The 137,551-nt window shown below is 49.2% G+C and overlaps 9 protein-coding genes across 20 annotated transcripts; 4 read left to right on the forward strand and 5 right to left on the reverse strand.

Moving 5' to 3' along the window:
* Nucleotides 1-16,025: 16,025 nt before the first annotated feature.
* Sdhaf1 (succinate dehydrogenase complex assembly factor 1) lies at nt 16,026-17,038 on the forward strand. The gene has a single exon (XM_021166671.3). The coding sequence runs from the start codon at nt 16,109-16,111 to the stop codon at nt 16,463-16,465; it is 357 nt and encodes a 118-aa protein (XP_021022330.1). The 5' UTR covers nt 16,026-16,108; the 3' UTR covers nt 16,466-17,038.
* Nucleotides 17,039-19,390: 2,352 nt separating this feature from the next.
* On the reverse strand, nt 19,391-23,644 carry Syne4 (spectrin repeat containing nuclear envelope family member 4). The gene is made up of 8 exons (XM_021166622.2): nt 23,386-23,644; nt 23,071-23,209; nt 22,088-22,231; nt 21,693-21,887; nt 21,369-21,617; nt 20,388-20,462; nt 19,703-19,761; nt 19,391-19,613 (listed from the first exon to the last, which is right to left on the reverse strand). Exons 1-8 carry the CDS (start codon nt 23,511-23,513, stop codon nt 19,436-19,438), a joined length of 1,167 nt encoding a protein of 388 aa, XP_021022281.1. The 5' UTR covers nt 23,514-23,644; the 3' UTR covers nt 19,391-19,435.
* Nucleotides 23,645-24,153: 509 nt separating this feature from the next.
* Nucleotides 24,154-29,903, reverse strand: Alkbh6 (alkB homolog 6, nucleotide demethylase). 7 transcript variants are annotated; one of them, XR_015047985.1, is made up of 8 exons: nt 29,814-29,903; nt 29,074-29,152; nt 28,577-28,645; nt 26,723-26,783; nt 26,234-26,385; nt 25,925-26,041; nt 24,846-24,967; nt 24,265-24,529 (listed from the first exon to the last, which is right to left on the reverse strand). XR_015047985.1 is itself a non-coding variant. In XM_021166652.3 (7 exons), the coding sequence occupies exons 1-7, from the start codon at nt 29,891-29,893 to the stop codon at nt 24,266-24,268; spliced, it is 822 nt and encodes a 273-aa protein (XP_021022311.2). In that variant the 5' UTR covers nt 29,894-29,903; the 3' UTR covers nt 24,154-24,265. The 7 variants fall into 7 exon arrangements, 5 of the variants coding, with proteins under 5 accessions (XP_021022311.2, XP_085698069.1, XP_085698070.1 ...); XR_015047984.1 differs by having other exon boundaries at nt 24,846-24,971; XM_021166652.3 differs by lacking the exon at nt 24,846-24,967 and having other exon boundaries at nt 24,154-24,529.
* Nucleotides 29,904-31,506: 1,603 nt separating this feature from the next.
* On the reverse strand, nt 31,507-45,922 carry Clip3 (CAP-Gly domain containing linker protein 3). Of its 3 annotated transcripts, none has more exons than XM_085841915.1 (14): nt 45,789-45,922; nt 45,266-45,453; nt 40,762-40,901; nt 40,583-40,676; nt 40,233-40,394; nt 39,709-39,827; nt 38,711-38,947; nt 35,786-35,921; nt 35,505-35,633; nt 34,251-34,394; nt 34,033-34,156; nt 33,786-33,850; nt 32,778-32,850; nt 31,507-31,851 (listed from the first exon to the last, which is right to left on the reverse strand). In XM_085841915.1, the coding sequence occupies exons 2-14, from the start codon at nt 45,429-45,431 to the stop codon at nt 31,797-31,799; spliced, it is 1,644 nt and encodes a 547-aa protein (XP_085698041.1). In that variant the 5' UTR covers nt 45,432-45,453; nt 45,789-45,922; the 3' UTR covers nt 31,507-31,796. The 3 variants fall into 3 exon arrangements, with proteins under 3 accessions (XP_085698041.1, XP_029335580.1, XP_021022265.1); XM_029479720.2 differs by having other exon boundaries at nt 45,266-45,476; XM_021166606.3 differs by having other exon boundaries at nt 45,266-45,489.
* A 2,065-nt stretch (nt 45,923-47,987) lies between these two features.
* Nucleotides 47,988-48,491, reverse strand: Thap8 (THAP domain containing 8). Its single transcript, XM_085842466.1, is given in 5 exon segments — nt 47,988-48,058; nt 48,158-48,161; nt 48,291-48,395; nt 48,397-48,461; nt 48,464-48,491. Coding segments are annotated over 5 exon segments (273 nt in total).
* Nucleotides 48,492-57,214: 8,723 nt separating this feature from the next.
* Wdr62 (WD repeat domain 62) lies at nt 57,215-97,655 on the forward strand. Of its 3 annotated transcripts, none has more exons than XM_021166569.3 (33): nt 57,215-57,491; nt 62,188-62,279; nt 63,522-63,584; nt 65,131-65,188; nt 65,731-65,901; nt 66,685-66,822; nt 67,150-67,332; nt 69,513-69,673; nt 72,023-72,212; nt 74,559-74,696; nt 76,087-76,265; nt 79,683-79,774; nt 81,866-81,991; nt 83,526-83,593; nt 83,675-83,796; nt 85,383-85,458; nt 86,105-86,216; nt 86,294-86,357; nt 86,942-87,064; nt 87,756-87,889; nt 89,929-89,981; nt 92,292-92,510; nt 93,272-93,337; nt 93,852-93,979; nt 94,280-94,383; nt 94,674-94,772; nt 94,960-95,091; nt 95,292-95,406; nt 95,530-95,662; nt 95,742-95,793; nt 95,937-96,575; nt 97,075-97,211; nt 97,304-97,655. In XM_021166569.3, exons 1-33 carry the CDS (start codon nt 57,312-57,314, stop codon nt 97,565-97,567), a joined length of 4,611 nt encoding a protein of 1,536 aa, XP_021022228.1. In that variant the 5' UTR covers nt 57,215-57,311; the 3' UTR covers nt 97,568-97,655. The 3 variants fall into 3 exon arrangements, with proteins under 3 accessions (XP_021022228.1, XP_021022227.1, XP_021022229.1); XM_021166568.3 differs by having other exon boundaries at nt 57,216-57,491; nt 95,922-96,575; XM_021166570.3 differs by having other exon boundaries at nt 57,216-57,491; nt 93,906-93,979; nt 95,922-96,575.
* A 3,760-nt stretch (nt 97,656-101,415) lies between these two features.
* Nucleotides 101,416-103,653, forward strand: Ovol3 (ovo like zinc finger 3). Its single transcript, XM_021166666.3, has 4 exons — nt 101,416-101,551; nt 101,626-101,690; nt 102,382-102,583; nt 103,366-103,653. The coding sequence occupies exons 1-4, from the start codon at nt 101,458-101,460 to the stop codon at nt 103,572-103,574; spliced, it is 570 nt and encodes a 189-aa protein (XP_021022325.1). The 5' UTR covers nt 101,416-101,457; the 3' UTR covers nt 103,575-103,653.
* On the reverse strand, nt 103,627-104,825 carry Polr2i (RNA polymerase II subunit I). The gene is made up of 6 exons (XM_021166668.3): nt 104,634-104,825; nt 104,502-104,556; nt 104,215-104,288; nt 104,056-104,130; nt 103,905-103,956; nt 103,627-103,729 (listed from the first exon to the last, which is right to left on the reverse strand). Exons 1-6 carry the CDS (start codon nt 104,690-104,692, stop codon nt 103,667-103,669), a joined length of 378 nt encoding a protein of 125 aa, XP_021022327.1. The 5' UTR covers nt 104,693-104,825; the 3' UTR covers nt 103,627-103,666.
* Nucleotides 104,826-105,075: 250 nt separating this feature from the next.
* Tbcb (tubulin folding cofactor B) lies at nt 105,076-112,723 on the forward strand. 2 transcript variants are annotated; one of them, XM_021166650.3, is made up of 6 exons: nt 105,076-105,423; nt 105,733-105,876; nt 109,308-109,404; nt 109,969-110,160; nt 112,298-112,370; nt 112,495-112,723. In XM_021166650.3, the coding sequence occupies exons 1-6, from the start codon at nt 105,310-105,312 to the stop codon at nt 112,607-112,609; spliced, it is 735 nt and encodes a 244-aa protein (XP_021022309.1). In that variant the 5' UTR covers nt 105,076-105,309; the 3' UTR covers nt 112,610-112,723. The 2 variants fall into 2 exon arrangements, with proteins under 2 accessions (XP_021022309.1, XP_021022310.1); XM_021166651.3 differs by lacking the exon at nt 105,076-105,423 and adding an exon at nt 105,496-105,645.
* Nucleotides 112,724-137,551: the final 24,828 nt, after the last annotated feature.

A 137,551-nucleotide genomic window follows, 5' to 3' on the forward strand; every position in this document is an offset into this window, starting at 1 on the left:
TCATGCCAGGGAGGACCATCTACCACATCAGACAGAAACAACCTAAGTGAGGAAAGGATCACATGGACACAGGGTGGGAGCACCACCCATCATGACAGGGAGCACTATTCATCATGCCAGGGAGCATTGTTCTTCACACCAGACAGAAACAACCTAAGAGAGGAAAGGGTCACATGGACTCACAGGGTGGGAGCACTATCCTCCATGCCAGGAAAGGCAAGGAAGCTGGTGCACAGTGGGCTGTAGCATCGGGAGCACATGGAACAACTTATTCAAGTCTTCATGAATCAGGAAGCAGAGAATCCTGGCAGGAAGCAGAAGTGAGGATCACCTTCAAGGCCCACACCCTAGCCAGGGCTGGAGAGATGGGTCAATGGTTAAGATCACGTGCTGCTCTTGCAGAGGACCAGGGTTCAGTTCCCTGCACCCGTGTGCTGGTTTGCAACCATCTTTAACTCCATTTCCAGAAGATCTGTTCCCCCTTCTGACCTCAACAGGTACCATGCATACATGTGGCACACTTACATACATGTAGGCAAAACACATGAATCAAATAAAATGAATACATTCAATTAAAAAAAAACCTTAAAAAAAAAAGATTCGCCCACCTCCAGCTACTCACTTCTACTTGCTGGCCCTCAGTTCCAAAATAGCATTTCCAGCTGGAGACAATATGTTCAAATGCATGCGTCCACCTATGGAGACATTTCACATTCAAGTTATACAGTGATATCTATGGTCTGGATTCAGGTCTTTGGAACCATGATGGGGTGATGGTCCCCAGATCTATGGTTAAAGACATGTTGGTCTAGGACCAGGAATTCTGAGTTCTTGCTCTCAGGGAACTAGAACACTTAAGGTCTAGATTCCAGGGCATGAAGTGGTTTCTCTGCCCTGTGATAGGGACTTCCAGGGGCTGGGAATTAATACAACTCCACTAAAAAGGGATGGTTTTCTGGCTTGGTGGGAGGAGGAGGTGGTTCGAGGAGGTGGGAATTCTGGGACAAAAATTCCGAGTCCAGGAACAGTGAGATGCTTCAGAGGATAAAGGTCACTGTCACCAAATCTGATGACCTGAGTTTGATCCCTGGAAGCCAAACGGCAGAAGAAGAGAACTGGATCCTCAAAGTTGTCCTCTGACCTCCACAGGTGTGCTGTGACACATACAGCTCCCCTCCCCCATCACCACATAGGCTGATCATGGTGTCGTACAGCTTCAATCCCAGCACTCAAGAGGTAGAGGCAGGCAGAGCCCAGTAACTTTGAGGCCAGCCTGGTCTATAAAGTGAGCTCTAGGCCAGCCAGGGCTACATAGTGAGACTCCCATCTCAAAAAAAAAAATTTTTTTTTAATTAAAAAAAGAACACATGGGCTAGAGAGATGGGTCAGTGGTTAAGAGCAGTGACTGCTCTTCCAGAGGTCCTGAGTTCAATTCCCAGCAACCACATGGTGGCTCACAACCATCTGTAATGGGATCTGATGCCCACTTCTAGTGTGTCTGAATACAGCTACAGTGTAGTGTATTCATATATGTAAAATAAATAAACCTTAAAAAAAAAAAGCTGGGTGTGGTGGCGCACGCCTTTAATCCCAGCACTTGGGAGGCAGAGGCAGGCAGATTTCTGAGTTCAAGGCCAGCCTGGTCTACAAAGTGAGTTCCAGGACAGCCAGGGCTACACAGAGAAACCCTGTCTCAAAAAAACAAAAAAAGAAAGAAAGAAAGAAAGAAAGAAAGAAAGAAAGAAAGAAAGAAAGAAAGAAAGAAAGAAAGAAAGGAAAGAAGGGAGGGAGGGAGGGAGGGAGGGAGGGAGGAAGGAAGGAAGGAAGGAAGGAAGGAAGGAAGAAAGAAAGAAAGAAAGAAAGAAAGAAAGAAAGAAAGAAAGAAAGAAAGAAAGAAAGAAAGAAAGAAAGAAAGAACACACACATGAATTCTCAGTCTCACACCCAGGCTGTTGAGTGTTTTTATTCCCAGAAGAGAGCCCCGACTTCTTTTTTTAATTGACGAGTTATTACTTATAACATCTTTGCTCTTGTGCATGGCGTGTACACATGTGTGAATCCAGAAGACCCGTGTCACAGAGCACACCCAGTACATGTACTGAATGTGAGAGGACAACCTTGCCTGCCAGGTTAGCTGGCTGTGGCGTCCAAGGTCCCTCCTGTCTCTGCCTCCCATCTTGTTGTAAGAACACTGGGATCACGGGTGTGTGCTACCACACCTGGCTTCCCTGTGGCCTGGGAGTGTGAGCTCAGACCCTCACACTCCGTACAGCAAGTTCGCTACCCACCGAGCCACCTCCCAAGCCTGGAAATCCTGGAGCTCTGCGGGGCCTTCCCGAGCCGCTGAACTTAACCACCTGGGGAGCCAAGGAAATTTGGTAACACTGGTTCCCCAGAGCTCCACCCCCTTGTCCACCCTCACCCTCGTTTTCCCAACATGTGTTTGAAACTAGGAGAATGCACAAAGCTTGGGCGCTGTGGAGAGACTTCTCTCCCACACCCCTTGGAATTGAGCCACAAGGCGCTTGCTTTTCCAGCAGCACACAGACGCCACCTAGTGGGACCTTTTGCTAACTGCAATGGGTGATCCCATATATACCCAGAGGGGACACTTAGCTAAATGCGAATGCAGTGCTGGCGTTGCCTATAGCTGCCTCGTCTGTTCTCCTTCAGCAGGTACCCAGATACTGCTAGCAAGATGCTACTACAGGGAACTGGAGATTGTTCAATGGTTAAAATGTTTGCCTTACAATGTGAGGACCAGAGTTTAAATCCACTGAAAAAAGGCATGGTCATTTCAGTCCCAGAAGAGGAAGACAGGGGCTCTCCAGAAAAAGTTAGTGACACTAGCTGTAGTGACAAGCTCTGGGTTTGACTGAGAGATCCTGCTTCAATCAAGGGTATTCCCAACACCAACCTCAGGCTCCCCGCATGCACACGCACAAAGGACCACGTACACTCCCCCATACCACATGCATGAAAATGGGCAGAAGGAAGATTCCATTACTACCAGCATCCTGTACCACCCTGCCAATCACCAGCATCCCACCAGTTCTGCCAGCATCTGTGACAGCCTTCTGGTCCTCCTGAGGTCCTTGCATCAGTACCATCAGTTGTTGGCACTGAACCTCTATTTTCAAGATCTCATGACTGATACGTACACTCAACTAGACACTCAACTCCACCGTGAAACCTGCCAGCTACTGAGTGGGCAAGGCTTTCCCTGGTAGAAGCTAAGCCTGTGGCATAAGTGCCGAGGGCCTCCGTCCAACCACTTGGGTGCTCATCTGGAAAAGCTGGCTCCGAGTCTGCCTGGGCTCAGTTCACGATCCATCTTTGCGTGCCATGCACAAATTAGTCCTGAGACCTTATGCTTCCTCCTGGTGCCAACCTGACACCCACTCACTCTATTATGGCCCAGACCCTCAACATTTACCCAACCTGAAGTGTGTATTCTGAAATCCAGCTCCCAGTTCGTAACTGGCATTGGCAGTACTTGCGTAGCAAAGGCAGAAGGACTGTGAGCTCAAATCCAGCCTGGGCTGTATAGCGAGCCCCTGTTTCCAAAAAAAAAACCAAAAAACAAAAACCCAAAAGCAATAGATACAAAACAGCATCTTCCAGCTCTTACATCCCTAAACCCCAGCCTTTCCACACTTTAGGGACTCAGAGCCGACTCCTCTAGCCTCAAACTCATACTCATCCCAGAGACTTATGCATTGATGCGTGATCAACCGCTGCTCTTTTTTAAAAAATATAAAACAATCGATGTGAATGTATTTAATATACACTGCTAGGGCTCAAGCAGACTTAATTTAAAAAAAAATAAAATCACAGCTTAGTAATCAAGGAAAAGTCAGACCACCTAAGAAAAAAAGGTGACACAAGAGAGTCTAGACAGCTTGAATCGGGCTCTTGTTTGCCCAGAGCTCGGCAGCATGGTGTTGTTCAGCTATTGATACTGAGTTGTCCTAGCGGCTCTGGAGAGAAAGCAAGATAGTCCTGACACCACATAGCTGAATCCCTTATTCTTTTTTTTTTAATTTTTAATATTTTTATTACATATTTTCCTCAATTACATTTCCAATGCTATCCCAAAAGTCCCCCATAGCGCCCCCCACTTCCCTACCCACCCATTCCCATTCTTTTGGCCCTGGCATTCCCCTATATTGGGGCATATAAAGTTTGCAAGTCCAATGGGCCTCTCTTTCCAGTGATGACCGACTAGGCCATCTTTCGATACATATGCAGCTAGAGACAAGAGCTCCGGGGTTCTGGTTAGTACATCATGTTGTTCCAACAATAGGGTTGCAGATCCCTTTAGCTCCTTGGGTACTTTCTCTAGCTTCTCCATTGGGAGCCCTGTGATACATCCAATAGCTGACTGTGAACATCCACTTCTGTGTTTGCTAGGCCCCGGCATCGTCTCACAAGAGACAGCTATATCTGGGTCCTTTCAGCAAAATCTTGCTAGTGTATGCAATGGTGTCAGCGTTTAGAAGCTGATTATGGGATGGATCCCTGGATACGGCAGTCTCTAGATGGTCCATCCTTTCATCACAGCTCCAAACTTTGTCTCTGTCACTCCTTCCATGGGTGTTATTCTTGAGGATGTCCAGTCAGATGCTGCCCTGGGTGGCCACACTGGAGTGGTAGCAGGCTGTGAGGAACTCCACTGTGGGTGTGTTGGAAGGCTAGCCACTGGAGAACCCCAGGGAGAGTTTACAGCTTAGGTCTTCTTCCTATACTGTACCAGCCTGCTCCATGAAAGATCCATCAGCAGGTTGTCTGATTCGGGGAAGGCAGAAAGCCCTTTGTCACCAGATATCTTGAGGGTCATCAGCACCTGCTGTCACCTCTTCTTGCCCTCAGGACCCTGGGTGGCACCCTGCTGGGCTCCACTACCTTGTGAAAGGCCCTTCCTTTCAGACAAGGTGCTTCCTTGCCAACACTGGGTGAGGAGACGAAGGACACCTACCAGCCACCTGCTCTTTATCTGTCTGAGGCTCCTGGCTTTGGATTTGCCCAAGCTGAGCTCTGCATCCTTGCTCTACACCTCCTTGCCTTGGCTTCCCTGTTGCTCTGTATCTCCCGACATACACCTCGCTCCTCGAATCTCTCTTCTAACCCATCTCATCCTCCCGGTCCCCTTTGCAAAGGCATCAGGTACCCTTGCCCTCCGTCCTGGTTAAGGTTTCTATGGCTGCGATGGAACCAAAAAGCAAGCTGGGGAGGAAGGGGTTTATCGGGCTCACACTTCCACATGGAGTATCACTGAAGGATGTCAGGACAGGAACTCACACGGGGCAGGAATCTAGAAGCAGCTGATGCGGAGTTCATGGAGCAGTGTTGCTTATTGGCTTCCCCTCCATGGCTTACTCAGTCTCCTTACAGAACCCAGGACCATCTGCCCAAGGGTAGCCCACATACAATAGGCTAAGCTCACCTATAATAACCACTAATTAAGAAAAAGCCCCGCAGGCTTGCCTACAGCCTGATCTTACAGAGACATTTTCTCAACGGAGGTTCCTTCCTCTCTGATGACTCTAGCTTGTGTCAAGGTATCATAAAACTAGCCAGGCTACCCTCTTTCTCCCATAGCTGTGCATGACCCCTTATTCCTAGATCCCCTTACCCTTAATGCAGGCAGAGTGCCTATGAAATCACCCGCTCTTCCTGCTGACCGGAAGCAGGACATCTTTGCACATTGTCCTGAGGCCTGTGGTTGCTGTTCACTAGGGGCAGCTACTCAAGTAGGGCACTGCCTGTGACCTACTGCAACCTCCTGTGTGGCCTCTGCAGTCCCATCAGTAGCCATACAGCCAATGGCTCACAACTGCTGAGGCCTCAGTCCTGTGCTACCTGCTATCCTTGTCCAAGGTTAGACCATCCACAGCACAGGTGCAGTCACAGCATAGCATAGTGTCTCCAGACTCTTGAGAGGGCCAAGCAAGGGGTGCCAGCTGGCACCCCTCCAGATACACTCACTGCTGAAGCTGCTTCCGGAACTGCATGGGCAAAGTGGGCCTCAGTTTCTAGACCCCAAAGTGCTCTGTATCTGCCAGGAAGCACATGGCTGCCAGCCAAGCAGTCGGTGCCAGTGTAGCTCCTTGGCAGACATCCAGTTCTGCTGTGAGTCCTCCCCTCAAGGGTGTCCGGAGTCCGTGGGGCCTGAGGCAGGAGGAGACCTGGGTCCCGCGCTGAGTTATCCTAGGTCCTAAGTTAAGACAGGATAAAACAAGAAGGACTCCCATACCCAGCCTCCTGGAGAAAAAAAAAATGGATTTCATTTCTAAGCGCTTACAAAGCTCTCACTGCGCCTGAGGTGCTATTTTAAGACAGCAGTTTTCAAAATGCCCCCAGGAGCATCAGCAACACCTGGGACTTGTTTTTTAAAAGGGAGGGTGGGGGTGGGGATTCTCAAAATGCAAAGAGTCAGACGACGGATCAGTTGCAGAGTGTTGCTGGATGCACACAAAGCCGCAGGTTCTGTCTTTCCCCAGCAAACACACACACACACACACACACACCCTGTTATCTCAGCACTCAAGTAGAGGAGGGTTGTGGGTTTTGAAACCAATCTAGGCCACGTAACAAATCCAAGGTTTTGTCTCAAAACCAAACCACAAATATCGAAGTCTTTGGGCTGAGTTTGTAGCTCGCTGGTAGAGCGTGAGGCCACAGAGGGCGGTGGAAGCAGGCTGTTGCCCTGCTGGACATTTCATGTCACAGATTTTCATCAACTTCGAGTCTTTATTTCCACTTATTCCCTCCGCGTTTCCTGTGTGTTCTTGATCTCATCTTGACTTATCTTTCCTTTAAAATAGGGACAACCAGCATGGGTCGGTTCTCTCCTTCTACCACGTGTGTCCCAGGGCTCAAAAGCAGCTCGCCATGCTTGGCAGCCAGCGCCTTTGCCTGCTGAGCCATCTAGCCGTCCCCGCGACTCTATTTGGTAGTGGGGGTGGGGTGGGGGAAAGAAGCAGTATTTTCTGCTCCCTCTTCAGGACTTTTCTACGTCTAGGTTCAAATGCTTCTGTTTGAGAGCTATTGCTTCGTATGTGTAAAGTCCTGTGTTGCATCCCCAGGATCAAAAGTAACAAATCCTGACTTGCCCTTGTATACAATGACCTCCACACACACACTTTTTGCCCAACTCTGATCCTACCAGCTTTGTCAGAGGTGGATTCGTGGGGACACAATATGTCCAAGATGTTGGGAAGCCTCCAGTCCCAGCACAACCAGGACACTGGTGCGCAACTGTGCTCCTGGCGAGATACTTAACGGCAGCGACAGGGATCCCACGGAAACTAAAGAAAGGAAGCCAAATGGCTCGGGGAACAGCATAAGGGATGTATTCTTTCCTTAAAGCTCTGTAGATGTAGAATATCTACTACAGGCAAGAGAAACCCGCTTCGCTCATGTCTCAGCCCCTCTTCCTTTCTGGTTCTGCTTATTAGCTTCACTTCGTAGGAGAGTCTCCCCCTAGTGGTAGCAGCAAAGGCTCCAACAGCTTCGGAGACAGGCCCGACATCCTCTTTCCATTGGCTGTGTAATACGCTTGGTTGGCCAATTATAATGGCCCAGGAAGGAAGGTGTAATCTGATTGGCCAGCCTTGGACCCTTTGGGCATCCCTGCCTAGAACTTGATTGTCTGGAATCACTTCGATCCACAAGCTGAAAATAAGAACCCGGAGGCGTGATGGTACAAGGTCGTCCCGTCACCCCGGAAACGGAGGCAGGATGATCAGAAATTTCAGGCCAGTCTGGGCCCTATACAAGTTCTTGTTGAAAAAAGAAATTCAGAGCTATTGCTTTGTATGTGTAAAGTCCCGTGCTTAATTCCCAGGATCTGAAAATAGAATAAATGATGGGAGCGCAGGGGGGCGGGGGAGGGGGTGTCTCAGTGGTAAATCTCTCGAAGGGCTGGGCCTTGGGTTTTAGAGTATTTATCAAATAACTGGAGAACGAAAGGAGGATACGACACAGGAAAACTATTGGCTAATGGCATCAGGTTACGAAAAATTGAGTCAGGCTATACTGGACTATATAGCCCCTAGCCACAAAGGATTGCTTGACCCCATCATGACCTTCTCTCTATTTGCAGAAATAGAATGCCAGGGTATCAAAAGCAACCCACCGTGCTTCCCGTCAAACCACAAAAAAATAGCTGCAACTTCCTGGTAGCTCTGTGTGTGTGTGTGTGTGTGTGTGTGTGTGTGTGTGTGTGTGTGAGAGAGAGAGAGAGAGAGAGAGAGAGAGAGAGAGAGAGAGAGAAGAGATGTCCTCCAGCCCCTCTAAATGTTCTCAACCTTCATCCATGGAAAGGTTAGGGTCTCTCAATGTTCCAATAAAGCAGTCTCAGCCTGTTGATTGAGTCTGTCTGCTTCTCTGTCTCATTTTTCTTGCAAAAACAATGATAAAACACCTCTGTAAAATAAACAGAATCACCAACAGTTTTCCCACAGACCCCTCTTAGGTTGGCAAGGTGGAGCCTGCCTATCGATCTCAGCTCTCACAAGGCAGAGCAGGCAAACTGTCACAGCCTGGTCTATACACAGAGACCAAAAAAGCCAAGGGCAGACAAGGCAGTGTGTCTGAAATCCTGGAGTTCAAGACCAACCTCAGATACATAGCAAGTTTGAGGCTAGTCGGGGCTAGATCTGCCTAATCTTTTTAAAAGAAAAAAAATGTATAATAAAGACACAAAGACTTGCTTTTCTTTTTCTTTCTTCTTTGTGTTTTGGTTTTTTGTTTGTTTATTTGTTTGTTTGTGAGACAGGGCTTCACTGTGTAGCCCTTGGCTGTCCTGGATCTCATTTTGTAGACGTGGGTGGCCTTGAACTCAGAAATCTGTCTGCCTCTGCCTCCCAAGTGGTGTGTGCCACCACTATCCAACCAAGAAATGAATAGCTGTTAAAGGCTAGGCTCACAACCAAAAATATAAGACATGCTTTTTAATTTTCTTTCTTTGTTTTCCCTCCTCTCTTTGCCCCCCATTCTTTTTGAGTACTAGGGATGGAATCCACTGAACTGCAGCCCCAGCCCTGGAAAATCGGAGGCTTCTTCTGATAAAAAGCAGTGACTTTTTACTCGGGCCTCCCATGCCTGGAGGGTAGTTTAAAACAGAACAAAACCTTGTCATCTCTGCCTCCATTTTGTCTTTTTCTATTATTCTGTGTTCTTCTGACTTGCAGTCCTCTTAGGCTCCAGGAGAAAGAGATTGTTATCAGTTGAGATGAACACCACCACCACCACCAAGCAACAGCATCTTCTTTTTTTTTTAATTAGGTATTTTCCTCATTTACATTTCCAATGCTATCCCAAAAGTCCCCCATACCCTCTCCCCCCCACACTTCCCTACCCACCCACTCCCACTTTTTGGCCCTGGCATTCCCCTGTACTGGGGCATATAAAGTTTGCAAGTCCAATGGGCCTCTCTTTCCAGTGATGGCCGACTAGGCCATCTTTTGATACATATGCAGCTAGAGTCACGAGCTCCGGGGTACTGGTTAGTTCATATTGTTGCATCTTCTTTTTATTAGGGACAAAAATAAGACTGAGTAGTCCTGGGCTAACCATCAACCAGACCACAGGCTGACCAACAGTAATTAACTTCCCATGCTTCTCACCCATTCCCTGCTCTGTCTCTCCCCTGGTCAGTACTGCTGGCGCAGGGCCTTGGGTACTGGTCTCCTTGTCTTCTGAATATTGTTACACTGGTTAAAGTTATTTCCTGTGACTGGAGAAATGGCTCAGTGTTTATGAGCACTTAGCACCTTTCAGAGGACCAAGGCGAGTCGGTTCCCAGCACCCACATGCCAGCCTCAACCGTCTGTAATTTGACTTTTATGGGATCCAATATTCTTTTCTGGCCTCCTTGGGCACCAGACATTCAAGGCAACCCTGCTCTACATAGTAAGCTCCCGGCTAGCTCAGAGTACAGAATGAGATCCTGACTTTAAAAACAAAAATCCCTTTAAGCTTTTATCCCTTACGTTTCCCACTTGGGGTTTTTGGTATGAGTGGTTGGATCTTGTAGGGATGATCTCTGTGCACTGTGTGGAAGTATCACCTGTCAAAAAAAAGCCAACAGCCTAATAGGAAAAGGCAGAAAGTGGGAGTTCCAGGAGAGAGGCTGAAACTCTAGGAGATAGTCAAGGGTGAGATTTGTCATCCACACGCAAGGACTTTTGAAACTGAGGAAAGGTAACCAGCCATGTGGAGAACTTAGACTAGTTTAAACAGGATAGTTGAGTTATGAGCTAGCAGGAACAAGCCAAAGTTTAAATCCTAGGCATTTATTAACAAATAATAAGCCTTTGAGTTGTTATTTGGGAACTAGTTTAGATGGAAAAGCCCAAAGTTACAGGACTTAGCTTTGTTGTTGTTTTGGGGTTTGGCTCGGCCTTTATTTATAGCCTAGTATGATGGTTTGAATGAGTATGGCCCCCATAAGCCCATGTGTTTAATGCTTGGACCCAGTGGAACTATTCTGGAAGGATTAGGAGGTGTGGCCTTGTTGAAGGATCTATGTTACTGGGGGTGGACTCTGAGGTTTCAAAGACCCACACTAGACCCAGTCTCATTCTCTCTTCACCTGCAGCTTGAGAACACGTGAATCTCAGCTGCTGCTCCAGCTTTGGGCCTGCCTGCCGGCACACTCCCCATTGTAATTATCACGAAGCCCCTGAGACTGTATCAAGCCCCCAGTTACAGGCTTTCTTTTTAAGTTGCCTTGGTTGTGGTGTCTCCTCGCAGCAACAGAACAATAACTACGACAGTCACGTCACGCTGACGTGAAGTTCAGCGTAGCCCGGGCTGGCCTTAAGCTCCCATTGTGTCTGAGCCGTCATATCTGTTGTGGATTTGACTTGCTGGCTTTCCAGAATCAGGCTTAGTACTCCAGCAGCTGCAATGGCTGCTGCGCTCCTTCCTGTCAGCTCCCCCGCCGACCCTCCCCCACTGGCCCTCCCCCACCGGCCCTCTGCTCACCATTTTTTGTTTTGATTTCTCAGCCTTCTGCATCTCAAGATGGCCTTGAACTCGCTGTGCAGCTGAGGCTGACCACGCCCTCGTGATCCTCCTGCCCCGACTTTCCAAACGCAGAGATGAGAGGCAGGCACCAGGACACTCCGCTGTGAACTCCTTACTGACAGCCTTCCCTGGGTCTCCCTCTCTGACCTGTCTTCTCTGCCCACTGTGTTTCCCATATCTTCACTCACCTTCTGACCCCCATCGCCCCATGGGTACCCAAAGCCACTCACTCACCCTGATCCTCAGCAATCCTTGGGCTGGTCCACTAGTTCCTGTTGGCAAACTTCTTGGACCTCCCATTGCTTCGTCTCTGCCCCCGGCCCTGCGATCCCCGGCTGTCATTATTCCCCATTTAACTTCCACTGACCTCTCAGTAGGTCCGACCATCCAATTAGTCCACCATTGATCCCCCAACTGAATCCTTTATGACTTTCATGGTGCCTCTGGCCAGCTTCCCACTGAATCATTTTATGATTCCTAATGACTGTCCCAATTTACTAACCTCTGCTGTCTCCTACTTCTTCTTCTTCTCTCTCTCTTTCTTTTTTTTTTTTTTTAAATTAATACTGGATCTCACTGTGTTGCCCAGGCTGTTTCAAACTCCAATCTCCTACCTCAGGCTCAGGAGCAATTATGACAAGTGCCACTGCACTCCACTTTAATCCCAGCCTCTCCCTCTTCCCCTCTTCCACAGTGTTGGAGATGGAACCCAGGGCCCTGCACGTAGTTAAGCGTTCTCCTACCAAATTGTGTTATTGTTGTTTCAAGACAGGAACTCCGTGGCTGTGAACTTGACCTTGTTACATAGACCAGGCTGGTCTTCAACTAGCTGTATAATCCAGGATAGCATAGAGTTTTTGACCCTACCACCTCAGCTTTCCAAGTAGCCTCTCAATCAGACTGACACAAATCAGTGAAATTCTTTACCGATGATCACTGAAATGAAAAGTACCAGAGAACATGGCAGTGTGACTCTGATGGATTCCAGAACCTCTGGTTTTCTAATGCCTTCTTCATTTGCCTCTCTGATCCTGTCAGGTGACTTCTAATTGACATTACTGCGGTTTTTCGGGACCCTGTTTCTTGTGTTCTAGTCTCTTCTGTTACCCTGGGTTGCTCCTTCCCACAACCTCCGGCTTTCTTCCTTATCCACCCATAAGTATCCTGCCAGGGGACTCTGTTCTCTACCCCACACCGTCTGTGTCTCTACATCATCGGGGCCTGTGACACTACTGCCGCCACAGCCCACCCCAGCCTCGAGATGGTTCCTGCAGATTGTGTTCCCAGACCACTGGAGCACAAAAGCAAGAGCTACGCTGGGCGTAGCGCCAGTGACAGCTACTGCTGTGAGTGTGATCAATGTGCTGGTGACAAGGGCTCGGTGCTGAGCAGTGCCACCTGTGTTGGTGACTGCAGCTAAGCAGTGTGTGGGCGGAAACCTCATGCTGAGCGCAGTCTGGTACCCTGAACCTGGCTGCAGCCGCAGGAACTGGGGCGAGAGGTGAACAAAGCGCATGCGCAGCCCGTTCTAGTTGCTCCGTCTCAAGAGTGGCCTACAATGCTGTCTAGTTCTATGTCAACTTTTGTTTTGTTTTGTTTATTCGAGACTGTTTTTCTCTGTGCAGCCCTGGCTGCTCTGTTAGACCAGGCTGGCCTTGAACTCAGAGATCTGCCTGTTTCTACCCCATGAGTGCTGTGATTAAAGGCATGTACCACCACATTTGGCTTGGTTTTTCTTTTCCTTCCTTCCTTCCTTCCTTCCTTCCTTCCTTCCTTCCTTCCTTCCTTCCTTCCTTCCTTCCTCCCTCCCTCCCTCCCTCCCTCCCTCTCTCCCTCCCTTCCTTCCTGTCTTTCTTTTTTCATTTTGATTTTGTTTTATATCAAGTTGACCCAAGCTGGGTAAGATGGCTCTTACCCAGTCACCTGTGTTGGTGACTGAGAGGCAGGACCCTGGATTGGGAAATTTCATCCATAAGATTGGGCTGTAGCAAGATATGGTCTCACTGTGTAGCCCTGGCTGTCCTGGAACTCACTATGTAGACCAGGCTGGCCTTGAACTCAAAGAGTTCCACTTGCCTCTGCTTCTCCGGTGCTAGGATTAAAGATGTGTACCACCACCTCCAGTTTGTAAGGCATTTTCTTAATTAGTGGTTGATGGAGGAGGGCCCAGCCCATTGCAGGTGGGGCCATCTCTGGGCTGGTAGTCCTGCATGCTATAAGAAAGCAGGCTGAGCTGGGTGTGCCAACACTCCAGAGGCAGAGGCAGGCAGATTGCTGTGAGTTTGAGGCCAGCCTGGTTTACAGAGAAAGTTCCAGGACTGCCAAGGCTAAAAGGTGAAATCTTATCTTGAAGAAGAAGAAGAAGAAGAAGAAGAAGAAGAAGAAGAAGAAGAAGAAGAAGAAGAAGAAGAAGAAGAAGAAGGAGGAGGAGGAGGAGGAGGAGGAGGAGGAGGAGGAGGAGGAGGAGGAGGAGGAGGAGGAGGAGGAGGAGGAGGAGGAGGAGGAAGAGGAAGAGGAGGAGGAAGAGGAAAGAAGGGAAGGAAGGAAGGAAGGAAGGAAGGAAGGAAGGAAGCAAGCAAGCAAGCAAGCAAGCAAGCAAGCAAGCAAGCAAGCAAGCAGACTAAGCAAGCCAGAGTAAGCAGCACTTCAAAACATCTGCAGGTTTCTACCCTGCTTGAGTTTCTGCCTTGGGTTCCCTTACCCAACAATGATTCAGAATATGTAACAAAATAAACCCTTACCTCCTCAAGTTACTTCTAGTTGTGGTACTTCATCACAGCAACAGTAACCCTAACTAGGATTAGGTCACGGACAAAAGTAAAAACAGAGTAGCTGGTCTTTGTGTTGTCATCTGCCATATACTGGGTAAGAGAATCAGTCATTCAAGACCCATTCAGAGATGGGTAAGATGGCTCCAGGGGAAGAGGCAAGTATGTCACTTAGGAAGCCCCACAAACTGAGAGCAAGACTAGTTCCCCAAGGGCAGATGGAGGGGTTCCGGGTCAGAAAGTCTTAGGGACAGCAGGAACAGGGGGAACAGTATGTGTTTCAAGTTGTATGACTCTCGAGGCCACAGGAAAATAAAACAAGCCTGTCAGCCTGTTAGACGAAGTTGTCTTAGAGGTAAAGAGCCACTTGATAGGAAATGATGGAAGCTTAAAACCCAGAGGGATCCTGAGAATCAAGAGGATTCAGTAAGAGGAGCAAGCCGAAAGAAGACACATCTGCACTGGTGTGGCCATCATACAGTTGACAGCACTGACCACTTCAGAATCTTTTTGCTGTTTTTGTTTTGAGGTAGAGTATGGCTATGTATCCAGGCTGGAATAACAGGCACGGCACCACAGCTGGTTTTATCCAATGTCGGACCAAACCCAGGGTTTCATAAATGCTAAGCAAGCAGGCACTCTGGGACGGAAGATACACCTCTGGCTCTGTACAGCATAAATCATAGAAAACAAACAATTAAACATTAAAGTATGTAGAGTTGTTCCTGGCATAAAGTAAGAGTTCAGCAAACAACTTAGATGGAAAAATAATAAAACAGGGTTTGGGAGTTTGGTGGGGGGGGGTTGTTTTGTTTTGTGTTTCAAGACAGGGTTTCCCTGGCTGTCCATGAACTTATTCTGTAGACCAGGCTAGCCTTGAACTCAGAGATGTCTGCCTCTGCCTCCCAGGTGCTGGGATTAAAGGTCTGCACCACCAGGTAAAACAGATTATTATTAAGACATAGATAAGAGCCTTTAATCCCAGCACTCGGGAGGCAGAGGCAGGCGGATTTCTGAGTTCGAGGCCAGCCTGGTCTACAGAGTGAGTTCCAGGACAGCCAGAGCTATACAAAGAAACCCTGTCTCGAAAAACCAAAAAAAAAAAAAAAAAAAAAAAAAAGACATAGATAAGAAAGATGAGAATAGATAAGAAAGATGAGACAGATCCATCTAAGTTGTTTACTGAACATTGACTAAAACTCCAATTCCCTCCAGCTCACTAGCTTCCCTCCCCCAGATACTTACTCATTCCCACTATCCTGTTATTCACACTGTTCTCTCTACACTCTCTCCTTCTGTTTTCTCTGTTCACTATCTCCTGCTATTAAGTTTTAAACCTGACAATAGTTCTGCTATACTGCCTCAACCTTCATTTTGTAGCTCATGACCTTAACCTGACCTAATGTTCTTTGACTATAACATCATGTTGCTGTATGGAGCCTCGAGACCCATGGAAATTCCCTAGACTTCCTGCCTCTAGACCCAGCCAATCAGCTTAAAGGTCACACAGTGCGGCTTTGTCTAGATAGCCAAATGCACCTGTTCGTGGGTTTTCCCATATAAAAACTGGCCCTGAGAACTGGCTGGGGTGTGCATCCCTGATTAATCAGTGTTGATATGTGTGTTCAATAAACCGTCCCGATACCCTACTGACATTGGTGTCTCCCAGTGGTTTGTGTGGCTAATCCTGAACTTCAACAATATTCTCTCCTCGCTCGCAGACAGCCCTGGCTATGCAGTCTACTTCCTCTCTACTTTGGACTCTTCTAGATGCCTCTGGCTGTCCTCTCTCTCATATCTACAAACAAACAAAAAGTTTTCCCTTAGCCATACCACGGAGCGGTCATGTCGTCAGTTTATGCACTTTCCAGCCCCCAAAATAGTAAAGATCTTTTTAAAAACTGTTCGTCCCTTCCCAATATCCCTCTGTCTTCTGGTGAGACCCGGGTTCGAACCCTTCGCTCTCAATCTTCCGAGGGCTCAGAACTATCTCCTCCTACACTCTTTCCAGAGTCTAACCGCTTAGACCCTTCCCCATGCTTCAACTCAAGTTCAGAAATATCCAGGACTGTAAGGCACTCAAAAACTACTCTTTGGAGTGGCCCGGAGCACCAGAGACTCCGCCCACTTCCAGAGCCACCCACGACGTACTGCAGTACTAGCCAATCGGGTGCGGCAGCGCCGGCTAGCAGGAGGCGGGACTTCTGGCGGACGTGCCAGTTGCCCTGCCCGTTAGCTTCTCAGCACTGTGTGTCGGGGCGGTCCTTCCGGCCAGTGTGGGGACTCACGGCGACGCCGCGGTCATGAGCCGGCCCAGCCGGTTGCAGAGGCAAGTTCTGAGCCTGTACCGCGAGCTGCTGCGCGCCGGGCGCGGGACGCCGGGCGCCGAGGCCCGGGTGCGGGCCGAGTTCCGGCAGCACGCCAGCCTTCCGCGAACCGACGTGCTGCGTATCGAGTATCTGTATCGCCGGGGTCGGCGCCAGCTACAGCTGCTGCGTTCCGGCCACGCCACGGCCATGGGTACCTTCGTGCGCCCGCGGGGTCCGGCTGAAGAGCCCGGCGACGCGACAGCCCCGGGGACCAGGCTGGATGATGGTGGTGCCCCAAAGAATTCTTGTGAAGGCACAGGGGCGCGGGAGACGCGATCCGATGGACGGTGACAGACAGACCTAGAGAAAGGTTCCTTCTGACAGTTTGGGGAGGATCGGGAACTCATCTAAATGGAAGCCGAGATGTCTTGAGAGACAATCGAATTTTCCCGATGCATGGTGAGAGATCAGACACTCCCTCACCAAGGAGGTTCCGGGCATTCTGTGGCACTGGCGGACTGCATAAGACATGCTGTGATACCCCAACCCAATGTCAAAGAGAGAGCACAGGCGCACGTTCTCCACCCGTCAGGGCCGTGACACCTCTTGACAGACAGCTCTCTTGACTTCTAAGAACACACCCACCTCCCCACTCCCCGCCCCTTGCTGTTTTTAACGCGGAGAAGACAGACTTTTTGCCGCGCTCGTTTAATAGAATACCCTGATGAACCGTGAGAAACTTGGCAGTCTGACTCGTTGTGAAGAACCGGGTTCATGAGGGAGGTTACAGTAGCTCATCCCAGCTGATGAGCCTGAGACTCTTGGGGAATCCCTAGTCTCTACTCCTGTTAGTCCTCCTCAGGATTCTTGCATAAAGGGAATAAATGTGAGGTGTGCTCTCTTCCTTGTTGATTGTCTTAACAATCTTGTTGATTCTTTTATTAGGGGTCTTTGCTCTTTCTTTTGAGACAGAGTCTTGTTATATAATATAGCCTAGGCTGGTCTCAGCATTCACCTCCTTCAGGCTCAGCCTCTAAACTCTGAGATTATAGGCATGCACGGCCATGCCAAGGTTGAAGAGGCAGGTGGGAGCAAAGGGGACCCAGCTGAGGCTTGGTGTGTGACAGAAAAAGATTCTGTGACACTTTTTACATAAGACTTTGACCTCACTTGCATAACCCCATCACAGGAGGTTAGCTATCTGCTCATCTCTCAGCTTCAGTTTTATTTAGCAAGGTGATCCTGGTTGCTTTAGTTTTTGTTCTTTTTAAGACATGGACTCACTTAACCCAGGCTGGCCTCAGTCTGGTCATGTGAGGGATAATGGCCTGCAACTCCTCCCTTCTCCTCCAGATCACAGGCATGATCTACCACAACATATGTTTGTTGTTCTGTTTGTGGCCTTGTGCTTGCCAAGCAAGTGCAACAACCACAAAGATTCACCTCCAGCCCCGAGGTGACCCTGTTAATCATGGTGCCATCTCAACTCAAGAGATATGAAAGTAACTACAGAAGATCTACTGAACCTGTGCCCTTTACATATCCCAGCCTCCACCTCTTCCTGGCCCCAAGGGCCTGAGCTACATAGAGTGACCTTGTCTCAAACAAAAAAAGAAAAAAGAAAAGGAAGGAAAAGGAGCCAGAGAGATGGTTCAGTGGATAAAGGAACTTGGTGACAAGCCTGACTAGCTGAGCTCAAATCCTAGGGACCACATAGGAGAAGATGAGAACTAACAGCAATTTGTCTGATGTCCATCTACCTGTGCACACACACACACATAGATAGAAAGATAAATACATAGATAGATGTATTTAGGAAGACAGACCATAATGAGAGATTCCCTGACACACCCCTTAACTACAGGTTTTCACTAACTTACGTGGGCTCTCCTAGAAGCTACTGCCCCCCAGACCTCTTCAGTCCCCATTTTTGCATTTCCAATAGCCATTCCAGTTTACTTTGCAGACACACTCCCTCCACCATGGTTAGCCTCCATGATTCCAGCAGACCTGACTATGGCCCCTCCTGAAGGTGGAACTCATGGCCTAAGCCAGGGGAATCCTTGGGACTTAGGTCTGGAAGTTTAAAGGGAGAGCTATCTTATTGGCTGGTAAATTGAGACAACAGTCTGGTCACTAGGAAATGGACAAAGGCAAAATGGGTGGGACCAGAAATGAATACATCATTTAGGATTTAGTTGTGCCAGGAGTCCTGAATTTCCCAGTGACCACACAAACTCCATTAAGCCAGGGAGGACTTGTCCTTAGTCACTCGCTCCTGTGTGGCTTTGTCACAGGGTGTGGCTATTCAGGAGATGTACATTCTATGTGCAGCTTGGAAACAGCTCAGGAAGGAGGGGCTGTGTTCAATGAACATCGGGCTAGCACAGGGCCTTGCTCTTGTGTCTGTCCGTTCCCACCTCTTCCCTCACACCTTAGATTTGAGGAGATCAGGTTGTCAACCACCCCGGGAATTTGGACTAGAGATTTGGATCAATGGTGGACCATTTGTCTGGCATGCTCCAGGTCCTGGATTTCATTTCAAGCAACACAGAACAGAAATATTAGCTAGGCCTGATGACACACACCTGTAATCCCGGCCCTCTGGAGGTTGAAGCAGAAGGTTCAAAATTAGCAGGGACTATGTGTAAAACTACCAAGGCGGGAAAATTATTCTAGGAAGGAGGGTGACTGTCTCAGTCCTGAGCTAGTGACTGCTCAGCCTACACCCATCTGTGCAGAATACGGGAACATCTCCAGAATGGATGTGAGACAGGTGTTGGCAGCATGCCAAAAGCACCTGCCCCAGCCTGGCACCTGCTTCCTCGGCAGGTGCCGGCTCTGCTTTTCTTTCTTTCTCCCCCCATCCCCCAGAAACTGGTGTTCATGGGAAGGATAGTCAGATAGACAGGAAGTATTAGGGAGTCCACCTCCCTAGGAGACCTCACCAGCGAGGTGTGGAAGCCTGGAACCACTGTGAGTGTGCTCCACGTGGTTTCCCAGGGTCTCCAGACATTTGGCACTCTGGGTACCTACTGCAGCCACCAGCTCTTTAAGTCAGCAGTGGTGACCTCCTTCCCTTCCTGGATCATGACCTTGTTCTCCTGCCAGTCAATCAACAGCTTGAGCTACATTTAATCTTTGTGTCACAATTTGGGGACCACCTCTAAGCCTCTCTGTGTCCTGCCCTCAAGGCAAAGGAATACAGAAGAAGCTGTCAGAACACACCCAAGCTATACCTGCCTCCAAGTTCTCAAGTACTGATATTCTCAGACATCTCTTGAAAGTGACCATTTAATGCACGTGTCTGGGATGGTGGGCTCAGATTGGAGGGAGACCATTGACATAACGGAGCACCAGGTAGGGCGTCCTGGCCAGCCGGGCATGAGAACAGCAGGAGACCCCCGACAAGGGCAGCAACAGCGTGGCACCCACCAGAAGGAGGAAGAGAAGGAGAAAGAAGAGGGTCAGGGGCCGCTTGGATGCTGGAGCTGGGACCCTGAAAAGAGACACGGTATTAAAACCAAGGGTGGGCCACCACCACGGTCCCTCCCCAACCCCCCAGCCCAATCTTTTCAAGCCTCTCACCCGCGATCCACTTCCAGCATCGCATCGGGCAGACTGGGGGGTACTTGCCTCTTCCTGTCCTGAGAGTAGACAGCAGACACCACAGAAGGAATGGCACGTAAGTGAGGACATTCTCTCACTACTCCAGACCTATAGGGCTGCCCTTATTCTCCTCCTTTCCTGGTACCCCTGAACCCCGCATGAACTTATAGTATGGCGGGCATCTGTACCTGTTCTTTAGACATCCACTGCCCTTTTTCTGATAATGCTGATGTAATGATGTGTGGGTGTGTGGGTGCCTCTACATTCAGACCTTCAGGGTCACTTTAGCCTGGCTTCCGCTTTCCCCTCTTCCATGATGGGGCACGTGACGCAGACCTGGCCAATCAGAGCACTCTGACTAGTTCAGCGTGCAGCCTGTAACCCAAGCAGGGCAGGTGAAGTCAAGCCTGAGACTTTGGCTACTTCAAGTAAGTCAGGGGTCATAAGTGTAGGTTAATAAACCAGGGAAAAGGGACTCCAGCTGGGGTTGGAGAGAGACCAAAAGACAGAGATGGAACCAAGATGCATTTTAGGTCCTGAATCAGTGGCGGCGTTTAGACTTTTCAGTTACAGAATGAAGAGAATCTTCCTTCGTATGTGTGCCTGTCAGTATGTGTCGGCTCTCTTTTACTTGGATCAACATCCCCTGGTGTGCCTAGCTCACCTGAGGCTTCCGGAGCCGCCTTCGATGGTGAGCTGCTAAATGTTTCCGGTGGCCAAGCCCCAAGGAGAGCAGGTCCTGTGGGAAGAGAAGGGTTCGTGTTTCTTGGAAGACCGGCAGCATGGTTATGGAAGGGTCTGGGAGAAGGTGCCACAGAGAGGAAATTATGCCGATACACTCGGATCTCGTGGGAGAGACAGAGAGGGGCAGAGCCAAAGAAACCAAGAGGAGAGAACCTTTACTTATTCATTCAGTCAACAAATATTTAATGAGTGTCTATTACATGCCAGGCACAATTCTAGGAGGCTTGGTGAGAATGGAAATGGGCAAAAAGTCTGGTCTCTGTGGAGCTTAACATTCCACCTAGAGAGGTAGGACGTTAACAAATAAATATATCGTGTCAAGCCCCAGTAAGGAACGTCAGAAATAATGGTGCAGGATGCTAAGCTGGGTCCCAGCAGCTCTTGGAAGAGGTGATGTGCAGAGACTGGACTGAGCCGGGAGAGCTGAGCAGGTCCTGTAGCTTGGAGCTGGGAGTGAGGCTGGTGTGCTTAGAGAAGGCTCAGGGCTGTGTCCACAGCACAGGGAAGGGCAGAATGAGGGGACAGAGACAGAGGAGAGGAAGGAAGCAAACAGGGATCCACGGTGACAAGGAGATACAGAACTCGTAAGAGAATCATGGTTACAGCTAGGGTGGTCACAGGGAGGTGGGCCCACCCCAGCGGTGAAGAGAATAAGGCAGGAGGATTGTGAGTTCAAGACTAGCCTATACTGCATAGCATGAATCTGTCTTTTAAAACAAAAATAATAATAATAATAATAATAATAATAATAATAATAATAATAAAATCAAACAAGAGAGGCTTAGAGGAAGAGACAGAGCCAAGTCTTCCTTGAAAGGGAAAGGCCATACTAGAAGGGTGTAGAAAGGTACCTTGTGGGGCCCAGCCAAGTAGGGAGCCTTTGAGGCGGGGCTGATCTCACCTCAAGGCCCTGTCCACTGCTCTGGGGTCCCCTGTAGCCACACAGCTCACAAGGAGCTCCTGGTATCCGAGATATCTTTTGCCCTGAGGGCCCAAGACCCCCAACATCCCCTGCTGGGTCCCACTCCAACTCTGCAGGAGTGGGGAAGGTACTGGGTGCCCAGGGCCCCCAGACTCCACCAGCTGCTGGCCCGTCTGAGTCTCCCTCAACTTCCAAGTCCTGGTCCAGGAGGTTGGCCTTCTCAAGCACCTGGAGCAGAGGACAGATGTCATGGGAGTTGGGGAGATTAGGGTCTGGGCTGGGGACTACCAGGGCAGGTCATACCAGGCTATAGCTGATCAACTGGGCCTGCAGCTGCCAGAGCCGTTGGAAGATAGTGTCTCGGTGGGTCCCAAGGGCCCTCAGGACCTGCTCCAGGGATGCCCAGGCCCTGGGCTCACTCCTCTCTGCCAGGCCCTCACCAAATGCAAGCAATGCATCCACGCGCTCAGCGGCCCCTCGTAGCTCTGCCTGCAGGGCCTGGAACACATGGCTAGACACTCTCACATACGACAGTGATACCAGATCCCCAACCCCACCCCAGAACCTGGAGTTATTTTGTCTTTCATGTCCTGTGCAGAAGTCAGAATATTCAATAAACCCACTTTCTATTCAAGAAAGCTTACACACATACCAAGGACTCTACCCACTCCCCCATATCCTGGCCTCCCACTGCCTACCTGCAGCTGGACAATTCTGTTATGGGCCAGCGTCCAAGACCCAAGGCCTTGTTCCAGGTCCTGCAGCCGGAAGTTCAACCTCAACAGACAAAGATGTAGACTGTCCTGTTCAGCTTCTAGTACTTCCAGACCAGAGTCAGGGTGCTGGAGATTCCAGGGGACCAAAATCAGGGCCAATTGGCCAATACACTACCCCTACTCCCAAGCAGGCTGCTGCCTTGTGGGTGTTTCTCTGAAGCCATACCCGTTTGAGAACCAACATTTGGGCTGCTCCCACTTGGCAGCCCTTTACACCAACGCTGGAGACATCTAATTTAAGATTTCCAGGTTCCTGAGCCTTCTAGAAAGGTCTTTATATGGGTCTAAACTAGGAAGAATAATGGAGCAGAGTACCCCCAAAAGGAATGGGGTTATATTAATAAAATTCTCATTTCCTACTTGGTAAAACGTGGAAATATGTCCAGCTTGGAGATGATAAAACATAACTCCAGTTCTCTGAGGCAAGAGAACTGAAAGTTCAAGGGCAGCCTGAGCTACACAGTGAAAGCATATCTCAAATAAGGAGGTCGGGGGAACCGGGGAGATGGCTCAGTTGATAAAATGTTTGCTGTACAAGCAAGTACACAAAGAACCAAGCATGTGGCACCAGCTGGTCAGTGACTGGAGGCAGATCTGTGGCGCTCACTCACCAGCCACCCTAGCTAGGTTCAATGGGAGACCCTGTCACATAGTGGAAAGTGACTGAGAGACACTGGCACCAGCACGCATGATGTGGCTGTATCCCTGCTCACACTTAGGCACACAGAGTAAATACACAAAACGATTAAAAATAAGTGAAATACTGATTGGCAACCAGATGTCCTTACAATGTCCCTTCCTCCACAGATATCCAGCACCCCTCAGAATCATATCATCTGAGCAAGGGGCAGATTCAGGGGGACAGACAGGAAGTGGGACTGGAACAGAGGGTGTGCTCAGCTCACCTCACAGGGCTTGCTCCCGTCTTGATGCTCATGGGAAGAGGCCAGAGGGAGTCTTGAGGGGCTGGTGGCAGACTCAGTGCTCTTCAGTTCACCCATGCAATGCTCAGGCAGGCCCAAGGAGGCCTGGACCTGCTCTGGCCTAGAGAGGAGAAAGGTTGATGGGCCCCCTGGTGAGGCACAGTGTCTCCTTTTCCACCTCAACCACATCCCCACTTTTCTCCAGGTCCTTTAGTCACAGCCACACATGGCCCTTCCCACAGCCCCCTCCCTCCCTCCCTCCCTCCCTCGGACCCACTATCAAGCCCCAGTCCCCACCTGCTTGTCTCTTCCTCAGGTGCAGGGCAGATGGTACCTCCGACAACATCCAGCTCTCTAGGAGCTGCCAGGGGACAATTCACAGGCTCTGGCGGGAATTCACGGCCAAGAGGTGGAACCAGGGCCATGGCCGTGCACTTGGGGATAGTCAGGTGAGGATGTGCGGTAACAGCAGCCGGTTTCCTAGACAGTCCCCCATGCTTTCTCAGCAGGACTTAAAGCCTAAGTCCAGGCTACTGAGAGGCCCAGGGGCCAGCCTAGCTCCACCCCTTCCTGGAAGAACCTGGACTAGAGAAATCTGATGCCTGGCTGAGGTGCGGAGGCATTTAACTCCTTCCTCCCCAGCAGGAGAACCTAAACCTTCCAATACCACCCCCTCGCCATCGTGGGGCTTTGAGGACCTTGGATCCTGTCACCTTCAGGGACACCTGTATCTCAGGGCCCATCCCATTCATTAAAGTCTCAGGTATAAGAATACTGAAAAAAAGTCCCAGCACCTGGCAGCTAAAGCCTGTCACCTCAGGCAAGCTGATCTCAAGTTCAAGGCCAGCCTAGGCAACTTAAGGAAGCCCTATTGCAAAACTAAAAAATAATGCAATTGTTGCCTGGGTTGTAGTTTAGTGGTACAGCATTTGTGTAGCATCCAAGAAGCCCTGGGTTCTATTTCCAGTATTGAAGGGGGGGTGGGGGGGGTGGAGAGAAAGAAACTGAAGCATCTCTTCCCACCTAGTTAAAAAAAAAAAAAAATCCAAGACGAGTAGAGGTATTTTCTGTTTATTTGGAATGGTGTCTTCTCCATGGTTTCCATAGTTACTGGGGAAATAAATAACCCTGGACAGCTACCTCTGCCCTAGGGTTCCAAGGTCTTAGAGCCTGGTGGTCACTTGCTCAGCAGGAGGCTGGCGCGCAGCACGCGGGGCACACGGCGAATGGTCAGTGAGACACGGGTGCCGCGCACCAGCTGGGCTCCGGGCAGCGCTGACTTGCAAGCAGTGGCATTGGGTGGCAGCGAGGTGGCGTCCAGCTCATCCACACAGGTAGCTGAGATGCCGTGGAGCAGGCGTGTGTAAGCTGTGCCCCGGAGCACCAGCAGGCTCCGTGGTTCCACCAGCAGCGAGGTGATGGGCCGTTGAGGAGGCCTGGGCTGCGGCAATCAGTTGATAATGGTCAGTGGATATCCAGAGTTTGGGAGTGTGTGAAAAGTCAGCGGGCATCCATAGCTGGTCAGGGGACAAGGGTTAGCAGGCGCTCAGGAGTGGTAATCTATAGGTTCTGGGGACAAGACTATTGGGCTGCCGTGTGTGTGTGTGTGTGTGTGTGTGTGTGTGTGTGTGTCCAGTCCTTTGGGAGGAGACAGGGCCTATGCTGCATTTGAAGACATAAAGGGCTACTACATTGTGTGAGCTTCAGCTGCCATCTGAGGGGCTGGGACAGACATGGGCAGTCCCAGGGATACTTACGCAGAGCTAATCTGGGGGTGCACTGCTGGGGTCAGGCTCTAATACAGAGGTTAAAGGGAATGGCCTATCCCAGGACTCTGGATGTTAGGGAGGCTTTAGTCAGGAATGGTATTGCAGCAAGCCTGCCTGGGTAGAAGGGATGGAAAAGAGGGAACTTTAGGGAGTGGAGCTAAGAAACATCTGGCCAGGGTGTTCGGGGGGGGGAGGGGGGTTGGAGGAAGATTCTATGAACACTGGGGTATCAAGAATGCATGACTTAAGAGCTAGCAGTCAGAGATAAGGGTGTTGGGTGTCCCCAACAGAGCCGTGTAAGGTTAAGGAGAATCTAGGGGTGATAGAGCATATGACTAGAGTTTCAGGACGCTGGTATTAAGGTGCCCTGTACAGTCTGGGAGGACACTGGGGCACACATGAGTGAATATGCCATCTGGGAGGACACTGGGGCACACATGAGTGAATATGCCATCTGGGAGGACACTGGGGCACACATGAATGAATATGCCATCTGGGAGGACACTGGGGCACACATGAATGAATATGTCATCTGGGAGGACACTGGGGCACACATGAGTGAATGACACAGTGGGATATCTTGAGGATGTCAAGGATATGCGTTGGAGCCAGGCACGGGGGCACACGCTTATAATGCTGGCACTGGGAGGATGGGACAGAAAGATGGCAAACATGAGGCCAGCCTGGGCTACATACATCTGTTCACAAAAATAAGCAAACAGTAATTTCTAAAAAAAAAAAAAAAAAAACCTTTGTTGGAACACCATGTTGAGCTCAAGTGGCCTGAGGGAGGGTCACAGGTCATCCATATCCTTAGCCATCCAATACCATGGTGACGTAAGGATCGGGATCCATGGGTATCATGGCAGCTGGGGCACCGTACAAGCAGATTGGATGGGTATGGGCTGGCTATCTGGGAGAAAGCAGGGATACCCAACAAGGGACAGGGGAGCATGTCTGGATGTCACGAATACTCTAAACACAGGTAGGATCAGACTGTCCTGGAGCATATGGGATGTCAGACGTTAGAATGCCCCCAGATGCCCGCTCATCAGCGCAGGACCCACCTGCTCCACAGGGACATCATCGTCTGGCTGTCGAGGTTCATAGAAATCAAGGACAGTATGGGAGCCCAGGCTGATGGTGCTGACAGTTGGGTAGTACAGTGGTCCATCTTCATGAGGCTGGGGAGGAAGGGGGCACCAGGGAGCCTACGCCACTCCACTAAGTCAAAGTGGGGTTCCCAAGCTGGGACAGGGAGGAACGTGCCTAGGTGGAGTGAGGGTAGGCAAACATGATGGCTAGCCTCCTCTTAATGACTTGGAGATCTGGGGGAGGTACTTAGCATGGGAACGGGGATGAGGATGTGCGGTTACCATGATGCCCTCCCCAGGCAAATACTGGTTCACAAGGACATGGTTAGCTGGGAGACCCCCAAAAAGGCTGAGGTCAGACACTTTGTCCACGTAGCGTTGAAGCCATGGAGGGAGTCGCTCAGGGACCATCCCCCGAGGATGCGGGAGCCCACCTGCAGAGTGCAAGGGAGGTTTGAAGGGATTCAATCGGAGTCTTGGAATCTGGTACCCCCATTAAAGATATTCCAGCGGTTGGAAGCATCTCTACCCACTGAGTTTTGGAGATTGCCACTGGGTCTTTCTGGAGTTCCCTTCAAAGCACTTGGCTCTTAGAGATACTCCCAACCAACTAATAGATGCCTAAATCCCTCAAGACCATCACCAACCTCTGAATCCTCCTTGCTCTGGGACCCCTGAGACCCTGGGTGATAGCCTCGTATGTTTTGAAACCATTGAACCTGAGTTCTTCTCGTCTTTTCCCAATTATATTCTCTAGCTAGGAACACTTACCCCAGTTCTGAAGCTTCCTCCCAGACAGCTGAGTCCACTTTGGCTTTGGGGCATTGAAAACCTAGGAGGCAAGGAATGGGGTTTTCAGGACTTTCCTGCCCATGCCAACACAAGGGCATGGAGTGTGGAGTGAAAATGGGCTACCTAGAGCTTGTCTGGGGGGTTCTAGTTGGGGAGAGCAGCTATTCATATAATCTTGACCGAAAGATGGTCCTCCTCTATCCAGGCAGGTTGCTTTATCAAGAGTTTAGCTTCGAGAGGGAGACTCATGATGGTGTGGGGAAGCACGGGGACACTTGCCAAGCCAGACAGATCAGTTGATTCAACTTTGGTAATCAATGGGGTAACAGATGTTCTATCCAGACTGCACCCACAGCTGAAAATGGGAATTTACTCTTGGTGTAGTATAGGCCCAGATTTTGGGGGAGTGGGGAAAGACTATCCAAGAGTGCCCTCAAAATCTCCACATAACTGAGAATGGCTGTGGATGCCTGATTCTCCTGCATCCTCCCTCCCAGAGCTGGCACTGCAGACGTGAGCCACCACACTCAACCTGAGATGTCTCAACACAGGGAAAATGAGCTCTGATACTTTGTTCCCAAGGCTCTGGGGTTGCACTGGGGTATTCCTGTCAGGAATGTGATCTCAATAACACCCTTGTTTTAGAGGTTAGACTGGACTATCTCAGTGCAGGGAATTTGAGCTTTATAAGTGTGCCCTTAGGCTGGTGGAGGTGTGTCTTGATGGTACAGTGCGTACCTAGCTGTACGCCATAGCAGGAACACACACGCACACATATGCACATGCACCAACCCACACACACGTGTATGTACAAGCACACACACACACACACACACATTTTAGTTTTTCTAAGCCTCTAAGGGAACCTCTTTCTTGTTTATTTTGTTTGCTTTGTTTCAAACAAGACCTCACGATACAGAGCTAGAGAGTTGGCTCAGTGGTTTAAAGCACTTGCGGCTCTTGCCAAGGACCCAGGTTCACTTCCTAGCACCCACGTGGCTGCTCACGCCCATCTGTAACTCCAGTTTCAGGAAAGATGCAACACCCTCTTCTAGCCTTCTTAGACACTGGACAGAGGTAGTGCACATACATACCTGCCAACAAAACAAACACACACTCATGAAATTTAAAAAAAAAAAAAATCTAAAAAACCAAAAGGCCTCACTCAAATCGGGATCCTCCTGCCTCAGCCTCCGTAGCCGGGGTTGCAAGTGTGTGCCTCTACACTTGGCTAAGAAAGCTCTTTCAGACAGAGCTAGAAATGTCAGAAAGAGGAATGGGGAGTATGGGAGTGTGCAAAGGTATTCTCCTTGCCAGGGGTTTCCCAGTTCCAGGGTTCTCATACAGGGGCTGAGTGTTGGGAAGGAATTATGAGAAGACAAGAAAGGCAGGGGAGGGGGTCCTGTTCCAGCCCCATAGGAGAGCAGCAACCATGGCCCTGGGCCTCAACAAGGGCCGCAAGGTGACAGAATAACATAAGCAAGCCGAGGCACAGCCAGTGCCATGGACCCTCACCAAGCACACACGTGAGACATGACCCGGGAGGTGTGTAGCTCCATGTCCACTGAGCAGTGTGCCACGGGGCTGCTCAAGGTCTCCAAGGACAAGTGGGCACTCAGGTTCATCAAGAAGAGGGTGGGCACGAATATCCATGCCAAGGGGAAGCAGGAAGAGGTGAGCAACGTGCTGGCAGCCATGAGGAAAGCAGCAGCCAAGAAGGACGGATGACCCCCTCCCCCAAAAAACGTTTATGTCATGTGACCACAGAGACAAACACATACACAAACACACACGCTAAAAGAGAGAGACAGAGAGAGAGAGAGACAAAGGTACCTGTCGAAGCAAATATTCCTCTTCTTCCTTGGAGATGAAGTCAGGGACATAGTAGATTAGAGGTGGCGCCTATAAAATTAAGACTGCCGTTGGGACAGTGGTTCTCAACCTGTGGGTCGCGACCCCGTTTGCTGACCATCAGGAAGTACAGACTTTTACATTATGATTCATAAAATAGTTATGAAGTAGCAACAAAGATAATTTTATAGTGGAAGGAGGAATCACCACCACACGAGGAACTGTATTAAAGGGTCCCAGCATTAGCAAGGTTAAGAACAGCTTTGCCCAACACAGGGATCCTATCGTGACTGGGCAACCTTTCCCTTTGGAGAGAGACTTGGGATGGCCTATGAAACTGCATATTGGAAGTGGGGCAGCCGGCTAGACTCTGAGGAGAGCTGGGGCAGTCCAACCAAGAGACCCAGGAATGACTCTGTCACTCCACCCACCCTCACACCCGTCGTTCCCACATTCCTCTACACCCCAGCCTTTTCAACCTGTTCCACCCTGAAAGGTTCCAGTGCTGGGACCCTGGCGTCCTGCTCCTCCATGGATACCAACTCCTTGTGTGCCGTCCTGTGGGGAGGAGGAAGTCACTGAGCCTCCTGTCTTCAAGCTGTGACCAGCCTTCCTTCCAGCCCATCAGGGGCCAGACCCTACCTACCCTCAGACTTCCTATAAACTCCAATCTTCAACGCTGGAGTCTTCTGTTTCTCAAAGCCACCCGAAGATCACTCCCCGTCCCGCGACCCCCATTTCCCAGCCCGGATCTCAGCAGTCAGTACAATCCTCCATCGCTCTGTCCACCGTTGCCCACCAACGTATACGTGAGTCTTCCCAAGCCTCACAGAGAACGCTCTCGGAGCCCACACATGAAGCCTCTCTCGAATGCAATCGTAAGCACAGGTCCCTCCGAGCCTAAAGACCCTCCTCTCACGTCGGCTCCTTCACATCTCCTATTCTGAGCTTTCTCAGACTTATCCACTCTTATCTCCCGACTCAGAACCCTCTCTGACTTCCCTTGCCGAGTGCCCCCTTCACTTCTGCACCCTCAGACCTGAGCCAGATTCCCAAAGTTTCTTCCCCTGTAGAACCTCAGACCCCTGAGTGTCAGGATGCCACACTCTGAGCCCCCTAGAGCTCTCACCTTAGACCTCCACATTCAGTCCTTTGGACACTCACCCCTACCGCTCCCTCCGCCCCCAAGACTCCCCTCCTTCTCCAAAATAAATCTGACCGTCTACTGCGTCTTCTCCAATTTCCAGACTCAACGCGCGCATCCTCGCACGCCCCCCCCCAGCCACTTCCGCCAAGCATTACTGACGCAGGAAGGCTCAGACCACTGGGCGTACTCAGAGAACCTAAGGGCCCGCCCTCCAGCCAATCCACGCTCTCACTCAGCATCCGCCATCCTCGCTCAGGCATAGGTTGTGTCCTAAACTCAGGCGGGACTTCGCCTGGTTCCTACCAATCACTACTCCAGAACCTAACAGACCTGCATGTCCCTGTGGACTCAGTTGAGACCTACAGCGAGGGAGACTGCAGGAAAGGAGCCTGAATTCTGCAGGCCAAGTTGTAAGTCCTATGTCACTGACACAGGGACAGGACATTAAACAAACAAACAAACAAACAAACAAAACTTCCGCCATTCTTACCCAGCAAGGGCACAGGGTCAATGCAGTAACCCCCCAGTGACCTGACACAAGAAGGCCATAGAAACGTCTTTATTGAAGAGGACAGGAGTCATGCTGATTTTAGGGACATGCAGTGAAGGGGCAGTCGTGAGCTGTCCTTGGTGGTCAGGGCCCCAGGTCTGCTCTGGACCTATGGGGCCCTCAGGTTCTCCCGCAGGCTGTTGGTCTGGCCCAGGAGCTGTGAAGTCCTTTGGGGCCAATGACTTAGATTTAGTGTCTTGGACCTGTGACCGGAAGGTACATTGAAGTAGGGACTCCATGACTTGGAGTCCTGTTAGAGCCCTGGGGCCCTGCACATATTAGTAATCAGAGATTTGGGACTTGGGGGTTCCCTTGAAGCTGGGGCCCATGGAATTTGGAGGTTGAGAGATTAGATGATCCATGGACTAAGAGTATTCGAGTCCTCTATCCTTGTTCCAAAGATGGGACTTCCTGTTTGGGGTCTCCTAGTGCCTGGGAGTCAGGTTTGAGATGCCCTGAGAGCCTGGCAACAGGTTCCTTCCTCCCAGTCCTAAGGACCTTGTAGTTGGGAGTTTCCTGAGGGCTTGGGATTGGGGTCTTAAGTTTGGGATTCCCTGGGGATTTGAAGATTCTGTTACTTGGGTAGGGAAGTCCTGGGAATTAGAAATTTGGGGTCTTCTAGAGATCGTGGGGCTTGGAAGGATGGGGAATTTGGGGGATATATATAATATATATTCTCTCTGGAATTTGAACTCCCCAGAGTTCTAGAATGGGGCCTCCAAATTTGGGGATTCCCCCCAAAGGGGGGAAGTTATCACTTTAAAAAATAGAGAATTTTCTGGGAGCCTTGGCCAGCACAGGGACTGTGGGCCATGTGGGGTGGGCTTCATACAAGGCACTGGGGGTTTCTCAGGGTACAGAGGGCAGGAAGACTTGCTGTCCTGTAATTCATGCTTCCAGGACGGTTTTGGTGTTTGAAAATTGGGGTGAGTGGGCCGACTAAGTGGGTGTCTTGTTCAGGGGTGAGAACAGGGACTTAAGTGAGTGGAGGGCATCTCTGATAAGGAGAGTAGAAGATAAGGGCTTTCTGGTGACCTTGGGGTCACAACATTTTGAGGAGACTGATGTTAAATGGGGACAGTGATGTGGCTGGCTATTCTGGAAGTATGGCCTATGCTTAAGGAGAACCAGGGGGGGGGGGTCTTCATTCATGGAACTCTAATTCACTGGTAACTCAAGAACGTCCTGTTGTGGAGAGGGTCAGCATCCCTTGGGTGAAGTGGAAAATGTTTATTGGGGGGAATCTGCTCTGAGGAGTAGGGGACAGGGACTAGCCTGAAGGTGCTACTCAGGGAATCTCTTTTGGGTAACATGAGGTCTGTATTTAGGGAGTCGTCGTGGTGGGAGATCTGTTAATAATGGGGCCTCAGTAATCGAGGGCTGGCTAACGGGGTTTCTATTCTGAAGTCACTGGGAATCTCTATCTTGGGATGGCTGGGGGGGGGGCTCCTTGTGTTAGGAGATGCTAGAGGGGACTCTGTCTCTGTGTTAGGTATCCAGGGCCTCTAAGACTGCATCTCTGCCCTCAGCATCCAAGGAAACCAGCAGCAGAAGAGTAACCTAGAAGAGGAAGAACAGTCAGGTGGGACGTAGGTGTGGGCATCTGGCTCCCTCACTTCACCTCTGTGCCTGGCGTTCTTCCTCTGGCTGTGCCTGTGTACACTTGTACGGTGTGTGTGTGTGTGTGTGTGTGTGTGTGTGCGTGTGCACAGGTTGGGGGAGGGAGGTTTCTGCTTCCTCAGCTGAAGTCTCCAGAAGTCAGGCAAGCCTTGCTTTCTAAAGATGCTCCCCTCCTTTCCTCCTTCCCTCCCTCCTCCTTCGCTGTTTTTGCAGGGCAGGGTCTCGCTACATACCCCAAGCTGTTCTCAGGCTGAGGGCAATCCGCCTGCCTCAGCCTCCCTGTGCTGTATGAGCCACTGTACAAGACAAGAATGGCATACTCTGTCTGTCTGGTCTTTGGTTTGTTTTGGCTTGTTTTTTCCAGACAAGTTTTCTTTGTGTAGCTTGGGCTGTCTTAGAACTTGCTCTGTAGACTAGGCTGGCTCTGCCCCCTAGTGCTGGAACTAAAGTGTGCACCATCACTGCCTGGCTTTTTGGGTTTGGGTTTGGTTTTTTGTTCATTTTTGTTTTCTTTGACAAGCTTCTCTCTGTGTCTCTCTGTGTCTCCCTGTGTCCTGGAACTCATTCTGTAGACCAAGTTGTAAGATGTCCTTGAACCCAGAGAGAGCCACCTGCCTCTTTCCCCTTTCCTTCTTTCTCGTTTTTAAAGTGGGTTTCATGAACGAGACAGTCTCCCACCATGTAGCTCAGGAAGGCATGGAATCCTTGACCCTCCTGTCTGCGGGGCGCTGGGATTACAGACATAACCACCACATCCACTGTACTTACAACTGAACCTCCATTTCCAACCCAAGGAGGGCCTTGCACACCACAGCCAGTGGCCTTGCAGGCATCTCTAACCCTCCGCTAGAAGGCTAGCCACACACCTGGAGATAGAGTTCTCTGACGCAATGTCCTTTGGGGTCCGGACTGTCGTAAAGGTGCGTTTGGGCTGTGTCACTGGAGAAGAAGGCAAAGTCTCAAGGGAGGTGGCAGTTAAGTCACCTGTGTTATTGACAACCCCCTCACACACACACACACACACACACACACACACATACACAGTCATATCTCTCCATGTCTCCAGATCCTGACTAGACCCCTTCATCATCCTCTTATTAGTACCTGGTGACCCCACCATTAGTTATCCACACCTCTAATACTCCTCTGATGAAGCCCTCTTCCCCAGTGCCTGCTTACACCCTTGTTTTTGTTTAGTTAGGTTGGGTTTCATTTGTTTTAAATAGTCTCACTGTGTACTTGAGACGGGTCTAAAATTCGCAGTCCTTCCACTTCAACTCCAGGAATGTTGGTATTACAGATTTTTAATATTTCTTTATGTGCATTGGTGTTCTGCCTGCATGGATGTCTGTGTGAGGGTATCAGATCCCCTAAACTGGAATTACAGACAATTATGAATTGGCATGGGGGTGTTGGGAATTGAACTCTGGTCTTTTGGGAAAACAGCAGTGCCCTTAACCACTGAGCCATTTCTCCAGCCCCACGGGTGTTTTTTTTTTCCCCTCTCTTTTTTTTTTTTTCTCAGTGCTTAGGATTGAACCCAGGGCCTTAAGCTTGTTGAGTTATGTTCCACACCTAATCCCTCACTGGGGGGATTCTAGGCAGGAGCTCTACCACAGAGCCAGGACCCCAACCCCTCACTGGGGGATTCTAGGTAGGGGCTCTACAACTAAACTGTATTCTAAACCCTCATACCCTTGTTAACTTCCCCATATCTACAGGACCTATCTTTCTTGGGGGCCTGTCTCATGTTTTTCTGGCCACATGTATCAGGGTAAATGGCAGAGGTTGTCACTAATATAGAGCTGAGACCCCACAGCCCTTCTCCCATCCTGATACCCATACTCCTTCCTGCATCCCGGCCTCCAACTCACTTGTCACTTGATGCACTTTTTTGGCTCCAACACTGTCTCCAGGGGGATCAGTGGATCCACCAATCCTGGGGAGACACGCAGAAAATTCAGAACCATGAAGGGCTAGGAGCTGAATGAACCCCCAGGGGCCCAAAGGAAATAGGTACAGTACAACAACCAACTATGTCTCGCCAGTCCAAAAGGACCATCTAAGGGGAGACATGGACTCTAGGTGGCTTCCTGAGCAGAGGGGCACAGCGAGGCTCACCTCTGGATACGAGATGCTGGTGCAAAGACCCCATGCCTCGGGGCACAGGTAAAGTACCGGACGCCGAACACAGAGCCGTCATGTTTGCCTGTGGGCTGGTCCAGCTCGATGCCATACCAGTAACCTGTAATAAGGGTGTTGCCAGGAGGCCTCAACCTCAGTGCCAACCCAGGGCCTTGTGCATCTGAGTCACATCCCACCCCAGAGCCCACCCTCACCTGGAGCAAAGTCAGTCTTCCCATAGAAGCGCACAATCCCCTGCTTCTGGCCTGCCACAAGGACTTGGTCTCCAACCTCAGCTTTGGCCCCTTCACGCTGCTGCAGACTGCCCAGAGATGGGGAAGATGGGGACTTCTTCTTCCCTGGGAATGAAAGGTAAAGATATGGAACCCAAAGGAAAAATGGAGGTGGAAATCAGGAGCCCCCAAATTTCCCTTCAATAATGCAGGAAAGAAAGTTGGAGCCATGGCTCAGGAATACAGCACTTGCTTAGCATATATTTGAGTCCTGAATACAATCCCTAGTGTGACCAGACAGCAAAAGAAAAGGAACTGGAGGTAGTGAGTGATAAGGGACTATAGTCCCAGGGCTCAGGAGATATGAACTAAGGTGGGGTTTTCGCTTTTGTTTTCTGAGACAGGGTTTATGTGGCCCTACAACTCATTCGTAGACCAGGCCGTCCTTGAACCCACAGAGTTCCACCTGCCTCTGCTTCTCTAGTGCTGGGATCAAAGGAATACGCCACCATCACTCAGTAAGCCAAGGTGTTCAAGATCAGCCTATGCAACCCCGTGGGACCTCACCTAGAAAATAAATAGGGTTGAGCTCAGCTCAGCGTTGAGAACCTGAGTTTAATTCCCGGCAGTCGTGTGAAGAGGAAGGGGCAGTCTTGGGCACCAAGACACTGGACACAGGCTGGAGCCTGTGTGCTGGCCAGTCTAGCCAAATATATGATCTTATGTTCAGGGAAAGATTCTGTCTCACAAAACTTAAGCAGAAGCTGGGCAGTGGTGGCAAACTCTTCTAACCCCAGCTCTCAGGAGGCAGAGGCAGGCGGATCTCCACGTGAGCAGGCATGTATTTATGAGAGCGCCCACCAACACTTGTCCACACATGGTCACATACATCAGAGAGAGGGGGGACAGTGGTAAGATAAGGCTGAGTTTTGGTCTGAGAGTACCTCTGTTCATAAAAGGCAGAAACTTCGGGAAGAGTGAAACCCCTATAGACAGATTCTTCCCTAAAGCTGGGAGAGGTCTTGGGGCCTGAGAGTAAACTAAGTCTCAGGAGGCTGGGAACCCCAGACTAAAAGCTGGTTTGGGCCAGTGGTGGGTGAGAGGAGAAACCAAGTCACTGAAGGAGGGAGTCAGCTTATTCTCTACAGTTGGTGTTGAGGAAAGACAGAATCCTGAGCTACCCAACAGCGTTCCCAAGGCTGCCTCTTCCCACGCCTTTGACTCCACACTCCTCACCTTTGTGTTCTCTTCGGCCCTTGCCAGTTACGCGGGAGAAGTCCATGCGGGGAGTCCGGGGTGTGGAGGTAACAGATGACGGGGGTGCATCCACTGCCTTGGAGACTTTGGACACAGATGCAAAGAGACCTGAAGAGGAAGCAGACACTGGGATTAGCATTGCCCGAGCCAAGAGACCCTTAGGCTTTGCTGTGTCTCTTCCCATCCCCTTTCCCCAGACAGCAGCATCAGAATTGAGCATACCCCCATCCCACCGACCTGGGCTCCAGTCAGAGACTGACCTTGCTTGGGAGGGCAGATGAAGTACCGGACACCCCCAACGCTGCCATCGTTCTTGCCTTCTGGTTCATCTAGCTCCACGCCCACCCACTGGCCGCTGGCAAACTCAGTGGTCCCACAGAACCTCAGCGTGCCTGTCTGGCGGGGGGAACAAGGATGACATGGCTTGGGCAGGGGCCGTGGATACCATGGTGGACCACTGACAGACAGGCAGCATAGCAGAGTGGATGCAGGAACCAGGTTCAAATCTCAGCTCTGGCTCTTGTTGGCTAGGTGACTACATAGGTCTCTTTATCCCTCAGCTTCCTCATCCACCAAATGGGAACAAAGACTGCATCCTCTTAATAAAGATGTTGAGGGGATTGGGATATAGAACTCGATGGCAGAGTGCCACTATGCATAAGGCCCTGGGTTCCAGCCCCATAAGCGAAAAAGATTGTCTCAGATCAATCTTACCTACTTCAGTAATAGCCACAAGTGACATACAGCTCAAAGTTTGACACTAGCTCTGGTGACTCATGTCTACAACCCCAGCACTTCAGATGCTGAGGCAGAGAACTGCCGGAAGATCAAGGCCAACCTTGATCACACAGGTTCCAGTCTGGCCTAAGCTACAGAGTGAGCCCTGTCTCAGTTCATTTGTGCCCCCACCTCCACCTGCCTTGAGCTAGGCTTCCCCAGTGCTGGGATTTCAGGCACGTGGCTTTATGCCTGCCTTAAGAGTAGGGGAGATGACATTTTTTAAGACACATACAAATGCCAGAGACGTGGCTCAGTAGTTAAGAGCACTTGATGTTAAGATGGCAGAAGGTTGTTTCCCAGCACCCATGCCAGGAGGCTCACAACCACCTGTGACTGTAACTCCGGGAATCCAGTGCCCTCTTCTGGACTCCTGGGGTACTGCACTGCTGTGCACACATTTAAAAACACATCTATACAAAACAAAAAACAAAAACTTAGCTGCAGAGAGTTCTCAGTGACTGTGGTCACTATAATCCTGAGAGGTCTCCTGATTTTAACATACCTTGGATTCATCTTTTTTTTTCTTTTTTGGTTTTTTTTGGTTTGCTTTTGTTTTTGTTTTTTTTTTTCCCCAAGACAGCGTTTCTCTGTATAGCCCTGGCTGTCCTGGAACTCACTTGGTAGACCAGTCTGGCCTCGAACTCAGAAATCCACCTGCCTCTGCCTCCTGAGTGCTGGGATTAAAGGTGTGTGTCACCACGCCCGGCTTTTTTTCTTTTTTGAATCAGGGTTTCAAGTAGCCCAGGCTGGGCTTGGACGTCTGACTTCCCTGTTTCTGCCTCCTGAGAGCTAGGAATGTGCCACCACACACAGCCATTCTTTTTTTTTTTTTTTTCTCTCTCTGCAGTGCTCATGCATGCTGGGCAAGCATTCTACCACTGAGCTAATAGCTCTCACTCCCAGCCATGAGTCCCTTGTCTAAAGAACAGGCTAACTAAAGCTGGAGATGCAGCTCAGCGACAGAGCACTTGCCTAGTATCTAGGAAGCACTAGCGCTCTCTCTCTGGAACAACAGACAGACGGATTGACAGGGCTAGCCTGCTAACTGTTCTCTATGGGGATGGGGACGGTGCCCAGCAAACAAAGCACAGTTAGCATATACCGGGCTCTCTTCTAAAGGCCTCAGACTCCTGACACACACCTCCAACCTGCCCGTGGTGGGCACTGTCATCTCACTTTCAGGGGCAGAAGCTGACAGAGGGGCACCACTATCCCAGGACCTACTCCTGGTGTGTGACAAAGCTGAACGGAACCCGGGCAAGCTACTAAGCCTAAGCTGGTTGTTGCTTTAGCAGTGCTGGGTATCCCATGGCTAAGGACAGAAGGCGAGCCTCTTCTGGGATATCAAATGGGGAGGGTAAGCCTCAGACCCTCAAACTGTCCAGTGAGTTACAGGAGCTTTTCTGGATGTGCCACAGTGAGCTCTTTAAAAATGGTGTTTGAACTCAGGTTGCCGAACCTGTATGGCAAGCACCTTTTCCTCTGGGCCGTCTCATGGCCCTAGGAGCTTTTGGTTAGGAAACAAAACACTTGCCAAACAAACAAACAAAAATCCAAATCCCACTTCCTACAAGAGGTCTGCGGGTCTGGTGCGATCCAGCCCCTTCCGAACTCTCTAGCTCCACTCCTGTCCCAGGATCCCTCTGCTTGCGCACTGTTCCTTCCTATCGGCCGTCACTTTAGGAGCTCCTTCCTCAGCTTGAACATCACGTCCTCAGGGAAGCCTTCTCGGAACACTCCAGCTAAAACCTCTCCTGCCTCCAGCCAGGGTCTGTTTCCTAAACCCAGGCACTGAGTGTCTGTCACCGTCCCTGCTGCCACTGGGACTGAACAGAGCCACCGCAGCACTTTACTGTCTACTCCATTACCAGCAGAACTCCACGGAGCAGAGCTGGGGTTGCCATGACCCCCTGTCCTAAAGCACAAATGCGCTGGCACGAGGGGCACCAGGCAAGGGAAAGAAAGCTGAGGTGGGCAGAGGAAACACACTTTCTCTGCCTCTTCCCAGCCGCCCCCTGTTGGCTTTAACTCAAGACACTTCCTGCTTCTCTTCTCCTGGGTCACTTAGCTTCTATCCTGAGGCCCCTAACATCCCAGTGAAAGCCCTGACTTTGCACCCGAGGGTGAAGTGGGTCACAGGCCTTCCAGGAGAACCCCGGTTATGCAGAGAGCTATGCTAATCACTGTTTCAGCTGTGACTGTAACTGCAGTCAGGGGCAGGTCTGTCAGAGCTCAGCACAGGGTGTACATCGTACAAATGTAGTGTGCTGATAACTTCTAGGAGAAATGAAGTACGGTGTGACTGCCAGGGAGTCTGTCTGAAGCCCATGCACCCAGCTCTAGGGGCTGGGGGGTGGGGAATGATGTGAGACTGAGTCCTCCCCACCCCTCATCCCAGCCCTGACCTTCTGCCCATCAAGGAGCACTCTGTCTCCTAGGCGCAGGCCCAGCGCGCTGAGCATGAGATTGCCTGGGACGTTGTCATAGTTGGGTAGTGTAACTTTGGGCAGGGTGCAGGACAGTGGCACAGCCTCTTCTAGGAGTGTCCGCAGTTCCTTGGCCACCAGGGCCGCCTCTGCCTTGTCAAGGGACATGTCCATGGGGTCTGGGACCACTTCCGCTGGTACCTGTCCCTTTCGGTTCTGTGGATAAAAGAGAACACAAGAAACAAGGACTGAGTGGGACAAGCCATACCCCTTTAGAGACCACACCTCAGACCCCCAGATTGGGTAAAGCAAGAGTTATGCTAAGTTACACCCTAGGTCAATTTGGGAATAGGAGGAAATGGAGGGTAAAGATGCGGATGTGACCTGGGTGCAGCGGTGCATGTCTGCCAAGTATGGGGGGGGGGGAGTTCCAGGCCCTCCAGGGCTACATAGTGGAACCTTGGGGGGAAAAAAAGTGGTGGTACACACTTTTAGTTCCTGCACTAGGGAGGCAAAAGCAGAAGTAGGCATACCTCTGAGGGGTTGAGGCCAGCCTGGTCAACACAGAGAGTTTCAGGCCAGCCAGGGCTATAGTAAAACCCCATCTCAAAACCAAACAAAATCAGACAATAAAAAAATAGACAGAGACTCAAAGTCAACCTCCAAGACTCTAGGCCTGTTACATCACTGACCCTGGTCACCCAGGACTGAAAGAACACACTCCTCACAGCACATCCTGGGCAATTCTTTTGATCTCTTCACCTCAGACTCCCCATTGTAAAACGGGGCGTATAGTAATTAGAAGTGACCTGCTGCATAACGAACAGTATGTGAATCTCAGGTGTGGTTTCACTTGTTTGTTAAATGTGCAGAGGTGTCCTGATGTATTAGGAGAGGGCTTGATCCTCTCTTTGGAGACCTGCTGAAGGGAAGGGGAGAAGGCAGGAGGGAGGGGATAAAGGGGTGAGTGGCAGTACCCTCAGTGCTGGGTTGGCACCATGCTCCAGTAAACATTTGGCAGCGCCCAGGCACAGATTCGAGGCAGCGATGTGAAGAGCCGAGCCATGGTTGAAGTCACTGCAGGTGGAGTTCACCACTGGGAAGTGGGCAGGTGAGGGAAGGGTAAGAGTGAGTGACTGTCTGCCACATCTGCATGGAGTCTCACCCCTGCCTGCTCAGGGCTCCCAGTCTCTAAACATCTTGCCCAACCTGCCCTTCTGTCACATATATGACCCCATCACCACTTACCCCCCCACCAACACACTAGACTCCTGCCATCCCGCGTCCGTGCATGTCTATCTATCCCTTGTTTCCTGTTTGAATCCCAGCACCCTTCAACCTTAGGCCTCAGTCTTTTATCCTTTCATCTTGAGTTTTTCCCCCCTTAACCAGATGGATGGTGGCCCCCACGCTCTCAAAACCCTGGGCACCCTTCTCCCTCTAAGAAACTCCACCCCTCATCCAAGCCACACCCCGTTCCAGAGAGACTCCGCCTCCTCACCCCTGGGCCTCGCCCCCTTCAGCAGCACACGCACAAGGTCTGGCACATCAAAATAGGCGGCATAGTGAAGGGCGTTCATGTTGGTCCAGCGGCTGCGCAGGGTCACATCTGCGCCTAGCGCCAGCAGCTGCTGTGAGAGACGCACAGCGGCCGCAGGGTCTCCTGCAAAGAGCGGGTGTCAGCTGGGAAGCCATTTTCCAATACAAGTGCCCAACACGTTGGGTGGGACCCTTGTGTCTCAGTTATGCATTTTGGGGTCTTGGATAACAATCACCAGATGTGCTATTAGGGCCTGAGTCCTCAGTGGTCTTGAGGGCTGGGAGCCTAGGTTGTGGGGTCTGGGCTCTTACCGACTCCATGGGCCCCAGCTTTGCACGCATAATGGAGCAGTGTCATATCTGTGAGTCCATCACGATCATTCACGTGGCAGCCACGACGAAGAATCTGTGAGCACCAGATAACAACATGGGATTACCCAAACACGGGCAACCGGGTCTCCTCCCTCCCCAACCTCCCGAAGTGCTCCTACCTCATTGCCAATGACATCAATCTTGTGCTGGACTTGGGGGACCCACTGGCGTACAATGGCGAACAGCTCTGGGATGGTGGTCTTCGGGTCAAACAGAATTTCCTGGCACGCAGGGTCATTGGGATCGAAGAAGGTAAAAGCTGAAGAAAGAAGTACAGACTCAAGCCATCTCCCCTTTGCATCACGAGGGAAGGAGACTCTACCATGTTGCCTTTAAAGAGTCTTGAATACATGGTTTGAAACGGTGGCACACAGGCCACAGTCAACCCACAGGTGTTGTCTGGAAAACCAGCAGGTTTCAGCACAAGGAGGGCACTAAATGAAAAGCATACAGATCCCCCCAGTGTCTTAAGAAATTGGTAATTCCACCCTTTGAAAGAGAGTGGTTGCATGTTCAGCATCTTTACAGCTGCATGTTCAAGGGTCCTGCTAAGCCTCTGGGCCCCAGTTACCAGGTCAAACTCTGGGCACAGTGAGCTGGGTGTGGTAGCACACGCCTGTCATCTCAGCACGTGGAATCTGAGGCTAATATGGACTGCCTGACTACACGGAGACATCCACATCAGCTTGATCTACACAGCAAGACCCTGCCTCCACAATGTAGCTGCTGGAGACGGAGCTCGGTGGTAGAGGCTGGCTTAGCATGCATGAGGCCCTGAATTCAGTCATCAGCACCGTGTGTGTGAGTGTGTGTGTGTGTGTGTTGTGTTGTGTGTAGAACAGACACGGTCTAGTCAAATCCCAAGAGGAGGTAAGTTTTTCTTTTTAATTTTTATCCGAAAAGCCCGGTCAGACACAAAGCACATGAGAGACAGAAACAGATGGAGCTCGGTGACTTCTAAGACAGCCTGGTCTAAACAGGGAGTTCTAGGCCACCAGAGGCTATACAATGAGACCTTGTCTCAGATATGCCAGAAATCTTTTGTGTTTTTGTTATTATTGTTGTTTGTTTGCTTTTTGGTTTTTCGAGACGGTTTCTCTGTATAGTCCTAGCTGTCCTGGAACTCACTCTATAAACCAGACTGGCCTCGGACTCAGAAATCTGCCTGCCTCTGCCTCCCAAGTGCTGGGATTAAAGGCATGCGCCACCACTGCCCAGCCTTGTTTGTTTGTTTTAAAAAAAAAAAAACTCAAAGGTATCTTTACAGATTTCTGGAGACTGGGGAAATGACTTAGCGGTTCAGGTCCCATTCTGTGCTTGCTGAGGACTTAAGCTCCGCCCCCAGCACTTTGCTCACATAGCTCACACCTGGCTGTTAGTCTTGTTCTAGGGTGACACCTGACCTGATACCTCCGGACTTCTCAAGCACCTGCACTCACGTGTATGTACCCACACACAGATGCACATGAATACACATAATTAAGAACAATAACAAAATAATAAATCTTTAAAAGTTTAAGCTCTGTGTAGCATCTCTAAAACAGAGCCATGAATGGGCTCGGTCCGATTCATGGACCAGCCAGCCAGGGCAGTGCTGGAAGGCATGTCTGTTTCTTGAATGGGATGCTGGTGAGCTGGTCTGGGTGACACTCCACGGAGGCCTCAGCATGTGCTCAGTGGACGAATAAGTGAAGACTGGATCCCACACATCCAGAGGCGTGACCATGGACAGCGACCATGAACAGAGAATCAGGAGTCTGTCCCCATCCACTAACGTCACAGCCTGTCCTGGCTCAGAACATTCCTCTGGCTCCCAGCTGCCCACAGGCCTCCCCGTGGTGCACAAGGCTCTGCACAATCTGCTCCCTTTATCTTCTGCACCCTCCCTCTCCCTTAGCCCTTCAGCCAACTGACCTTCTGTCCCTCCAATGTGCCAAGCAAATCCTGGCCTCTCTGCACTGCTGTTGTTCAGTGTCCTCCTTCAGGCCTTCATAATGCTTTGCAAGCCCAAATCCACAGAGAGGCCTCCTCACACCACCCAGCCTCAACCGCTAGCCCTGGCCTCCTGTCCAAGCTGCCTGTTAACGTCTTGGCGTAGCGCAAAGCCCCCAAAAATAGTACGTATGGTCCTTCCTCTTCCCTCTTCTCTCCCTTGCCCTCTCTCTCCTTCCCTTTCTCCTCCTAGTCCTCTCCCTGCTGAGGATAGAATCCAAGGCTTTGAGCTAAGCAAGCTGAACAACACCCCAAGTTTCTCTCCTCTCTTTTCTCGCTCCCATTCTCGATTGTCACCTTCACCATAAAGACTTCATGCACACACTGTGTTTCTGTCCCGCCTTCCTTATGCCTCTATCCTCATTGGGAGGTGTGTCTACATTATGCCTACTTCACACAGCACCACCATGCAGGAGAGGTCTAGTGGATCTCTTCAGAAATAAAACATGAACGGAGCAAACAAACACCACCGGCAGCTTTCTCCCTGAATAAGCAACACTTCCAAGACCTTTGTCCTACAAGCAGGACCATTCCCGGGGCCCGGCCTAGGTTCTGTGACTTCCAGCCAGATCCTGTTCAATTTCTAAAGGTTTTCCACTTTGCTGGGGTGGATCCCAAACTCCCACATGATACTGTTGTATGTGGCTCTGTGTATACACATATGGACAGTGTGCACCATGGGAACAGAGGTTAATGTCATCGGGTGTCTCCCTCTGTTGGCCACATTAGTTTTGAGATAGGGTCAGCTCCAGGCATCCCCCGTCTCTGACTCCCCGGCACTACATTACAGATGCCAGCGGCCAGTGCCCAGTGCCTAGCCTTGTACGTGTGTACTGGGGATCTAAATATGTCTAAATGGCAAGGACTCTCTCAAATGAGCCATCTCTCCAGATAATATTCTTTTTATTTTTCTAGCTAGACTAAAATTTGTCCCTCTGATCGATCCCTTGTAGGTGACATGTCCACAGGCGATCCCTCCCGCCCCATCCCCCAACTCTCTGAACCTAGCACTAGTTTCTGAATCTCACAGCCCCTGGGCGCTGCCAGCCAACACCTTCGCTGGAGAGGTCCTCACACCTCTCCCCCACATCCAGCCAGGGCTGAGTTCCATCTCTCTCTCTAATCAGAAGCCAGAAGGAGCTTTCAAGGTTGTCAATCAAGAGCCAGTGGGATGGCTCTGCTGGTAAAGGCTTGTCACCAAGCCAGATGACCCAACTTCGATCCCGAGGACTCACGGGGTAAAAGGAGAGAAAGATCTAGAGAAATGTGTCATTTGACTGGCACACAGATGCCGTGGCATGCACGTGCAAGCACACACAAAATCAACTAAAATGTAATTAACAAGGCTGCCCTACTCTATTTTTAGATTGCACACATGCACACACTGTTCTCTCCTTTCCACGCTCAGAAAACAGGGAAAGCCCTTGGTGTGGCCTGGAAGTCCCTCCCAGACCTGTCCCCATTTCTGATTACTCCCTAAACGCAGCTTTGTGGTCTTGCAATTCCAAATGCATTTCTGCCCTCCAGGCCTCTGCACACACTCTTCTACATTTCTGCCCCCAGGCCTCTGCACACACTCTTCTTTTGCATTCCTGCCCCTGGGCCTTTGCACACACTCTTCTACATTTCTGCCCCCAGGCCTCTGCACACACTCTTCTTCTGCATTTCTGCCCCAGGCCTTTGCACACACTCTTCTACATTTCTGCCCCCGGGCCTCTGCACACACTCTTCTACATTTCTGCCCCCAGGCCTTTGCACACACTCTTCTGCATTTCTGCCCCAGGCCTTTGCACACACTCTTCTCCAACTGGAGCTATTGGTCCAAGCTGCTTACAGCTGCTTCCTCCTGGTGCTTCTGGCCTCAGTCTGCAATGCACCTAATCAGAAAGAGCCAGCAACTACCCATGTCTCCCGCTGGACGCCTCGCCTTTTGATACTTTGACAGCACACACTCCACTGTGCACAGTGAAGGTAGTGTGTCCCTTCACTTGTTGGATCTCTCTGAGAGCAAGGCTGATGCCTGAATTCTCCATCCTCCATGAATGAATAGACACTTCGTTTCCCCAGTTACTCTCAGCTCCTCCCTCACACCCTTCCACCCCAGACCCTTGACTCCTGTGTTTAATTCTCCTGCAGCCTCCTCCTCCCCCCTCATACCTGGGTTTTCCCCACATGCTACCTCTTAAGGGGAACCCTGTCTTTAAAAGCTCTTGCAGCATTCTGTGCTTGATAAAATCAATCTCATTGTCTCCTGTAATCTCATATTTAGCCTCATTTGTGGGACTGCGATTGGGGAGTTCTCTCGGCAAAGCCTTAGGAAAGTCTTGCTCTGTGCTGTAGCTCCAGTTCCTAGCATAAAGTTAGGCTCGCAGTAGCTTCCAGACAGTGTTTGTTGAACGACTAAACGACTGAATTGATATGTCATGAATGGAGAACTAGAATTTTTCCAACCCCCATTCTCTAACAGATGAGTGTAATTAACGAAGGAGAGCCGTCTAAAGGGCTCATCAACTAAGACTCCAGTGGACCACCTTCAGCATGCCCCCATCATCACCATCTATACAGCTCAGCCAAGCCACCCACCATCACCTAAAGCTCCAGACTAGATTCTAGGGTGGGGACAGTGGTTACCGTAGTCTTTGGGGAGCGGAGCAGGTGCTGAGGGGTGCACAACTGGCTTCTGCCGGCGCTCCTGGGTGGGGCTAGGGGCTTCTGGAACTGGTTCGTCTTCTTCTTCCTCCTCTTCCTCCTCCCCTCGGGGCGGAGGGGCCATTGGGGCAGGATCCGTCTTAGTCATGGTCCTCTGTAGCCCTTGGGGGCTGGTGCAAAGTTGGGGGGTGGCCTGGAGGCAAATCCTTAAGATAGAGGTCAGCTTGAGAGGACTCCCCACAGCGCGGGGGTCCAAGCCCCTTCAAGAGCCACGGGCGGCCCCCTAGTCCCCAGCTCTGGATTTGGGCAACCAAAGGGATCCCCGTTACTCGTTAGAAGGCCCAGGGATATGGGCCCCAATGCCTGCCACTTCTCTCAGGCCCAGCCTCCCATTCTTCTCTTCGGGTGCCAGGCCCCTGGGTCTCGGCCGCCCCCTCCCGGGGTTTGTTTATCTAGGGATGCAGGATGCTTCGCCCCTCCCCTTCTCCCCAGCCTCCCATCTTACCTCAGATGGCTCCGATTGGAGAGCAAGGCTGGGACTGAAGAGAGTTCAGGAGTATCAGGGTGTCAGTGTCGGGGGACGAGATGGGGGACGAGAGGGAGACAGAGAGAATGGGGACGAGACGAGGCCCAGACGCTGGCGGGGGATGGGGATGGAGAAGGAGGGGCGCTGGCGGAGCATGCGCAGTGACAAGACACGGGGGAGGAGAAGCTGGGAGACAGAGCGCTGAGGCAGACGCTGGAGGCCACGGGAAGGGGCTAGACACTCAGGATCTCCAGAGGAAGGGGAGATAGTCCCCTGGAAGGATGTGACAAGCATAGAATTGGAACAGGGTGAGGTAGACAGGAGGACTAAAAAGACATGGGTGGGAACGGGTGTTTTCCTCCACTTAGCAAACCAGGTCGTGTTTAGCAGTGGTGAGTCTGGTACAGTGTCAGCCCTTTGTAAAATCTCAGTCCTACTCCTTCTATGCTCATCCCACGTCCCACGTAAGGGGAGGGCCACATTTTTCTCTTCACTCTTACCCTCATCACCCAGGACAGAAAGGTTAGCCACCTGCTCAAGGATGGTGGTGATACTTGAACCAAGCGTCGTGGTTGCGGTAGTGTAGAGGGGTGCCCAGCGGTCTCTGGGTGCCATCTCTAAAAATATGTATCACTTCTAGCTCACACCTGCCTGGCCTTACCTGTTACACCCCAAATCACCGTGGCTTGGGCCTTCCACCTCTTCCTTCTAATGGGCAGACTGGGAATCCCCTCTTCGAGATAGTTCCAGAATTTTATCCTGCCTCTCCCTGCCTGGACCAGCCTCAGCCTCGTCTATTCTCTCTCTGTGTCCTCAGCCTGGCTGAACTGGTGCTGTAATAACAAGCTCTGCCTCTGGACCTTGCTGGACTCAGATACATTTGCTTGCCTGACACCAACCCCGGCAATAGCCAGTGTCAGTAGGTATGGTACAGGCCTACAACCCTGGCACTTAGGACGCTGAAGGCAGAGGCCTTGGATGCAGAGCCAACCTGGGCAACATAGCAAGAACCAATTACAATCGCTTCCTCCTCCACCTCCTCCTCTTCCTCTTCCTCCTCACACACACTCTCTCCAGTGTGGTCCACCATAGCCCACCATGTCCCTACATGACCTTGCCTGTCACCTCTCCATCTTCACCTTCCCTTAGGATCCACTTAGTTCACTTCACTACATCTGTACCACATCCTCACCGTCCCTTCCGCCTAGGAACTCTTCCCACAGACACCTGGATGGTTCCCTCCCTTCCTGCTTAGTATTTTACCCGTAAGTACCTTTTCAGTGACATCTTTGCTCTTTATAAAAATTGTACCCACCCCCCTAGGTGTTCTCTAGGGCAGTCCAGCCGTCCCCACTGTGATGGCCCAGATGGTAGGAGCTCTGCTGAGTTGTTCTTACCCTGGCCCAAGTGCCCTCCAGACAGGCTCCGTCTCCACCCACGTGCCACAGACACACTGCTGTCAACCACTCTCCTTCAGTCTTTATTGGTTCGGAGTGATTTGGTTTACTAGCTCACCTTCTTCTCAAGCAGACATGAACTCAAAGGTAGCCATGGTTGGAGGCTGTGTCACCCACAGCAGGTGTCAGCAGGCCTGCTCGGTTGTGACACGGTTGCAAATAGCCTAAGCTAGCCTTGAACTTGCTGTCATTCTCTTGCCCCTGCCTTCCTCTTGGTAGGATTACAGGCCTATTGTGGTTGGCGGGTGCTGGATGGAACTCGGGGAAGGGGGGTGGTTTGGCTCTTATAGGCAAGCCCTCTGCTGCAAGCCCACTCCTACACCCCCACAGATACTGAAGGCTCTTTAACACTGGACCCTGGTTTAAAGCAGAGACCCTGCAGGTGGAGCCAGTGTCCTGGTTGCCAGTCCCAGAGGTTCTCAGACAGTACAATGGACGCTTGTGTGCACAGGCCAGCAGGCTCTCCCAGTGCAGCTGCCACACCAGCTGTTCCAAAGCTCACAGCTGTGCCCGGTGCTGCTCTTGGTGTCTCTGAACCTGTGAACTTGCTGTTTCGGCACCCCAAGAGTAGCTTGGTGCTGGTCAGGGGCTCCAAGCCCTGGCACTGTGGAAGCAAGTAGGAAGGACAATGGCGGCTGCTGCCTCAGGGTCTCCCCAGAGATAGAGGTCCCAGCACCGCGAAATATACTGAGCCAGAGGCTGTGTGGCTGGGCTCCAGGGGCTAAGGGGAAACTTCCTGTCCAGGAGGAAATGGTAGTGCCTCGGGCTTCTTGGTGTTCCTGGTTCTTGGTTCTGGAAGACAGGATGGAAGGGAGGGGTTAGAACATCAGAGAAGTACTCCCAGGGGCATTCCTCTGGGTGTTAAGGACTGGGGTCAGCTTCTACAGGGACCTCCCTTAGAGGGGAAGACTGAGGGGCAGAATCGAAGAAGGGCTTGCCTTGGTGGGTGGGGGCTGGAGCCCAGATTCTATGGTTATTCCCTAGTGGAGAAGGCTGGGATCAGCCTCTGCAGGGACCTCCTTACCTTGTCAGTTGATGCCCTGGAGACGGTGGAGGATACTGCATCAGGCTGCAGGGAGTGAACTCCCCATCACCCCTGGAAGCAGGAGGGTGTGGAATGCTCACTTGCTCAAGTACTAGGGGCAGCTGGACACCCAGTGCTCACTGCCCATGTGCTGCAGACAGGCCTACAGCCTGGACCATCCTTCAGGGGAACTTGCAACATGGCGAATACGTGCTACAGTTCCCCATATGCCCTGACCTGAGGATATTCATACCCAAGGGCCCTGGGCATGGCTCCGGGTTCATGCCTCCCACCCAGGCTGGCTCTCCAATGCGCACATCCTATTTTGGGGGCTCCATTATCAATCATCTCCCCTGCTCCTCTCATCCCAACTTGATTCCTCCTTCTTCCAGCTGGGTTCTACCATGGCTGTCCACTGCCAGCCTCCAATTCTGTTCTTGTGCATGACTTTGAGGGAGAAGTTTATAAAATTTGATATATAGGATATGAGAGTCTGAAGCCAAGGAAAAACACTTCCTTCTTATCTATACAACAGGGATTCTTCCACAATATAATCTGTGTGTATATGTGCATGCACACTCACATACGCATCCAAGAAACATCCACCTACAGCTGGACATGGTGGAACACATAAGCCCAGCATTAAGGAAACTGAGTGTCTTAGTTAGGATTTTACTGCTGTATAGAGACACCATGACCAAGGCAACTCATAAACAACATTTAATAGAGGCTGGCATACAGAGTCAGAGGTTCAGTCCATTGTCATCAACACAGGAGCATGGCAGCATCCAGGCAGACATGGTGCAGGAGGAGCTGAGAGTTCTACATCTTCATCTGCAGGGCTTTATTGGAAAACTGACTTCCAGGCAGCTAGGGTGGGGGTCTTAAGCCCACGCCCACAGCAACACACACACACACACACACAAATTGAGAGAAAGGGAGACCAATATTTCTAAGAATGGTTACTGTATTGGTTTCTGTAGTGTTAGCGTGGGTTTGGTGGCGCTCCTGTGATCCCAGCATGTAGGAGGCTGAGGCAAGAGGACTATGCGCTCAGCCTCCTGCTTTCCACACGACTGAGTCCTGGCAGGTTCATCCTCCGGCAGCTGCCACAAACTCTGAGGCATTAAATGTTTATCAGTAGAAATGGAGGTAGTTTGCTACCCAGCACAAGATCATTTACACAAGCACTCATCTACAAAGATCTTCACAAGGCTTTCCACACACATTTCTTTAATGTTTTTCTTCAAATGGATCAATTTTAAGCATTAAATAATGGCAGATAGAAGAGAAATGACACTAGAAATGGAAAACTAGTAGGTGGTAGTGGTGCACACCTTTAACCTCAGCAGGCGGGAAGCAGATTTCTGTGAGTTGGCGGTCAGCTTGTTTCATATAACAAGTTTCAGATCAGACAGGGCTACATAATGAGATCCTGTCTTAAATCAAGAAACAACAATCAGAACTGTGCCTGGTGTGTGTGCATGCGTGTGTGTGTGTGTGTGTGTGTGTGTGTGTGTGTGTGTAGGGATGGTTGGAGCATTTGCTGCTCTTGCAGAGGACTGGAGTTCAGTTCCCAGCACCCACGTCAGGTGGCTCACACCTGCCTATAACTCTGGTTCCAGGGGATTCTATGTCCTCTTTTGCCCTCTGTGGGCACAAGCACACATGTGGCATATACACACTAACACATACATACATTTTAAAAAGTAATACTAAAATATCAAAGGGAAATAAGGATGTGCATTCTAGTTTGCTTATATTTACACAAAGAAATATAAGGAGGTGGGGTGTGGTGACATACGGCTGTAATTCCAGAATGCGGAAGGCAAAAGCAGGAGGATTGCAGGCTTGAAGCTAACCTGAGCTACACAGCAAGTTACAGGCCAGTATGGGTTATATAGAGTCCCTGTCTGAAAAAACTACATCAACCAACCAGAAGAACTATGGGAGGGAAATGTGAAAACCTAAAAAGACTAAAAGTGAGGAAGTCGGTGGGACAGAGAGATGACGGGACAAGACTTCCCTTACAAAAGCTGCACAGAGCAGGGACTATGGGTAAAAGGGACGAAAGGGCTGACTCAGAGACACTGTGGTACACACACAACAGAACTCCAGGCACACAGCCAGGGAGTCTGAATGTCGCAGTCCCTTCAGCCTCCATCTGGGAGCCAAATGTCCTCACTAGCCCCATGCTTCCTGGACACAGGTACGAGACCTACTGAAGCAACGCCCCTTCCCTCCCTGAACAGAGCCTGCTAGCGGACTACTCCAATAGCTACCCTTTTTTTCCTTCCTAACAGAAGTCCAATTTTGAGGTCATTAGCATCTACCCCAGGTGAGTCACACAACCATGTTCTGGCCAATGTACTCTTTCCTGTAGTGTAGGATACAGAACTGAGACAGGATACTCCAGCAGAATCAGAATGGTTCAAAGAACAAAGAAGAAAAATGATTAGCATAACAAAAACCTTTCTACAACTAGGTCTGTTTTTTTTTCTCTTGTATTCCTCTAGGTAGCAGCATTTATGATGCTGGGCCCTCCCTCCAGACACCTACATTAACTGGACAAGTGTTCACCTTTCCATCACGTATGTTAGCCTGGCTGGTCACATTGAGAGGACAGAACAGCATCCTCTAAAGGCTTTATTAACATAACTAGCCATTTCTTCTGGGTGGTTAAGTGTATAGCTAGAAGACCCCCACCCTGACCTCTTTTGCAGTTGTTGGGGACCAATAATGACAAAGCGACCAGTGAATGGGGTTCTTAGGAAGGCCTGGTAAAGAGAGCTGGCTCAGTTTAGAGTTGAGACCTTTTTTGTGTTTCCTCCCTCTCAGGAATGCCAAGGGCATGGGAGCTAGGGCACCGATAGCCATCCTGGAGCCACAGGCTAAAATTGACTGAGCAGGAGAGGACCCCTCATCGTGGATGATGCTGGAGATGCTACCCCAGTGCTGGTATGCCCACCTCTGCTCTTGCTTCATACAAGAGAAACATAAGGGTGCTGGAGACATGGTTCAACAGGCAAGAGAGCACACTGTTTCTACAGAGGAAATGAGTCCAGGTCTGGTTCCCAGTACCCCCCTCAGGAGGCTCACAGGCACCTCTAACTCCAGGACGATCGAATGTCTCCATTTCCCTAGATATCTGCCATCACATGCATATATAACACACATAAAGAATTAAAAATAAATCTTAAAGCAAAGCAAAATCCTGTGGTGAGTCGCACTGTTCAGAACCTTTGCTGCCTCGCCCTACATGAAGGGCATGCATCCCCACTCCATCGGTGAGCCACTTACTACACGTAATTGCTGTGCCTGAAGAACACGAGTTAACAGTATTATGGGCTACTCCTGCACATAACATTTCCCAGGAGCCACTCTGTAGGTGTCTTCCAAAGGCAGGCCCTTTGGCAGAGCAGACAAGGCTCTTAACTGCTAAGCCACACAGATCTACCTTTGCTCCCCTTGAAAGACCAAATGCTCCAAGTCGGGACAGCTCCTCCAAGCTGAGTCGCCAACTAAAATACTGAAGAGCTGGAATACCGAAGACCTACACAGCACATAGCATAAGCAAGGCCTATACCTGGGCTGTAGTAAGCCAGAGCTTGGGGCATTTGTGACTATGGTGTAACTTCATGTTGCTGGTTCCATGGACTTCATAACTTGCTTAAGCCACCGTGAGTTCAGGACTTTGTGCCTGTTAAGAGGATGTAACTCCTTATCAGTACACCCCTGGGACAAATCCCAAAGGGACCTAAGAAGGACTCATGAATATTCTTTTTGGCTCCCAGGCAGGCTTCCAACTTACTTCCCAGAAGCCCTTTCTCACTGTGTTTCATTTCCTGTGCTTCTTGGCACCAGGCCTGCTTTTGAACCTCTTTGGGTAGTATTTTTTCCAGTCTTTTTTGGGGTGGTGATGACAGTAGTAGTTGAGTCAGGGTCTCTCTAGGTAGCCCTGGCTGCCCTGGAACTCAGTCTGTAGATGAGGCTGGCCTTGAACCCACAGAGATCCACTTGCCCCTGCCTCCTGAGTGCTGGGATTAATTAAGGGTGTGTGCTACCACACCTGGCTCCTCTTTCCTTTTTAAAGAATTTGTTTGTTTTAGTATTATTAATGTTGGGGAAAGGAACGCAGGGGGACAGGCACATATCATACATGTGCACATGTATGAAAGTCAGAGGGCAACTTCCAGGAGACAGTTCTTTTCTTCCACTGTGGATCCAAGGACTGAACTCGGGTCTCTGGGCTCGCACTAGGCTTGTACCAGTCGTGCAAAGGACCAGAGTTCAGTTCCCAGCACTCATGTCATACACAGCTTCCGGCCACCTCCTCAAGCTCCAGGACACCCAGTGTCCTTGTCAGGCCTCTGCTAGCATCAGTACCATATGCACATCCCTGGCATGTAATCATAATTTTTTTTTTTTTGGTATTTTTCTAGTCAGGGTTTCTCTGTGTAGCCCTGGCTTTCCCAGAGCTTACTCTGTAGACCAAGCTGACCTTGACTTCAAAATCTCCCCACCTCTGCACCCCTAGTGCTGGGGTTACAGGCCAGCCAATATATACTTACTTAATTTTATTTTATGTGCATTGGTGTGAGGGTGTCAGATCCCTTTGAGCTGGAGTTACAGTTGTGAGCTGCCATGTGTGTGTCCTGGAAATTGAACACTGGTCCTTTGGAAGAGCACACAATGCCCTTAACTGCTGAGCCATGTCTCTAGCCCTTGAGTTTTTTTGTGTGTTTTTTGTTTTTGTTTTGTTTTTTTTTGTTGTTTTTTGTTTTTTGTTTTTTTTTTGAGACAGGGTTTCTCTGTGTAGCCCTGGCTGTCCTGGAACTCACTTTGTAGACCAAGCTGGCCTTGAACTCAGAAATCCGCCTGCCTCTGCCTCCCAAGTGCCACCACTACCCGGCCTTAAAGTTAATTTTAATTTCATGAGTTCAAGGTCACTCCAGGCTACATAAGACTTTATCTGAAAACATACAAGCAAGACAAAACAAAGCACCCTGAATTTTATGATGTCATCTGGCTGCTGCACGCAGCTGTTGCCATTTTCCTCACTGCTATTACGTTCCAGGCAGTACTGAAATGCTCTGCGTGTGTTACAGCTGGAAGCTAGGCACGGGCTATGCCTAGTTAGGAGGTGATGAGATTCTGGGGACGAGGAGGTGATGGGTAGTTTGCCAGGTGCTTTCCTCTGCCCTCGATTTCCTAATCATTCGGTTGAGGTTTTTCCATTTGCAATTATAACTGTACAGCCGAGGTCTTCTCGGTTTTAGCTGCGCGTGTCTCTGGCAGGGAGTGTTTTGAAGGACAAACTAAAGGATGGGTTGGTTACTGACAGGAAGGATTGCTGATGCTCCCTGTTTAGGTGTTCAGCTCTTCAGTGTTCCACTTTTCACCTGTGCAATTTTGCTTTTTGTTTGGTTTTGGTTTTGAGACAGTCTCAGGTCGTCCATACTGGTCTAGAACTTGCTACACAGCTGAGGAGGGCCTCGAGCTTCCGATCTGTCTGCAGGCGAGTAACAATATGCCTAGCCACCCGTCTAAAAGATCTGTCATAAGCTGGGTATGGTGGAACAAAACACACCTTTAATCCGAACACACTTGAGGCACAGGCAGGAAGATCTGTTTCTGTGAGTTCCAGGATAGCCAGATCTATAGTGATACCCTGTCTCAATAAAGAAAAGATTCAGCGTAGAGGAACAAGATTTGCTAGGACCTCTGTGTGCCACTATGCTACTTATTAAAGTCTTTGGTTTTTGAGACAGTCTCTCGCATAGCCCAGTCTGGCCTATAACTCTTCAACTACTTCAACTACTGATCCTCCTGCACAGGTGGAGGCCTCTGTGAACTACCACAACTAGTTTTCATTTTGGCTTGAAATAGGGAGACTTGTTGCTCAAGCTAGTCTCTAATTGACTGGTGTAACTTTAATTTTTTAAATCTTATTTTTAATGACGGTTCTTAAATGCTTTAGCCTTCCTTGTAGCCCACCACCCACCAGAGGTAGTGGGAAAGAAAGCATACAGGGGAAGTGGACCTGTTTCAAAAGGTTTTTTGGAGCAACTTCCATCTGTGTTAACTGGAAATTGGCAGTTCAGTTCACAGGTCAGCAGCAGCAGCTCAATCCACTCACAAACACTTCCTGGACATACCAGCAGTCCGGTTCGGTAGAGTCGGGTTAGCAACAGGGGTGACAGGACCTAGCAGAGACAGCCAGGCCTCAGCCTCAGCCTGAGCCAGCAGGAGGGACTGACAGGAACACCAGGTTCTTGGCTGTGCCTCTCCCAGGGAAGTGAAGATCAGAGGAAATGAGAGACCCATAAGCACTGCACAGCTAGCTGTACCAGCAAGCCAAGCTCTATCTCTGTCACTCTGTGGAGTCCTATTTATACCCTCCAAACATCACGTGTCCTCCATGCGCCTTGCCTCAGCACGTGTGTCTGTCTCGGCTGACATCACTCTGCAGTCCGAGGAAGAGGCAAGAAACTGCAGTATACCACCAGGAGTTTTTTGGTACATTTCAGTACATTTGGTATATCTGTTGGAGTTCCAGCAAATTCAGCTCAACTCTGCAACGTAAAGTGGACCAATATGTGCATTTTGTTGGCAAAGCATCCTTCATCATGTGACTTTTCACGTACTTGCTTTAGCAGAACATCCTCTCTCCTGTGTGTGCCTCAGTGAAACAGTCCTTCATGAGTCTGCCTTAGCCTTTCACACCTGTGTCCACGGTAAGGAAACGTTCCTGCAAGTGTTGGCCCCAGCAAAACACCATCCAACTGACTTTCCAAAGAACCCTTAAGTTTCCACCTCAGACTGGAGCTGAGGATGACCTTGAACTCCTGCCTTCATGTGCTCGGATTACACGTGTGATACAACAGGACAGCCAGTGTCAAAAAAAATGTATCTAAAGGAATTCACTGACTCTCTCTACCCTGCACAAGAGTCCCTCAAAGGAGAGTTGGGAGACATGGACTTGATGAAGCCTGCTAGCTTAGCTGTAACTCTTTCTTTCTTTTTATTATATCTAAGTACACTGTAGTTGTCTTCAGACACACCAGAAGAGGGCATCAGATCTCATTACAGGTAGTTGTGAGCCACCATATGGCTGCTGGGAATTGAACTCAGGACCTCTGGAAGAGCAGTCAGTGCTCTTAACCACTGAGCCATCTCTCCAGCCTCCTTAGCTGTAACTCTTGTTTCATGCATGCCAGCCATCTTGTTCATATTGCTGACATAAAAGCAATTTGACTGTAGACACAGAAAAATAGTTTGGCTCAGAGCAAGAACAAATTGACCATGTATTCTGAGGCTTCCCCTTCTTCTCTCTTTCTCCTCCTCCTTCTTAGAAATTCCCCAACTGCAGTCTTCACTCAGGACCCATCAAAATAGAGGTCAGTCTGAACTGTTATGTCTTTTTTTTTTTGTATGTGTATATATATATATATATATATATATACACACTATTACTGTCTTCAGACACACCAGAAGAGGGCATCTGATCCCATTACAGATGGTTGTGGGCCACCATGTGGTTGCTGGGAATCAAACTCAGGACCTATGGAAAAGCAGTCAGTGCTCTTAACCATTAAGCCATCTCACCAACCTTGAACTGTTATGTCTTAACTACTAAAAACTTAAGAAAAGGCCAACCACACTGCAGCTCTCCCTGCACCTACTTATCAGATCATTATGTCTTTCCCCCTATATAAACTGGCCCCGGAAATGTTCAAGGTTGGAGCTTACAGCTCCGAGTCTGGGTGATCAGTCAGTTTTTGTTGTTGTTGTTGGGTTTTGTTTTTTTTTTGGGGGGGGGTGTTCAATAAACCAGTCCTATTTAACTGAGATCGGTTTTTAAGCGGTTTGTGCAACGCTTCCCAAACCCCAGACTTCTGGGCTAAAAATCAAACCCTTCCAACAAAACATTTGATGGACAATAGTATGTGTTAGGCACTAGTCTAGCAACGTAGGAATAACAGGAAATGAGATAAAATTTGTTGGCTTCAGAGAGGGGCTGACATTCTAGTGGTGGAGACAACGTTGCATACCTCAACCTGTGATGCCCCAGAAAACCATTTAAAGAGAAAAATAAGCCAGGAGATGAACAGGGAGAATGATGTGTGTGCACATCCCTCTCACCCGTTCCGCTCCTAAGGTAGCAATGAACTATCTACAGCTTCATAGCAGTAACTCCCAAGACTCAAAGCTGGACCAACCCGGCCCCTCCCAGGGCCACGCCCCATGTTTGCGCTCACTTGTCGAATCTCCCAGGCCAATTGTCCCTGCCCAGGCGCCCCGAAGTGTTGGAGCCCTAATGTACTTATGTGTAGCTGTCCTACCCTGGCCAGTCCTGCCCAGTCAGCAATAACACTTGAGTCTGGGCCGAACCCTGTCCGGGTCCCCGTGCAATCCATCCGCCTCACGTCATCCCAGGGAAGAGCAACACTGCAACACGTGACGGGGGAAACTGAGGGCGCATGCGTACAAAAATGTTCCTCGTGCTACCGCGGCTACGCCCCAATCACGGGGACGGAGAGCAGCTGGCTACAATCTTCGCAATCCTAATCCTCACTATTTGCATAGGCAAGAGTAGGGCGGTGTTGTTCCCGACCCCAAGCCCACGGCTCTTTGGCTTCACCCTACCCCTATATCCGTGAGACTGGTACAGCTTGAATAACTTCCCGGGACTGTGGCAAAAGACAGGATGAGGTCTTAGCTCCATCAAAGTTAAAAGCTGTGTGTCTATGAATAGAGAAAGCACAGGTTAGTAGGGAAACCCGGCCAGCCTCAGTAAGCAGTGAAATAGACAGGCCGTGGCCCCACCCTCCTTTAGCCCCGCCTCTTATCTCCCATTGGTCAAATGAGCCTACCCGGAAGCTTTGTGATTGGCCAGCCGGGGTGCCGGCTGCGTCCAATGGGCGGCGGCGCCGGCTTTCCCGCGGCCATTCGCTATTCGAGTGGGTGCTGGCTACAGGCGGCTGTTAAGAAGCGTAACGGACGCTGGTCTCCGACAGCATGATGGCTGCCTTAGCGGCCGGAGGTTATACGCGGAGTGACACGATAGAAAAGCTGTCCTCTGTCATGGCGGGAGTTCCGGCGCGGAGAAACCAGTCCTCCCCGCCTCCTGCCCCACCGCTCTGCCTCCGGCGGCGGACGCGACTCGCGGCGGCTCCCGAGGACACTGTGCAGAACCGGGTGAGAGGCTGGTCGTCCTGTTTACCCAACTCCGGGCTTCTCTGCCACCTTGGTCCCGCCTCGGGGCCTCGGTCCCTCCCATCGCTTCTTTATTCGCTCCCTCAGGCGGCTTCCCTGGCCCGCCCGGTCCGGAAGCCCCGCCCCCTTGGCAGAGGCTCCCCCTGCGTTCCTGCTGGCTTCAGGGTTTCGTGCCGCCCATCTTTCTGGCTCCACTTAAGAGTTGGCACATTGCTTTATTTTAGTTCTAACTCCCGGGAAATGGTTTTGCATTTACAAATCATTTCTAGTCTCACTTTACTGTTCAGTGACCTAAGACACTTATCCATTTCATTCCAGTGTGTCATTGATTTTTATTGGAATAGGACTGGGGACCACTGCAGCCACCAGAGCGCTGTACCCGAGTCTGAGCGAGAGGCTGGCCAGTTGGCTTTTGCCACGCCTCCTCTGTAGCGCCTTGGGGTAAGGTGTGCTCTTCCAGGCCCCTGTCTGGTTAACCTTCCCCTGGATTTGTTGTTGTTGTTATATTGATATTGTTGTGGGTTTTTTGTTTTTGTTGTTTGTTTTTTCCTTTCGAGCCAGGATTTCTTTTGACTGACCTGGAATTCATTCTGTAGACCTCCAGGAGGCTGGCTTTGAGCTCTGAGATCTACCTTTCTGCCTCCGGAGTGCTTGCTTGGCTTATTTGCCTAACATTTCTTGGTCTTCCTTCCTTTTTCTGTTCCTGATTTCTTTCCTGTTCCTTCACTAGAACTGATTTTTATCTATTTACGGCTTAAAATTATGGAGAATGTGAAATTCTTAGCACTGCTGCCTGAGGAGCAGGGTGTACAAAACAGTTCCACAAAATTTGAGTCACAGAAAGAAATGACTTTAGGTAGAAGGAATGCTATTAGTAAAACTTTTTTTTTTTTTTTTTTTTTTTTTTTTTTTTGGTCAAGGTTTCTCCGTGTAGCCTTGGCTGACCTGGAAGTGGCTGTGTAGACCAGACTGGCTGAGGTCAACTTTTGAGAGTTCATTCTCCCAGTGTCAGCTTTGGCCCCAAGGGCTTTTACCTACGAGCTATTGGCTACTAGTCTAGAGGCAGTGGGACCTGGGAGAATGGAGTCATAAATGAGGCAAGCTAAAGTCTCATGTAATAGCCAACTTTAGTCTGAGCAGCAGACAGTTTGTACCCTGAGGGTTAAGAGGAGTCACAAGGACAAGTGACACACATGGCAAAAACATGTTTTTCCATGGAGACATATAAAGAAATAACAATATTTAGTGTAATGAATAATCTGAAGTAGACTCACTCCTATCTCCTACACCTGGAGGGGCACAAAAGCACAATCCAGGAACAATTCAGTTCTGTGTTTTTGAAGAAACTGAGATCATGAGATTCTTGGCTTGGTTTCTTGGAGTTTTCTTACAGGCACTCAAATCTCACAGGCGTCCATTCTTGGAGCATGTTCTGACACTGAGCTACCACGCTGGCCCCAAAGCAACAGGTTTTTGTTTTCCTGTTTGCTTTTAAGGTTTATTTATTCTTGTGTGTATGTGTTTTGCCTACGAGGGTTCCTGGTGCCCCAGGAGTCCAAAAGAGGACCTTCTTGGATCCTCTGGAAGTGGAGTTACAGATGGTTGGTTGGACAAGCAAGTGTACTTGTTAACTGCTGAGCCATCTTTCCAAACCCCACTCCCCAGCAACACTTTTAAGAGTGGTTCTCTAGTCATCGCCTGAACACACAGATCTTAGTGTAAAATAGAGATGACCACATACTGTGGAATTGAAGGGGGGGGGATTGTGACTGTGCCCTTGGCACACACAATGTCCACATAAAAGATGGATCCATGGTAGCTGCTGGTGGGCTTTTGATGCCTCAGATAATGTATTCCCTCTCCCCAGACTTCTGGGTTCTAGGCAAGCCACCCTTGCCCACCAGGTTTATTATGTAGTATTATGTAGCTCTAACTATTCTGGAACTCTTCATAGACCAGTCTGGCCTTGAACACACAAAGATTCACTTGTCTCTGTCTTTCAAGTGCTGGGATTAAAGGCCTGGGCTACCACACCCAGCCGTGGCTGACCTTTCTGGCTATACCTTCTATGTCCTCCCTCTCATTGAGTTCAGCCATGCTGGCCTGCCTTCTCTTTCCCTAAAGTTGCCTCCTGGATTTGCATCTAATGAGTCCTTTGCTTTGGTGTTTTGCTATACTCTTGTCCTCTGGCTCCTTCCCATCCCTCAAGTCTTAGCCTGAATATTGCTGTCCAGAGAGGTGTTCATGGATCCCAGCCTAGAGACACCCACTTTAACTCACTCCCAGGGCCCTTACATGCTCCTGAAAGTGCCTTGGAGTTCTTAAGCTGTATGCAGGAGATGCCAGAAGCACAAACAGAAAGAGGATGCAGTAAGGTGGTCTGAAGCATAGACTCCAGCCTCCACTGCCTGAACTTAAATATTCATTCTGCTTCTTGTAAGCGAGTTAGGAACTTCTCCCTGCCTCAGGTATCCTAGCTGTAACACAAAAATAATGATGTAGAACCCCCCACAACATACATCTTATTATAATCCAAACTGCCCTTAAACTTCGCTCCTCCTGTTTCCCAAGTGCTGGAATCACAGATGTGTGATGCCTTACCTGGTCTCCCTCTTAGGGTACCTGTGAGAGTCTGTGGTTCCCTATATCTCAAGCCTCAGAACAACACAGGGCAGGCACACTGCAGGTGCCCTTTTAGTGTCAGTCAGCACTGTTGTTACTGTGCTTTGGGTCATTGATGTTTCTCATTTGACAAGCACATCCCAGAGATCATCTGGCTTGCAAAAGCTGTCCTCTAAAAATGTCCGGTTACACTAAAGCCCGGTAAGTAACCATGAGTGCTGTTGCCCGATTGTCTGTGCCAGCCTGCTGGCTGTTGCTCTTTCTGGATGGGTAGCTGCTCTGGGGCTCTGTTTGCTCATCTGGAGGGTGACAGTGGTGACTGTATCTTAGGGCTGTCGTGAGTGTTAAGGAACCCCCTATGCCGAGGCTGAGCACAGTGTCTGATTGTGATAAGAACTTCATAACATTCCACTGTTTGCCTGTCAATTCTGAGGCCAGTGACTGGACTTGAGAAGTGTTGTGACAATTTTGGTTTCTTTAAAAACACAGAAATGGCCGGGTGTGGTGGCGCACGCCTTTAATCCCAGCACTCGGGAGTCAGAGGCAGGTGGATTTCTGAGTTTGAGGCCAGCCTGGTCTACAAAGTGAGTTCCAGGATAGCCAGGGCTATACAGAGAAACTCTGTCCTGAAAAACAAAAAAACCCACAGAAATGTTATAGGAATAGTTTTGTTTTACTCCCAGGTGTGGGATTTGGGATGCTTCGGATTGTCTGCAACAGAGGGGTGTGGTTTTGAAAGCTACAGATAGTTTCTGGGAGTGTGTGACATTCAGAATCCTGGTAACTTTTCAGAGGATATGTAAATGCTAGAGTACTGATAGAAGGGGCTGGTTGACCCGTTGTTGGTTGGATGAAGTTGGTTGCTGCTAGTTGTGGTTGGTTGCAGTTTGCCAAGCAGTTCTGTCCAAAGAGACAAAAAGAAGAAATTAGATGTCCTGACAGTGAAGATCAAACTTGCCCCAAAGGAACTTGACGCCTCTAATCAGCAGGACGTAGTTTAATAATATCTCCCTTTTCCCTCTAGCCTCTTTTTCTCTTCCACCTGGTGTTAGGGAGTTGATAGGGTGGAAAAGGGCTGGAGAAGGGTGGAAAAAAAAGGCACCCACAAAGTAGTCCAAAAGGCCAGCTACAGAGAATGGTTTTCTGTACCGTAGTTAGAAACCAGTATATTTAATATATGAAAGTATCACACTTCTGTTAGTCTGTAGTTTCTTATTTATTGTTTTAGCAACCATGATGAAGTTCTGACACATAAATTTTATTGTTAGATTAAAAAAAAATCTTTTAGCTGGGCATGGCAGTACAGACCTTTAATCTGAGCACTCAGGAGGCAGAGGCAGGTTAAGCTCTGTGAGTTCGAGGTCAGCCTGGTCTACATAGTTCCAGGACAGGCAGGACTGCACAAATAGACCTTGTCTCAAAGTAAATATTTTTTTCTTTTCTTTTTTCTGTGCTGGGACTCAAACCCAAGGCCTTATACACACTAGGCAAGCATTCTGTTATTGGGCTTTAGCTTCAACCTGTTAAAACTTTTTTTTTTTAGTGTGACTTGTTTCCCTACTCGAGACTGAATCTGATGAGAGAACACTGCTTTTGCTCAGTGTTGTGTCTGCTCTGTGTGACCTGAAGTGCTGGCCTTGGAACTTCAGTGCTTTGGTTTGCACCTCAACCGTGCTGCTCTCCTGTGGCAGGACTGATCCTCTGGCTTATCTGTAAATAAGGATGATTTAAATTTATCTGTAAATTGTGATGCTTTCTTCTCCACAGATTGTCAGGATTTAGGTCTTTCATCCACAGCATCCTTTGACCTGTAGTCAGAGGTCACCTTGTCACCAGGCGCTCTCCCTCCCCTGCAGTCCCAGCTTCTTCCTCTTGCAGCAGGCAGGGGAATGCTATCAAAGGTCAAGTGCTAGTTGCTGGTAACCAGCATAGCATGACTTCAGAAGCCCAGGGCGTGTGTGGAATGCAGCAAGAACTAAGACTCATGGCTGAGGCAGCTGTGCCATGTTGGGGGCTGCTGGAGCAAATATTTTTCTGACGGCCCTTTTCTTTGCAGGTGACACTTGAGAAGGTGCTTGGCATCACAGCCCAGAACAGCAGTGGGCTAACCTGTGACCCTGGCACAGGCCATGTGGCCTACTTAGCAGGGTAAGCACATGTGTGGGCTTCAGCGGCTGGTCACTGGTTAGGGATTTGGAGTTGAAGTCGCTGGTATATCTCTCTGGACCTGGGCTTTCCCATCTGTAGAAGGCTGCTTCCTATGAGAGCTATGGAGGGGACTCCACAGGCCCATCTGTGTCAGGAGTAGTACCCAGCAAGGCAGTGCTTCGAAAGCCTTTTAATCAAATGTCAGGTGGTGACAGTTATGGGAAACTCAAGTGGCTAAAACCCAAACTTAGGTCAAGCTCGACTGCATATACTCTTCTTAGTGCCTCTGCGTCTCCCTAGGAATATACTCCATTTGGGTAGGTGAGAGAACTCAAGGACATCCAGTTTAGCCCGGAGAGATAGCTCTGTGTGTAAAGTCCTAGCTATGCAAGCATGAGGACCTAAATCCAGTTCCCAGGGCCCACATAAATAGTTAGGCATGGCAACGTGCTTATAGTTCCCAGTGTGAGAGAGGTAGAGACGGGACTCCCTAGGGGGCTCATTGGCCAGCCAGTCTAGCCTAACTTGTCTAACCCAGCACTGCTTAGGCAGTGAAAGAGCTTCTTCCTGTCCCCCAGCAAAATGGGTCGGGTAGACTCATAGTAACATGGTATCCGTTAATGAGGCCTTGGGAAACAGGTTGAGCACAGGCCGAGCTCTTAAATCCCGCTGGCACACATTCACCTCCACTCCATTTCTGACCTATGACCTGCTGGCTGGCCTGTGCAAAGAGCTTCCCCTCTCTGGCCTTCGGCCCTCTGAGTCAGATATAAATAAATGAGATATAAAGCACCCTGGCCTCACCTGACAGCTGTGAGGCTTTAAGGCAGTTATAGCCATGAGGTCTGTAGGCCTAGGGCCTGCAGAAGAGTCCCCACAAAGGAATTGCTTGTTTTTGTTTCAAAATGTATTCATATTTACAAGTGCCCAAGCTTTCTCAGCATTAGTGTCTGGAGGAAGGGGCGAGCAGAAAGAGAATCTTCTGCCCAGGCGCAGCTTTATAAAAGCTGGAGATGCAACTCAGCCGTAGGGCGCTTGCCTAGCGTACTAGCCCGTGGGTTCCATCCTCAGTACCACATCCAAACCACGGGAGCCAGCCTAGGCTCCATGACGAGACAAAACCCAGCCACAAAACCAGGCAGCCTTACTAACACGGGGGGGTTTCTTTGGGAAGAGAGCCGTCCCTGGGCCCAGTACTTCTTCCAAGCCCCCAGTTTAGACTTGTATTCTTCTTTTCCCTAGGTGTGTGGTGGTGGTCTTGAACCCCAAGGAGAACAAGCAGCAGCATATATTTAACACTACCAGGTAGGCTGGGACTGGGCTTGGGGCAGGGTTGGGGGACCAGGGTGCTGGCCCAAATCCCCGTCCCCTCAGAGCATGGAGGTGTTCTCGGGTGGTGACTCACTCCCTGAGCCATGTTCACGGGACCTGCTTTGTGCTAAGTACTGTTCCAGGTGTTGATGACCTATCAGTGAGCAGAGACAAGGATCTGCCCTCTAGAGTTCTAGACAGCGTGAGAGACAGACCACAACCCACTAGCTGATTACTAGCTGATTATGAGAGGAAAATGCCTGAGGGGTGTTAGAAAAGAAAACAGGGAAAGCTATATCAGAAGGCCTCCCTGAGCTTGAGACTAGACGGAAGTAATGATACTCATGTATAGGAGGAACACTAGCAATGGCCGAGGTGCAGCAGAGATGGAGAGTCAAGGAACCGCAGACTTGTCATGGGCCCAAGTGCTGGGTGCAGGGGACCAGGAAAGGGGAAGGGAAGCCCCAACAGAAGCTGCACCACCCCTTGCATCTTAGGGAGGGAGCTGATGTCATAGGGACGATAAAGAGAAGTCACTACATGGCATACACAGGCCAGGGAGGATGGTGGACATCTGTGAGTTTGTCAGGCTCACATAGAAGCCAGGTGGGTGCCACACGAGCCTGTAATTCCAGCACTTAGGGTGCTGAGGCAGAAGGATTGTGAAGTAAGGCCTGAGCTATACAATGAGATCTTGTCTAAGAAAACAAAAACAAAGTGTAAAAACAGGATTGAAACGAAAGAGGAGCTAAAGCTATACAGCCTGGGCATGGGCTTGCTTCCAGAAGCCATGCCAGCTACTCAACCCACGTTCAGGCTAGTTAAGCGTATCAGAGACTGGCTGGAGATAGCTCTGTGTGTAAAGTCCTAGCTTTGCAAGCATGAGAACCTAAATCCAGTCCCCAGGACCCACATAAATAGTTAGGCATGGCGACATGCTTATAGTTCCCAGTGTGAGAAAGGTAGAGACAGGAATCCCTGGGGGGCTCATTGGCCAGCCAGTCTAGCCTAACTGGTGAGCCCTGGGTCCTAGTGAGGGACCCTGTCTCAAGAAAATCAGTCAGGTAGCTTCTGAGGAGTCACACTGAAGATTGACCTTTGACCTCCACGTGCACTCATGCATACAGAGTATTAGAAACATTTCAGTTGTGGGGGTTTCTAGAACACTCAATGAGCTATATCTGTGCCCTGTCGACCAGGGTCCACCCATGAGCATAGGCCAAGCCTGTACCGTTTCCTGCACCTGAGATTCAGGACTGTGTTACAGGTGGATAAGGTCCTGGAAAGCTCACTCCACACTGGGGAAGGAAGCAAAACCCCGATTCTGGGTCTGCAGTTTTGGGTTTGGTATTGAGGGAGGAGGAGACCTCTGCCTGAGGTCTTGTTCCACTCCCTGAGTGCCTTGCTGGGCACGCAGGCTACAGTGGCTGTGTAGGAGCTGCTGGCTCTTGTTTCCCCAGCCTTGGGGACCAGGAGTGGCTAGAATGGCAAGAGCACAGTGCTTGGTGAAACCAGTGACGACCCCTTTGCTTGTCCCCAGGAAGTCCCTGAGTGCCCTGGCCTTCTCCCCAGATGGGAAGTACATAGTGACAGGAGAGGTGAGTCTTGACTGAGCAGGTGGGAAAGGTCCAGGGGCCATTCCTTCTGCTTCCAGCAGGCTTGGCAGTCTCTGAATTGGCTCCTGATTTTAGACAATTCCTGTGGCAAATAGGGGAGGTGGCTTTGGGAACAAGTTACAGCAGTGCCAACTTCTAGCCCTGTCTATGTCTCAGTTAGGGTCTTACTGCTGTGAACAGACACCATGACCAAGGCAACTCCTGTAAGGACAACATTTCATTGGGGCTGGCTTATAGGGTTCAGTCCATTATCATCAAGGTGGAAACATGGCCGCATCCAGGCAGGCATGGTGCAGGCAGAGCAGAGAGTTGTACATCTTCATCTGAAGGCTGCTGGGAGAAGACTGACTTCCAGACAGCAAGGATGAGGGTCTTAAAGCCCACACCCACAGTGATACCCCTTCTCCCAACAAAGTCACACCTCCTAATAGTGCCACTCCCTGGGCCAAGTGTACACAAACCATCACACCCTGCCTTACATATAGTTCAGCAATAGTAATGGCCTCATCCCCTCTGCCTCCCAGAACGGACACCGGCCAGCTGTGCGCATCTGGGATGTGGAGGAGAAGACTCAAGTGGCAGAGATGCTGGGCCACAAGTATGGTGTGGCCTGTGTGGCTTTCTCACCCAATATGAAGCACATCGTGTCCATGGGCTACCAACATGACATGGTCCTCAATGTTTGGGACTGGAAGGTGAGAACCGAGTGGGCAGGCAGGGAGTCACTAGCACCCTAAACCTTGGGCATTAGGGAGCACTACCAGCCTATTGCCTGCTGTTGCACCATGCTTACAGTGAGGCTTCTGTCCCTGAGGTCACCTGGTGGCAAGGCAGAGTTTGGGTCATCATGTCTGTTGGTATAGGGAACAGATCGGGAACCGAGCAGCCACACTGCAAGGTTAGGACAGAAGTGTTATTTTTGTGTTGACTAGCTGTGGCTGTGCACAAGCGCCTTGACTATTCTTCACCTGTAGAATGGTTTTCCTAGCATCTACCCTTGGCTGTGTGAGCTCCAGCTCCCTGACGCACACTCTAAGGCTGGGCTATGGCACAGCTGTAGCAGGACTTGAAGTCCTGGTTCTGCTTCTGACCCACCATGTGACTTTGAACACAGCCTGGCAGGGTGGAGGAACACTTCCCTCATGAGCTGGCATCCACAGCTATGAGGGGCTCAGGGCAGGGCCCAGAGCAACAGCCCTTTGTGTGGTAGCCATAGATTGTGTTGTCCTTACCTCCAGCTGTTACCATTCCCAACATGTGGCTGCAGAGCTTGGCCCTTGGTGGGAGTTCTGAAACTTACTCTTCCTGGGACCTTTCTCTGTCTGCACTCTGGAGCCTAGGAATGACCAGCGTTGCACAGTTTTCCCTAGAGTTTAGACCACTGCCGCCAGGTCCAAGAACAATGGGAGAGAAAGCAGAGAGAGCCCAGTGTGGATGGGTGGGTGGTGCTGTGAACTGCTCTGTGCCTACTCTTCCAGAAAGACATTGTGGTGGCTTCCAACAAGGTGTCATGTAGAGTCATCGCTCTCTCCTTCTCTGAGGACAGCAGCTATTTTGTCACCGTTGGGAATCGGCATGTGAGGTTTTGGTTCTTAGAAGCCTCTACTGAGGCCAAGGTGAGTTTTTACACCCATATGGTCAGGTCTCAGAGGGTCACTAGCAGCATGCTCCTATGTCTACCTGAGACTTGGAGGCAGGGTCTCCCAGGTCACCCAGCTTCTTGGGTAATCCCGCTGGACTCTGCCTCTAGGCCAGAGCTCACTGATGGAGCACTGCCTCCTGGCCCCTCTGCCCCGAGTACAGGTTCTGCTTTTCTTCCTTCTCCTCCACATGGAAGACCCTCTTAAAGCCCTCCTTTTCAGCTGTGTCAGTAAAGGACCTATGATGGCCCTGCTGAGCACGAGGCAAGGACATAGACTCTAACATGTCTTGCTGTGTTCCAGGTAACCAGCACAGTGCCCCTGGTAGGGCGCTCAGGCATCCTGGGTGAGCTGCACAACAATATCTTTTGTGGCGTGGCCTGCGGCCGGGGCCGGATGGCAGGCAATACCTTCTGTGTGTCCTACTCTGGTCTCCTCTGCCAGTTCAATGAGAAGAGGGTGCTGGACAAGTGGATCAACCTGAAGGTACCCGCCTCCCTCTCTGCTGGCTGTCAGCTGGGGAACTGCTCTTCCCACCTGCTGATGATCTGGGGAGGGGTTGAGGTGTTTTCTCTGAGACAGGGTCCCCTTCATTGTGAAATTCAGTCCATCCTGAGGCTCATGATCTCTAGCCTCACCCTCCTGAGGGATTGCAAGTGTGCACCGCCATGCTTGGCTTTATGTCAGTGGCTGTCAGCACAGGTTCCATGCGTGACTCTTCCTTTCTGAGCCTTAGTTTTCTCATTTCCTCGTCTGTCAAAGTAAATACTGAGCCAGTAAGATGGCTGAGCAAGTCAGTGTGCCAGCCTCCAAGCCAGGCAGCCCAAGTTCCTCATTGGAAGGAGAGAGCTGGCTCCTACAGTGTCCTCTCACTGCACATGTGCTGACGCTGTGCCCAGAGCATCCCTTCCTCCTGCATAAATACACGAATCAGGAAAAAGGTTAAATGGTAATGCCTCCTTCCCTAAAGAAGTCACATGACATAATATGCAGGAGTCATTTTTTTCCCCGTAATTTAAGGTATCTTGAGCCTACTTTTTTTTAAAAAAAAATTTATTTTTTTTAAAAAATAAATTTTTTGTTGGTTTTGTTCTGTTTTGTTTTTCTCTTCTTTTTTCTTTCCTTTTTTAGATATTTTCTTCATTTACATTTCAAATGCTATCCCAAAAGTCCCCTATACCCTCCCCACCCCTTCCAGCCTACTATTTTTTTTTTCTGTCAAAAAAGAAAAGCCTATGCAAATATGTAGAACTTTAGACTAAAGGTCAGTGTTTTAATAAATTGCAGAGTTGCTGTTTTTTTCTCCCAGTACCTGAAAGTTGAGTCCAAGCTATGAACCTGCTCCAAGCTCAGTTTCCCATTGGCAGTGCACAGCCCATGGAAGCAATGGGCTTTTACTCATTTTCCAGGCTGGCCTCTGTCACTGCCCCCAACACTTGTCTTAAGAGCTTACAGCATATGGAAGTGTTCCACATTTTATCTGACTTCTGGGAACTTAGACATCATTTTTAGAATGATTTTATTTTTACTTGTGTATTTGTGTGTTTATGCAAATGAGTGCAGGTTCCTACAGCAGCCAGAAGAAGGTGTTCGCTCCTGGAGCTGAGGTTACAGACAGTTGTGAACTGACCACTTGGGTGCTGGGAACCAAACTCTGGTCCTGTCACCGCATAAATGCAGGCGCCCACGGAGGCCAGCAGGTGATGTAGGATGCACGGGTGCTGGAGTTCCAGGTGGTCTTGAGCTGCCTGCTGTGGGCACTGGGGACCAAGCTCCTGCCCTCTTCAGAGCCGTCAGCTCAGCACTTGTGACTGAGGAGCCGGCTCATCAGCCATAACCTCTTTTTCTGATTTTTCCTTTCATTTTTTTTCTTCTAGAACTTAAATAACTTAAAAGCTATTTTGTTTGTTTGCTTCTGTTGAGACAGGGTCTCTTTATAGCACTGACTGACTCCAAACTTGTGGTCCTTCAGTTTTTCTAGTGCTAGGATTACAGTTGGTCACCACCACTGTTGGTGTAAGAAACCCCCTTGTTAGTAAGGTGTGGTGTTGCACACCCTAATCCTAGCTCTTAGGAGTCTGCGGCAAGGGGATTGCTACTCTGTCTCAGGCTCCGTAGTGAGACCCTGTCTTAAAAAACAAACAAAGCCAAAAATAGCACAAACACACACACACTTTTACAGAGCACCAAATGATTCATAAATTCCTACAGGAAACTGGAGTTTGTGTAGAGTCTGGCACTTACAACCCTTTTGTCTGTGTGTCTGGGTCTGAACTTCAACCCAGATACTACAAGTGACCTGCCACTGTCTGCTGAAGACATACTTTTTCAGATTTCTTTCTTTTTATTTTATGTGTATGCTTGTTCTGCCTGCATGTGTGCATATGCACCACTTATGCTTTGGTGCCTGTGGAGGTCAGATGGGGGAATCAGAGCCCCTGGAACTGGAGTGACGGATGGTTGTGAGCCACCATGTGGCTGTGACTTGAACAAGTGCTCTTAGCTGCTGAGCCAGCTCTGCAGCCCCGACACATTTTTTACACACAGTTAAGTTGTTCTGTGAATAAGTGTGGCGACTCTGCCCCAAACCGTGCTTCTTCATACTGGCACATCTTCAGTGGTGACTGTTGCTGTATTTCAAAATCTTGTGAACTACCCACCCTCAGGTCTCCTTGTCTTCCTGCCTGTGTGTCAGTGACGAGTTGATCTTCTGTGGATGCACAGATGGGATAGTCCGAATCTTCCAGGCCCACAGCCTACTCTACCTCACCAACCTGCCCAAACCACACTACCTGGGAGTGGACGTGGCCCACGGACTGGACTCCAGGTACTGTCCTACACTGGGGGAAGAAGGATATGCTCAGAATCTGTTGGATAGCATCCAGCCATGCTTTCACATCCGTTCGCCTGCAAGCCCATACCCACTCTTAGCTCTGAGCATTGGTGGTGTGTGTGTGCCTAAAAGTCCTACTCCTCAGGCAAGCTTTAGGGTAAGGGGACACTGCTGCATCAGGGAAGAAATGCTCAGTGCAGGAATGGTGACAAGCAAACGTGTTCCCCTGGGCTATAACATTTATTAGGCAGCTACTTAGAGACAGCCCAAGGCTGAAAGCAGAAATCTGAGCCAGAAAAAAAATCTCTGCCAGCATCCAGTCATTGTGTTTATCATATTTAATCCCGGCACTTGGGAGGCAGAGGCAGACGGATCTGAGTTAAAGGCTAGCCTGGTCCACAGAGTGAGAGCCAGGGCAGCCAGGGCTATACAGAGAAACCCTGTCTTTAAAAAAAAAAAAAAAATCTGACAGCCAACCTCTGCTCCATGAAGCCTTAGTCCAAGGGAGGGAGCTCCATGGAAAGTCCACAAGTGAGATAGTGTCAGAGGGAAGCAGTGACTGAGAGATGTGCTAGGCAGGGCTGTGGCCACTGAGTAGCTGGAAGAAGAAACCTGTGGTGTTATTAATAGCCAGTATAAATGGTACAGCATGTTGCAGAACTAGCAAAGGGTTGGGGGACTGGGTGGCTGGAATGCTGATGGAGAAGCTGGGTGAGCCTGTCTCTCTTGTGAGGTTCATGGGGCTAGCTGTAGGAGGTTGCATAATAAGCCCTTGAATGTGGAATCATATGAATGCCTTGTCCGGGATGGAGGGGAGGGCCAAGCTACGGCCTGTTCCCTTTGTTGCAAGTCTTTTTATGGGAAGTAGCATGGGTATCTAATCATGATGGGCTGCCTCTTTGGAGATTGTTAGCTTCAAGGACAGCAACTTCTCCAAGAGAAAGCTGGAGAGAGAGTAGCTGAGTGTGGAAAGGGAAGAGAAGGAAAGCATAAGCTACAGATCCTGGCCTGTTGCAGTAGCCAGGCTGCCTAGCTCCTCCTGCTGTAGTGTGCTGTGGGGCCTCATCAGTGAGCCCCTCTGAGTTCGAGTCCTCATCTGTGAAACAACCGCTTTTCCTGGGGAGAATTGAGTGGCACGCAGCAAGTACTATATAGTCTGTGTAGGAAACCCAAGGCCTCGAGGCTGTGCCTCAGCCCTTTGCACTGCTGTTTTGGATCAGTTATTAACGAAGCCAAATAAAAGAGAAGAGGCCTGAGGTATATGTTCATTTTGGACAGAAATGGACAGGATCTTGGGTTGAATGGAATGGGAATAGAAATGATAATCAGTAATTCAGCCAGGCATTGTGGCACACACCTGCAACAGATCTTTTTGAGTTCAAGGCCATTCTTTTTGTTGTTGTTTTGTTTTTTGGTTTTTGTTTTTTCGAGACAGGGTTTCTCTGTGTATCTCTGGCTGTCCTGGAACTCACTTTGTAGACCAGGCTGGCCTCGAACTCAGAAATTCACCTGCCTCTGCCTCCCGAGTGCTGGGATTAAAGGCGTGGGCCACCATGCCAGGCACTCAAGGCCATTCTTGTTCAACTCACACCCACTTGCCATCAGAGGAAGTACCAGGCTAGCTATGTAGTGAGGTCCTATCTCAAACAAAAGGGATTGAAGAGATGGCTCAGTGATTAAGAGCACTTGCTGATCTGCCAGAGGACCTGAGTTCTGTTCCCAGCACCCACGTGAGGGCTCACAAAAGTTCCACTTCCAGAGGATTTAGCACCTTCTTATGACCTCAGTAGGTACCAAGCACACACATGATGCACTTTCTTCCTCCTCCTCTCCCTCCTCTTCTTAAAGGGTTTCTCTGTGTCCTTGAACTCACTCTATAGACAAGGTTAGCCTGAAATTCAGAGCTCTGCCTGCCTCTGCTTCCCAGTGCTAGGATTAAAGGCATTCGCTACCACGCCTGGCTTCACATTTGCTGTCAGTATCATCGTTGGTTGGTGTGTGATTGCAGATGGCAGTTGCTGTTGATCTTCTCACCATTGATGACCATCAAGGGTGTGGTCCTTGCACAACTACAGACTCCAGTGGGTGCCACCATTTCTTCATGATCTTCATGAAGCTGCATGCTTATGTAACTTCTCAGTTATACTTTCATTTTTAGTGTAGCAATAAATAATAAGTGCTATCATTTTCAGGAAAATGAATGTGCTCTCTGAGCCAGATAGGCACTTCCAGTTTGCAACTTATATTAGAAGCAAAACAGAAAAGAGAGGGCAAAGAAGTGGAATTGGATTAGGAAGATGGCTGACTGGCACTGATGGTGACTGACCCGTATGGCTTTGGTAGCTTCCTCTTCCATAGAAAAGCAGAAGCAGTCTACCCAGATACAGTGGCCCTGACCTTTGATCCCATCAACCAGTGGCTGTCCTGTGTTTACAAAGACCACAGCATCTACATCTGGGATGTCAAGGACATTGATGAAGTCAGCAAGATATGGTCAGAGCTCTTTCACAGCTCCTTTGTCTGGAATGTAGAGGTGAGACTGCTTTCCCTCTTCACTGTCCAGCTCTGTCCCCTTGGGCTCAGCTTGGGTATTCTCCATAGAGCTTAGAGAAGTCATCTAACCATTGCATTAAGAGACACAAACTGGGGGCTGGTGAGATGGCTCAGCAGGTAAGAGCACCCGACTGTTCTTCCAAAGGTCCTGAGTTCAAATCCCACAACCACATGGTGGCTCACAACCATCCATAATGAGATCTGACTCCCTCTTCTGGAGTGTCTGAAGACCGCTACAGTGTACTTACATATAATAAATACATAAATCTTTAAAAAAAAATAAGCAAAATTAAAAAAAAGAGAGAGACACAGACTGAGATAGGTTTGGTGGCACACCTGTAATCCCTAGACTTGAGATGCAGAGGCAGATGGATTGGGAACTCAAGGACATCCTTGGCTGTACAGAATACTCAAGGCCAACCTAGGATACAGGAGAACTTGTCTCAAAGAAAAGAAAAACTTGGACAGGGTTGGTGGCCCATGTATATTTTTGTAATTCAAGTATTCTGAAGGCAGAGGCTCTGCTATGGCCAGCAAGTTCCAAGGCTGTACAGAAAGCAAGAACCTGTAATAGAGAGAATAAATGAAAGGCCAAAAGCTCTGTTTAGAGACTAGGGAGAAAGCTCAGTGGTAAGAATATATGCTGCTCTTGGAAATACTGGGAATGATCGTGGCTCACGGTGGCCCTCAACCACAGTTCTAGGAGATCATCACCTTCTCCTCACATTAGTTGGCGTTACATGCACATGGTATACCTGCATGCAGGCAAACTGTCAAACATAAAATAAGGAGAAAGCTGGCCGGGCAGTGGTGGCGCACACCTTTAATCCCAGCACTTGAGAGGCAGAGGCAGGTGGATTTCTTGAGTTCAAGGCCAAACCCTGTCTGAAAAGAGAGAGAGAGCACTCTGTGTACAGCTAACTGACTGTTGTTAGCAGCAGATGTAAAGGTTCAACGCACAGATGAAGCATTTCCTAGTGGAGGGGCTCGCTGTGGGCTGTCCTCATCTGTCAGTTCTTTTGTCGGCCTGCTCACATGGATGAGGAGTTCTTCGCTGTAGCATCTGCTCACTTGGTGCAGTGATGGCCAGCTGATGCTTGGTTCTTCCCCTCTGCTTTCCTGTTTGCAGTACAGCCAACTGATGGTCTGCCTGCTGATGGTCCCTGGTTGTTTCGGTTCATAGTGTTGTATAACTTGTGTATTTTATCATGGTGGACATGCTTTTGCTGTCACCATCCATATTGTTGGAGTTCACATTCTTGTTCAATGGGAGTTTCTCTACATTGGCTTTAGTGGTTGTAAGCGACTCTAATAGTCTTTGGTAGCACTTTGTTGGTACGGTGCCAAGATGCTCTAGCATTTCCTTGTACATTTCTTGTCCCAGGCCTGGACCCAGCCTTTTTTTTTTTTTTTTTTTTTTTTGGAATAACTGGTTTTTTAGTGGGAATTGGCATGGGTGGTTTAATTTTTCTTTCATTTTTTGCTGCTGAGGTTGAACCCACAGCTTTATCCATACTATATAAGAACCCTACCACAGAACTGCATTTCCATCCTGCCACTCATTCAGGTCACTAAGGTGACTCCTAGTTGTCACAGACACAAGGAATTATAGAATAAAAATACCCTATTATTTATTTGGTTTTTTTTTTTTCATGTTAAATACCAGAATTGAAGAATGGCAATTATTCAATTCTGAAAAGGTCACTTTTTTTAAAACTTTTTTTCTATCTGGAAACACACACACAGAGACACACACTTTTAGACAGTGTCTCATTTGTAGCCCTAGCTGGCCTTGAACTTGCAGAGATGTATCTACCTCTTCCAAGTGCTGGGATTATAGGTATGCACCAGTGCTCCTGTCTTGTGTTCTTGAGACTAGGATCTTGTTATGTAGTTCTCAAAATGTTTTTTTTTTTTCTTTTTTTTGTTTGAGACAAGGATTCCTGTAGCCTAGGCTAGTTTTTTTTTTTTTTTAGATTTTATTTATTTATTATATGTAAGTACACTGTAGCTGTCTTTAGACACTCCAGAAGAGGGCGCCAGATCTCGTTGCAGATGGTTGTGAGCCACCATGTGGTTGCTGGGATTTGAACTCTGGACCTTCAGAAGAGCAGTCGGGTGCTCTTACCCACTGAGCCATCTCACCAGCCCCTTAGGCTAGTTTTGAACTCAGTGTGTAGCTAAGGCTGAAGTGAACTTCTGACTCTCCTGCATCACCTCCCAACTAGGCGTTCAGCACCATTTCAAGGTTTAGCTTGGTTTTTCACAAATGCAGCAGTCCATCATCACTGTCATTGCAGTATTACCTTGCTCTCTGGGACTGTAGGTGTACCCTGAATTTGAAGACCAGAGAGCTTGCCTGCCGTCCGGGACTTTTCTGACTTGTTCCTCAGACAATACCATCCGCTTCTGGAATTTGGATAGGGGCTCTGACACTCGATGGCAGAAGAACATCTTCAGCGATGTGAGTAGCCTCTCTGCACTCTGGTTCCCGGGAGTGTGCTGGCTTCCCGGGAGTGTGCTGGCTTCCTGGGAGTGTGCTGGCTTCCCTGTGGAACAGGGGCGTTAGGCCTCCCCAGGGGCAGAACCAGGAATAGTGCACTCTTGTCTCTCTGTGTTCCTCCATCCCCTCACCATGCTCTGTGGCGTGATGTCTCTTCTTTCTCTCCCACCTGGCTTCTGCTGTTCAAGTCTGTGTCTGCATCCTCTCCTGGCAGCGCAACTAGAGATGATCTTGCGTCCAAGTCTTGAGTAGCAACCCAAGGGGAGCACAGTGGGCAGAACCAGGCAGGGACTTACCTCATCTAAGTGGCTGTCATACTGGGAACCTCGGCTGGTGTGCCAGGTGGATCATAGGAAGAGGCTGGTGGAGAGGCTGGAGAGAAACAGTTTCCTGAAGTTTTGTTCAGTACTGCTAGGTTAGCAAGGGACCTTTTCTGGGGAGCTGAGAACTGAATCACTCATTTTATGATTTGCTAAAAGACCCACCTCCAGGTCTAGTGTGAAACAGATAGGGGTTCAATAATTTCAAGTCATATGCAAACACAACTGCAGGAGCACCATAAAGGAAAGGACAGGATGCTAAGGCACCGTCACGTCATCCCAAGAGTCCGTCCCGTCAGCAGAAAAGCTTCTCCCAGAAGAAAATGCTTTAGCCCCAGAAAAAGAACATCTTAAAACTCTTGTGAAAGTGTGGTTTTCTCAGGCATAAAAGGGCCATGTGGGGGCTGGTGAGATGGCTCGGTGGGTAAGAGCACCCGACTGCTCTTCCAAAGGTCCGGAGTTCAAATCCCAGCAACCACATGGTGGCTCACAACCATCCGTAACGAGAGATCTGACTCCCTCTTCTGGAGTGTCTGAAGACAGACAGCTACAGTGTACTTACATATAAATAAATCTTTAAAAAAAAAAAAAAAAAGGGCCGTGTGGGCTATAGAGGTGGGGCAGCAGGTAAGAACACTTGTAGAGGACCTGGGTTCAGTTCCCAGCATCCTATGGCAGCTCACAACCAGTTAACTCCAGTTGCAGAGTATGCAAAGACTGATTCTGTCCTCGACACAGCACATGCTTGGTACGCATGCAGACAGGCAGAACACTCACACATTTGTTTCAAAAGGTCTGGGGGCAGCTTATTGACTCAGGGGTCCTCCATCTCATTTTGTCATGTAAGATAGCTGTCATCCTCATGTGGCCAGATGGAAAAAGACCACCCAAGCAATCTCTTAGTGCCTAGCATCTCCTCTAACGGCAAGGAAGCTCCTCTCTTGAACTGGAAGGACTGTGCTGTGGGAGGCGCTAAGCACAGAGCCGCTGTAAGCTCCTTGCAATACTGACCATTGCCTCTCTTCCCACAGTCTCTGCTGAAGGTGGTCTATGTAGAGAATGACATCCAGCACCTGCAGGACCTGTCTCACTTCCCAGACCGGGGCAGTGAGAACGGCACTCCCATGGATATGAAAGCTGGGGTTCGAGTCATGCAGGTCAGTCCTGACGGCCAGCACTTGGCTTCAGGCGACCGCAGTGGAAATCTGAGGCAAGTGGCCCTGATAGTGTCTGGTGTTCCCCTCCTGGACCTAGCATGGGGGAGTCTCAGGGCACTGGGGAAGAGTCCTGGTCTTGGGACCATGGATATAATCCAGTTACCAGCAGCACTCAGGACTTCAACTGGAAGGGGCTTCCTGAAGGTCCGAAGTCATAGTAGCTACCAGGACCTCAGCAGCTTCGAGGACTAGCTTCCTCACTGGTCAGGGATTTATGGAACACTTTCCCAGGCACTGGGCACAGAAGCTAAAGGTCAGTGGGAGGAGCCAGCTGTAAGGGCATGGGCCCTGAGGATTCAGTGCAGTAGAGCAGGGAAGGCCCAGGTGGTCTACCCACCTCACAAAGTTCAAAGTTGTTCACTAATTTTGTTTGTTTGGTTTGGTTTTGGTTTTGGTTTTCTTTTTTTTTTTTTTTTTTTTTTCAATTTTTTGAGACAAGGTTTCTCTGTATAGCCCTGGTTGTCCTGGAACTCACTTTGTAGACCAGGCTGGCCTTGAACTCAGAAATCCGCCTGCCTCTGCCTCCCGAGTGCGGGGATCAAAGGAGTGCGCCACCACGCCCGGCTGGTTGTTTTATTTTTGTTTTGTGTGTCTCATGGGTGTGTGGGTGTGTCTACCTAGAAGATGCTAAAGGGATGCCAGATCATCTGGAGCTTAAGTTACCTGTGCTTATGAGTCACCTAACAAACTCAGGTCCTCTGGAGAGCAGCCAGTGCTCCTAACTGCTAAGTCATCTCTCCAGCCCCTGGTGTGGTTTTTTTAAAAACAGACTTATATAGCCAAGATGGCCTTGAACTCCTAATTCCCCTGTTTCTACCTCCTGAGTTCTGGGATTACAAGTGTGCACTACCGCGTCCAGATTTGTTGTCACTTATGTATGTATCCATGTGTATGTGGGTATGCATACTTGTATGTGCCTGTATGGAGGCTAGAGCGTGGTGCTCACACCTTTAATTCCAGCACTCGGGAGGCAGCGGCAGGCAGATTTCTGAGTTTGAGGCCAGCCTGGTCTACCAAGTGAGTTCCAGGACAGCCAGGGCTACACAGAGAAACCCTGTCTCGAACAAAAACCAAAAAAAAAAAAAAAAAGCCCCTGGTTGGAGGCTAGAGGTCAAGGTTGGATCTCTGCTTTTGTCGATATTACACTTATTATCTTCTGAGACAGCTGTCTCACTGATCCAAGCTCACCAGTTTGGCTAGACTGGCTGGCCAGCAAGTCCCCGGATCCCCTTTATGTCTGCTCCCAAGTGCTGGAGTTCTAGGCACATTCTGCTGTAGTTAGCTTTTTACGTGGGTGTTGGGGATCTAAACCTAGATCCTCAGACTTACACAGCAAGCACTTTACCTACTGAGCAATCTCCCCACTCTGTCTCAGGCATCGAGACTCGGTTTCATACTATGGCCTAGAACTTACCATGTAGCCTAGTTCAGTCTTCAATTTGTGTCTGCCTCAGCCTTTAGGGTGCTAGCGTTGTAGGAAAGGCATGAGCAGCCATCATGCCTAGCTGATGGGTGCTAGTGGAACATGAGCCTGTTCAAGAGAGCAGGTTTTAAGGTGGTACGTGGCCACTGTGCCAGCCTAGTCTGGAACAAGCAAGTGGGGAAGAGACTGCAAAGCATGTCCCCCCATGGAGGGGCAGCTAGCTACCATGGAGTGACTAGTGAATTGCTTCTAATTTATTTATTTACTGTACGTGCATGTGCATGTTATACTGTAAGTGTGAAAATCAGAAGACAGCCTTTAAGGGTCAACTCTTCCGAGTGTGGTTTCTGGAGATTTAAATCGTTAGTCTTGACAGCAGTCACCCTTACCCACCATCTCTTTAGCACTAGTCTGTTTTTTTGTTTTTGTTTGTTGCATTTTTCCTGTGAAGTTCTGTGATTTTTAAATATTGGCAATGTGATATCAGTCACTGCGTTGAGTGAGGTGAGTGTGTCACTAAACTCATGGTGACAGCTGCCCCTTGACTGGCAAACAGTAAAAGGTGCTAACATTGGGTGAACACTATTGCCCCCTGCCTGGTGATGGCCAAGCACTGTGATACCATTGATTTAGTCCTCTAAGCCTGCTGGGCCTAAGCCCTGGTTTACCTCTCTTTTATACAACTCACACAGCAGACGGTAGAGGAGCTGTGGTGGCAGAAATGAGCAAAGTCTGTATTTGAGAATGTTTAAGAATGAGGGATGAAGCCGGGCGTGGTGGCGCACGCCTTTAATCCCAGCACTCGGGAGGCAGAGGCAGGCGGATTTCTGAGTTCGAGGCCAGCCTGGTCTACAAAGTGAGTGCCAGGACAGCCAGGGCTATACAGAGAAACCCTGTCTCGAAAAACCAAAAAAAAAAAAAAAAAAAGAATGAGGGATGAGCCAAATGTGGTGGTGACACCTTCTATTCTGGTATCAGAGCAAGTTCCGGGACACCCAGGGCTACATAGAGAGACCCTGTCTTAAAGAGAGAGGGGGACAGAATGGAGAGTGAACAAAGCATAATGGAGAATTTCCTTAAACACTGGAGTGGATCCTCGGTTACAAGTGCTTATGGCACGCACACACACGCACACACACACACACACGAAGATGCACACACATATATTTAAAAACTAGGCACAGGACAGAGACAGGTAGACCTCTGTGAGCCTGAGGCCACCCTGGCCTACATAGCAAGTACAAGGCCAGCGAGGGCTAAATAGTGAGGACCCTCTCTCCCTCTAGAAGATTAAAGAATCTGATTTTACTTCCATGGGAGGCCTCCCCTCTTCTGAGGAGAAGGGAGGTGGGTGAGAGGGAGAGACTGAGAGAGGAGGGGAAGGGGAAGCTTGGATCAGGATAGAAAGAAGGAGCCGGGCGTGGTGGCGCACGCCTTTAATCCCAGCACTCGGGAGGCAGAGGCAGGCGGATTTCTGAGTTCGAGGCCAGCCTGGTCTACAAAGTGAGTTCCAGGACAGCCAGGGCTATACAGAAAAACCCTGTCTCGAAAAACCAAAAAAAAAAAAAAAAAAAAAAAAAAAAGGATAGAAAGAAGGAAAACGGCTGGGCCACGATACTGCACGCCTTTAATCCCTGCACTTGGGAGGCAGAGTTCCAGGACAGCCAGGGCTATACAAGAAATCCTGTCTCAAAAAAAGAAAAGAAAGGTAAATCTGTGAATATGGTCTCTGATGCTTTGCCTATGATATTTAGCTCTGCAAAGATGGCTTTGCTCCAGAGGACTGTCCACAGCCCTGTGGTTATATATTGACCTGCGAACTATAAGAGGTCTCCTTGCCTCTGCACTGTTCCCTTTACCATAGCCGTGTTCTGGATGGGAAGATGTGGTTAGGCATCTCAGACTACTTGACATGATAAGACTGCAGTACTGCCTAGAGCCAGGCCAGAGCTTGTGGGCAGGGTACAGTTGGCAGTGTGTCTTCCAGGATCCACGAGCTGCACTTCATGGATGAGCTGATTAAGGTGGAGGCCCACGATGCTGAGGTGCTGTGCCTGGAGTACTCCAAGCCTGAGACAGGTGAGCCCACAGCACGCTGAGGTCAGGCGGGCAGAGCCACAGGAAGCAGCAGCTAGTGGGAATCTTCAGTAAGAGCTCTGTTGCTAGACTCTGGACCACGTTGGCTTGGAGTCCACAAAGTAAGACAGCCAGGGCTCATGCTGGTCCCAGAACCTCATCAGGGCCCGAGGCGGCGTGTGAGTGAGGATGTGAGTAAGCTCGTTATCTGCTGGAGGGACGGACATCGTGCTCGGCATGCCTTTCAAAAGTGTTAAATTGCTACAGAAAGATTGCAAGGAGATTATAGCAAATACATACAGCCCTTTCATCTAGATCCAGGTTTTTCTTGTAAATGTAGTCTAACCCTTTGACTGTGCGTGTCTTCCTCTGCTTTTCTCTCCCGTTGGTCTGTGTGTATGCGAGTGCTACATGCAGATCAAAATAAGAGCGTTCACATTTTATTTTTTTGTGGGGTGATGTAAAAGTTCAGGCATAATGTCCCCTGCCCCTCACTCCCCTCAGAAGAAGACATCTGCATTTGTATGACTGTGCTAGCGGTGTGGCTCAGTGCTGGAACATTACCTATCATTGTAGATACCCTGGGTCTCATCTTGGTCACGTGTATTCATACATACATGCACATGTGTTTATATCTATTTATATGCACACACATATGGAACACTGTGCTACACTTATCAAATATGTGTATTCCACTTTGATACCATGACATTTATACAATGGTTCTTACTCAAATTTTGTCAGTTCCTAAGTACTGTCTCTAATAGAAGCATTGATTCTCATCTAGGTTCACATGTTGTAGCTATCTTGGCTACATTACTGTCTTTATTCTGCAGTACTTCCCAGTCTTAACTTGGTGTTTGGACTTTGGCTTTCTGCAGTGTACAGGCCAGTCATGTAGAGTTTCCCTCCGTGTGGAATTTATCTGTTTTCTTCATCTTTTGGTTCAGACACTACACTTGGAATAGCCTGCCTGTGTTGAGTGCTTTTGTGCTGCTGTAATCAAATACCATGACCAAAGATGATGGACAGAAGAGAGAATTTATTTTATCTCATGCTTCCAGAGAGAGAGAGAGAGAGCCCTATCCTTTATTTATGTCAGGGAAGGCATTTCCTGTGACAAGAACAGGACATCAGGTGATGATTTGTCTGCACACAGGAAGCAGGGAGAGCAGGAAGTAGGGTGAGGCTGCAAGTCCTACAGCTGGTCCCCAGTGACCGATACCCTTCCAGCAACAGGCGAGCTCCTGGGGGCTCCATTACCTCTCCATAAGGGAGGACCAACTGGGAACCACGTGTTCAACCACGTGACCTATGGGGCCATTTCTCATTCAGACCACCACACTGTCCAGTTTAGATGGAGTTAGATCCCGTTATGGCAAGACGATTCTCAGTACCAACCTTCATTCTTTCATCCTCCACACTCTGCCCACCAGATTCTCTTTCAGTGTCTCTTTCCTGAGCTAGCCCAGCCTCGGGCGGTGTTATAAAAACTCTACTAGGGGGTTGGTGAGGTGGCTCAGCGGGTAAGAGCACTGACAGCTCTTCCAAAGGTCCTGAGTTCAAGTCCCAGCAACCACATAGTGACTCACTACCATCCATAATGAGGTCTGACACCCTCTTTTGGTGTGTCTAAATAAATATTAAACAAAACAACTCTACTAGGTGAGCAGAGCAGGCAGAGCCTGAGAGCCAATAAAGGGAAGAAGGCCCAATGAAAGGATTGGCTGAAAGTGGTCAGCAAGGCCTGCCTGGGGTCTGGGTAGCCAAGACTCAGAGCTGGACCATGGTTTAAAGTGAGGCTAAGAGAATGCATGGCAGCCCACAGTAGGACTCACAGGAGTAGTGCTGTGGCATGCTTAGGTGCCTACTGCAGTTAAGTGTAGTGCACACACACAAGATTTGCCTTTACTGAACTGGGGGCTCTGGGAGAAGACTGTCTGGAGTCCAGGACCTGGCCTGTCTTGTTTTGGAGCAGCTTAGCTGAAGCTCTCGAGCCAAAGACCCCCTTCTCCAAGCATTGGACATCTCAGTCACCTGCTTATCTGGGAAGTAGAAACAGTGTTAACCCAGGCTTGTCCTGTCCACTTACAGGAGTGACTTTGCTGGCTTCAGCCAGTCGGGACCGACTCATCCATGTGTTAAACGTGGAGAAGAACTACAACCTGGAGCAGACCCTGGACGACCACTCCTCCTCCATCACAGCCATTAAGTTTGCTGGTAAGCTCTTCCCTCCCTCCTGCAGGCCCCCAGAAGGTGGGGCTCTTTGTTTGCAAAGAAGCACGGTCATGCCCTGTGGCCTGAGAGAAAGGAGTAGCAACCAGGGGAATCTAAAGACTGATTTATGAAAATTAATATCAATAATGCTACTTTAAAAGTGATTGGGAGGCCTCAGCAGTACTGGCTCACACCTTTAATCCCAGGACTCGAGAGGCAGAGGCAGATGGGTCTCAGAGTTTGGGGCCCACCTGGTCTACAGAGTGAGTTCTAGGACTGCTAGGGTGACACGGAAAAACCCGGTCCTGGTCTCAAAAAGAAAAAAAGGACTTGTTTTGGTTCACAGTTTAGGAGAAGATAGAGTTTTGGGTAGGAGGATATGACTGCAGAGTAGGAGACAGTATCCACAGTCAGAAACAGAGAGGTGTGTGCTGAGGCTACTCCATACAGGGCTGCCCCCATTCAGGGTGGGTCATCCGGCCTTGGTTAAACCTCTGCAGGTTTCCTCACAGACACCTGCTGTGTTACAGAGGTGGTTGACCTGGTAGTGCAGCTGTACCATCACAGAGGCAGAAGAGATGGCTCAGTGGGTAGAATCCTTTCAAGTAAGCATGGTGATTTGAGTTCCAATCCCTAGCACCCACATAAAAAGCTACCTGTAATCCCAGTGTTGAAAGTGTAGAGACACGAGGATTCTTGTGAACTCCAGCTTCAATGAAAAATGAAGACCTAGATAAAAAAAAAAAACTAAGGGGGAAGAGGCAGAAACGATGGTTCAGCTGGTAAAAGGTACTTGCTGCCAAGTCTGATGACCCTGGAACCCACATAGTGGAAGAGAGGAGCAATTCCTGCAGGTTGTCCTCTGACCTCCACATGCACACTATACACTGTGTGTACAGTAAGTTAATGTTAAGAAAAGGTTGACGGCGACAGGAAGATACCTGGTTGAGTCTTTTAACCTGTGGGAGCGTGGGCCTATAATCTCACTACTCGGAAGTGGAGATAGGTGGATCATGAGCAGCCCACGCTAGCCTCAGACTTAGTGTGGAGCTAACTAAGGATGACCTTGAGTTGATCTCACCTCTGTTTCTTAAGTGCTGGGACCACAGGCATGGGTCACACACACAGTTTTCACTTGTTGTGATTTATCTTACAGTGCTGTGGCCTTGAACGTACTAAGCAAGGGTTGTACCAGTGAGCTACATCCCTGGCCCTTAGTTGTTCTTGGTTTTTGTGACAGAATTTCCTATAGCCAAGCTGGCCTAGAATTTTGAGTTCCTCCTGCCTCGGCTGCCCAAGTGCTGGATTATAGAGTGCTGGGGTTACCAGTGTGCACCACCCCCCATGTCCTGTGTGCCCATGCTCTGCCCAGACCTGCCTCACACAGTGTCTTAGAAGGCCTCCCCACCAGTAGGAACCTTTCTGATTCTAATAGAGTTGTTCCCTTGCCCTGAAGTAGGATTTCCTAGCTTCCCATTTGCCTCCTTCCTATGTAGCATAGGGTATCCCTGCCCAGCCCCTTCTCCTCCTCTTCCAGGCACCAGAGATGTCCAGATGATCAGTTGTGGAGCTGACAAGAGCATCTACTTTCGCAGTGCCCAGCAGGTAAAGTGGGGTGGCCTCCTTGGGGACTAAGATCAGGATCTTGTCAGGGGTGCCCTCTGAAGGTCTTGCCTGCCCTGCCAGACCTCGGATGGGCTGCACTTTGTCCGTACCCACCACGTAGCAGAGAAGACCACCTTGTATGACATGGATATCGACATCACACAGAAGTATGTGGCAGTGGCCTGCCAGGACCGCAACGTAAGGTGAGGAGTTCCCTGTGCCCTTTGTTGACCTGGCCCCGGCTTGCTTCCAGCTTGGCCTAGTAAGATCTTGCTTGCTTGCTAACTGTCTTCCCCCTGAGAAGATACTGGCTGCTTTTTCTCACTGTTCATCTGTTTCTGGAGAAGCTGGTAAGGCTGATGGACCCAGCCTTTGTTTCTTAGATGTGTGCTTCAAGCAGGCGGGTATTATACCTACTGTGATAGCAGGTTCTTAAGAAGCTGGGATGAGGTCACTCGTCAGAAGAGCTTTATTAGGAGAGCCAGAGGCAGCCATGTGTGTAATATGACAGGGGTCCCAAGGCAGTGGCAGCCTTTCAGTTTCCAGAATATTAGGAGAGGCACAGCCTCATGCTAGTGTGATGAGATTCTTTTTTGTTTTGGTTTGTTTTTTTGGTTTGTTTGTTTTTTGTTTTACGAGACAGGGTTTCTCTGTATAGCCCTGGCTGTCCTGGAACTCACTCTGTAGACCAGGCTGGCCTCTAACTCAAAAATCCACCTGCCTCTGCCTCCCGAGTGCTGGGATTAAAGGCGTTTGCCACTACACCCAGCTGTGATGAGATTCTTAAAGGGAGAGAGAGCTGGAGCATTAGGAGTTAGTGCAGTCTATGGCGAGCACAAGAGAGTCAGTGGGAGACCCTTCCAGGCCCAGAGTATCAGGTCTAACAGAGGCAGCATTGAGGGGCCCCAAAAGGAGAGACGGGCCTTTCAGTTCTGTAAGACAAAGTAGATTTCTGAAGGGCTCAGGGTAGGAGGATTCATGTGCCCTAGAAGTTACAAGGCACTGATGAAAGTAGTTATAATTCAAGGTTGTCTCCCAGCTGTCTGAGAGAACTCAGCTCTGTAAGAGTTGCAAGGTCACAGCAGCTCTGCTCTGTAGCTGAGAAAGACTGCAAGAGGATAGAGCCTCTTCTCAAGGGGAGAGAGGGTCAGAGGATCCTGATCCTCATAGCAGTGTGTGCCTGAAATCCCAGCACTGGGGAAAAACTGGGGGTTCAAGGCCAGCCTTAGATACATAGCAGCAAATTGGAGGCCACCATGACCTACACAAAACTAGGTCTCAAAAGCTGGAGGAGGAGCTGCTCCAGCAGGCTTAGCCAGCAGCAGCCCTGCAGACTTGTGGCTCTCCTGGGTCTGTGCGGACAGAGAAGTCACAAACTCATAGCTTCCTTAACTGTCTCACTGGGCAGGAGAATGCTGCTGTCACAGTGGGGCCACAGTAGCCCAGCCCTCCATCATGAAGCTCAAAGTCCAGGAAAGTGCACAGTGGTCAGAGCTGATATGAAGGGAGCCTGTAGGAGGGCCAGGAGTTGTCAGGGTTAGCCTGGGGAGTGTGTTCTCTGCTTCCTTCCCGGGTCCTCTTGCCTGGGGCGAAGCCCTAAACTTGCTGTGTGAAAGGGAGTTGATGCCAAATCAACGGTGCTCCAGGACATAACCTCTCTGCTGGAGGCGGGGGCTCCCTCCCAGACGTCATGGAGACTGGAGAAGCAGAGGCTTCTAGAGCAGAGGGCAGCAGGGCCAGGAGGAAAGGAGGTGTCTTCTGCTCCAACATGGCAATCCCACTTCCCCAGGGTCTACAACACCGTGAGTGGGAAACAGAAGAAGTGCTACAAGGGTTCCCAGGGCGACGAAGGGTCCCTGCTGAAGGTGAGAATGAACCTCAAACGTACCCCACAACACAGCCCCACTCTCTGTTGTCCGAAGGTCTCTGTCCTTGGTGCTTATTAAACACTTGCACTGAACAGTGCACACTCAGACCTGGCTAGCCAAGGGTGCTTGAGTGGAGCAGAGGAAGGAGTCCTCTTGCTGAGTGCGCTGTAGTTTGGGTGACCATGGGGTGTGGCTGGAAGAAGCAGAGAGACTTTCAGTCCTTTCCTGGCTTGTAGGCACTTCTCAGAGACCCTGGCCCTAGGGAATTGCTCTTAGGTTAGGGTCCCTGAAGAGTTACCAGCTATACCTCAGGCTGACTGTGACCTTGGGCAGGTGTCAGTCCGTTTGATCGGCTGTCAAATGCAAATAAAAGCAGCTTCTATCCTAGGGTTGTTCTGCAGAGGGTTAAGTTCCCAGGCACTCAGTCCTTAGCCTGGGCCTGGCCACCACCATTTCTGCCCTGGTGGCTGCTAATTCTTCACCAGCAAAGTGAGAGCAGAAACTGCTGCCCTGAGTTGATTCCCTGTACCAAGTGTCCAAAACAAGAGAGGTGGTCACTCGGGGTGGTACTGAGATGTTTGGCTCAGGCATCCAAATTGGGATAAAGCATGCAGCTCAGGGTGACATGTGACTCTTCCCTCAGGTCCATGTGGACCCCTCAGGCACCTTCCTGGCCACAAGCTGCTCTGACAAAAGCATCTCCTTGATTGACTTTTACTCGGGCGAGTGTGTTGCCAAGATGTTTGGCCATTCGGGTAGGTGCCTGCCTGTGCCCTCTTTCCTGCGCCCACAGCCTGGCCCAGAGTAAGAATGCCCTCTCCTCTGCTTGCAGAGATTGTCACTGGCATGAAGTTCACCTATGATTGCCGTCACTTGATCACAGTATCTGGAGACAGGTAGGACAAGTGTGGAGGCTGCCCTGGTGGGCCTTACTCTAGGAGTAGGTGGGCATGCATCGTGGAGAGAGGGGCTCAGTCCTAGCATGCTGTGCTTTTAGCCCGTGTGGAGAGTGCTTCAAAACTTCTAGCTTACTCTCACTTCGGTCAGTATACACCTTGAGTCATTTCCAGCCCTAAGTTCCACCCCAGATCTGTCGTTTCCTTGTGATGTTGAGCAGGCCCTTTCCCTCTCTGAGCCTCAGTTTGCTCTGTAAGAGAGGTGGCCCCATCTGTCTGAAAGCACGATGCTGTACCCCGTCTATGGGATTGCTTGCTCCTGGGAAGGAGGGTTCTTGTTTCTCCCTTTGATTTACCAAGGTTCTGCCCAAAGCTCTTTTCCTTGAATCTTGAGGCCCCAAAACAGCCCCTAGTGAGCTGGAATGGCTGGACCTGAGCCAGGATCCAGAGCCCTTAAACTAAGCTGACAGGGCATCTGTGGAGTGGGATCTTTCTTAGGTATGGTGATGTGGGGGACTCCGGACTCAGCTGTGGCTGTGGCTCCCGAGTGGACTTCCTTCTGTTTTGTGCCCTGGTCTTTGCAGCTGTGTGTTCATCTGGCACCTGGGCCCGGAGATCACCACCTGCATGAAGCAGCACTTGCTGGAGATCAACCACCAGGAGCAGCAGCAGCAGCCCAAGGACCAGAAATGGAGTGGCCCTCCCAGGTCCTGCCAGCCCCAAGACCAGTCAAGTGGCCAAGGCCAAGAAAGCCCCGGCTAAGCCCTCTTTAGCCTTAGCCTGTTGGGAATGTTAGGCTTTGAAAACAAAGTTCCAAAAACACACTTAGGAAAGGCTTTAAAGTGCAGAGATCTCATGCTTAGAAGGCCCTCTTACCCTTCAGCACAGAGCTGGTCATTCACTTGCATGAGTTCCCTAAGCCTTTCTCAGACTGTTTTGGAGTAAACTCCCATAATGATTTTTAATACAGTCTTGTCAGCTAGCCCAGACTGTCCTTAAACTCAAGGCAGTCCTCCTGCCTCGGCCCCTAGGTATTAAGATCATAGGCATGAGCCACGATGCCTGACTCAAATAATGATTTGAGATTGAAGGTGTTGGTGAATGCTCGTTTTAGCAGGAATGTTTATAGATTTCTTTTCTGCTCTGGGTCTATTCCTGTCTGGCTCCCACCCTGAAGCTTTGCCAGGGCTCCACGTAGACTCCCAGGTGCCTGTGAGAAATGACTGGGCAAGGCACCACGGGAATGGGCCCTCGTTGGTGCTGTAGCTTTGAGCCTAATCCCCTGCCTTGTGGCTACCAGCAGTCATAGCTAAACCTTTGCACAGACACGGGTCTAGAGAAATCCCTCTCTCACACCATTTACCTACATTTCTCTCCTTTCTGTTTTCCTTCCCAAAGCCAGGAGACATACACATCCACAGCAAGTGAGATTCGTTCCCTGAGCCCTGGGGAGCAGACAGAGGATGAGATGGAGGAGGAGTGCGAGCCAGAAGAGTTGCTGAAAACACCATCCAAAGACAGCTTGGACCCAGGTTAGGGAAGGGGACCAGTAGCCTTGGGTCAAAACTGTTAGTGTAATACTGAGCTCACGACTGTGGCTGATGTAACTGAAAAAGTGAATCCTAGCCAAGGTTTGCTGGGTCCAGGTAGGCATGTGATACTAAAGGGAAGACCCTTTCCCACTGAGTGTTGTGCACCTGCCTGTTATCCCAGCATTTAGCTACATAGCAAGTTGAGGCTAGCCTGGGCGTTTAATCCCAAAAGATCCCTGAATTCAAGACCAGCCTGGACTACATAGGAAGTCTATACATAGCAAGTTCCAGGACAGCCTGTACTACATGGAGAAAACCTATCTCAAAAAGAAATTTTGCCAGGCATGGTGGCACACTGCTTTAATCCCAGCACTTGGGAGGCATAGGCTAGTTGATTTCTGAGTTTGAGGACAGCCAGGGCTATACAAAGAAACCCTGCCTCGAAAACAAACAAACAAACAAACAAACAAACAAAAACAAAAAAAAAAAAAAGAAGAGAAATTTTGCTGAGTGTGGTTGCTCACTTAGGATGGAGGGGGAGGATTGCAAGTCCCAGGCCAGCCTGAGCTACATAGTAAGACTTTATCTCAAAACCACAAAGATGAGGGAGATCTTTTTTTTCTCCATCCTCTGCCCCTGCTTTCTTCACTCTGCCTTTATGCATAGGCAGACTGTCCATTTTTGAGGGGAGAAGAGGCCTCTATCAGCTGTCGGCGTATGGAACGCTGCAGAGAAGTGGGCACCCTTCCTAATTCTCAGGCAGAGTTCTGGAGTTGTGATTTGTGCTCCGGAAGTAAACTGTGGCCCGTGACTCAGTCAGTTGCTGTGATGGGCCAGATCCTGCAGGCTAAGGCTTAAGTACCTGAGTAAGGCCAGGCAGTGGTTGAGGACCAAGCAAACTTCCCCACAGGGTTTCCCAGGGAAAGGAGGGAGCTCTTGTTCTGCCCAGGGCGAACACCAGCTCCATTTGATAAAAAGTGAGCTGTGTCCCTGCTCCCCTGCAAGATGGCTGCTCAAGGTCCAGGCATTAGTGCTGGCTGAAGAGGCAAGACAGTGTTTCCTAAGAATCGCCCTTTAAAGATGCTCCCAGCAGACCTATAATCATGAATGCTCAGGAGGTTGAGGCAGGAGAGCAGAAATCTCAAGACCTACCTGGTTTACAGAATATGAGCCTGGGAACCTGTCTTTAAGAAAGCTGAGGAAGTAGCTCGGTGGGCAAGCGTTTGCCTGGTGTGTGTGCGACCCTGGGTGCAGGAGCACACAAGGCATAAAGAGGAAGCCTTTTCTCAGAAGTCATGTCTAGGCTTTCCATTATGCCTCCAGCTGTAAGAGAGGCTGGAAACAGACAGAATGGTGGCTCTCCCAAGAGACAGAAGGACTTCGGCTTCCTAATACATAATAGCAGTGTGAGAATTTAGCTGGAAAAAGCAGCTGTGATTTTTCTTGTTATCTCCCATGCTCCCAGTCTGCTGTTCCACGCTGACCACTAGGCTGGTTTAGATTGTCGGCCTTTCCCTGAACACTAATATTCTGTGTACATTGCAACACATCCTGTTATGGATGTAAGGGAATCCCAAGAGTGCTCTAAATTCAATTGGTTGTGCTATCCAAAATGGTGTGTGAGGCTCTGCTTACTTAACCCCACACTGCGATACGGATTGAACTCAGGGCCTGCACATGCCAAAGCTAACACTCACAGCCAAGGCCCACCTGTGGCCCTGGTTTTGGTCTTTTGCAAACAGGCTGTCACTTTGTAGCCTGGGCCACCCTGGAGCTTTTGCTCCTCCTGCCTCAGCCTCCTCAATGCTGAGATTATAGGCACGTAGCAGTACACTCAGCCCCACTCCAGTTGGTGAGTCTGCTAAGTAACAGTATACCTTATTTAAATTTTCATTTCTCTGACAATTAGTGAGGTTGAACATCTTTTGACCCTCCTGTGGGTTCTTGTGCCACCCCTTTTGGAGAAAACTCAGTTGTAAGTGTGGTCCATTCATCTCTGTGGTTGCCTGACGCATCTTCGTGTATCCATGTGTCTGCAGATCCTCGATGCCTGCTGACCAATGGCAAGCTGCCACTCTGGGCAAAGCGGCTGGTGAGTGTCCTGGGAGGATGGGAGGTTTAGTGGCTGCCAAGGGAGCCCTCCCTTCCCTTCAGGAAGTCCTTTCTCCTCTCCATGTCTCCTTTCTGTGGAGAACCCATCTTCCTTTCAGCATCAGCTGAGGCAGCCCTTGCTTCAGGCAGCCATCGGCCCCACCCTTGCCACTGTTCTGCCATTGGAGGTGGCACAGGGGCAAGGGATAGGCCTGCTCTTCCAGGCCTGCTGTCCTGCGAAGGGAAGTGGGAGAGGCCATGTACCCCACCTTAAGGAAGTAAGCCACGTAGTGTGTGGGAGCGGGTATATGCAAGAGAGGAAATGACACTAGGAAGGAGAGTTAAGATTGTTCAGGATATCAGTTTAGTGCCAAGTGGAATCTGCTGAAGTTTCCAGAACTTAAGGTAGTGACAGGAAATAGGCCAAGGGACAGGCAGGTAAGAGGCCTGGAAGAGAGGCTGGGGGCTGGAACAGAAGGAAATGAGTGGACTCTAAAAGGATTTCAAAGATGGGGCCATTCAGTTGGATAGAAGGGAAAGAAATACTACAAAGATAGTGGTAGGGTGGAAGGAATGGTTGCTTGTTGCTATGGATGAGGGACAGGCTTGGAGCCCGTGAGGAGAGACTGGTAGCAGAACCCTGGCCTTTAGCCAGAGCTGTGGTACAGGCCTGTAATCCCAGGTGTTCAGGAGACTGATGCAGGAGGATCACGAGGTCAAGGCCTGTGTGCACTGAAGAATGAGGAAAAGACCACCCTGGGCAGCTTAGGAAGACCCCTAACTGGAAGTGAAGCAGTAAGGCGGGCACACACCCAGCATTTGGGAGGAAGGGGAGGAGATGTGGAGTTCTCAGGAGTTCAAGGCCAGCCTAGGGTAAAAGCGACTGTCTCTTAACAAAGTGATGGGTTGGAGGTGACAGAGATTGTTGGCATTTGTGATGCCCTCGGCTGTGGCGATGCACCTCTCAAGCCCCAGCACCAGAGGGTAAAGACAGGATTAGGTCATCCTCTGCTACATAGCAAGTTCCAGGCCCGCCAGGGGGTACATGAGGGCATGAGACCCTGTCTCAGAAACAAACAAAATAAGAAGTGGTAACAAAGCCGGGCGTGGTGGCGCATGCCTTTAATCCCAGCACTTGGGAGGCAGAGGCAGGCGGATTTCTGAGTTTGAGGCCAGCCTGGTCTACAGAGTGAGTTCCAGGACAGCCAGGGCTACACAGAGAAACCCTATCTTGAAAAATCAAAAAAAATAAAAAATAAAAAAATAAGAAGTGGTAACAAGTTAAAAGAAAGGGGGGCAGCAGGTTACAGCACAGCAAGGCTAGGCTTAACCTCAGCACTGCACACAGCAAGAAAGCTTTCTAACTTTATTCCTTTCTAACTTTATAATGGAAATCATTAGTCTGTTATGTTACTTTCCTGGAGGACAGTTGTATTTTACATTCTTAAAAGTTAGAGTATTTAAAAAAAAATTAGCTGAGCAGTGGGTGGTGCACACCTTTAATCCCAGCACTCATCAGGAGGCAGAGGCAGGCAGATCTCTGAGTTCCAGGCCAGCCTAGTGTACAGAGTGAGTTCCAGGACAGCCTGGGATACACAGAAAAATCCCGCCTTGAAAAGACAAAACAAAAAACCAAAGCAAACCCTTCAGTGGGGTTTCCTATCCCTATTTCACAGACAGGAAATTTGAAGTCCAGAGAAATTAAGTGCATATTCGGCTGTCTCACAGTTGGACATGAGAAAATGGAGGATTAACACAAATCACAAGTGTGTCCTCTCCAGCAACAGCTTTGGTAGAATAGGAACAGGGCTGTGTTTGAGTGACAGCTGACAGCGTTTGTGGATGAAATACTGGTTGGGGCTTAAGAAACTGCTAAGAATCATTGGCTCTGGTGAGGCTTTCGGGGATGAGGGACAGGTAAGGGGGAATCAGAAGTAGAGCCCCCAACATAGTACTCCGAGACACCCATGTGGAGAGTGGCAAAGCCTTGTTGGTAAGAGGGTCCGAGCTGGCCTGGTGGCTTATACCTATAGTCCCAGTTCTTGAGAGCTGGGTCAGGAGATTGGCTCTATGGGAGGTTCCAGCCACCATGGGTTACGGGGTAAGACCTTATCTGGAATAAGGAAGGAGGGAGAGAGAAGGGGCGGGGGGGGGTGTAAAATAGGTTCAGGACAGAGGCTCATCATGTCTAGAAGCTGTTTGCTTAAAGGGTGTAAGGCCAGGAGAACACATGAGATCTGTGCAGTCCTTGTTGAAAGTAGCAGACCCATGGCGATGGCTAGCTGCCTGACGATTGTCCCTGTCCCTCTAGCTAGGGGATGATGATGTGGCAGACAGCTCAGCTTTCCACAGCAAGCGCAGCTACCAGCCACATGGCCGTTGGGCAGAGCGGGCTGAGCAGGAACCCCTCAAGACCATCCTGGATGCCTGGAGCCTGGATTCCTACTTTACACCCATGAAGCCTGAAAATCTACAAGACTCTGTTCTGGACTCAGTAGAGCCACAGAACCTGGCAGGCCTGCTAAGTGAGGTACAGTGCCTCCCCCGCCCCCCAGCCCACCTGCCTCCCTGCACTGTGCTGCTCACTCGAGAGGGTGATGGGAAGGTAGGGGGCAAACAAGCAGTCTTTAGGTGTGGGTCACTCAGAGGCTTGACCAAGCTCTTTTCTTTTTTAAAGATTGGTTTATTTGCCGGGCAGTGGTTGGCACATGCCTTTAATCCCAGCACTTGAGAGGCAGAGGCAAGTGAATTTCTGAGTATGAGGCCAGCCTGGTCTACAGAGTGAGTTCCAGGACAGCCAGAGCTACACAGAGAGACCCTGTCTCAGAAAAAAAAAAAAAACTAACAATAACAACAACAAAAAGATTTACTTATTTTATGTATATGAGTACACTTGTAGCTGTCTTTAGACACACTGGAAGAGGATATCTGATCCCATTACAGATGGTTGTGAGTCACCATGTGGTTGCTGGGAATTGAACTCAAGACCTCTAGAAGAGCAGTCAGTACTTTTAACTGCTGAGCCATCTCTCCACCCCTTGACCAAGCTCTTAAAGTTGGGGCTCCAGGATAGGCTTCTCTAAATGGAGTGCTCAAGTGGGTAGAGCCCTGGATTAGCCCCTCCCTGGCTGTGACCTGAGGTAAGAGGTTTGCCTCTCTTCTCTTAGTTTCCCAAATAAGGGTTCTATTGCCTCAGAGCACTCAGAGATGCAGGGCTCAGCCCTTCCTCTCTTTTCCTAGAGGGCAATCCTTTCCTGCTCTAATGCCTACATTTCCTCTTTACTGTGACAGTGTTCACTGGGTAACGGACACACGTCTCCGGGAGAAGGCTTGGTGAGCTACCTGCTTCACCCAGAGGTACTTGCCACCTACATCACCCACAGAGCATCTTCTACCTCTTGGAAAAATCTCTTCTGACCCCGAGTCCGTACCCACCCACCCCACCTGAGGGAGCCTGTGCTCTCACCTCTCCTCATGAACTGGTTTGCCTGTTTTTGTTGTTGTGTTTTGAAATGGTCTGATCATGTAACTAGCTGTGCTAGAACTCTCTATGTAGACTAGGTTGGCTGTGAGCTCAGAGCCCATCTTCCTCTGCTGCTGGGTGCTGGGATTTAATGTGTGTGCTGCTGAGCCTGCTCAGCAGCACTTGGCTTAGGCCTCCTCTGGACTTAAGTCAGACCTACACCTTATCTGTGAAGGGTCTGCTGATGTCAGGGTGGGGGAGGAGGTCTGGCCGAGTGCTGACTTCACACTGTGTCTGATGTGTCTGGCAGTGGGATGTGGGGTCACTCCTTGTGCATAACTGCTGGCAGCATTCTTGGGCCTGGGGTGAACCTGGCTACCTCAGAATGGCTTTGCTCTTCACTCCTAGTTAGGGAGTCCCAAAGAGGACAACCGAGGCCACCCCTCCTACCTGCCTCTACAGAGGGAAGCCACGGAGACAAGAGAACTCATCCTCTGCTCCCCAGAGGCGGAAGTGGCAGTTACAGGGATGCACAGGTGAATGTCCTATGCACCACAGGGAGCCATAGTTGGAGAGAGGGAACCCTGGTGAGAGGCCCAACCTAGAAACATTCTTGTTCTCCCAGTGGCTTGTGGGAATGGACATGGGTGAGTTGAGGGACTGTCTCAGACAGCCTCAACTGCAACCTCATTTTCCTTGGTCCCGGGTTGGATGAGGGATTTTGTTTGGAGGCAGGAGAGCTGGGGTGTGCTGTGGGAGCAGGGCGTGGGCCTCAGGGTTCTGGGAAAGGGCCAGTTGTTAATTGCCAGTATCACCCCACCCTGACGGTGTTGCAGGGAGTATTATGAGGAGGAGACAGAGGCAGGACCTGAAGACCAGCAAGGTGACACCTATCTCAGGGTCTCTTCCGTCAGTTCAAAGGATCAGAGCCCCCCTGAGGGTGAGTGGGGAGCAAGCAGGCACCCTCATGCTCTGTAGTAGCCTCTTGTGGGCACTGGTAGTGGCCTTGACCTAGTTCTCCAATGTTGATAATGTCATAGAAGACAAAGGGGTTTCCCTGCCGTTTGCTGAGGATGCTGACCCACTAGCCAAGCGCCCAGCTCTGCCACTGCTTCACATGCTGGTCCATAAAGAAGTGAGGGGATGCCTGTCACCCCATTCTCCAGAGCATCTGGGCAGTGCGCCCTGCCTGACCTGGGGCAGGCTCCTGACTCCCCTCTATCCCTTCAGACTCGGGGGAGTCAGAGGCTGAACTGGAGTGCAGCTTTGCCGCCGCCCACAGCTCAGCTCCTCAAACGGACCCTGGCCCTCACCTCACCATGACAGCAGGTAAGCCAGGTAAAGGTTCCTCTCCGTCCTGAGCCTCAGTTTCCTCAGTGGAAGACTGCCATTTCTTCTCAGCCTGGTAGCAACCCGGTGTGTGGCAGGCGGGTGAGTCTGGATTTCTCCATTGTCAAGCATTGTCCGCCGTGACTCAGAGTGCTGACAAGTCCTCTCCACCCTGCCTCCCATCCAGAGCACCCAAGTACAGAAGAGCTTTCCCAGCCTGAGCTGCCAGGCTTGGGCAATGGCTCCTTACCCCAGACGCCTGAGCAGGAGAAGTTCCTCCGCCACCATTTTGAGACACTTACTGATGCCCCTACTGAAGGTAGGACCTGACCTTGCACCCTGATTTTGTGTGTGTGTGTGTGTGTTTAGTGACAGGAACAGTGTGAGTGTTCTTGGGTAGTCTTCCATGGTAAGGTGGTGAAGGATGGGTGGGTGGAAAAGCAGGCGGTTTGGCCCCTGGATTCACACCTGAGGCATCTGAGATGTTGGCAGACCTGAGGACCATGGGTATCTTCCTAGAGCTCTTTCATGGATCACTGGGAGACATAAAGATCTCAGAGACTGAGGACTATTTCTTCAATCCCCGGCTGAGTATATCCACCCAGTTCCTCTCCCGCCTCCAGAAGACCTCCAGGTAGAAGCTAGTATGCTCTGCTCCCTTCTTTCTACCCCCAGCCCCAGGTGGAAAGATACCCCTCAGTTACCCCAGGGAAGGCTATGTGAACTATATGTCTTTTCCATCTGGCTTCCTCCCCAGGTTCCCTCCCCGACTGCCCCTGCACCTTATGAAGTCTCCAGAGGCTCAGCCTATGGGCCAAGGCCAAGGCAACCAGCCCAAAGCAGGGCCCCTGAGAGCAGGTACTGGCTACATGTCCTCAGATGGGACCAACGTGAGTATTGGGATCACTCTCTCAGGACACAGGGCTGCATGCCAGGAGGCATTGTCCTTACCAAGAGTTGTGCTTGCAGGTCCTCTCTGGACAGAAGGCTGAAGAGACTCCAGAGGCCTTGTGTCTACCAGGTAAGTCTCCCTAATCCTAGAGGAACAGCCCTGGGTGTCCAGTGGAGCCATGGGAGTGTTTGTTCAGATTTGAAGCTTTTTTAGGGCAGGGCTCTGAGGCAGGGGTACAAGTGAACCGTCTTTTACAGCCCCTCCCCTCTCAGGCCTGGCATCCTGTGTCCCTCCTTCCTCGGTGCCACCCACAGACAGGAAGCCTCCAACACCCACATCTGTACTGACCACAGGCCGGGAGCAGAGTATCTCCGCCCCATCTTCGTGTTCTTACCTGGAGTCCACAACGAGCTCACATGCCAAGACGACACGTAGCATCTCTCTTGGGGACAGTGAGGGTCCTATGACAGCTGAGCTACCCCGGTCACTTCACAAGCCCTTATCCCCTGGCCAGGAACTCCAGGCCATCCCCACTACAGTGGCACTCACCTCCAGCATCAAAGACCACGAGCCTGCACCGCCTTCCTGGGGCAACCATGAGGCCCGAGCCAGCCTGAAACTGACCTTATCCAGTGTCTGTGAGCAGCTGCTCTCTCCACCTCCACGGGAGCCACCCACCACACACGTGTGGTCTCAGGAACCTGTGGATGTCCCACCTAGTATGGCAGTCACAGTAGCCAGCTTCTGTGCACCCAGCCCTGTAGACATGAGCACTCTGGGACTCCACAGTTCTATGTTTCTCCCAAAGACCTCAGCCTCTGGGCCCCTAACCCTTCCTGCCCACCTCCAACTTCTAGAGACCAGGTCTAGGATGCCTGGCAGCACTGCTGCTCTTCTGGAGCCCACCCCTGGTGAGTACTGCCCTTGGGGCGTGGCTAGAACCCTAGCCCATCCCCAGGGCTGCTTGACTCACCTCCCCAAGTGGACACAGCCTGGCCACAGGGGCTGTGCCAGGTTCACTCAGGCATCCATCCCTTTCCTCATTACATAGCCAATGAGCATATGCTGGCCTTTGTTCTAGGTCCTGCGCCTGTGCGCAGGAGACATAGTAGCAAACAAGAGAAGTTTGATTTCCTACACTAGGTGAGAAGCCCAGACAAAAATTGGAGTGTCAGACTTATCACCAGGTGATACAAGCTAGTGAGAAAAATAGAAGGGGGGTCAGAAGTGTAGCTTCAGTTTCAGGGTGGCAGCAAAAAGCTTTAGGGAAAAGAGCCCTGTGGGGAAGAAGAGCCTAGGGGCCTGAAGATCGTGGTCCAGGGCCAGCAGTCTTTAGCCCAGCTACCTGGCCTCTCTTGGGCCAACTAGAAAGACAAAGTTTCTTAGCCATTTATTCCTCTCTACCCCTAGATGCATCAGGTGTGATCGCAGACAGCCCTGGACACTGGGACACAGAAGTCCCTCCCCCAGAACTCCTAGGCAGTGTGGAATCAGTCTTGCACAGGCTGCAGACTACCTTCCAAGAAGCCCTTGACCTTTACCGCATGGTGAGCCAAAGAGCCCAGGGCAGGGGGGGACGATGGAGAGGGCTCCCTGCCACTCCCTGGATGTCCTCTAACGAGCTTGCCGTCCCTTACAGCTGGTCTCCAGCAGCCAGCTGGGTCCTGAGCAGCAGCAGGCACAGACCGAGCTGGCCTCCACCTTCCACTGGATCCTCAACCAGCTAGAAGCCAGCAACTGTATGGCTGCAGCTAACTTGGCCCCACCCCAGACACTGCCTAGCCCGGGCCCTCTGTCCCTACCTACACTTTGTCCCCTGGCCAGCCCAAACCTGCAGGCCCTGCTGGAACACTACTCAGAGCTGCTGGTGCAGGCAGTGAGGAGGAAGGCAAGGGGTGACTGAGAACCTGAAGGCCCTCTACCAAAGCCCTGACACCCTGGAGAAATAGATTTGTAAACAAATAAACTGACAGTTGTTTCCTGGAACCTTCCCTGTCTGTAAAGCCCTTCTCAATGGATGCAGAGAGAAAGGGCAGAGGGCCCCTGCATGGATGAAGCAGCCTGCATAGATGAACCAGCCTGGAGACTCATTTAGCTCTGGGCCCTGTTCTGTGGACCTGCTGACAGGGAACATGGGGCCAGCCATAATGATGAATGGATAACCTGGCTTCCCATGTAGCCTGTCCCTAGCAAGCTGAGCTATTGCAGGGTCATACTCTTTGCCATTTCCCCTAGGGAGGGACTAACTTTACCCTCTGTGTGCTTACAAAGTCATTGGAGCCACTGCAGTCTCGATGGGCCTGAACTTGTCCTCAGTACATCTAGTACTGGCCAACAGCCAGCCCAGGGCCAAATCCATACTGAATCCTGCAGGGTCCCATGGCTGTTGTCCTTTCTGCAACAGGGAGTAGAAAACAATGCCCACTGAACAAACACTGCTGGGCAGCAGACCCAAGCCACTCGGGCGCTAAGCTCTGTGCTGCCTTTACTAGGGAGAGGACTGTCCATCCTCATTCCTTGGGCCGCCAGCTCCCTCAGGCAGTATAGTCCTAAGAAGGCCAGTCTCATGTCCCTATAAGAGGGAATCTAGCAGAGAAGTCTAAAGCACAGAGCCAACACACCCAGCTTTGTCCCATCCACTCTTACGAAGGTTCACAGGCCTGGTCTGTGGGCAGTCATGGTAGCTCTAATTAAGATAACAGGTGCCAGGCAGTGGTGGTACACTCCTTTAATCCCAGCACTCAGGAAGCAGAGGTGGGTGGATCTTTGTGAGTTCAAGGCCAGCCTGGTCTACAGGACACCAAGGCTACTTGAAGAAACTTCTCTTGAAAAACAGAAACAGCTTTGTTAGACCTGAGTGCTGCCCAACAGCTTGACTCTAGGTTTCTCCTAGCATGGTAGCAGACATGGGCACTTGAGAGGAAAACAGCTCTCCTCCATTAGTATGTGGGCCTGGCCACTCATTTCTTTTTGTTTTTTGTTTTTGTTTTTTGTTTTCGAGACAGGGTTTCTCTGTGTAGCCCTGGCTGTCCTGGAACTCACTTTGTAGACCAGGGTGGCCTCGAACTCAGAAACCCTCCTGCCTCTGCCTCCCGAGTGCTGGGATTAAAGGTGTGCACCACCACACCCAGCCTGGCCACTCATTTCTGTGCCCCAAACCCACCCTTGGCTCCCCTGATACCAGGACATACACCAAGCCCCAGGGTGCAGCCCTAGCACCACCTAGAATGAGTATGGTGGTACATACCAGCAATCCCAGCACTTGAGAAGTGGAGTGTAGGCATACATTTTTTGCAGCCATTTTAGTGAACATTCAGCCTGTCCTCTTGCCCACCACCCAGCGGAGGCAGTGGAAGAGGAAAGTTATTAGGCTATGGGGGAAGTGGACCTGTTCAGCAATAGTTCTTTGGAGGAGAGCTTGATCTTCTTTGTCAGCAGTTCAGTCCCAAAGCAAACACCAAATACAGCTCAGCAGCTGCAGACACCAGACACAAACCAACAGCTGTAGCTCAATCCTGAGGAAACCACAGTGCTTGCCAACTGACAGTGGAACCAATACATGCGTGTTGTTACCGAAGAATATCAAAGTGGAGCAAATCAGACCAGCGCTCAGGGTGTCTCCCACTGTCTGTGGGGTCGTATTTATACTGCATTACATGTCTTTTCACGGATCTACTATAGCAAAACATCCTTTCACCTGTGTGCCCCGGCAAAACATCATTTGACATAACTGACTTTCCAAACAAGCCACAAGTTTCCACTTCAGTGGAGCCAGAAGGATCCTGAATTCAATACCATTCTTGGCTACATCTTAAGTTGGAAGTTAGCCTGGGATACATAAAACCCTCTTTTGTTCTATTTTGTTTAAAAGGGGGAGGGGTTGAGATGGCTTAGCAAGTAAAGGCACTTACAACACAAGCCTGGTGCCCCAGTTCAATCCCTTGAATTCTCATGTCTTAGGATGTCTATTAGCGTGATTGGAAAAAAAAAAGCAATCGCAAAGACCGTACGTGACTTGGGGAGGAAAGGGTTTATTCACTTCCACGTCATAGTCCATCGTTCAAGGGAGGCAGGCACTGATGCAACTCAGCCTTCTTCCTCATAGAGCCCAGTGCCACTAGCCCACAGTGGCACTGCCCAGTAATCTAGGCCCACCCACATCAAGAGAGTTTACCAGAGGCTTGCCCACTGACCAATTTGGTGAGGGCATTTTCTCAATTGAAGTTCCCTCTTTCCAATGACTCCAGTTTGTGCCAAGTTGATATAAAACTAGCCAGCACAGGGGCTGGTGAGATGGCTCAGTGGTTAAGAGCGTCGACTTCTCTTCCAAAGGTTCCGAGTTCAAATCCCAGCAACCACATGGTGGCTCACAACCATCCGTAATGAGATCTGATGCCCTCTTCTGGAGTGTCTGAAGACAGCTACAGTGTACTTACATAAATAAATGAATCTTAAAAAAAAAAAAAAAAAAAGCACACACACACACACACACACAAAAACTAGCCAGCACACCACATAAAGGTAGACAGCCAATTGCTGTGGTTTGTCCTCATGGGCCATTGTGTAGGCCCTCACACCACCACCACCGAACTTTGAAAAATGAAATGTACCATTCTTCCCAGAAAGCCTTTGTAATGACTAACGCCCCTGGCTGGAACTGGGGTGGTTTTCCTCCCCAGCTGTCTAAGATCAGATTGGGCTACATAAGACCTCTATTGAGGAGGCAAGGAGTATCAAGATGGCTCGGGGGGAAAGGCACTTGGCATGCAAGCCTGAGGGCAGACCCCACCCAAACCTGTAGGCTGGATTAGAATCCTTTGGTTCCAAGAATCCCGCTCTCCGTTTTGCCTATCCCAGCTTGGATCACTTCACGGTTGACTATTCTTGGTGTCACTGCTGTCCCCTTGTGGCCCTGCACAGTGTGCTCATTTTCGATGCTGAACTAAGTTAAGATCTGCCTATATATAGTTAGAAGTATAGAACCACATTCAGAGGACTGTCAGATAAGCCAGAGAAGGTAACTGTGAAGAGAGTGTTCACAGTTCTGAACTTCTAGTTCAGAGATCAGAGAAGGACTGAACTAGAACAGCCTACCCAGAGTGGATGGGAGGAGTCCCTACACTCACTAGGTCCTAGTCATTTTAATGCCCTAAGCCTGAATGAGGCCATGTCATCTTTGGAAATCTAAAGAACAGAGAGTGAGAAAGAGAGACACAGAGACAGAGACAGAGAGAGCAAGCTTGAGCTTCCGGCTTGTGGAAGCACAGCTCCCATCTTTATTTTTCCTTTACCTATTCAGTTTGCTGCCATCCTACACCAGTGGCACAGAACAATCACAGCTGTCCCCACCCGCATCCTCAGACAGCTGCTGTGATTTGAATAACTAGGCAGGCTGATGGATGTCCTGGACTGATTTGCCTGGTAAATAGTCCCTAGAGTCCTGTACCCTTCCAGGCCTGGGGCCATGTGTCTTTTTGATCTCCATCCCCAGGAGCAGCCTAGGCTCTTCTCTCACTCAAGCCTCCCTGGGGGGTGAGTTCTCCAGTGTCTCCATTCCCAGGAGATGGAGGAGTTGCCTGGGAGCCTGGCCTAGAGAAGGAGCCATGATGGCAGGCCCCAGCAGAGGTAACCAGAGCCAGCTAAGGTTGCTCCCCAGGCTTGTCTCAAAATTTGCATGAAGAGAATGAGGCTTCCAGGAGTCTCCTGATTTCACCTAGTTCTGGGACTGAGTTCTGACAGGCAGCAGGCAGAAGCAGCAGCTCTGTGAAGAGCCATTTCACCATCTTGAAAGCAATGCCCAGGGTCTTTCTTGTGAGGAGTCGGCGTCCACAGCCACCTAACTGGAGCCACCTTCCTGACCAGCTCCGGGGAGATGCTTATGTCCCAGGTACTCACCCATCTGGGCCTGGAGGTGAAGGGCTCGGGAGGCACTGGGCATCACCATCTGGCTTCTCTCCTCAGACTGCAGCAGCCTAGCAGTGCCACCAGCACACAGATCTTCTGGTCTGAGAGACACCTGGGCAGTGGTGAGTCTGCAGCTGGCAACTAAGATGGTGATGGCTTTCCACTCGTGCACAGGGAGCTGCCGCCCTTACTCCACCCATGGCCTCTGTAACATCTCTCCAGCCCCGCGCGTTGTTCTTTACTTGGCATCCCGTTCCCTTCCCAGCAGCCAGCTCAACCCAGTCTCAGTTAAGACCCCTATTCCTAGGGTAGGTGGGCAGCTGTAAGGCCCTGCTCCAGGGATCTGTGTTCAGTGGGTGCAAAGAGGATTCCAAAAACGAAGTAGAAGGTGATTTATGTCAGAACACTGGATAAACAGGCAGGGGTGGGAGCTCTGTTTCCCTCCCTCTGTTCCCGGGAGTAGGTTAACTGTGTGGACTTTGAAAGGAAGAACAATGCTAGTCAGAACTCAGTGTGTGAGGCCACTTCTGTATGAGTGAGTGTATGGCAGGAGGGACAGACAGCCATTTCCTCACAGAGCATCTTCCTGGTAGGAGCTAGAGGCAGAGAATAAAACTAGGAAAGCTCGTATTAGCAAAGCGTGTTCTTGGGTATGGAGGGACATGATGGTCAGAGTAATGGATTTGGTTTGGAGAGAGGGTTGCAGCTGTCCCCACTACTCACAGGCGCCCTTCACTCTGGGCACACAACTCCAGAGTAGCAAAGACTGAACAAGATCCAGCTGGCCATGCTAACCCCTACACCCTCTGGCAGTCCTCACAGGGGACACTGACCTCTGCTCCCAAGGGCCCCGGGACACTTGGCTGCCCACTCTGCCCCAAGGCCTTCCCACTGCAACGCATGCTGACTCGGCACCTCAAATGCCACAGCCCGGCGAGGCGCCACGTGTGCCACTATTGTGGTAAAGGCTTTCACGATGCCTTCGATCTCAAGCGTCACATGAGGACTCACACTGGTAAGCCACAGCAGGAACAAAGAGGGTCTTCTGGACGCCAGATAGCGATGGTGATGGAATGACAGAGGCAGACGCATGGGGTATGGGGTTTCCAGGGATCAGGATATAAAACAGGGGCACAGGTAACGAGACATAGTGTTCCTCACAGGAGGTGAGTATAAGGTGGCACCAAGGAAGAGGCCTGGCAAGGGTAGAGATGGGTGCTGGCTACAGAGCTCAGGTGCGGGGCCAGCCAGATTGCTCAGTGGGTAAGGCCATTGCTGGGCAACTCTCATAACTGAGTTAAGTTCCCAGGATCCAGGTGGTGTAAGGGAAGAACAGATGCCTGCAAATTATTTTCTGACCCCGCAACTTGGACCACAGCATTTGTGCGTGCATACGTTTGTGAGCAAACACACACGTACACACACGCCCCAAATAAACCACGCTTGTGGTACTTGCCTTTAATCCCAGCACTTCTGGGCAGAGGAAGGCAGATCTCTGAGTTCCAGGCCAGCCAGGGCTACACTGTGAGACCTTGTCTCACAATAAATCCATATGATATATTTCCAGGTTCCAGATTGAGAGCAGGCAAGTTGCTAAGAGTCCCTCCCTCTCTCAGAAGGCGCTTTGAGGGATGGAGGAGACACACGGTCTGGCTCCTGTTGCCTTAAGCAGAAGTAGCAGATGGCTAGTGGGCCACAAACATAAGTGTCTGCCTAGCTAGGAATAAAGATAGAGAGTGGCAAAGCCAGAAGTCTATGCTCCAAGGCCGCCATTGCCCTCTCTGCTCATCTTAACAGGAATACGGCCATTCCGCTGCGGAGCCTGTGGGAAAGCTTTCACACAGCGCTGTTCCCTCGAAGCTCACCTTGCCAAGGTGCACGGGCAGCCAGCCAGCTACGCTTACCGGGAGCGCAGGGAGAAGCTGCACGTGTGTGAAGACTGTGGCTTCACCAGCTCGAGGCCGGATGCTTATGCGCAGCACCGCACCCTACACCGCACGACCTGATAAGACTGGCTGCTCCCTACCCACGAGACAAATAAACGCGGGGAAACACTAGTGTAGAAACCGGCATTTATTACAGGTGGAGGAAGGAACGGTCACTCAGTCCAGCGGTGGCCGCAGTGTGGGGCTGTGCACACATAGTACAGGCGCATGGCGTCCTGGCAATAAGAACGTTCAGTCAGGGTCTGGACCCAGGGGATAGTGTGAGGACCAAAAGAAACGATCAAAGGAACTTTCCCAATCTTGATTTGAGGAAACAGGATCAACCCAAAACTGGCGTCCCCCACTCCCCGGGGAAGCACCCAGCCACCAAGGAAGAGGTTAGCCACTCACCTCAGCTCGGGCACTGTGTGACTGGAAGAACACTGCCTCCTTGTGGCCACACCTGAGGGAATGGTTCAGTTACTAAAATCTAGATCTCTCTAAATACTAGATCTCTCTGTGGACAGCCACTCCTCTTTCCCTATGCCAGCCGCGTACTCACTTCTGGCACGGGTGGTCCTCCGTCCGGGGCAACGTAGGGTCCTGGGACACGTCTGCGATGATCTGGGTCAGCTCGCTGCAGGCATAAGGAAGAAAGTAGCGGTCAGGCCGGGTGTCCTAAGAGGTGACCCGTGCCCCAAGCAGGGGTCCCGCCACTCACTCCACTTCGTGCGTGATTTTGTTGACGTAGATGCAGCTGTTGTCGGCTTCCTGCTGGTAATCGCAATTCCGGCACTGCACACGGGAGAGCGTGTGGGAGGAATGTCACAAACAGATTAGATCCCCAACAAGACTGGACAGGAAGGCAGGGTGTTCCCAAGGAGGGCATGGACAACATGGGAGAGAGGATGTGCTGAGGGGTAGTCAAGTGGCGAAAGCGTGGGGGAGCCAGCAGGGAGCGCGCGGGGAAGGCGTGGACCCGCGGGCGAGAGGGTTGCCGGTACTCACCGCGTACAGCAGAATGCGATTTTCCTTGTCCTCCTTGGGGTACAGCATGTTATTACTGTGGGGAGGGGAGGTCAGAGGTCAGCCCTGGAGCCAGTCCTCACTGCCTTCCCACACCTACTGCCCGGGCCTCACCATTCCTGGCAGAACCGAATACCCACGAAGCCAGGCTCGTACGTCCCGTCGGGTTCCATAGCGACTGGGCAGCTGAGCCTTCTGCGCTTGCGCGGCCGCGCTACGGAACGCGGGAAGGGTCGCACAGAGTAGCTGCACCAAACTAGGGCGGGGCTGCGCGCATGCGCGGGTTCCTTAGTTTACGGATGTCTGGCTGACGGCTTGCGTCGATCCTTTGATACCCTCTGCTACTCACTCCCGATTTCGGAACCTTGCTTCCCAACTCCGAGTGGAATGGATCTAGGACAAGGGCTGGGACTATGATGCGCGACGTCATCCGCAAGGCGCTGAGCGTGAACGAGAGAACCCACTGCCCTCTTCTTGGCCCAAGGCCAGTGCACATGCGCCGAACTTACACTCGGCGGACCGGGACAACTCCAGCCATTCTTCCCGGCTTCGGCCTCCTCCCGCCCTCCTCGCCACGGAAGGCCCCTCGGGATTGGTTAGACGTACCCGAGAATCCGCCTGTCCGTGGAGAAAGAACGACAGCGATTGGCTGGCCATGTTAGGTGGAGAGCTTGCATTGGTCAGCTCCGGAACAAGGGGCGGGACTTATATCCCAGAAGCAGCGGCGGCCACTGCGGAGCCGGTGTGAGACGGCTGAACCGCTCCGCGGGCCACTCCGGGGCGCAGCGAGATGGAGGTGACGGGGATATCGGCGCCCACCGTGACGGTTTTCATCAGCAGCTCCCTCAACAGCTTCCGTTCGGAGAAGCGATACAGTCGTAGCCTCACCATCGCAGAGTTCAAGGTGTGGCCGTGGGGGCGGGGTCCTGGGGGGGGCGGGGCAAAGAAAAGGGAGTAGGGGCTGAAAACTAGTGGGCGGAGCTGGAGGGAAGGTTGCAGAGACTGACAGCCAGCCTCCGAGGCCTGGGAGCCCCGGAGAACAGAGTCCCCGAGTAGGGGCAGGACCCCGGAAAAATCAGACACTCCAGAGAGCCGAGGGGGCGGGTCCAGAAGGAACTGGTCCAAGGTGGGTCTTTTGGAACTTGTTTGTTGATCCACGTCTGAAGATGAGGCCTCTGACAGCCTTTCTCCTCATCTTACCTCCTTACTGCAGTGTAAACTGGAGCTGGTGGTGGGCAGCCCTGCTTCCTGCATGGAACTGGAGCTATATGGAGCTGACGACAAGTTCTACAGCAAGTTGGATCAGGAGGATGCACTGCTGGGCTCCTATCCTGTGGATGACGGCTGTCGCATCCATGTGAGGACACCCTACCCGGGACCCGCCCCACATTCATTCACTAATTTATTTCTTCAACAAATACCATGTTTTGCCCAGTGTGATAACCAATATAGGCTCTAGTCGCATGGAAGCCCCAGTTCAGCCTGGTCAGAAGCAGACATTCAGTAGACAGTGACAAACCAGAGTTGTCTGATCTGGCTTAGGGGGAGCCCAAGGGAGTGGTGAAATTCATCAGAGGTACCAGGCTTTACCTGGGGATATCTGAAGAGGCTTCCTTGAGAAATGGGTGTTTGAGCTGATATCTAGAGAATGTTCCATGGAGAGGACGAAAGTATAAAACTGTAAAGAACTGAGGTGAGCCATCACGTGCTGGCCCGATTGAGAGCAGCAAGAACACAGAAGGCCTCTGTGTGTATCAGCTCACAGCATTCTGCCCTCAGCCTCTCCCCACCTTCCCCACTCAGTCCCTCCTTGCTAAACTCTGTCCATTCCTTTTTCCAAATCTTTACTGAAGGAGTCACCTTCCACCATGGCCTATGATGGGCCCAACACACCTGTAATCTCAGCATTCAGGGGGAGTTAGGAGGCAAGCCTAAGAGAACCAGTGGGACTCTGTTAAAAACAAAAAACGAAAAAGGTGGCGCATGCCTTTAATCCCAGCACTCGGGAGGCAGAGGCAGGCGGATTTCTGAGTTTGTTCGAGGGCAGCCTGGTCTACAAAGTGAGTTCTAGGACAGCCAGGGCTACATAGAGAAATCCTGTCTCGAAAAACAAAACAAAACAAACAAACAAAAAAAAAACAACGAAAAAGACAGGGGCTGGTCTTGGAGCCTGTCAACCTGAATTCAGTCCCTGGACCCACACAAAGGGAAGAGAAAACAATTCCACGGTGTCCTCGGGCCGACACACAGACACTCAAAACAATGAAAGAGAGACCTAAAAATACAAGGCTTAAGTTTGATTGTGAGGACAGGAAAAAAATTACATTTATGAGTGTCAATAATTAATTTTTCTTTTTCTTTTTTTGTTTCCTTTATATTTATTATGTGCCATGGTGTGAACACATGGGTATGACTATGCTTGGAGGTCAACAGTTGTTTTTCTCTTCCCACTGTGGTCCTCTGGCTCACTCAGAGAACCAGGTTTAGTACAGGAGCCACCATCTCTGTCTCCCTGAACCATCTCACTATAGCTGTCCTCCTATCCTTCCTCTTTTTGTTCTTTTAAGATTTATCTGTTTGGCTGAATGTGTATGAGGTTTTGGCCTGTGGGCGTGTATATGCATGGAGTCTGGAATGGACAATAGAACTGGAATTAAGAGTGGTGTGAGCTGCCCTGTGGTGCTAAGAACCAAACCTGGGTCCTCCGCAAGAGCAGACGGTACTCTTAACTGCTGAATCATCTCTCCAGCACCTCTTTTGTATTTTGAGATAATTTCATATACCCCTGATTGGTCTGTGTGGTCTCAAAACACTCTGTGTAGCCATGGGTAGCTCTATTCCCAAGCTTGTCTCTACCTCCTAAGTGGAATTATAGCTCTGTATACAATTTTGACCTGTCTTTCTCTTTTTCTTTTTCTTTTTTTTTTTAGAGTCAAGGTTTCTTTGGTTGTCCTGAAATTCTCTCTGTAGACCAGGCTGGCCTTAGACCAAAAGATCCACCTTCCTCTGCCTTCTGATTGCTGGGATTAAAACTGTGCACCACCACCACCTTTAAAAAACAAAACAAAACATATTTTGGGTTTTTCTTTGCTCTTTGGTGTTATCATGGTCCAGCATAGTATGGGTTTTTGTTATTGGTCTGGTTTTATTGTCCATCTACCTGATTAGAATTCCAGGAGGACAGATGTCTCTCTCATTGTACTTCATTGCTCTGTCACCAGCTACCGGAGTGGGGCCCAGCACAGACAGCATCCTCTATGTATCACTGAGTCACTGCTGAGATGCTGAACCTCCAGAATAACATGTGGGGAGGGTCCTGTAACACAGGACTGTAGCTGGGATGTCTCCATTTGAGGAAGAAAAAAAATCTCATCTTCAGGATGGAATTTGATATTTTTTGTTGTTGTTCTTTTTTTATGCAGTTCGGGGTGCGTGTGTGTGTGTGTGTGTGTGTGTGTGTGTGTGTGTGTGTGTTCCAAACTGTCCTTGAACTCTTTATCATCTTGCCTCCACCTCCAGAGTGTTCTAAGATTGCAGGCCTAGCAACCCTCCCAACACTGGAATTTAATTTTTTATTGTTGTTATTGTTTTGTTTTTTGAGACAGGGTTTCTCTGTGTAGCCCTGGCTGTCCTGGAACTCACTCTATAGACCAGGCTGACCTTGAACTCAAGAGATTCATCTGCCTCTGCCTCACATGTGTTGGGATTAAAAACATGCACTGCCACCATGGCTTGGAATTTACTTTCTTTTTTCTTTTTTTTTTTTTTTTTTTTTTTTTTTTTTTGGTTTTTTTCGAGACAGGGTTTCTCTGTGTAGTCCTGGCTGTCCTGGAACTCACTTTGTAGACCAGGCTGGCCTCGAACTCAGAAATCCGCCTGCCTCTGCCTCCCGAGTGCTGGGATTAAAGGCGTGCACCACCACGCCCGGCCGGAATTTACTTTCTTAAGAGTAAACTCTTGCTAGAATTTTGACCTGGGTCTGCATTGACTTCAGAAGTCTGACCCAGAGAACTGGTTCTTTCTCTGTCTTTCATTTGTTCTGTTACTGGTTCCTCGATTGCCTGTGTTGTTAGGTAGAGTTGGAAGCCACGATGCAGAAGGCCTGGGTTAGCCTTACCTGGTGTGTGTGGTAGCCTTAGCTAAATGATCACAGAATCAGAGAGGAAAAGTCTGTGGGGATGAGGGAGGTGCAGGAGAGCTTGGCATCCATCCGTGTGTGCTGGGGAGGCTGGCCTTGAGTGAGAGCAGCAAGCATTTCCTGGAGTGGTTGCTTTGTGAGCACCTCAAGAAGAGGTGGGGTGGGCATGGTTTGTGAAAATGTTCAAAGGGGGCAGGGGGGGGGAGTACCACAGCAGCTCCTGGGAACTGTTGGTGAAGGACTGGGGAACCTGGGAGGGCTTTGAGCCAGGAGGGATCTGCTGTGCCTCATGTGTTCACAGGCACCCTCGGGATGTAGGTGGGAAGTCCAGGCAGAACAGGGAGACCAGAAAGGAGACTGTGACCCGGATGATCCTGGTTCTGGAGGTTGGGAGCATCACAGGGTGCAGAGAGGAAGGATGTGAGCCAGACCTGAGCTCTGCCGCTGGTTTCAGGGACGTGGGCACATCAGTGATGTTGATGCCAGTATGTAGAGGACATCTGGGGGCCGATGCCGTCTCCAGAGGCAAAGATGGGATGAGAAAGGGAAGTGGCCCCTGTGCGTTCTGCTATAGTCTCCAGAGTGTCCCGCTGTGTGACATCATGCCAGCATCCCACGTCTCCCCACTGACCTCTCTCCTCTTACCACAGGTCATTGACCACAGCGGCGTCCGGCTCGGAGAGTATGAGGATGTGTCCAAAGTGGAGAAATACGAGATCTCACCAGAAGCTTACGAACGGAGGCAGAGTACATGCATGGGCAGGGCTGGGAGGGGGTTGTGGGTCCAGATAGTGGGGCAGACAGGGCAGGGCCATCACAGGCTAGGTAGTGGAGATGGGGCTTGGAGGGTGGAAGAGGGTGGGGTGGGACTGATGGCAGGCACAAATATGGGGAGAGAAGAGGAATGGGGGCCAGGTAGGCAGACAGGGGCTTTGAAGGAAGGGGTTTGAGGTGGTTGAGGTTACGTTGAGGGAGTATTCATGGTGAAAGGGCATGTGACCAGGCAAGGAGGATGTGTCCAGGGTGCTGTGGCATTTGAAGCTGGCCTCTGAAGACAGGTCAGAGTAGGTAGGCCAGAGAGATGTGTAGCGAAATAGGGCCAAGTGAGGGTCTCGTGACGGGTGGCATCCCTATTGTTCTGAATTGCTAGGAGATACAAAAGAAGAGAGGCCAGAGCTGTGGTAAGGGTCTTGAGGATAGCTGGTGAGAGCGCTAGGCATACAGAATAGACTCTCATCATGATGCTCAGCCCTTCATAGGAGGAACATGATCTAAAGGTCAGGTTTGACCCCACTCTCACCTTGCCCACAGACACAGTTCGATCCTTCATGAAACGCAGCAAGCTAGGTCCGTACAATGAAGAACTCCGGGCCCAGCAAGAGGCAGAGGCTGCCCAGCGTCTCAGTGAGGAGAAGGCCCAAGCCAGTGCCATCTCTGTGGGGAGCCGTTGTGAGGTGCGGGCACCCGGCCAGTCCCTTCGCAGGGGCACTGTCATGTATGTAGGTATGTGTCTTTTTGTCACTGTGACTGGAAACTTGATAGATGTTAAGGAAAGATTTTTTTTTCCTTTTTGTTTGTTTTTTTTTTTTTTTTTTTTGGTTTTACGAGACAGGGTTTCTCTGTACAGCCCTGGCTGTCCTGGAGCTCACTTTGTAGACCAGGCTGGCCTCGAACTGTTTTTTTGTTTTTCAAGGCAGGGCTTCTCTGTGTAGTCCTGGCTGTCCTGGAACTCACTCTGTAGACCAGACTGGCCTTGAACTCAGAAATCCGCCTGCTTCTGCCTCCCAAGTGCTGGATTAAAGGTGTGCGCCACCATTGTCCGGCAAGGAAAGATGTCTTTTGGCTCATGGTCAGAGTCCAGAGCATAGCCATTTAGCCTCATGCCTGTGGGCTGAGCATCATGAAAGAGGTGGTATTCAGCAGAGGAGAGGGCCAGGGCAGGATACTCTCAAAGACCCACACCCAAGTCTTCCAGCTCAGGCCATTTCCTGTTGGTTTCGAACCTTATGCTTTTAAGACAGTCTGTAGCCATGGGCAGCCTCACTTGCTGTGATCCACCTGCATCTGCCTTTCCGATTGTTGGATCAAAGGCGTGCCCCGCCATGGCCAGCCCACCTCCTAGCCTTACACGTATGAACTACCCCTGTCTCAGCAGGGCTGTTTTTCGTTGTTGTTGGTTGTGAGTTGTTTTGCTAAGTTGCCCTGGGAACATCCCCTACAGAGAAGCTTAAACATGGCTCTCACCACTCCAGAGGCCGACCATCTCAGTGTCAACTGTTGGCAGATCTGGTTTATCCGTGGCCACAGTGCCATATAAGCCATTCTCCTTGACAGTATAGCAGTAGCAGTGTTGCCCTGCTCTGGATGGGGTCCTGAGTAAATGGGACAGAAGCAGAAAGAAAGGCCAGCGAGGAGGCCACCATCTCTTGGGGTCTGGGAATCGTCACACAAACTCTACTCCAATCTCAGTCAGTTTGCTGAGTGCCACAACCCAAGGCTGATCAATCAGGGCCACGGGACAGACTCAGGAGCTGAACTGTGATCGAGTTAAGATCATACAAGGCTTTTAAGTCTAAAATCCACAAACAAGTTAATCGGGATTTAGGGATGGGGGATTTCCTTAGGAACACGTCTTTGTTGTATACTGATCCTGCTCCCATTGGTTGGGGTATTCAACTGTGGCAGGGGACTTGCCTTGCCTCCCTCACGTTCATGTCTTAACTTGCCAGACAGGGTGTCAGCTACCCACATATATGGCTCTGCCGAGTAGGATGTCAGTTCCTGGGGAAGTCTTGGGAACTTAAATTTTACTCGACCCCCACTCAAAATGGAAGTCTTATTCCAAATAGCTTTTTTTTTTTTTTTAAGATTTATTTATTTTATGTGAGTACACTGTAGCTCTCTTCAGACACACCAGAAGAGGGCATCAGATCCCCTAATAGTTGTGAGCCACCATGTGGTTGCTGAGAATTGAACTCAGGACGTCTGGAAGAGCAGTCAGTGCTCTTAACCACTAAGCCATCTCTCCAGCCCCCAAATAGCTTCTTATATTGGTATGGTTATCTCTCTTTTATTGGGGTTCATCCCAGGGGCAGCTTAAAAGCAAATACCATAAAAACTCATATGCAGGTACAAGAAGTGCTGCCTGGTGGTTGATGCGGTCCGAGCTTATTGTGGCTAACTATACAGAGCAGGTCTAGCCGGGCGTGGTGGCGCACGCCTTTAACCCCAGCACTCAGGAGGCAGAGGCAGGTGGATTTCTGAGTTCGAGGCCAACCTGGTCTACAGAGTGAGTTCCAGGATAGCCAGAGCTACACAGAGAAACCCTGTCTCGAAAAAAACAAATAAACAAAAAAACTAAAACAAAAACAAAACAGAAAAAACCAGAGCAGGTCTAACTGACTTCTATTGTGATTGGCATCCTAGTAACAGCAGTAACAACACATGAGAAATTTTCCTTATAATATAGTAACAGCACAAAGTAGCATGCCGGACAGGTAACAGTGACCTGGCCTTCACACCGTGTAAGCAATGGAGGGAGAAGGATTTGTCTCCATGACAGCTTTTCCACTCCCCCAGAAATTGGGAACAAGGAGTGAGCTCACTGGAGAGGTTTCACTGAGATTTCTCTCCCGGACAGGACTCACAGATTTCAAGCCAGGCTACTGGGTTGGTGTCCGATATGATGAGCCATTAGGAAAAAACGATGGCAGGTAATGTATTGCCGTGTGCTCCTGCATGTATGTGGAAGTCTGCCTGTGCTGCTGGCCAAGCCTGCGCACACTGGCTTGTGGACTGGAAGCCCCCCCTCACCACTGCCTCCCATCTTGCCCACAGTGTGAATGGGAAACGCTACTTTGAATGCCAGGCCAAGTATGGTGCCTTTGTAAAGCCATCAGCTGTCACCGTAGGAGATTTCCCAGAGGAGGACTATGGGTTGGACGAGATGTGACAGTAACTGGAAGGAGGCCCCGCCCCTTCCGGCCCCGCCCCTGACACAGCCCCTCTGAATGCCTGTGGCCCTTTTCCTCTGAGATTTGTGCATTAAATTAAACAGAATTCAGAAGGTTATGTGAGTCTCTTGATTCCAGAAAGATTGTGATGAAGCACTTCTGGCAGGGTGTGGTGGCATTCATCCCACCACTCATCTGCACTTGGAGGAGGAAGCAGGTGGATCTCTATGAGTTCGAGGCCAGCCTGGTCTACAAAGTGAGTTCCAAGAGAGTAAAATAATATCCTGAACACTGGGAGGTGGCCCTGTGGTTAACAGTGATTGCTGCTCCAGCAGAGAACTAGAGTCCATTGCCACATTCACCCCAGGCACCTCACAAAGGTATAACTTCAAATTCCTGCACACACAGCATGCATAACCATGTAAATTTCTTTTGGAATTAAATATTCTGAAGCCAGGCAGTGGAGCACACTCCTTTGATCCTAGAACTTCAGCAGAGGCAGGCAGATCTCTGAGTTCAGTTTGAGACCAGCCTGGTCTACGGAGTAAATTCTAGGACAGCCAAGGCTACAACAAACAAACTGTCTCAAAAAACCAAAAAAATAAATTTATAAATAAATACAAAATAACAATTAATTAAACATTCTGCAGTAACATCCCAAAGTGATAGAGGCTTAAGTAAGATGGAAGCTCAATTCTTCCTACTTTTGTTTTGTTTTTTTCTTTTTTTTTTTTTAAGATTTATTTTTATAGTGCACATGAGTTCACTGTAGCTGTCTTCAGACACCAGAAGAGGGCATCAGATCCCATTACAGATGGCTGTGAGCCACCATGTGGTTGCTGGGGATTGAACTCAGAAGCTCTGGAAGAGCAGTCAGAATTCTCAATTGCTGAGCCATCTCTCCAGCCCTTTCCTTCTGTTTTTTGTTTGTTTTTTTTTTTTTTTCTTTCTTTCTTTTTGGGGGGGAGAGGGAGGGTCCTGGAATTTTCTCACTCTGTAAGCCAGTGTGGTGGTTTGAATATGCTTGGCCCAGTGACACTTTAGGGGGTGTGGCCCTTTTGGAGGAAGCATATCACTGTGGGCATGGGCTTTAAGATCCTGGTCCTAGCTGCCTGGAAACTAGTCTTCTTGGTGGCCTTCCCATGTAGAACTCTCAGCTCCTCTTGCACCATGCCTACCTGGATGCTGCCATTCTCCCACCTTGATAATGGACTGAACCTCTGAGCTTGTAAGCCAGCCCCAATTAAATGTCCTTTGTAAGAGTTGCCTTGGAGCTGGGTGGTGGTGGCGCACGCCTTTAATCTCAGCACTTGGGAGGCAGAGGCAGGCGGATTTCTGAGTTCAAGGCCAGCCTGGTCTACAGAGTGAGTTCCAGGACAGCCAGGGCTACACAGAGAAACCCTGTCTCGAAAAACCAAAAAAAAAAAAAAAAAAAAAAAAAAGAAAAAAAGAGTTGCCTTGGTCATGGTGTCTGTTCACAGCAGTAATATCCTGAGACAACCAGGCTAGCATCAGACTCACAGAGATCCTCTATGCTTCTGTTTCCCAAGTGTTAGGGCTTGGGAAACAGGACATGGTGCAGACACACCCTGAAGGTTCTTTTCTTTTCCTTTTAAAGGCTCACAAACTCCACAGAGCTGTTATAGTGATCTCTGTGTGTCAGCAGCCAGTCTCCATATCTGTAAATCTTGGGGCACTCCCATCTTCTCCTAGCCCCATATCATATACTCCAGCCCCTAGAAAGGCGAGAAGGGACGGGGAGTAGCCTTTACCTTTAAGGAAGAGCCACAGAGCCAGGCATGGTGGTTCACTGCCATCCTAACATTCAGGAGGTGGAAGCAGGAGGTTAGCTATGGTGATTTCTATGAGCCAGGCAGTGGTGACGCACACCTTTAATCCCAGCACTTGGGAGGCAGAGGCAGGTGGATTTCTGAGTTCGAGGTCAGCCTAGTCTACAGAGTGAGTTCCTGGGCTATACAGAGAAACCCTATCCGGAAAAAAAGGTGATTTCTACAACAACATGGGTTATCAATTTCAAACTAGCCTGTGGTGTAGTAAAAACCTGGAGGGAGAGGGCTGGAGAGATGACTCAGCATTTAAGGACACTGACTTTCTTCCAGAGGTGCTGAGTTCAATTCCCAGCAACCACATGGTGGCTCACAACCATCTGTAATGGGCTCCAGTGCCTTCTGGTGTGTCTGAAGACAGCTACAGTGTGTACTCATATAAATAAAATAAATTAATTAAAAAACAATCCTGAGGCCAGGCGTGGTGGCGCATGCCTTTTTTAATCCCAGCACTTGGGAGACAGAGGCAGGTGGATTTCTGAGTTCGAGGCCAGCCTGGTCTACAGAGTGAGTGCCAGGACAGCCAGGGCTACACAGAGAAACCCTGTCTCGGAAAAAAAGAAAGAAAAAAAAAAGAAAAAGAATAAAACAATCCTGGCGACAGGGGATGAAGAGCAAAAGGCACAACTCAAAACTTGTTTCTAACTCATTAGTCACAATGTTATCCCATGGCCACATGGAAAAGCTAAGGGGAGAGTCAGCCCTTAGCTGTCAACAGAGCTGTGCCCGAGAAGGAGAGGAGGGAGGAGGATGCTGGGGAGAAGGAATAAATATTGCTTGAGGATACAGGAAGTACAGGGATGCAGCTTCCAGGACTATAGACATCACAGGGGAGGAACTGTCTGGATAGTTCCCCACAATGGTCTCTGAAATGTTGGAGCATCCATCTTCTGCCTTCTGGCCCAGAATATCTGGTGGACATTTGTCTGGAGCAGGAGTTATGAAGGGCCAGCCTCCCTTGTCCTTGCCACCCTTGAATCAGACTTCAAAGGAGATTCTCATCATTTCCTTTGAAGTAAAAATGGGGGTGCAGTGAGGAGCAGACCTGACTCATTGTCCCAAAAAGGCTTAAATTGATAAAAGGCATATTATATGAGCACACTGTAGCTGTCTTCAGACACACCAGAAGAAGGCATCAGATCCCGTTACAGATGGTTGTGAGCCACCATGTGGTTGCTGGGAATTGAACTCAGGCTTCTGGAAGAAGTCAGTGCTCTTAACCGCTGAGCCATCTCTCTAGCCCTGATAAAAAAAAAGCATCTTTAACGTTATATTCTGTAAGTGTCTTAGGTTTTTTGCGACCATCTACTTATCTATAGTACGTCTGAATAAGCAAGCTTTCTTTTTAGCTATTTACTATCTGTTCAGCTGAAAAAGCATATTTTGTGATAGACTAGTACCTAACATGATCAGGAGTTTGACTATTAATTTGCTTTTTATTTATTTATTTTTTTGTTTTATAATAACAGCTTTAAAAGGGACTAGAACTTCCCATTACATTATGAAGAACCATCTAGGTACAATACCTCAAGTAAGAGTGGAAAGCATATATACAGGGTGTGTTGTAACAAACTTAACCTTAATATGTATCAATATACAAAAATCTGTACCAATGCAAGATTATTGGCTATAAAATTTTGACAAGAATAGATTCAGGCTGGAGAGATGGCTCAGCAGTTAAGAGCACTGGCTGCTCTTCCAGATTTCCTGAGTTCAATTCCCAGCAACCACATGGTGACTCACAATCAACTGTAAAATGGGATCTGATGCCCTCTTCTGTGTGTCTGAAGACAGCTACAGTATACTCATGTACATAAAATTAAAAAAAAAAAAGGAATAGATTCAATAATCTACCCGTTTCTCTATTATTCATACAATATCCCTATACTCCCACTTTTTCTTCCTATAAAAGAAAAAAGGATAGAGGAAAGGAAAGAGAGAAACCCCTGAGTGTACATTTCTGTGCCTAGTTTCCCCCCTGATCAAGACCATTGTAACCAACCCCTTTACAACAATTAACAAGCATCCTTCACCCAAGAGAACTACCGAAACCTACCCACCCAACCTCCAACAAGATCTTGTGGCACCAGCCTGCCATCATCCTCTCTCTTACTAAAGTAAAGGAGCGCTTGGAATATTGCTTAGTGGTAAGAGTATTCGCCTAACATGTGGTTCCATCCCAAGCAGAGAAAAATAAATAAATAAATAAAAGTGTCTACTGGAGCAGATACATACCATTGTATAGCCTGGCCGAGAACATGTGTCCTCGGGTGTGTGATGTCTGCGCAGCCCGCGTGTTCTGCGGACTGTGAGTCACGGGGCACGGACCTGCCTGTTAAATAATAACCCTCGTTAGCTCTGTGAAGGGATTCTTGGTAGAATGACTCTTTGGAAAGTGGTGTAATTGTTGTAATTGCTTAATTATAACTTCTGAAGGAGGAGGAGGAAGCAGTAACTTTGAGAGCAGCTACAGTAAGTTACAGGAACGGAGGAAAGTGCCAGGGAGCTGTGGGATGCTTGGGCACACAGCTGGTGTTAACCTATCCCACCACAAAGTAGATGGGCTCACTGTGATAGGACACTCAACCCGTGGAAACTCACCAACCCCAAACACAGACAGGAGACACCGCATGCAGAAACTACCCGCAGATTTGCACATACCGAGTGCCATCAAACATTACAAGAAATACATCCATAGAACAGGCTGCCGCTCCCGCCCCAGCCCACTGCCTGCTGCCAGCTGCCCTCAACCCAACAAGCGAGAGGATTGCCCCAACTTTCCCACCAGCTTATTTGTCAGCTTTCTATTGTGACAAATACCTGGGCTAATTTTTTTCTTTGTGTTGGTGTGTGTTCATGTATGTAGGCATATTTGCATGTGTGAACACGCATGGGTATGTGTGTATCTGTGCATATGGGCATGCTTGTGGAGATCTGAAGTTAACCTTAGGAATTGCTCTGTTACTCTCCACCACCACCCCACACCCCACTCGGTCATGCAGGCAGGCGTCTCAATCAAATCCAGAGCTCACTGATCTGCCTAGTGTTGCTGGGAAGCTTGCCCTGGAGACCTCTCTCCTTCTTCCTGATGTTCAGTGGGCATGCAAATTCCAGTCCTCAGTTCGGCAAGCACTTTAACCCTCAGCCCTACCTGAGACGCGCACAGAGGGAAGGAGGCTGGCGCAGCTCAGTGAGGCAGAGCTGCTGAGCGGTCATGAGGTCCTAGACCTGACACATCACAAATAGGGCAAAAGTGGAAAGGCTCACGGTCGCAGGGATTTCCACCTGTGATTATGTGACCTTCATTACTCTTACTATCTCAGCCTGTGGTGATACAATACCTCACCAAAGGGCCTGTGGCAACGCTGCACCTCTCACAGTAGCCCGGGAAGCAGAGAAACAGGCCAGGATCCTATCATCCCCTGCAAGCATGCACCATCACACCCTCGTATCCTTCATCTAGTTTCTAGTTAGAGGTTCCACTGTGTCTTAGTCAGGGTTTCTATTCCTGCACCAAGAAGCAAGTTGGGGAGGAAAGGGTTTATTCAGCTTACACTTCCATGTTGCTGTTGATCACCAAAGGAAGTCAGAACTGGAACTCAACTAGGTCAGGAAACAGAGGTCATGGAGGGATGTTCCTTACTGGCTTGCTTCCCCTGGCTTGCTCAGCCTGCTTTCTTATAGAACCCAAGACTACCAGCCCAGGGATGGCACCACCCACAAGGGGCCTTTCCCCCTTGATCACTAATTGAGAAAATGCCTTACAGTTGGATCTCATGGAGGCATTTCCTCAACTGAAGCTCCTTTCTCTGTGATATCTCCAGCTGTGTCAAGTTGACACACAAAACCAGCCAGTACACTGTCTGTCATAACAGCACAGACAAACTGTGAGCCTTTGGGGGACACTTAGGATCCAGACTGTAACACATGCCAACCTCCACTCAGCAAGAGAACTCATCTGGGAGCACCGAGGGCCTGACCGACCTCAGAGTGCACTTGCATACGATGAAGAAGAGGACCACGTTTTGCCCATTGGTGCACTGACCACTCAAAATCACAGTATGGACTCCAGGTAAGAGTCACAGCCACTGCACACAAAGATCTACCAAACAGCACAAACTTTCCAGGACTTTCAAAAGCCTCCCATTAGAGTTGGGGAGATGGTTCAGTGGTTAAGAGATTAAGAGCACTGACTACTCTTCCGAAGGACATAAGTTCGATTCCCAGTACACACACACACACACACACACACACACACACACGTTTGTAACTCCAGTTCCTAGGGCTCTAGCGCCCTCTTCTAGTCTCTGTGGGTGTTACCTGCATGAGCTTGCTACACAGACATAAATGAAGCAAAACTATTAACATACTTTAATCTCAAAAAAATGAAATATTTAAAGATGAATAAAAATAAACAGCCGGGCGTGGTGGCGCACGCCTTTAATCCCAGCACTAGGGAGGCAGAGGCAGGCGGATTTCTGAGTTCGAGGCCAGCCTGGTCTACAGAGTGAGTTCCAGGACAGCCAGGGCTATACAGAGAAACCCTGTCTCGAAAAACCAAAAAAATAAAAAATAAAATAAAATAAAAAAATAAACAAAGACCCCAGTTGTCAAGTGGTAAACTGACAATGGAAAAGATACTTCGTGCGTGAGAACGGCACTGCTGGGGGTGCAATGCAGGCCCTCACGTACATGAAGCTCACTGTCACCCACTGAGCCACCGCCCTATCCTCTCATGATGGATTCTGGCCATGCAGTCACCACAGAGCCAGACTCCCAGCACCAGACTGGTGATCCTCTTATTTATGTGTTTACTTAGCTTTGGTTGGTTGGTTTTTGTTTTGACAATGCTGAGTATTGAACCCAGGGCCTTGAGCATTCAAGGCAAACATCCTACCACTGAGACAAAACTTTAGACCTTCTTGGTTTTTTGTTGAAAATTTTAAAACGTGTTTTCATTATTTTTATTGGTGTGTTTGTGTGTGTTTCTGTATGCAAGTATGTGCACATGAGTGCAGGCTCTCTTGAAGGCTACAAATATCCAATCCCCTGTCCTTAGGCTATAGGCAGTGGTTAGCTGCCCATTGTGCACACTGGCAACCAAACCCATCAGTGCTCTTGGCTGCTGAGACATCTCTCCAGCCCCTACTTTTGTTTGTTTGGTTTTTGTTTTGTTTTTTTCGAGACAGGGTTACTCCATGTAGCCCAGGCTGTCCTGGAACTCACTCTGTAGGCCAGGCTGGCCTCAGACTCTGAGCTCCACCTGTCTCTGCCTCCTTTGTGTATGTGCCACTACCGTCTGGCTCTACTCCTACTTATTATTATTCTATGAGTACTATATGAATTAACTTATTATTTTAAGAATGCCAAGGCAGATCTTAAACTCCTAATTTTCTTGCCTTACCCTCTGACCAAACCTTGCAAATACTGACCTATGCTACTGAGTCCAGCTTTTTTGGGATCTGGGGTTATAGAATAGACCACTCTGGCTCATGCAACCCTCAGAGCGGCCTGGCGCCTACTTTTCTCCCATCACCCTTTCATTCCCTAAAGCTCTCATAGGTTTGTCTATTCTTTCCAGAAAAGATTCCCACAGCTCCCCAGGTCACCACCTGGCTGTCCTCCCTTTTCCCTCATCTCAATGACCCTAGCCTGGACCGTAACCGCACAGCGTCCACCAGGGGGCAGCAGCGTGTGTCGTTTAGCCATTGAGCCCACGGCCCCCCCACGCAGTACAACGCAGCCCGCAAATTAAAAGGACTTCATTTCCCAGAAAGCATCGCGACATCTCAGCTTCTTCCTTCTTATCTGTCCCCCCAAGTGGAGGTAGTCATCCCAGGTCCTTCCCACCCCCTACTCCTTCCATACCGGGAATTGTGTAGAGGGATATTTTGTCAGGCCACTGGGAGGATGGTGGTCCTGGGCAAAAATCCTGCCACTGTGTATCCCAGGTTAACCAGTGTAGAATATTGTGACTATAGGCCTGTACCGTCAAGCCATGCCTGATTCGGTTTCATTAATTGTCATCATATGAGCGTCTTGCTTCGTTTATTACACATCTCCTGTTGTCTTGGTTAATGAAGTCGTTTACTTGGTTTTTTGGAGACAGGGTCTTGCTATGTAGCTGTCTGTGTCTGGCCTGCCACTAACTATACAGCCAGTGCTGGTCCAACTTCAGCCTCCCAAATGCTGGGATTATAGGCATGCAAAACCACGCCTGCCTCTCTTGGGCAGTGTTAACTTCTCATCCAGAAATGTTTTGATGTGGTTCTTTAAAACAGAGGGGTTTCTACTAAATCTTTCAAGAAGTTGCATAATTTTAAAGTATTATTTAGTATTCTGTCAGTATCCGTTGATTTATACAAATCAAAATCTAAGGCCCCTCTCTCCATCCAGATAGCTTTCAAGTATTCTGCACTAGTCTGCTTCCGGCGGCGCATTCTGGGATTTCCCACAGTCTTACTTAGCCAGTTGTATCTCTTGATGCCTTTCAATATGTTCTTTTTAAAAACTTTTCTTTCTTATTCATTTCTTTTGTGTGTGCTCCTGAGTGAGTCTATAGAGGTCAAAGGATCAAAGGACAACTGGCAGGAGTCAGTTCTCTCCTTCCACTCTGAGTGCCAGGAATTATAATGAGTTCACATGGTCAAGTTGGCAGTAAGTGACCTTGCCACTGAGCCATCACACCAGCCCTAAGATGTCCTTCAATTTCCAATTAACCTTCTGTAAATAGATAGATTGAAGGGCTGTAGCAGTATTCAATGGGGGAGGGTGAATAATGGTATTTTGGAGTAAGTAGTATTTTATGAATAGTATTGAATTCTTTTTTTTTTTTTTTTTTTTTTTTTGAGACAGGGTTTCTCTGTATAGCCCTGGCTGTCCTGGAACTCACTCTGTAGACCAGGCTGGCCTCGAACTCAGAAATCTGCCTGCCTCTGCCTCCCAAGTACTGGGATTAAAGGCGTGTGCCATCACTGCCTGACCTGTTGAATTCTTACAGAATCAAATTCTACAACTTGCCTCCTTGTCGCTTCTTGGGAGACAAGTTCTCCTTCCATAGTTCAGGTTGTGCAAGTGCTGAAGTTACAGACTTTTGTAACTTCAGGTTTTGTAACTTTGTTTCTTTAAGGTACCGAGGTACCACCCCCGACTTTGTTTGTCTTTATGATGTTAGGATCCCATACTGGTTGGGCCTGGAGAGATAGCAGAATGGTAAAGAGCTCTGGCTACTCTCCCAGAGGATCTGAGTTTCAGTACCCAGCACCTGCATGGCAGCCCACATTATTTCTAGTAACAGAGGAACTAATGTCCTCATCTGGCCTTCAAGGCCACCTGCACAAACATGATACAAAGACATACATGCAGGCAAAACAACCATACACATAAAATAAAATTTAAAACAGTTTATTACTTTAATCCCAGCACTTGGAAGGCAGAGGCAGGCGGATTTCTGAGTTTGAGGCCGGCCTGGTCTGCAGAGTGAGTTCCAGGACAGCCAGGGCTACACAGAGAAACCCTGTCTCAAAACAAAACAACAACGAAAAACCCAGTTTATAAAAAGATCTGACCCTGGTGGCCTATGCCTGCAATCTCAGTCCTTGGGAGGCTGAGGCAGGACAATTGTAGTAAGTCTGCCAGTCCATCTGGGGTACATATGGAGGATTGTCTTTTTTTTTTCCTTCTCCCTCAGGCCTTGCTCGCTGTGGCCCAATGATTTATTTACTTACTATATGGAAGTACACTGTAGTTGTCTTCAGACTCACCAGAAGATGGCATCAGATCTCATTATGGATGGTTGTGAGTCACCATGTGGTTGCAAGGATTTGAACTCAGGACCTCTGGAAGAGCAGTCAATGCTCTTAACTGCTGAGCCATCTCTCCAGCCCCTGAGACTTGACTTTAAAAGGAGAGTGAATTATGCATGAGGTCCCTGGGTTTGAACTCCATCAGAAAAGGAGACAAAGGGACAGACAGATCGAGAGAAAATACAAACCTGGCTGGTGAGAATGCTCAGTCGTTAACAGGGCTTGCTGCCAAGCATAAGGACCTGAGTTCGATCCTAGTGACCCATATAAAGGTAGAAGAAAAAAACTGATTCCATAAGGTCTTATGGCTTTCATATGTGCATGCCTGTAGCCATCCAGCGGCCACGGAAAAACTGGGTTTACCTGAAAGGAGGGCTGGAAATGAAAAAGTGTAAGGGTAAGGGGTGTGTGTGAGAGAAGAATGAAGCCAAGTCTGTGTCCTTATCAAGGCACAAAGTTTCATGTTCAGCACTGCATTTATCAGGGGAACATCCACAGATGCACCCTTTGTTTCAGCCAGAGTGTGTTGCAAAGCAAGGTCAGCACAACAGCCCAATCTTCCAAGATCCCATGGGAACCAGCAGGTAGCCAAAGCAGACGGCCCATCCAGGCTGATAAGGTCTGTAGTGGCAAGCACTCAAGGTCTGTCCAGCCTGCTCAAGGCTAGAAAACTGTTCAGCCTGTTCAAGACTGGGAAAGGCCTATTCAAAGCTGGGAAGGCCACAATTTCCCCTTTTTTACTTTTTAAAGATGAGCAGTGCCAGTTGTTGGATTTACTTATTTTCCATAATCCCATTTAGGGTATAGAGTGGCCAGGTGACCGTGCCTGTCTGAGGTCGATGTCTATATTGCTCCTTCTTACCTGTCATGGCGAACAACATAGCATTGATGTATGTCTCTGTCTTAGGTCAATAGGAGTTCAAGAGCACACTTACCTGTCTCTGACTACCAGCTTTCTCTGGCACACTCTTTCCCACTCAGACCAAAGCTACAAAGGACATATGAATATGCACTCAATGCATTTCTTCATAGCAGTGAATAACTGCCATGGTGAAAACTGAGCTTGCTGAAAACGATCCTGTGTGAAGGCAGCCAATCTGTTTAAGATACAAGGTCCAAAAGTTAAAAGCAACAAAATCATAATTAATGGTCCAAACAGTGTAGAAATTAAAGTTGTAAGCCATGGGGAAGTGGAGAAGCAGGATTCAAACCATCCCTGATTCTGTTCTTTTTCTCTTTACATTTTGACCAGTCCTTCTCAAATGTTAGCCATAGGGTCCTTTACTATTCCTGAATGATTTTTGATGTAAAAGTAACATTCTTCGTGGAGGGCTGCACACAGTCCTCCTTTTTGAAGGTATAAAATATCAAGTCCTCTCCTGTTTTGAAGGACGACCTCAGACAAGGATGTTAGAGATTCTTGCAAATAAGAAACAGACGTTTCTATCCTTTCTATATCCGTATATATTGCCGTTCTAAGGAACTTGTAATTTTTTTTCCTTGAAAAACCAGGGCAGAAGCACCAGTAGCTGCTTCTGCCACATTGAGGCCCATCAGTACTGAAAGAGATAAAGTTGTAGCAAGTTCTCTTTTGGGACTAGAGAAGCCTCCATCCCAATGATCCAAGAGCTCATCATAAAATGATAAATGAGTCTAGGAATAAGTTGAGCCGACATACAAAAATCTTTGGAACTGTCAAATACTTGTATGAATGCAGGGGGTAAGACCTGTGGAACAAACCCTCCATTCCTCTTTAGGAGGAATACGATAAGGAGGTGAAAATGAACAAAATTCTAGGCCTTTAGGCCCAAGCTTGGGAATGTGGCCTCTGTGGCTCAGTGCTCCGAGGTGTGCTGGTCATAAAACAGATAGCGACATTCCTCCACCCACCTGCTTCCTGGGTTCAAAGAGTGTTCATTCAAAGAAAGTCACCCTGACCATTACTGGAACCTGCAATGCAAATGTGCTATTGTTAGGGGCTCTTAGATTGTTAGGGGCTCTTAGAAACTGTCTTGAGAGATAACCTGACACTTGTGACTTTGCACTTCGTTGTGACTCTTAACTGGTATTTTTGGTATTTTCCAACAAGGCCCTCCCCACCTCCTTGAGTTGTGGTTTCTTCCTTTAAAAACCCCCTTATCCAGCTACTGGGGGCGCCACAGTCCTCTACCCCTGCGTCGTGGTGTATGACCGTGGGCCCGAGAGCGCTCTTGAATAAAAATCCTCTTGCAGTTTGCAGCAAGACCGTTTCTTGTGGGTGATTTTGGGGTGTCGCCTCTCCTGAGTCAGAACGTGGGGGAGTCCTCACGTTGTGGGTCTTTCAGAAACAGTAAGCACTTGATTGCGTAAACTCTGTCTTTTACCTTTATAAAATTTCCCTATGCTTCCGGAGGGCTGGTAGAGACCGAAATCTGTCCTTCCTCCAGAGCGCTCTCCAGTCCAGACTGGTGAGAACAACTGCACAAGAGCCCAGCATAGGAGGAGCTGAACACACCAGAAGCCTCCTCTAGGAGGGAGATGTTCCAGTGATGCTGAGCAGGAGACCTCGCCTATGCCAGATTTCTGATTCCATCAACAATCAAAAGAGCTATCAGAACAAGTAGCGTTGCTAGACAATAAAGCAATACCTTCATAGTAAAGAGGTATGCTCTATCATAGAAAAGCCAACAAGAGCAAGAGATATTAGGATAAGTATCATTAAGCACACGAAACATGCCCACCATCAGTTCTGTAAGGGGAATAGCAAATGTGGGAAAGGTTGTGGTGGCAACTGTAGGACTGTAGCCACCAGCAGCCACGGGTTACTAGGTTCCTGAAAGCAAAGACGGAGTTTGGATGGGAAAGGCTCAAGAAAAATAATGAGCCAAGACAAAGTTCTGATCAAGGCCAATGTTTACTTATGAGTCTGAGCTTATAAAGGGTGGGGAGGGGGAACCCATCCCCCACCAGGCCAGGATCTAGCTGCTTTGTCAGGAAAACAGGTTCAGCTTCTCAGCAGGTAGTGGCTTGGAGGAAACTGCAGATGTGGCAGGACAATAGACTTCACCTAGGTTGGAAGACCCCACCCTGGGTGGGCTAGCAACTGTGGCAAACCAGATCTGAGCAGCCTGCTCAAGGCTGGAAGAAGGGCACAATTCCTCCCTTTTTATTTATTAAAAATTAGCTGAGCCAGGCAGTGGTGGCGCACGCCTTTAATCCCAGCACTTGGGAGGCAGAGGCAGGTGGATTTCTGAGTTCGAGGCGAGCCTGGTGTACAAAGTAAGTTCCAGGACAGCCAGGGCTTTTTTGTATGTTTGGGATTTTTGTTTTGTTTTGGTTTTTGGTTTTTTTTTTTTTTTTTTTTTTTTTTTGAGACAGGGTTTCTCTGTATAGAAAAATTAGCTAGACTGGGGCATAAATTTTACTTATGCTCCTGAAAGAACCTAGTGGGGAAACCCCCACCAATTCCCGATTCAGCGTGCACCCAAAAAATCACAAAGGACCATCTCTTGATGTAATTACATGAGGACGTTTAATGACGGAGCTCTGGACCGACATGCATACCACACAGGAGATAACCGATGTCAGCCACGAGGCTCGAAAGTTAGGGGTTTTTATGGGGTAAGGGGCTTAGGGGTGTGGAATTCAGCATAGTGACACACTATTGGCTTATTTAAACATTAACAGAAAAATTACATGTCAGCAAAAGGGCATCAGGACTTTGTTCCTGTGGGCTGGGGGCTTATCTTTGTTCACATAGCAACCAGTTGATGTATGACTTTACCCAGCTTCAAGGGGCAGTAGACAGAGGGGAGGTTCTGGCCAGGTGGTGTTGACCCAGACAAGATAACCCTGCTTGTATGTTGCGGCCTGCCCGCAGTCCACAACACAAACGGTTCAACTGAGAATGGCAGTTCGAACTGAAAAGAGAGGAATCTAGACGGGGCGGAAGAAAGAATGGAGCCAAGACAACAAACATTCTGATCAAGGCTCAATTTTACTATTTCCAGACACTCAGTTATAAAGGAAGGGGGAGGGAACCCAATATCCCGCCAAGTAACTCAGGGTCCAGTAGCAGGACTAACACGTGTGTGCCTCCAGGCAGCAAAGGCAGGTTCCAGCAGTAGGCGTGGCAGGACGAATGAGCAGGTAGCTCCACCCTTGAGCAAGCAGGTTCCAGGCTGGGGGAAGGGAGGCCACACTTGTACAATCAAGTTGTTCTTAGGAATGTCTTAACAACAGCCCTGTCTGTTCTGCTTTGTTCTCCGCCCCAGGCCACAGGCTCATAGACAACTCTTTTACATGAATCACAAGATACAAAATCTCATTTTCTTTCACTCCATGGTCTTGCCTGGGAATTATGGTGGCTGGCAGCTGTGCCTTGCTTAGGTCTGAATGTCTATACTCTTTCTGACCTGTCCTGGAGAACACATGAAGCTTGTTTGTGTTTATTTGCACAAACACGGCATTTTAGTGTTTATTATGAAAAAACACAGCCTTTAGCACATGCCTCTATCTTAGGTTGATAAGAGTCATAGAATCATCAGTGGCCCTGTCTTTGGCTGTCAGCCCTCATTGCACACCTTTTTCTAATTCAGACCAAAGCCCCAATATGCACTCAATGCATCTCTTCATAGTGATGAATTACTGCCATCTGCCCTTTGCTGAAGGAGAGCCTGTATGGAGGTAACCAATCTGCTTGAAATGCCAAGTCAAAAGTTAAAAGCAACAGGATTAAAGTCATCTGTGGGGATGTCCCAGGCACTCAATTCAGCTGCAAATTAGCAAGGATCAGGCCCAAGTCTGGCTTCCCAGAGTGGAAGAGGTGGCTTTGAGAATCATCAGAAAAACTGTTACTTCTCCTTCCCCCCCCCTGCCGCCCCCACCTGCAGGGATAAACAGCAGGGAACCTAGGGCAGGAGGGGCCAGGGGTGGGGGGTCTGTGGTGGGGGGAGACAAGAAACATGAAGAATGAGAGCAAGTCAATTAGACTGATCAAGCTCTGAAAAACTTTATTCAGGAGTGGTAATTTAAGCGAGAAAAGATGAGGCTCCAAGGGAGGGAGGAAGAGCCCGGGGTCTCTCTGAAGGTCAGGTGGCAATCTTCAGCTCCTGGAACGAATGGTCACAGTGTCCTCTTTACCCATAAACATTCTTACTGTTATGACCATGAATGTTCTCTCAGGGTTGTTTATGTAAGCTAGAAAATATCCACAAGGCCATGGCTGAGGCCATGGCTCCCAGCAACTTCTCATGTAAATAGTGGAGGCTATGCTCCAAGTTGGCTCAGCTGGCTAATAAAGATTTTTAGCTATCTTCATAATAGGAATGTCCAATACCCTGATTGAGTCAGAATAACTGGTCACATTAAAGGAAAGAGGAGAGTCATTATAACTCCTCCTCTTGATTAAAATTTCTACGTCAGTTTCCACAAGTCTCTATGTTCTCTGTCCCACAAGGTTAAAAAGCTTGAAGCAAGGCAGCTTAGCTTGTCCACTCTGGACAAAGGCAAGCAAAAAGCCAAGGTGGGTCAAGAACATATACCCTAAACGGCTTTACTGTCACCACTGTCAGGGCACTCAGCAAGCTCACAGTTCAGCATGATCTTTTTATGTCAGCATGTCACACCAATCTCTCTGGCAGCTGGCATGCTCCTGCAGTATTCTGTGGAAAAACACAAATATGTCCTCTTCCCTGTAGTAAATACCTGATCAGGATCATGCCATATGCCAATAAGTGAATCCTTCCATCTCACCTAGGCATGAGTATGCCTAGTTGTACACTACTATAAGGCACTCAGCAAGGAGTTCTTTGGCATCCAAATTAAAAAAAAAAAAAAAATTAAATAAAAAGTGTGATTTAAATAATGTGTACAGAGATATAATTCCCCCACCCCCCTTTTTAATGTCGGAGCCTTAAGGTGTGAATAGAGAGATGAAACTTATTATGATCATGTCTAGCCAATGCAACAGGATCTAAAACTAGGGCTTGCTTCCCCTATTAAATCTCTGTCAGTGCGATCACTGCCTGCAGCTAACGGTCCGGGAAGATCAGAATAGATCAGAATGAGCTCATATGTGACCAGTATAAAAAGGATTTTTCTTTTTCCGGGTAAGAATGATACTTTGTAGTTGTGAAAACAGAGATCTGGCTGGTGCATTGAAATGAAATGCACCACAAGTTTTCAACAGAGGAACAGACTGAGCCATGAGCTACGCATAGATGATCAGTAAAAAGATGAAAAGTGTCATTGACAGACTGAGAAACACTCAGTACTGATGTCAGCTCTGCTAGCAGAGCTGAGAGCCCAGGAGCCTCTATGACCACTTGCTGGTTATGAGATACTCCGCTTGCCTTCTAGAAGAGCCATCAGTAAAAATTAAAAGAGCATTATGTAAAGATGTAAAGATGCCATGTTAGGAAACATAACCTATGTACATTTAAAATTTTAACCGGCCTATCTTGAGGGTAATGATTATCTATAATGCCTTCAAATCCTATTTGAGCAAGCAACCAATCTGTGCTATGCTGCTCTAACCAAGTATTTTGGTCCACATTACAAGGCTGAATAATGATGTCTGCTTCTTTGCCAAAATAAGTTAGTGCCTGTTTCCTTCCAAGTAGAATCATATGGGCTACTGCGTCATAATACTTCAGGATATTACGTTTAGGAGATACCCTTGAGTGTATCCACATAAGAGGCACTTTTGGCCACAACAATCCTGTAAGTGTATGAGTTGTATTAAAAATCAGCAAATGTAAAAGTCAAGAATAATCCATATAAGTAACAAATTGTTTTTCAATAGCTCTCTCTATTGTATCTTAAGACCGACAATCCTTCTGAGGTTAAAGTTCAAGGGGAGGTAGGATCAGCACTCCCCCTAAGAATATCAAGTCAGGGCTTCAATTCTCCTGTAGTAAGCTTTAAATAAGGACAAAGCCAAGTAATATCAGCTAACAGCTTTTGAAAAATCATTTAAAGTTTTTAAACTGTCCCTATGAGTAATTATCTTCTGGGGATAAACGGCTTGATCTGTAAGCCTAAAGCCTAAATAATTATAAGGATCTCAAGTCTGAAACTTTTCTGGAGCTCTTTGTAATCCTTTATCAGCTAAGGCCTGTTGTAAATCTCTATAAGATAAAAGCAAGTCCTGAGGGTCTTTTCCCACTAATAGGACATCATCTATGTAATGTATGGTGTGTATCATTGGCCATTGCTGTCTTACAGGCTGAATGGCTTGTGCCATGAATTTTTGAAATAACGTAGGGCTATTTGCCATGCCCCGAGGAATAACTACCCATTGATACTCTCTCTCTCTCCCTCTCTCTCTCTCTCTCTCTCTCTCTCTCTCTCTCCCTCTCTCTCTTCCTTTCTTTTTTCTTTTCTTTTCTTTTTTTTTTTTTTTCTGAAACAGGGTTTCTCTGTGTAGCCCTGGCTGATCCTGGAACTCACTCTGTAGATCAGGCTGGCCTCGAACTCAGAAATCCACCTGCCTCTGCCTTCCAAGTGCTGGGATTAAAGGCGTGCGCCACCACTGCTTGGCCCATTGGAATCTTTTCATGGGCTCTTTCAAATTGATAGAAGAAACAGTAAAAGCAAATCTTTCACAATCCTAGGGGAACAAAGAAATAATAAAGAAACAATCTTTCAAATCTACTACTATTTTATCATATCCTTTAGGAATAGCTACAGGAGATTAAAGCCCAGATTGTAAAGCTCCCATAGGTACCATGGTTTCATTAATCTTTCTTTAGATCTTGTGGCAATCTCCATTTACCAGATTTTTTCTTAATAACAAACACTAGAGTATTCCATGGCAACTGGGGTTCTATTATATACCCTGCCTCTAATTGCTCCTGTACAAGCAAAGAGGCGGTTTCTGTTTTTTCTTTAGATAAAGACCACTGATTAAACCACACTGAACCATTATTAAGCCATTGAATTTTATCAGCACGGGATGCAGGCAAGACAGTGGCCATTACCAAAAATACACCAAGCCTCCAGTGTTAGAATGAGGCTTAGTCCTCTCAAATTTCTTAATGCCTTTTCCGTCCTTTCCTAACCTTTGACCATGTAAAAAAAATCCCTGTCTTAGCATTTGTCAGGTCACTACTTCATTAGGACTGCACATCATAAGACCCATCTGTAACAAGAGATCTCTTTCCCAGAGTATAACAGGCAAATGTGGCATGACCTAGGGTTGGATTTGTCCTGAATTGCCTTCCTCGTCTTTCCAGGTCAGAAGTTTGGAACTTTGGGGTTTTTGGCATAACCAATCCCTTGAAGGTGAGTAAGAATACCAGATAAAGGCCAAGCTGCTGGCCAATCTTATCCTCTAATAATTGTTGCATCAGACCCAGTATCTATTAATCCTTCAAAAGTTCTTCCTTCATTTAGTAACTTAAGGTTAGGTCTCTTACTAGTAATAGATTGGACCCAGTTCACATCCAAGGAACTAAAGCCATCTTGCCCTCTCTTACTCTTAACAAATTTGGAAGGTAATGGATACAAGAGAACTAAAACAAGTTAAGAACTCTTTTGCTAGCAGATACAGTTATAATGCCATGGGGGGAAGCAGCCATAATTCTAATTTATCCTGAATAACCATTATCTATAACTCCTGGGTAAATGTGTAGTCCTTTTATAATAATGCTGCTTCAGCCTAGGTTCCTGGAGGCAGGGTCCCAAAAACTCCTGTAGGCAGCGTCTGAACTCCATTTCTGGGGTCAGTACTGTGTAGGTGGTGGAACTGAGGTCCAATCCTGCACTTCCTGGGGTTGCTCTGATATGTTCAGAAATGGATTTTCCTGTCTGGGCAGCAGCTTTATGGACCCATAAGCTGCTTGCTGTGGACGTCTGAGGGCCTGAGTCTGACCCTTCTGTTTGGTTCCTGACAAGGGACAGCCCTGATTATCTGTTTTTGATTTACAATCCCTGGCCCAGTGATTACCCTTCTTGCACAGAAAACAAATTCCAAGAGCACAACCTAATTGTCTGTGCATGCCTCTGTTTCTGGGAAAATCATTTTTAAAGTGACCCAGACCTCCACATTTAAAACATCCTTTATTCCCTTGTCTCTGTGAAAGCATTGCTTGCACAGTGGTCCCTTGTAAGGCAGCAGTCATAGCCAGACCCTGATTGTATGAGGGTTCAATTTCTGCACAAAGACAAATGTATCCAGATAAGTCTGTTTTTGCTTTGTATGGCTGGATGGCAGCATGACAGACTTCATTAGCATTCTTTTTTTTTTTTTTTTTGGTTTTGGTTTTTTTCGAGACAGGGTTTCTCTGATAGCCCTGGCTGTCCTGGAACTCACTTTGTAGACCAGGCTGGCCTCGAACTCAGAAATCTGCCTGCCTCTGCCTCCCGAGTGCTGGGATTAAAGGTGTGCGCCACCACGCCCGGCTTCATTAGCATTCTTATAAGCCAAGTGTGTAACAAAAGGAACTCTTGCCTGAGCATCTCCAAAAATTCTACCAGCTGCTTTTACGGTCTGTCCACAATGTCCTGAAACAGTTCATCGGGACCTTGTTTGATGCCAGATAAATTCCCACTGAGATCCGCCTTAGTTGGCAATGGATTCCAAGCACAACAAGCAGCCACTGGAGCCTGCGCCACATGCACTCCTGCAGGTAGCCCGATCTGATGAGCATTATCTTCATATTGACCTTCTCCTAAAAGCATGTTTTTTTTGTTTGTTTGTTTGTTTTTGTTTTTATTTTTGTTTTTCGAGACAGGGTTTCTCTGTGTAGTCGTGGCTGTCCTGGAACTCACTCTGTAGCCCAGGCTGGCCTCGAACTCAGAAATCCACCTGCCTCTGCCTCCCGAGTGCTGGGATTAAAGGCGTGCGCCACCACGCCCGGCAAAAGCATGTTGAACATCACCTTCCTGAACATTCATCTTAGCAGCTCTTTTACTTGCTCCATGCCATTCAGAACTCCAAGGTAGGTAATCCCCTCCTGACAAAGTAGCGGTACATATAGTTTTCCAATCTTTTCTTTTTCTTTTTTTTTTTCTTTTTGTGTGTTTGATTTGTTTTTCGAGACAGGGTTTCACTGTATAGTCCTGGCTGTCCTGGAACTCACTCTGTAGACCAGGCTGGCCTCAAACTCAGAAATCCACCTGCCTCTGCCTCCCAAGTGCTGGGATTAAAGGTGTGCGCCGCCACGCCTGGCTCTTTTATCACTTTGAACTCACACATTTGATACTGTCTGACTCTATTGCCCTGCTGATCAATTATCTCAACCTCAGAAAAGCTACCACCTCAGCTGTATCCTGCCCCTCCCTGAGAGCCTGATTCACAGCCCTTTCTAGCAGCGATTGGCATAATTTAGAATTATTGCTCTTTCCTGTACCTGATGCACTCTTTAATTCTTGTAGCTCATTAGTCAATTTCTGCAGCTTAATCTCTAACGCTAATTGACAGACTTGCATGTCCATCTGGGCAGCATCTTTTGATGCTGCTGCTATCCCAGGAAAGGCCAGAGGTGGAGCAGAAGGTGCATAAGGAGGCCATCGTCATGATGACATCGGGCAGCCTCTTCTTCTAAGTCAGCTTCCTCCTCTGCATCTAATTCATCATCAGTGTCTCTAATTTCTTTTATCTCAGCTCTTAAAGCCTTGTAAGGTCTATTTTTCTCTAATTTAGAGTTGAGAGAGACTTTTTCTGAGGAAGCCTTCTCTGACAGGCATTCTTTTTTTTTTTTTTTTTTTAAGATTTATTTATTATTATATGTAAGTACACTGTAGCTGTCCTCAGACACTCCAGAAGAGGGCGTCAGATCTCGTTCCTGGGCAATAGCTAACGCCTGCAAGGTCTCTTTAACTTTTTTTTATTATTATTATCAATAGCATCTTTTATAAGCTCCCAGAGGCAGAAGGTGATAGGATCTGCCTGGGTGATTCTCAGAACTTCTCCAACTTTCCCCCAGGCTTCCTTATCCAAAGTTTCTCCTTCTGGGAACCATGGATAGCATGATCCTATTTGAACTAAAAATTTTTCTAAAGTCTGTTTTTTAAACCCTGCTCCTCTCACCTGAAGCAGATCTTTTAGGCTGCAGATGAAGGCCTGTTTTGAATTCCCCTGCCCCATGGCACTGTCAGCCCTAGGTGAAGTAAGTCCGTGTGTGCTGGGCTAACACCTCTTGAGCCTCGCTAGTATCCCCTCAAATGCATCTGTTGCAATAACAGCCTCCAAAAGGTAAAACTTATAGCTAGCTCTAGCATTGATGCTGCACGGTGCCTTGTGCTTCGTGGATACTTTCACTTTTCTTCTGTTTTCTGTGGACAGCATTGCTCAGCAGGTCCCCTGTTTTTAGGCCCCTCGTTCAAGCACCAGCTGTAGCTGTCCAGCAGCCATGGATGAACTGCAGTTACCTGAAATGGGAGCGGGGCTGGAAATGAAAAGGGTAAGTGGGGCAAGAGAAGAATTCCTTCTTCCGCCAAGTCTGTGTTCTGATCAAGGCTCAAAGTTTCACAGACCCACCCTTTGTTTCAGCCAGAGTGTTTTGCAAAGCAAAGTCAGCAGGGCAGCCCAACCTTCCAAGTTCCCATGGGAACCAGCACATGCAGAAGGCCCATCCAGGCTGATAAGATCCGTAGTGTCGAGCACTCAAGGTCTGTCTAGCCTGGGAAAGGTCTGCTCAAAGCTGGAAAGACCACACATGCCCCAATAAAAATAAAAAATAGGGTTTTTTTTTAAGATTTATTTATTTTTATTATATATAAGTACACTGTAGCTGTCTTCAGACACTCCAGAAGAGGGAGTCAGATCTCATTACGGATGGTTGTGAGCCACCATGTGGTTGCTGGGATTTGAACTTTGGACCTTCGGAAGAGCAGTCGGGTGCTCTTACCCACTGAGCCATCTCACCAGCCCAAAAAAAATAGGTTTTTAAAAAAACAATTATTTATTTAAAATGTATGTGTGTACACTATTGCTGTCTTCAGACAGCCCAGAAGAAGGTATCAGATCCCATTTCAGACGGTTGTGAGCCACCATATGGTTGCTGGGAATTGAACTCACTGCTCTTAACCACTGAGTCATCTCTCCAGCCCAAATAAATAGTTTTTAAAGAGAAGAGATATGGGCCAGGCACTCAGAAGCTGCCCACAGTTCTGTGAACAACCTTACATAAACTACTTGTTCTGGGGAGCTAGACTTGAGTGGAATTGTTACTTTAATCTGCTGGCAAAGCCCTATTTGGGGTGAACAGTTATTTGTTTGTTTTTCGGGGGGGGGGGGGGGAGGGAGGGGAGCGGCCACAATTCAGACTTGTGCCTCCACACCCAGCTGCTTGTTTGTTTTTTTGTCCTTTTTGAGACAGGGTCTCACTATGTAACGTTGCCTGAGCTCAAACCCACAGAGATCCACTTGTCTCTGGTGTTTTGTTTTGTTTGAAACAGGATCTAGGTATGCCTGTAGGCTGGATTTGAACTCTTGGCAACCCTTCTGCCTTAGCTTCCTGAGTGTCACAGGAAGCCACAGTCCTAATATGTAATCTTTTTTATTATTATTTCTATTTTATTTTCATTTATTTTTTTTTATTCTGGTTTTTTTGAGACAGGGTTTCTCTGTATAGCCCTGATACGTATTCTATATCTGATTATTTCAGAGTTAGAATTAGGGCATGTTTTATGTGTGGCTTTTAGATTACATTCAAGGAAGGCTGGAATGTAGCTCAGTTGGCAGAATGTTTGGCTAGCATGCACAAGCCTGTGCGTTCCATCCCTGGCACCCAGGGAACAGGAGAATCTGGAGGTCACGGCTACCCTCAACTACAGAGAGAGTTCAGGGCCAGTTTGGGACACAGGAACTCTGTATCAAAATAAACAGGGCTGGCGAGATGGCTCAATGGGTAAGAGCACTGACTGCTCTTCCAAAGGTTCTGAGTTCAAATCCCAGCAACCACATGGTGGCTCACAACTACCCGTAATGAGATCTGACAGCCTCTTCTGGTGTGTCTGAAGACAGCTACAGTGTACTTACATATAATAAATAAATAAATCTTTTTTAAAAAAATAAAAAATAAACAAAAGGCAGGTGAGTCTTTGAGCAAAGGTGCTTGTTCTAAGTACCCACATGTCAGAGAGCAATGACTCTTGCAAGCTGTTCTGTGACCTCCAACTTCCACACATACGTAGTGGCACTCTAGCCCAAAATACACACACACACATATGCACGTGCAGACACACGCACACAAACTAAATATAATAAGATGAAATGTCTAAAGGCTGGGGTAGTAGAAAACATTCATTAGCATGCCCAAGGCCCTGGCCCCCAATCCCGTCACAGCAAAAATGGAAATTCCTAACTATTCCACCAACCCCTTGGTTCTTTCTTCTTTCAGAGTCCTCTCTCAGCGTGACAAGGTTGGATGTCCAAGTGACTCACCAACTTGGCTAAGGTTATGCTGGCTCTTGGCTTAGCCCTGGGGACTGTGACTAGGAGACCTCACATGGCCTTTCCAGAAAGGCAGCCTCTGTGCAGTTGGCCTTTTTGATTTGAAATCCCCCCTCTCTGCAGCTGAGCTCTGAGCCAGAAACATGGCTTTTTTTTTTTAACCGAGCTTCAGAAGCCAAACATTGTCACCTCTATACACTGTCACCTCCTTACTGTCACCTCCAAACAGTCACCTCCACACTGTCACCTCCACACACCTATGTGCCATTGATTAAAGAGGTCACAAGAAAACTCAGATTCAAGAGGAGGCCACAGAGACCCCCAACTTTTTTCTTTCCTATTTCTTTTTGTTTGTTTGTTTTGTTTTGTTTTTTTGAGACAGGATCTTACTATGTAGCTCTGGATGGACTTGAACTCACAAAGATCCACCCCTCTACCTCTAGAGTGCTGGGACTAAAAGCATATGCCACTACACCTGGCTGGCTCTTATCTCTTGAAGCTCCATACTGGGAACTTGTGATCATCCTACTTCGGACTCCCACATACTGGCATTTGCTATACCACCATACTAACCACAGTCAAGTTATTAAAACAGCCCCACTTCGACACAGAGAACATTCTCTCTGTAACCTGGCGTAGCTCCTAGCCCTCAGGAGGGAGAGGCAAGAGGGTGTTGGGGATTGGCCTGGTGCTGCTCTGTATTTAAATGCGAAGTACTGGCCCCCCAAGACCTGTCTGCCTACAATGAACATTTTGTACAAAAAGTGTACAGCAAATGATGTTGTATAAACTTTGCTTGTCAGTCTTCTCCGACGGGTTAAATAAAAGTGACTACAGTCAGTTACTGAGGAGAATAGATTGGACGGGGTCTGAGTTACCATGGTCATAAGTACAGACCTCAGGGGGAAGGAGACAGGAGACAGAGAGAGGAGGAGGCTGCCGTGTGGCCGGATGGATCGTGAGCACAGGGCCAGAAGTGGACCCTAGGGATAGGCTGGTGGGAGGGAAGCAGCCCAGGCGAGAAGCAAGCAGCAAGAAATTGGGGAACTGGAAATAGCCGTCTACTGAAGAAAAATAGTTTCGGGATAATCACCCAGTGATATTGCTAAAGCTGATGAAATAAACCAATAAAACTCTGACTCCATTATTAGGGGACTCTCTGGGTGATATTAAGAACTAATAGAGTTAATAAATACCAGTTACAACAACAACAGGGTGGTTCAGGTTTCTAGCCAGCTTGGGCTACAGTTTAGACAAGCCAGGCATAAAGTGAGACCCTGTCTCAAACACCCTGCATGTCTTCCCCCCCCCGCCCCCCCCCCGCCCCCCCCAGAGAGAGGGGGAAGAGAGGAAACAAAACCACAACCCAACCCAACCCAACCCAACACAACACAACACAACAAAAAACAACCACTTTTTTTCTTTCCCTTCCCTCATTTTTCTTTATTTTACTTTTTAAAATATTTATTTATTTATTTGGTTTTTCGAGACAGGGTTTCTCTGTGTAGCCCTGGCTGTCCTGGAACTCACTCTGTAGACCAGGCTGGCCTCGAACTCAGAAATCCACCTGCCTCTGCCTCCCAAGTGCTGGGATTAAAGGTGCACACTCAGCCGGGCGTGGTGGCGCACCCTTTAACCCTGTCTCGAAAAACCAAAAAAAAAAAAAAAGGTGCACACTCAGCATTTTATTTTTTTATTTTTTTATTTTTTTTAATTTTTAATATTTTTATTACATATTTTCCTCAATTACATTTCCAATGCTATCCCAAAAGTCCCCCATAGCGCCCCCCACTTCCCTACCCACCCATTCCCATTCTTTTGGCCCTGGCATTCCCCTATATTGGGGCATATAAAGTTTGCAAGTCCAATGGGCCTCTCTTTCCATTGATGGCCGACTAGGCCATCTTT

Source organism: Mus caroli, unplaced genomic scaffold, assembly GCF_978045245.1.
Source record: "Mus caroli unplaced genomic scaffold, Mus_caroli_1 scaffold_8, whole genome shotgun sequence".
NCBI classification, from domain to species: domain Eukaryota; kingdom Metazoa; phylum Chordata; class Mammalia; order Rodentia; family Muridae; genus Mus; species Mus caroli.

What these genes read in the sequence shown, in the direction of transcription:
- Sdhaf1 (XM_021166671.3), top strand. Translation starts at nt 16,109, where the DNA reads ATGAGCCGGCCCAGCCGGTTGCAGAGGCAAGTTCTGAGCCTGTACCGC.
- Syne4 (XM_021166622.2), bottom strand. Translation starts at nt 23,513, where the DNA reads ATGGCCCTGGTTCCACCTCTTGGCCGTGAATTCCCGCCAGAGCCTGTG. An exon ending in GCAGTGGACAGGGCCTTGAG is followed by an intron (nt 20,463 to 21,368) that starts GTGAGATCAGCC and finishes CTCTTCCCACAG; the next exon opens with GACCTGCTCTCCTTGGGGCT. An exon ending in GGCGGCTCCGGAAGCCTCAG is followed by an intron (nt 19,762 to 20,387) that starts GTGAGCTAGGCA and finishes GTCTACTCTCAG; the next exon opens with GACAGGAAGAGGCAAGTACC.
- Alkbh6 (XM_021166652.3), bottom strand. Translation starts at nt 29,893, where the DNA reads ATGCTTGGCGGAAGTGGCTGGGGGGGGGCGTGCGAGGATGCGCGCGTT. An exon ending in AGGAATATTTGCTTCGACAG is followed by an intron (nt 26,784 to 28,576) that starts GTACCTTTGTCT and finishes CTTGCCTCCTAG; the next exon opens with GTTTTCAATGCCCCAAAGCC. An exon ending in ATGATGTCCCTGTGGAGCAG is followed by an intron (nt 24,530 to 25,924) that starts GTGGGTCCTGCG and finishes TGATTGCCGCAG; the next exon opens with CCCAGGCCTCCTCAACGGCC.
- Clip3 (XM_085841915.1), bottom strand. Translation starts at nt 45,431, where the DNA reads ATGACTAAGACGGATCCTGCCCCAATGGCCCCTCCGCCCCGAGGGGAG. An exon ending in TTGATGTCATTGGCAATGAG is followed by an intron (nt 40,677 to 40,761) that starts GTAGGAGCACTT and finishes TGGTGCTCACAG; the next exon opens with ATTCTTCGTCGTGGCTGCCA. An exon ending in GAAGGGGGCGAGGCCCAGGG is followed by an intron (nt 39,828 to 40,232) that starts GTGAGGAGGCGG and finishes CCCACTTCCCAG; the next exon opens with TGGTGAACTCCACCTGCAGT.
- Wdr62 (XM_021166568.3), top strand. Translation starts at nt 57,312, where the DNA reads ATGATGGCTGCCTTAGCGGCCGGAGGTTATACGCGGAGTGACACGATA. An exon ending in TCAATGTTTGGGACTGGAAG is followed by an intron (nt 65,902 to 66,684) that starts GTGAGAACCGAG and finishes CTACTCTTCCAG; the next exon opens with AAAGACATTGTGGTGGCTTC. An exon ending in ACTTTCGCAGTGCCCAGCAG is followed by an intron (nt 83,594 to 83,674) that starts GTAAAGTGGGGT and finishes CTGCCCTGCCAG; the next exon opens with ACCTCGGATGGGCTGCACTT.
- Ovol3 (XM_021166666.3), top strand. Translation starts at nt 101,458, where the DNA reads ATGCCCAGGGTCTTTCTTGTGAGGAGTCGGCGTCCACAGCCACCTAAC. An exon ending in TGAGAGACACCTGGGCAGTG is followed by an intron (nt 101,691 to 102,381) that starts GTGAGTCTGCAG and finishes ACCCTCTGGCAG; the next exon opens with TCCTCACAGGGGACACTGAC. An exon ending in TCACATGAGGACTCACACTG is followed by an intron (nt 102,584 to 103,365) that starts GTAAGCCACAGC and finishes TCATCTTAACAG; the next exon opens with GAATACGGCCATTCCGCTGC.
- Polr2i (XM_021166668.3), bottom strand. Translation starts at nt 104,692, where the DNA reads ATGGAACCCGACGGGACGTACGAGCCTGGCTTCGTGGGTATTCGGTTC. An exon ending in ATTCGGTTCTGCCAGGAATG is followed by an intron (nt 104,557 to 104,633) that starts GTGAGGCCCGGG and finishes CCCTCCCCACAG; the next exon opens with TAATAACATGCTGTACCCCA. An exon ending in ATCGCATTCTGCTGTACGCG is followed by an intron (nt 104,289 to 104,501) that starts GTGAGTACCGGC and finishes TCCCGTGTGCAG; the next exon opens with TGCCGGAATTGCGATTACCA.
- Tbcb (XM_021166650.3), top strand. Translation starts at nt 105,310, where the DNA reads ATGGAGGTGACGGGGATATCGGCGCCCACCGTGACGGTTTTCATCAGC. An exon ending in ATGACGGCTGTCGCATCCAT is followed by an intron (nt 105,877 to 109,307) that starts GTGAGGACACCC and finishes CTCTTACCACAG; the next exon opens with GTCATTGACCACAGCGGCGT. An exon ending in TTAGGAAAAAACGATGGCAG is followed by an intron (nt 112,371 to 112,494) that starts GTAATGTATTGC and finishes TCTTGCCCACAG; the next exon opens with TGTGAATGGGAAACGCTACT.